This window comes from Stegodyphus dumicola, chromosome 6 (genome assembly GCF_044657685.1).
Source record: "Stegodyphus dumicola isolate Sdum_Otavi_A_Nest chromosome 6, ASM4465768v1".
In the NCBI taxonomy this organism is placed as follows: domain Eukaryota; kingdom Metazoa; phylum Arthropoda; class Arachnida; order Araneae; family Eresidae; genus Stegodyphus; species Stegodyphus dumicola.
In genome coordinates this window covers 209,261,503-209,364,161 of record NC_140773.1, presented here as the reverse complement: position 1 = coordinate 209,364,161, position 102,659 = coordinate 209,261,503, and the positions used below count along the sequence as shown (strand labels likewise).

Sequence of the window (102,659 nt, the reverse complement as noted above, 5' to 3'; positions counted from 1 at the left end):
AAAACCTTGCAAATAGAGATGGGCTTCTCCAGACCACAGAATATTCCCTGGCCATCCATTGTCTACTTCCATCCAGGCAAGAAATCATTCTGCAAACGATTCACGTGTTTCCAGGTCAGGAAGTAGCAACTTCTGCACACGAGCTATCTTGCACAGATAACAGCACAAGATGTTCCCTAGGACATTACCCACCTTGCTGATAGGCTTATCCAACATTCGTTCAATTCCCCATGCACTGCTGATTCCTGCATCACTGTTTGTCTTGTTTCACCTCACATAATCCCGAATTTTATGCTTTTTAATGTCCAGAACTTTCTGATGGCTGTTAATGCAGAGTCACCATTCTGATAGCAAAGCTTCACAAGCAGAATGCGATCCTTCTTTGTCAGCCATGATGAAACATTCAGGCAAAGCATTACGTGTTCTACATTTTTATTACAGCTTTGTTTGTGGTACACATGTCAAGTCTTAGGAATGTGCATACCTCCACAATAGCCATGTGAACCCTGACAATGCCATCTATCGGTTCATTTTTGAACTATTTCTTTTTTCTTCACCAAATAAAATTCCATTGCCTCATGATTGTTCTGGTAAAATGTCAAGTGATTCTAACCGGTAGTTTTAAAATTAGAGCATTTTGAAATCACAACTTTATAATTATAATCACTCTGTACATACACACGTACATGCATTCACACATTTCTGAATACGGTTTCAATGACAGAACAGTACCAAAAACAATTATGAAAACCTCTTTTGCCGTTTTATGACAACACGCTCATCAGTTGTCACCATCACAATTCTACGGTCTTGATCACTTCTCTGTTATGTTTCTGGGATAATATATTTTCAACATATGCACATATGCATTTCCAACAACAACCATTATTAAAAAGTGAAATATTATACAATTTAAATTGATTAAGAATATGGAAAATAAGTAGCAATCTGCTTTGCTGGCAATATGATCTTTTTGAAATAAAATGCTTTTAACTAGTTATTTATTTTTTATGACACCCATCAGATTAAAAAATTATTTATTTATTACGATGAGATCATTTTGACTTCATGTATCAAATTTTTATAAATTCATCAGAGCATTTTAAACATTATTGTATACTCATAAGTCTTTGTACTCAAAATACAATAAACCCTTTCGGAGTGATGCTTGCTTAAAATGATCTTTTCTGATAGTGACTAGGTTTTTGCGAGCCTGAATTAATACTGGTACTGAATTTCACCTCTCTAAGATGACCATCACTGTTGTCCAAGTGCAGATGCTTCAGAGAGGCTTATAATTTTTCATTACACCTACTCTCTTTCAGTTAAAACCACGGCAAGCCACGGAAGCCACCATTAATTAACTGCCCCGAAAAGACTCTTGGAAATATCCAAATGATGGCAGCATGACCCTTAGAAATATACCTATTTCTGTGGCAACTTCAGCAACAGGCTGCTCTACCTAGACATCCAATTGCTTGATTGCAATCATATACATTACAAAGAAGGAAACAAGACAAGTACACTGTCTTTAAACAGATAGGAAGTCTTGCTTGACGATGCCTGCTATGCTTATTTCTCATTATGCAGCTGCCAGGAAAATAAAATTGCAGGAGTCATTTGTTCCTAAGCAGTCCAGTCATCAAGTAGTATAGCGTGGTACTAGTATGGAAATAGATATGTGAAAAGACATTGTGTTGTTTATAACACTGATGCTGAACCCTTGGACTGAAAGCATTTATTAAAAGATCATCAAAATTTTCTGATAATGTACACATTAATATATCCTATTTTTTCACATCTAGTTAGTTAAAAATTTTCTGATAATTTTAATTGTGAAATGTAGCTAATATTCACAAATGTAAAATAAATGCCTCTTTAAATGTGTACATTTAATTACAATTTTTTTTTTATTTTCATACTGGCTTGGAGTCTCCAAAGCAACAATTTTTCAGTGAAGTGATGTTTAAAAAACATTGGCAAAATTGGCTTACAATTCAAACTGAGTAGAATGTCTACAAGCATAAACCACACATATAAAGATAATACAAAACAGAAGGTCATAATCAACTCATGTTGTAACCAAAGTAGTGCCTCTTCACACAGTATAATTACTTCTACTTCATAGTTAACTTACATTAATATGATCTTTATCAACATAAAAATCTCCATCCAAGAAGTATTGTTATCTTTATATCATATCCACTTTATTAGTCTATCTTTACAAGAGGGCAGATAGCTTTGAATTTTGGAAGGTTTAAAGGAGGGCCTTTGGATACATATACAAAAATAGAAGAAATTTGAGAAGTTTCAATAACTGATCACTCCTGTGAAGATGCCCACTTTCTGAATTCACCAGTTTAAGCTGAAAATTATGCAAATATACCAAAAGTTTCCCACTGACACTTTAATGTTACAGGAGAGAATAAATATGGGGAAGAAATATGAAAATAAATAAAATATGTGCATATACTGGAAAGGATACAAATCAATGCTTAAAACAGAAGGGATAAGTCTGTAGTTTCTGTATCTCTGATAAATAGCAAATTCTATTGCTGGCAATAGAAACACAAATAAAAATTGCATTATGCAACAATAAAATGGCAGATAAAGTGTATGTAATTTAAGTCACTTACTCTAAAACACCATTTTATTATTAATTTGTTTAATGTTTTTCTAATAAACTGAGATATGACAATTTAAGAAAAATTTTGTTTAAAGAATATTAATTTGCAAAATATAATTTTGTTTACATTTCAAACTGTATAGTTATCAATATCTGCTCACCCAGTGAAAAAAATAATAACCTAAAATATAAACTAATTATTTTGTTTGTAATTAATTGATAAATAAATTTTTTAAATTTCAATTGAGATAATTTTCTGGTATTTAAAATATTACTAAGTTTTTCAAAATCGTAATTAAACAAAGTGCAATATAAAGATATTTCATGACATTTTTTAAAATGTACAACTTTTAAAATATATTAAATAAATCAATGCAATATATTTTATGAGCAGAAAATACACACTCTTTTTAATTCAAATAGATTATTTTTCCAATCACAAAAAAAAAAAAAAAAAAAAAAAAGCACATCATATAGCCCCAGATTTATATTATTTATTTATGAAAGGGTGGCATTAAGTGTACCAATATGATCAGATATTTCTGTATTTAAATCTCTACACAAAGTCAAGAAACAGAAAAAATCATTATACACTAGGTTAATTTTGATATCCTGAATATTGCCCTCCGGATTCTTTACACCTCGGTCTTTTTATTTATTTTACTTCGTGGAACTATTTTATTAAACTTATTATTATAACTATTTTATTAAACTTATTATTATAACTATTTTATTAAACTTACACAGAATTAATAATCATTAATGTTTACTTGCATTATTAAAGATATATATGTTTAAATTTCTGAAGTTTCATTTTATACACTTAATTTTTACCGGCAAATAAACTTACATTAAAAGAATTTCGGAGCCCTGTAAATAAACTACTTAATACTCCAAAAAATGTATAAGTAAATGCTAAATATGAAACAAAATTAATTAGGATGTGTTATTCATTAATAGATAATAAATTCTGCTATGAAGAAAGCTTCAAAAATTTCACTGATGCATGCATTCGGATATTAATTTCCTACAATGAGCAATTAAGCAAACAGAAACTAAATACTCCCAATTTGAAGATATTCAACAAATGATTTATAAAGACTTACACACAACGAAAAAACTTAAATAATCCAGATCTTCTGCTTCAGCCGAAAAACTAACTGAAGTATGCCACGCTAATGGGAGATCAACAGGTGATTCGAGGAAATAGTACAGTTTGTTAACATATAACGAGAGCTAAATGTTCCAGTAACAAACCAGGAAAAAGCATGATCTGTTCCATATTTGTTAACTGTATCCGGTTAGTATAAAAAAATGCGTTGCTTTGGCAGAAAGACTTAGCGGATGCAAAACAAAACATCTGTCTACTTTGTCTGTCTGTCAGAGCAACGAATTGCAGAGGGATCTGTGCTGAATAAATACATACACTTCCTAATGATTATATTTTAACATTTTAATTAGTGAAAATGTAAAAAACAATACTCAAAGTCCACAGTCGCTGCCCAACTTTGAGTAGTTTACACGAAAAGTCAGTGTACAACTTTGGTCGTAAATCAAATATTAGTTCTTGAAACTTCCAGTAGACTTAAGCTTAGATGGTAATGTGGTCGAAAACTGGAGTTAGTTTAAGCAGTTGTTTACTGTAAACATTAAAGCGTCTGGTAGAGACAGAAAAGAATCCAAATTAAAGTTGAAATTATAATTAATTCAGTTGGGAAAGATGCTGTAGAACCTTTTAATGTCTCTGACCTCACAGACTCCTATAGAAAGAGCTACGATAAAACGTTAACTGCATTTGAAACGTATATATTACCTAAAAGAAATTTTGTAATGAAACGATTTCTATTCAGCAACTATATACAAGAAATAAGCGAAAGTTTTGATGCATTTTACACCGATTTTCAACCCAACTGGTAAAATTCTGTGAATTTGGAGATTAAGTAAACAGTTGTGTAACAGATAAAATTGTACTCTTATCGCAGACAAGAGACTGCAAGAGAGATTTTTAAGAGAAGAGGTAATCTTTTAGAAAGTACTGTAGAAATATACAAAGCGATTGAAAAAATCTTAACGTGCCGATGCAATGCGAAAACAAATCTTCCTCAAGGATATATAACATAGATTGACTATCGTTTCTCAGAATTCATTTGGAAGCATCTGTCACTGTCGGAAAAATAAACGTAGAATGACCAATTCATGGAAATAGTGCTACAAGTGCTCTAAGCTAAATCACTTTTCTTCATAGTACCATCAGAACTTAAATTGCACCGGATATAACTGGTGACCTGTTCTGGTACTTCTCAGTTTTTGAGATTAATCGTAATTCTAGACGGAGAGCACCGTAGGCCGTAAATAAGAGAGACTCCGACACTTATTATTTTATGAAACGGATACACAATTTCAGCATAAAATTCTTTTGATATTTTAATAACAAGTATGCCTTAAAAATCGATCGAGATTCTGAATGAATGCTGCTGCAACTCTCAGGGCTACAACGAGCAGGTTACAAATTTAATAATCACAGCAGGGATTATTAATATAAAGATTGTAAGAATGATATCTCACACAAGCGGAAAACGTTACATTACTCTATCAAGTGCATACATATAACTGAGTGAAAAGGGAATTTCCTCGCTTAGTTCGCCGTTAAAGAAAAAATAAGAATAATAAAAAATAGTTCAATCAAATGGCGGCGCTCCTTCTGTCGACTTCGCCCAGCCGTTACGTAATCGTCTGTCTTCAGCAGCCGTCTCCAACAATTGCCTTTCTTTCCAAGAGAAACAAACATTGGGATACAAGTTGAGACTTATAAGCTTCACCCACTTGGCAAAATCTTATTCTCTACGAGTAGCAATAAATTTATGAGACTTGTTGGAGAACGGTTTTTTTTTTTTTTTTTTTTTTTTCATTTCCGGAGGTAGTTTCGGTACCCATAAGCGGAACCTTTCTTTATATTCCTAAATGAGCTTCATATTATAGTAAACTTAACATAGCGAATACTGAAAGAAAAACGACTCAAAAATCTCTAGCATTAATAACTTTTCACGGAAAACAGCACTTGCAAAGCTTCCTGATATAAGGTATTCCCCCCCCGCCTTCCTAGCGTTCCTTCGTGGTGTGGGGGCCTGCGAGCTGGGCGCGTATTCCAGAGATCCGTGGTTCGATTCCTGACGAAGGCGTTGCTCATTTTTCAATTCTCCTGCTTCCAAAAATATACCTAAGGTCTACAAATGTAACCAAATATTAGGAATGAAAATGGTCACTTTCATAACACTTTATTTCGTTCCCAGCTTATAGATCAACTCTTAATAATTTTGAAATACTGCAATATGGCTCAATAAATTACAATATTGTTGCAAACAAGTAACTGTATATTTTATTATTGTAAATAATAGCAATAAATAATAGCAAGTAAAAATTACTATTTTTAGAAGACTGTGTGAAACTTAATCTCATTACATTTTTTGATAAGACAGGTATAGTCACGTCTGAACAAAAGCAGTTTCTACAAAATAATAGTGTTACAAAATGTCCAGCTGCGGTAAGATAGCTTCCCCGGAAGGCAGGTTTGGGTTGCCATAAAGTGGCAAGAAGAGGCAGAGTTGCCAGATTTAGAGCGAAATCGTCCGTTGAGACATTTGGCGACACAATTGGCGATATGCCATAGACGGATGGAGAACCTTCTGGAACAAATTCTTACCAATTTGGCCCAGAGAGTTCTCGAACGCAAGCCAAAAGCTATATAAACCCTGACTGTACGCGGAGTAGTGTGTGTCTCGTCAGAGTCTTTTAGACTGCTATCACATATCCGTTTGTTTCGAAAGAACAACTGTTTGGAACAATTTTTCTGCTTTGTCACAGCAACCAATTACTACAGATCTCTTTGGACTTAAGACACAGGGAAAACTGATTCTCCATTACACACAAGCTAATAGCATTCACACAAGTTATAGCCTGATAGCTTGAAGGTTATCTCGCTGATTGTTTCAGCGTGCTTGTCGTAGTTTTCTACGACTGTTAACATGTTTTGGGAACTGTCCTGAGTATTACTGGCTAATAAATTGTGTTTTGATACTTCCTCAAGTGTCGTCGTCAATCACTCCAAATCCAGAAACCCGTACAGAAACGCAACAACTGGTGTCAGGAGTAGGTTTTGCGAGTGAATGCCAGTGACCCGCCTGCAGGAAAAAGCCATGGCGGAGGAAATGAAGTTCACGGACTTCTTAGCAGCTGTAAGAGCCGGTCTAGAAAAGTTGAAAGCTGGTTATGAAGAGATGACGTCTGAAATAAAAGCCGGATATGACGAGATAAAAACTGGATATGAAGGGATTACGGCTGAGATGAAAGCTGGACTGGAAGAGATGAAAACCGGACAAGAATAATTAAAGTCGGATGGTATAGGTGGAAATAGTGAATGTGCGTGAAATGTGTTGTGTAACTGTAACAGTTAGTGCCTCTACGACTGAAAGCTGCGGTAATTTATGAGGTAGAGCAGAATGGAGCATTTTTCTAAAAGTCCTCCCCGGGCTTTTTCACCAACAGCAGGCCATTGAACGATCCAGTCAATAAGCAAAATCTCGAGCATAAAAATAATTGTGCAGGCCCAGCATATGTTTCTGAAAGAGAAGAATCTCTGGACTATACTCGTGCATGAATTCTTGGCATTTTTGGAACAGACAGTTTGTGTTCCATGTGACAATTAAGAGAGAGTTATTACAGTTATTCATTACTATTATCATTAAGTTTAGAGACAATTTAAAAGAATGTATATATTTTGTTAGTATTAGTAACACATGCCCTGAGTTTAATCATAAGTTTCTGAAAAGCTTTATTCATTGCAATTAATTTATTTTTACGAAAGATTTGGTAAATTTCAGACATAAAGTTAAAAAAATTCTGGAAAATCAGAGAGTTATCCTTGATTATTTGTTTTACCATTGGGTTTATTAACATCACTTTTATGAGTTGTATTAATTAAATTATCACTTACAGTCTCTGCAGTAATATCTGGTTCAGGACTGCCATAAATTTGGTTGTTTTCGGAATTTTGGTTTGCTATTTTTTTTTTTTTTAACATTTACGCAAACATAATTCCGGGCTATATAATAATGTATCGGCTATAACGTATAAGTATCAGGCTATAACGGTGAAGACAGCTTCACGGCAAAGCACTATAATTCACCTTCCGACTCGGTTATATATAGCTTCTGACCTGCCATCTGAAACATTCTCTAGAAAACCGGTAAGAATTCTTTCTAGAATGTTCTTGCTCCGTCTTTGGCATACCGCCAATTTTGTCGCGAATGGTTTTCGCGTTAAGTCTGGTAACCCTGTATTTACTTGCCACTTTCTGGAAACCCTAAATCCGCTTTGCAGGGAAGCTATCTTACTGCAGCTGGGCATTTCTCAACAGCATAAAGCCAAAGGAAAATTATCTTGTACTGAAAATTTAAAAAATAAAACAAAACATATTATTACGTGCGTGCGGGTTCGTAGTAGATTAAATGCACACAGAAACGATGATAGCTTGACGAAATTCTTTTCATTTTTGGACAGTTCTTTTCAGAATGACAGAGCACAATCAGTAGTTACGATTTCAAATTACTAAGAACGTTAAACACAAGACAATATAAAAAAAAAGCTTAAAATGCGGAGCTCCCACTGTTCACGCTCTCAGCACATTCAGCCAAACGCTGAACTAAAACTGAGACCTGATGTTTTCTCAGATATTATGTAGTTTTAACCCGGCCGCCGAGATATTTCGGGTACCTTCCATTTCTCGAAATTGTGGAATGCATATACAGTTACAATTACATATAGGACCGGTTTACAGTTACAAATAAATATAGGAGTTTGACCAATTACAACTACACAGGGGTCGGACAAAAATGTGGCCAAGTTTGGCTATTTATTGGCGATAAGTTTGACAACTTATTTGGAAAGTTTGGCAAAATTTTCTGATGTTTGAAGATTTAGTAGCGCCACATTTGGCGATATCTATATATGTCGCCAAAACCGTCGCCAACTTGGTGATATCTTACCATTTACCTTGATGTTAAATGAATTTGCCTCTGTAATCTTATTTTTCTGGCAAAGCTTCCCTTTCTTGAGGCTTTTATGTTACATTATACAAGAGATATTGCAATTTTACATACAATTTCACTAAAATTATCTACATACATGCAAAATTAGTACCAATATTTTTGCCGTGTTTGTTTACTTTAAACATAATAATTATAAATCACAAAGAAAAGTTTCAGTGTTTTTTACATATACGCTGATCTTTAATCTTTAACAGTAACCTCAATTGAACAATACTATCTAATACAGCATGCTAAAAAATGTATGGAAAATAATTCAGTGTCCACAAAGCTAAATTTTAAAGCTTCTAGTTGAAAATTCACTTTATTCTTTCCCTTCGCAGCAATTATATAAAATTTAAAAGTAAATTACTTGTTAAGTAAAATTTAATTCCTGCAAGTTTGAGGATGAAATTATTTTTATTACTTATTTTGCTTACAATTTAGCTTCAAATCATTTACCAGAAATCACAAATTTACCAAAAACGTTTTACCATTTTTAAAAGGGGGAAACGTTTTTGTCAGATTCCTTCTTCTGAAGGTGCAACAGCCTTGTAGCATCTGGGAGAAATAAAGATATATCTCGTGTGTTTGAAAGTACTGTAATTAGATGGAAACAAGAAGGGGCATCTGTCTCCAGGGTAGCATCCAAGGAGCTCCAAACTGTTACGAAATTTTAGAATTTTAAGAATGTTTTCCATTCTTGGCAAACGGGGGACAAGGCGAAAAATCTTCAGTTGTACTTGGACGCTGAAAAGCCTACCTCCGATTCTAGAATTTGGTTTAGCAGGCGAAAAAAAAAAAAAAAAGTTATCCATGCGGGTAATCGATTACTTTCTTTTTCTTCCTACAGTTCGACAGCACAGTAGTGAATATTCTGTAATAATGGACAAAAGCCTTATCACCGCGAGGTAACTGATGGAAGGTTTCTCGCCCCCCAAAAAAGTACTATTTGTTGATAATTTTTCACATAGAGTCACCCCCAAAGAGTGTTCAATGCGGTAAATTTACCTCAAGGTGTGCTTCTAGTGAAACTGTAGAGACATTAGGTATTTTGTGGAAGAAAGAGAGATTGAAAAATTTGCAACACCTTCGCCGGGAATCGAACCGCGAACCTCTCAATCACGCGCTGAGCGTGCAGACCACTACACCACGAAGGCTCTCTAGGAAGGCGGGAGAAATACCTTATAAAACGTATACTACGTAAGATTTTGATTTGCGATCATATGAATGGCGCAAACCAATAAGCAGAAACTATATTTAACAGCAAAAGTTTAAAAATATTAAAAAAATATATAAAATAAATATAAAGAAATGTAGAAACAGAAATATTTTTACATCAAAAACCCGAAACATGTGAAGCAACCTGCATGTTTTTCAACAAAATAATACCTCTGAACCCTTCTTCAACTGCTGTTGAAGTGATTTGAGTCTCATAATGGAAAAATTTGTGAGAAATGATGTCTGAAATAGAATATACTCAAAATAAGCAATGCAAATTTATAAAAGATCTAGAAACTGCTATTTTAGATTGTTGATAAAAATTACCGTTCTTTTTTTTTGCAAAATTTTACCCATTGTATGCCTAATATAGAGAGTCTGACGCCACTCAAAATATATAGAGAGAGATTTTTGAATTTAAAAATTGCAAATTGAAAACTTATTACTTTCAAAAAGAAGCAAAATGTGGCATTAAAAGTATCTTTTACTAAATATAAAAAAGCTGCAAACGTTCCTAAAAATTAAAAATTATCCTTTAGATGTATTATAATTTAGGTGTGTTTTAGTATATATCATTTAGATATATTACTGAATAAAGATGCCTCCCAGACGGTATAGTGGTTTGGGGAGCCTACAGCAATGTGATGTTGAAGGGCTATGGTTCGAATCTCCGAGAACGCATGGAGGCTTGTAATATTATAGTGTCTCTGTGGCATGGGGGCACTTTAGATATCCGAACCCCACTTCCCTCGAGGTGTTGTCCCTCAAAATTGGGATGGAAGGTGGAAGTCCAACCTCCTTGTGGCTCTGGCAACCCTTCTTCCACGAAATTACATGGACAAGATAACAACAACAGCAACTAAACAAAGATTTAAATTATTTAAAAAAAGTGCTTTATGGACTTTAAGTGACTTTTTATCAATAAAACAATATTTAAGTTGGAAAGAAAAATTAAACACCTTATGTTAAATGACAACATTCAGAATGTCAAGGGGAAGATAAGACAAAGGTGTTATTTCGCGCAATGGCAACACTTGTCATGGCGCTCGGATGACAAATGCTGCTACTGAATTTTATCCGTTCTTCGTCCGATAATTTGTCACGATTGATTAACTTGTTTTCGAATTTTATTTTACCAGGATTTGATTTTCCCAGGTTTACTGAAAACAATATATTTTCTTCGAGGTTAAAAAAAAAAGCCGAACTTAGCATTGTCGAAATAAATATACATCAGTAAAGTTATCAATAAATAAATAATAGAAAATTACTTTAGAAAAGAGTTTGAATATATATATATATATTGAGTGTTTGTAATATTTTTTTTTTTTTTTTAATTTTGTTTGTGCATTAGCGATTACATTCATATACTAAACTTTGTTTTCGATTCACATAAAATAAAACTTTGTGAAAAAAGTTTGAAAGTCACCTTTCTTTTTTCCTCTTCTATTTGACATTATTATTATTATTATTATTTAAACAGAAAACAGTGAAAATATGCTTTTCCCTGTTTTTAATTTCATTTATTTTTCGCTATTTCATCTTGACCTTGCTGTTTCAGATGATCGTGAAATTCATGTAGTTTCTACGTCATGCGGTTTACACGTGTATTGTCCAATCAGCCGCATAAGTGAGGTATTTTTTTTCAGACAGTACTATTTCATTTGCAGCTAGCATTAGACAATTTTTTATACGTCTGCAGAAATGTAATAAATGCTTACGAAAGAATTACAGGAACTGTAGGTATTGTATGAACCGACAGCTATAGAAGAGGGAAGACGTATCTAATGCTGTTTTTCATGCCTTGCGTTTGAAACCGATTAGAAAGCGGCTAGAATTCTCATCTCCCTCCAATTTTTTCTTCACATCATAAGTTTGAAAACACCAGATTTTTTTCGATGCAGAATTTTTCTTAAAGTCATTCCATGTATTTCGTATCACATTTTTAGCATTCATTTCCGTTCGTAGAACCAACGAAGTAGGTAAGACTTAAAATTTATTTCAAATTTATTACATTTTTTTTAAGCATGATGTAAAAGCAGCCATGTAGGAATTTTTGAAAGACATGAGAGACATATGTAATAAAGATTACCTGTGAGTTGAAAGTAAACATATAAAATGAGGAAGTATGTAAAATTTATCTTTAAAATGGTATTGCTGGGAATGTAGTATGAAAAACATTTGTCTTTAAAGCGGTAAATATTTTTTTGTTCTGTCTTTACAGTAACTGATGCATTGCATAAAAACACAGACATAAATATCCTTATCATTTGATCTCGCAATACTTTAAGAATATTGTTAAGAATAATTTTCTGTATTTATTATTTCATTGCAAATTATAATGTTTCGTTTTTAGATATTGGCAACTAGTTTTCAGATATATTTAAAAAAAATCTTAGTAAGTTAAAATTAATTAAACTGTTCTATATACGTATCTTATTTTTACTACTGTAAGTTCAGCAAATAAATAAATTTAAAGTATTTGATTACATTAACTTTGTATATTGATATTCAAAAAATATTCTTACGCTGGTTAGAATTTAATAATAATCGTTTTCCTATTTTTATTGCAAATGCTAAAATTTTGTGAATAATTTTTACATTGGCCAGTGTTTAAGTTTCCTAAATTTAACTGTTAATATTTTATTTTTTCCGAGTTTTCTGTTACCTGATGTAATATGAATTCATATTTCCATATATTATTGGAATTTTGTTACGTAATACATTAAATAAAAAATACAGTTTTATTTGTCAATAAACTAACATTATATAATACAAATCAAATTCGTTGTATTGATGTTTCTATTTAGAATTATTGATACAGTGAAATGTTTCTTACATATATTTTTTAGCTTAAAAGTAACTAAAATTAAATTAAACGTATTTTCATGTCTTCTGAATGATGAGGAAAACTCTACTACCTATTAGTAACAGTACGCAACTAATATAAAAATAAATTTCGCATTCTAAAAAATTTTCAAAAAATAAAAATCTGAAAGCCTTCAGATTTTATATTACGCCCAAAGCAGCGTTTTTTAACGTTTTGTGTGTTACCTTCATTTATTAAATATTATGTTCTTCACACTGAAGCGGATAACAGTCGGAAAACATAGATTAATCATTTTACTTTTTTTTTTTAAATTAAAAAAAATATATATATAAGCTTTACATTATGTTGCCACAAATTATCAGGATATTTATAATTCATGCGGCCTGGAAAGTGTTGCCACTTCACAAATTACATAAAAGCTTTCATTTATTATCCAGATGGTATAACATATTGCAGCTCATAAAGGTGAGGTCATAGATATTCTAGAATACTGTTGCGTGCTAAAGGGTTCGTAATGGATTGAATGTACGCAGAACCAATGAGAATTTGATAAAATTAATTTTCACAAAGAACCATGTTACAGTTCTAGAACTTTCCACAAAAGTATTCGTACAGCTGTGCTTAGTGTGGCAGAGCACAATCAGTAGTTACCACTTTAAAACTACTACGAACGTTAAACAAAACGCAATGCAAAACACAATGTAAAGAGCTAAGCTCGCTCGGAAATTTAACTCAACATTTCGAAGTTAACTGTGATTTAAAAACTGATAACTGATGCTCTCTCCGGTTTTACTTAGTTTCCCGAGAAATTTTCAGTATTTTCTGTTCCTCGAAATTACTGGAAGACACATACAGTTACAGTACATATAACAGGCGGATACAGTTACAGTTAAATATAGAGATTACTTATTATTCAATTACGGTTCAGTTACAGTCATGCAGGGACTGGAACAAAATATCATCAAATGGTTAACAACAAGACTTGGGCCTTCCCTGCTCGTGAACTTAATCACACTACAGGTCCATTCCCCCTTTGGGCACTTTGTGGAGGTTCAACCTCCACTATTACCCTTCCAGGGAAGCAGCGCACCACCTGGATAAGACACCAATCAGCACTGGTCGTCAATTGCTCCTGCCAGTCGCATGGGCGAGCCCGTCGCAGAGGGCTGTTACCCAGCAAACCGGAGGAAATTTCCACCGGCTAACGAATCCAACCGCTCAGGGCATGCCAGACCCCGAGGCCGGCCAATGAGTCACCTTTCCCGGGGCCTTCAGAACCACCAAGTTCATAAATTTTATACCCCTGTGGCCGAGACTGCCTATGTACAGATCCTAGTCAGTAGCTTCACAGAATTCTCTACGTCGACACCCAGGGGGGTTAAATGGTGAACAGGTTTGGGGACTTTCGGCAATTTCCTCGCAAATTTGGCGACAACGTCATAAAGCCATATTTCTAATACAGCACTGTAGCGTTTTTTTCTGACACCAGTTGCTACGTTAATTTGTTCCTTCACGTTCGTTCGGGGTTCGTAGATTTGGAGTGAATAACGACGACACTTGATAAAGTATCGAAACACACTTTATTTAACCAATATTAATCAGGACAGCTCCAAAGTCACTTTTTACAGTCGTCGAAGATCTACTATACACACGCTGACACAATCAGCGACACAGGCAGGCAATAACGGTGGAGACAGTTTCACTGCAAAGCACCAGGCTGCAGCTCCCGACTCTGCTCGGCCGTTCTCCGAACTCCACGTACTCTCGAGACTCTCTACGCCACAACTCGCGATGCACTTGACGACACACAGAGCACAGCTTCCGACTCTTCGGTTCAGTCCTTCCCGGAGCTCAACACGTTCTCTCGACGATGCACTAACCGCGACACGCTAAGAGACTCTTTCGGTGCACTCGACAACACACTCAGCACTAGCTGCCCGGCTGTCAACTCGATCGACTCCGAACGGACTAACTCGAGACACACTATCTCGCACTCTAGACGAGGCACTCTCACTGCGGACCAGCGGGGTTTATATAGCTTCCTGCTTGTGTTAAGCAAGCTTGATCACTAAACTTTACTACTTGATTGAGTATGGCTGTAAGGTTTAAAATGCTGGCTAAGATGTTCCAAGAGATCTGAGTAAATCGTAAATGATTTAGGTTATAGCTGACACTCAGCAGCCAAGAACACGTGAATTGTTCTGACTCCAAAGATACTAAATTTCTTCTACAATGAACTAGTATTTTATCCGAATAAGTAAATGGTTTTATTGGTCTGGATTCATAGTAATTCCCTCCCCTTCCAAGTGCGTCTCCCTTTCTCCTAACGCGTGTATATGAGTTACATAAAAACAAATAAATTGAATTAATTTTCTTTAAAAGTTACTTAAGAAAACCAATTAAAAAGTGAAAATATTTTTTGAAGAAAGATCATATAGCATTCTCGAAGTTAATTTTTCTTTTTTATTTTGTCTTCCTTTTTTTTTTTTTATTTACTTAAAATTTAGCTGCAATAAAACACTTATTTTGAAAATTTATTTAAGGTATGAATATTAGTTTATTACATAATTTTAATTAAAAAAACTTTCTAAAAAAATTCCCATCCCCTTGGCCACGATACTTTCGTAATTGCACTGATTCTTTGAAAGGCGGTGTCTTTTATCAATATCACTTCTAAATTAATGACTTTCTTAAATCAGATTTATTATATATTCGTTAGTGTTCCTAATTTACATCGTGTCTTTCTGTCTGAGTTGCATCCGGAATAAATTCTGTTATTAGTTCATCCGAAAAATTATGAATCCCCCCCTATTTAGAAAGGAAGTATATATCTTCTTGACACGTTTTTGTTATCCAGACGGAAGTTCCAGCATAATTCCCGTTAGAGTCTTTGTAAATTGATTATCTATAGTCCTAGTGTCGTATTTATATAGATATATACATATGTACGTGTTTGATAAGAAGCATGTGTGTGTGGGGGGGAACTGACACTTGTTTCGCTATCACTTAAGCATGAGAACAATACCTTCAAATAAAACTTGGATCTTTTTCAAGTTATTTTTACTCAGAAACAACTTTGCAAAAATTAAAGCAAATCAAAGCCTTAAACGAGCAGGAAGGAGAAAGGAGTCTGGGAAGTAATGTACTGAAAATTATTATATAAAGCATGCATATGTAATTTAATGAGTTATAATTGAGTATGAAATTTGTGGAAATATTAATATTTGATTATATATAAGTACTAAGAGATAAATAACATAAACTGCTCGTGCAAATGCAATTTTTTAGGTGTAAGAAACATTTCTAACTGAGTTTCCATTTTGTGTAAATTTGTATTACATTGCGCTACCACGGCATTTATCCACACGCTCTGGAAAATTGTCACTTCTCACAGTTATTGCCATTCAATGCGGATTTTATTGTCCAAGCAGCCTGGTAGAACAAATTTCTGATAAGTTACGACAAAAGAATGCCATCATTGTATGGAATATTGAGATTTAATTTATTTTTCAAATTAAAACTGCATGTTGCTTAACAAAATCATCAGTCTTAATGTGAGTAGTAATTTAATACCTTGTTTATGTATTTAAAAATCTCTAATTAGTGCAATTTATAGTACATCAAATTTATATATCAAGCTGATAGTTTTACTATCAGCTTGATGTATTATTATTACATAAATTTGATGTACTATAAAATTAGAGTTAGAGAAATTAATAAAAGATGTTTCTTACTCCATATATTATATATCTCAGTAGAGTAATCGTTTACTGGTCGCCTAATAACGACGTATATTTCATATAGTTGTGTTATTTCTTTTCACTAACAGTTGCTAGTTGATTGAATTTCAGTCCTTCCTTTAGGCCATGTTTTGTCTGTTTTTTTACCTCGTCTCTCTCAATCCATATATATATACATAATTTATTTGGCAAGCGATGTAGGTTAAATTGAAAAGAAGAATCGTTAACGGCATGAATTGCAATAAAGACGTTTTACTGTTGCTATGGCGGCCAACTTGCCTTGTGCATGAAGCTGCTGGTAGGCTAAGAGAAATTCGTCGGATATTAGGCTGGATAAGTTACTGTCATTTTAATTTGGAGTTAAGCTGTTTTTGGCCATTTACATAATAATCATGCCGGGTAGGTTGTCGAGTAACCTTGCTAGTCTTAACTTAAGGTGCTAGTCTAGCACTACTCTTTAAGCTTGAATTTATTATGTAGAATTCTTAAGTTCCACCGCAAGTTGTCGGTGTTATTGTAAAGCATGAAGTACGTTGGTATGCACAACGATCGAAAAAAAGATTATACAGCTACATTGGAATAGGGTCTGAACCCAGGAGCACGGAAAAAGGGACATAGTTCTACGAGACGAGGTACGTTCCATTCGGTTCAAAGTTCAGAATAATACATGGCTATTTTCACCCTTCTTCTCTGCTGGTATTATTTCACGCAATGTGTGAAAAGTCGCCAGGTTTTCTATTTTAATTTTTAATACTGTGCCTAACTAATTCCACTTCTGTCCCATAAAAATAGTAGCAAGTGAATATTTAATCGGGAATTACTAGCGGATGAAGCTGTAAGCTATGTAGTAGCCCAAAATTGCGAAGGCTTTAATCAAAATCAATGTTTCTGGACATCTCTCATTTGTTCTAACACATCTTTCAGATTTTAAGTTAACCTAATTATTACAAATTATAATTATTTTTCTAATTTCATCCCCTGATAGAAATCAATTGTTTTATTTCAAATGAATATCAAGCTATTGTAAAAGTAAGATGAAGAAAAGAGAGTTTTCAAGCAAAGATCGAGCTGCGATTATCCAGTTCTTGATGCATCGAAAGAAAAATGAAAAATTTGCTCAAAGGTGCAATTGCGGTAGCTGCAAAACAATTTAAGTGCAACAGACAGACCATATCAACAATTTGGAAACGTGCTTCGGAAAATAATTGTTAAGGGGAATCTTATGCTAATGTTGATTTTTTTAAAAAACACAACTGGGGACTAAATGCAAAGATCATGGAGAAAAATTTGAAAAAACATTGTCATATTCTTCTTAGTAGAAGAGGCACGACAGAAGAAGTAAACATAGCCTTGAATAATATTTCTCTCGAAATGGTGAATAATACATTTTTCTCACTTCAACAAGCTATGCTGAAAGCAATGAAGAAAGATGGCTCCAATAATTTTAAACCACACATATACAAAATGCAAAGGCATCCATCCTACACATAGGTTTAAAATGCAGTAACGAAATTATTGAAAAATCGAGAAATTATCTGAACACTCAAAATAAAAATTAGGAGTAATATTTTTAACTTATTGTTTAATTTAATTTAGTTTTTTAATAATTTGTATTTAACTAATTAGTTTTATTTTAGTAAATATTTTTTAAATAATTTGCGTAATAAATTTTACGTTCTAGATTTATCTTCTTTTGCTACTAATATTATGGGATAAATTAAATTCATCAACTGCTACTATTATTATTATGGGATATTTGATATTATAGGAATTATTATTAGTATAATATAAAATACATTTAATTTGATATTATTTATATTAATATATTCAACTAATGATTTTTATAAATATTTGAATCATTATTGTGATTAATAACATAAATTATTTCTAGATAATTACGTACTTTATGAATATGCAGAATATTTTTCAATTTTTCTAATATTTCCTCCTTTTGAATACTCCCGCTACCCTTCTTAATTTTCAATTATTAATCCTAAACTATACAATGAATATTGAAAACGAGAGGAACTATTCTTGAGCAATATGAAAATTTAACTTTAAAGGTGACAACATTAACAAAATATGACGAGAAGTTAAAAAAAAAAAAAAAGAAAGAAAGAAATCAGCTGGTAAAACAAACAGTTATTTAGAAAAATATTTCTTTTTCAAAATTGAAATGAAAAAAATAACAAATATTTTAATTCCACAACTAAAATTAGATATTAACAGTTATACGCGGGTTAGATTCCGATTTCCAGTTTCTATAAACTGTGAAAAATTAATGTCATTGTGTGTGTGTGTGTCTGTGTGTATTTAATTATGGCAAAGCACACTAGGGCTATCTGCCTAAGGGGAGGGATGCCTTTGTGGAGGACTTTCTAAGGGAAACTGGCTCGTATACACGTTACACATGAGGAAAACCACGAAAACACTCATGCAGCCAGCCCGTTCGCGGGATTCGAACCTTAATGTCATTGGATTTAGGTATTTTCACGGTTAGATTAGGTTGAATTCAGTAAAGTATACGAAGACTGCTTGAAGACAGGGGTACTTAAGGCAATTTTAAAAAGACATTTTTTAACTTACATTTATGTATCCAAATTATGTGAACGCTCCAGATATGCTAAATATATGATTTAGAGAAATATGTTATCTCCATAATTTTAGCTGCTAAACCAAAATCAGACGTTTTATAATAGGTAATTCAGGAATTCAGTTTAGTCCTGAGGTTTAGTTTCATACCTGAATTCGGAAATTGTGCTCAAAATAGTTTTAACATTGGAAATTACTGTTCCTAGCTTGAAAAAAGCTTCATGAAACTTAAAATAATAATAATAATAATAATAATAAAAATACAAAATCCTTTTTTGGGGGCTAAAAAAACTTTCAGATATCACCATTTTCTCCATAGAACATAAATTAAATAATCAAGTAGCGTTTGCAAAAAATACTATCGAATTTTCGAGAACTTGAATATTAGTGCAATGCTTTTTATATTATTTCAGTGTTATTAGCTATTTATCAAAAGATACTTTTTGCTGTTTTCATTTACAAATATAAATTTATTATATGTACTAATTTTCTCTAAACGTGAAATTATCATTATTAATAATATAAGAATTATGTTATGATTTCGCATGTTGAATACAAAAGTATAGAGGTACAGTTATTTTGTTTGTATGTAGGTGCGCGTATACCTCTGTGTCTAAGGTGAAAAAATACCTACTAACTGCTCTGGGTAGCTCTCTCTCATTTTCTCATTTTTCTGTTTTTTTTTTTTTTTTTTTTTTCCCTCCAGTCTTTTCCCAGTTTAGCATATTCGGGTTCAGTTTTCTTAACAAGCTAACTTTACACAACTTTTTCATATTTTTAACTCTATTATTAAACAATACTTTCTTCGGCCTTATGCCATATAAAATTCAACATTAAAATCACAAAATTTTTAACAGCAGAATATTTTTAGAATTTCCAATAGAGTGTTAAAGTGCTGCCATATATTTTTGTTTAGTCTTTTTTCAGTTTATCATGCCACTGCTCAATGTTCATAGAAAAATGACTAACAAATTTTTTTGTCTTTTCATTACTAACTTTATTTCTTTTTAACTCTACTTATTAATATATTCAACTAATGATCACTTTCTTCAAACTTAAACCACATAAAATTCAATCACAAAATATTTAAAAACAACATATCTTCAGAATTCCCCCGATGGAGTCACTCCTTTTTTTTTTTTTTTCCCCTATTCATTATATTTTTTTAGAAGTAATGCATGGGGATAAAATTTCGTGTCAAAGATTTGAAATGTGATGAGGACAAAAAAAAAAAAAAAAAAAAAAAAAAAAAAAAAAAAAAAAAAAGAGGATCAAGACTAATATTACCTCCAGTGCTAAAAAGGACATAAAAGGAATATAGTAAGCATTAGTACAACCGCACTTCTGGGGAATACAATCATTAATACGGTGCGGCATTGTTTGAGTGGTTTTGGTTTATGTACGTTATGACAAAGCATCGAGGGCTATCTGCCTATGGGAGGGATGCTTTCGTGGAGGACTTCCAAGGGAAACTAGCTCGTATCCACGTTACACATGGGGAAAACAACGGAAACGCCCATGCAGCCAGCCCGTTCGCGAGATTCGCACCTACCTGGACTGAACTACCAGTGTTCAGCGACTTTACCGCTAAGCCATTGGTGGGCCACATTATTTTAGTGAGAACTCTAATTTTGTCAGAATATTGTAAATCATATGATACTAATCGCAGTACCCAGTTCGTTATCGTTGTAAACTCATTGGAGAGCAATCTCTCAACTACCAGTCGTGTCTAATGTAACAATTGGCAAGAGGTCTAAATCTCATGCTAGCCAAGAAATCACTTGGATACTTTGAAAAAAAAAAAAGTCTAGTGAAGTTAATTGTTCGGGGCAATGGGTGCATTTTTCTACTTGAATAAAAAAAAAATCCATCTAGAGGATTTAAATACTTACAGAAGTTTACAACTCTATTACAGCACCTTTTGATACTTCTTGATTCCACAGAATATTTCCAGCTAGGGATTATGAAGTAGCTTTTGTACTATGTTATTATGCATTTTTAAAGTTTATTTTTAAGTTTATTTTCATGCTCAACTCCCAATCGGGCGAGTTAAATTATCTTCTGTTATCTCCGAATTTATCTCACGTCGTTTCAATGCGTTGATTTCTGCGAAATATGATATAAAATCTAACGGATGGTTCACAAGCCTGTGATTAAACCTTTAACCTTCCAAAAACGCATCAGATCCATGAACACATTATGTATGGACTGGCATCTAAGAGCCATATTTCCCCTTACAATTTGACAAAGAAATCAGGGAAAAATTTCTGTGAAAAGTCCCCATTGAGGGAAACCGCACAAAATGGTATAACCTAATTGGCGCAAATGGAACTGTTTCATTAAATACACCTAGAAATTCGCATACCAATGCGGTAAAATTTATTTCTCAATAGAGTAGCGTAAATCAAAATTCATATATATTTAAGAAATGCGAACTTTTTATACGCATAGAGAAAGAAAAGTATTGATTTCATTCTTCTTATCGTTTCCAGTCGCTAACGCGAATGCAAAGCTTTAAAGAAAGAAAGAAACGTAGCATTCCCGATTAAGCCATTAAGATAAAGCTTTCGAAGTCCATGAGATATGAGCCACCACCAAAATTAATTTAACTGAAAGGAAATTACTATCATTTACTGTGTAATAATTATAGACTAAGTCTGATGTCAATGAACTAGCTTGGAATGGAAATGGCCGTATGAAATCTGAGAAACGGACTCGGTAATTAATACTTCCACGTCGTTCACAGTCAGTACATCAAGCGGAAGAACGAAAAATTAACTTTTTTTCGTTGTTTTCCCCAGTAAAGGAAGTTTTCCATCAAAACGGCAATACTTCTTTATCTGTCTCCCGTTTTGTTCACTTGTTTAAATACGATTAGAGGCCAAAACACAGATTCAAGAATTCCTAACCTGCATGATGCGAGTAAACTGGAAGCTTAAACTTGGCTTTTCTCAGCAGCGTATAATGGAGAAAAAGCACTGCTGTCACGAATTTTCTGTAGAATTAAAAAAAAAAAAAAAGAAGAAAAGAAAAAAACATTGCAATGTATTATAGAGAAAGGGATTAATGATTTATGGTCCATTCATGCCTTTGTTTGCGTCTGTCTGGGTGTCTATTAAAGAAACAACTATAAAATAGCGAACGCAAACACATAATGCTGCATGTACACATATGTTTATCAGAGTTTTTACTGAAAAAGTTTTAAGTACTAAGAACAAAATTAAAATTAAAATTGTTGAATAAAATACCAGTCTGGCTTATTTTTCTTACCTTTTTTATTGGTGAAACACTTTCATTGGTAAACTTTCTGCTTTGTATTCTTTAACTAGAACATAAAAGTAGTTTGACATTTATAAAAGGACATTGCATTTGTTCAATACAATAGATATACACTGGTGTGCAAAAATTAAGGACGAAGTCGAAAAATTAGCATATCAGCTGAACGAAGAGGCAGAGCGGACAGAAAGACCAATCAGGAGATTAAGTAAGGTGATGTACGGTAGCACATGCGCAGATATGCAGGTAGACGTAATGGGGGAGTGTCTGAGTAGTATAAAGCATGTTGTCGGTGTAAGATCAGTATTTCTGGCAAAGAGATTGCACGCCGTATAGCAGTTAAAATCACACCGAGTTGCTGCCTCAGCGAGAAATGGCGATCATCAATCTGTTAGACGACATCTGGATGCTTTTACCCGAGGTCGAATCATTGGGAAGTTGGAGAAAGGCCGCAGTGTGACAAGTGTGGCTGCAGAGTTCGGAATTGCTCACAGCATCATTTCACGACTTTGGAGACAATTTCAAACTACAGGAACAGCTATCCGGGGGTTTAGTAGTGGTCGTCCACGAGGAACCACACCCGCAGATGACCGGTATATTGCCTTACAGGCCAGAAGAAACAGGCGGCAGACAGCGGGAGAAATCGCTAGACACACGACACAGGCGACTGGACGACCGATATCGCGTTTTACCGTGGCCAGAAGACTGCACGGTGGTGGTCTGTTTGCACGACGCCCTGTACGGTGTGTACCTCTAACGCCTGCCCATCGGAGAAGGCGTTCTCTGTGGTGCCAGGAACACCGGAATTGGAGAGACAATGAATGGGGACGAACTCTTTACAGATGAGAGCAGATTCAGTCTGAGTAGCGATTCTCATCACACACTCATCTGGAGAGAGCGGGGGAGCCGCAATCATCCCTCGAACATCATTGAAAGGGACAGGTATGGAGGTGGCGGTGTTCTCGTTTGGGGAGGCATCATGCTTGGTAGTCGTACAGACCTTCACATCTTCGACGCAGGTTCAGTCAACGGGACCCGTTATTGTAACGAGATTCTTCTTCCATATGTGCGTCTTTTTAGAGGCGCTATGTGTCCGCAGTTCCTTTTCATGGACGACAATGCACCATGTCATCGCACAGTAGCTGCCGAACAGCTCTTAGAGAGTGAGGATATTGAACGTATGGATTGGCCGGCACGATCTCCGGATCTCAATCCCATCAAGCATGTATGGGATTTTCTAGGCAGACGCTTGGCAGCTCGTACCTTACCACCAGTAACGATTCCGGAGCTTCGATTGGCGCTGCAAGACGAATGGGCAGCATTGCCTCAACAACTCATTGGCACCCTCATTCTCAGCATGGGCAGACGCTGTGAAACCTGCCTAGCAGTCAGGGAAGATCATATCCCCTATTAAATACCGGATGTTTCTTGCTGGACACCCATCACAGGGTTGTTTCGGCCTTCAGTCGCATTGTGCTCCATGCTACTTTTTCAATAAAGCTTTTTTTTTATCCCTCTGATTTCTCTTTTAGTAAGTGTTGCTTACATTACTCATCTCCTTACGTATTGGGGATCTTACGGTATTAAATGTGTTGATTTGGAAAGTTTTTGTACAAAGTTATAATGAAAAACCCGTCTCGTCCTTAATTTTTGCACACCAGTGTAGATTAAAACGCTAAACATGAGCCAAATGTAGATTTTCAGCGACACCTTGGACCAGACTATGCATCATCTGATTTTATTAAACTTGAATTTGAAATATTGCACCAATGACATATAAACTAAAAAAATCTGAAGTGGACATCACCTGACTTACCTTGTACGACCCACTAAGTTATGTACATTTTTTGCTGCATTTCATTTGAACTCATTCTTTGAATTATTCTAAATTAATTAACCGATCTCTCAAAGCAAGTTGAAAATGACATCAAAAATTGCAGGTTTTGAAATTAAATATCCCGGTCAATTTATGTCGTTCAGAGGGTAAAATTCTTGAGATTATTATTATTATTATTATTATTATTATTATTTTTATAATGAGTTAAAACTTTCTTAAATACATGAACAGGGAAACGGCATTAGATGTTAGATTTCATTAGTCCAATATATACAGGGTGATTATAATTAAAGTTTAAGTTTCAAAACGCTATAAAAAAAGAACCACTCATGGAAATGACGTCAAATTTGAAAGGAATGTTATTGAAGAAGGCGGAAAGCGTATGGCAGAAGAAAAAATTTAGTTTCAAAAGTTAGCAACAGATGGCACTGCAAGCGGAAGAAGACGTAAATTAAAATTTTAGTTAAATTACAGTGTTATAAAGCCGCCAGGTACCAGGCTGTTCCTCATTTCGCGTCTCAGACGTTCGCCATGGGTGTTTCACTGCAGGATCGCGTCTGCTGGTAAAGCTGTATTACAAGAATGATGATTGTGCAAGAGTAGCTCTGCAAAAATTCAGGACACTGAAGGGTATAAAAGAAGGCGTTGGTCCAATGAGTGTCGTAGGTCTAAAGAAAATGATGCAAAAATTCGAAACGACAGGTTCGTTTGATGTGCAATCTGGTAGAGGGAGAAAACGAGTGCATTCGACGGTAGTTGAAGAAGTGGCCACAGCATTACAAGAGGGGTCGGCCGGTTGTGTGCAACCGTGCAGTGCACGAGAAATTGCCTGAACATTGGACAGGCCTACGAGCGCGGTGCTGAAAATTGTACGAAACATCCTGCAATGCTATCCGTACAAAATTGGCCATGTGCAGGAGTTGCTTCCGTCTGACTTGACAGCTAGGGAGACTTTTGCGTTAGAATTCCTGGCTCGCATGGAAGTGGATAATGAATGGCCGTGGAAAATTGTGTGTACAGATGAAGCCCATTTCCATCTGATAGGATACGTGAATACCCAGAATTGTCGAATATGGGCAACAGAAAATCCAGTGGCAACGCACCCCGTACCACTTCATCCTGAAAAGGTCACGGTATGGTGTGGCTTTACGGCATCATTCATCCTACAACCATATTTTTTCGAGCAGACGGGTGCTTCCGGTCCTGTTATCGCAACCGTCACTGGTCAGAGGTATGCATCGATTTTGCGCAACCACGTGATTCCAGCTCTGCAACAGCGTAGACGTGTGGATGAAATCATTTTATGCAAGATGGCGCTCCTCCGCACATTGCACATCCCGTGAAGCAGCTGCTGAGGCGCCATTTCGGAAATGCTCGAATTATCAGCCGTCATTTCCCTACAGCCTGGCCGTCCCGATCGCCTGATCTTACTCCGTGTGATTTCTGGCTGAGGGGATATCTGAAGGATGTTGTGTTCCGTGCTCCAACTGCAAATTTAGCGGAATTAAAGGCACGCATTTCGCAACACATTCTGAACATCACCCCGGAGACACTGCGATCCGTTGTGGAACATGCTGTTTGTCGCTTTCAACTTGTTGCACACAACGGTGGACACCATATTGAACATGTTTTGCGCCAGTCTCGCGACAGTTCCGAACTGCTTTGATGAATGGTTCTTATGTGGTATGTCGCCGCAAAACTCTTGAAACCGATTTGTCCCTTTCGATGTGATATGTACAGTCATGCAAATAAAATTATTCAACAATTCTAATTTGTCAATGCGTTTTAATGTGTAACTTCCACCTTAACCCGTTGTTTTACGAATCATTTCTCGTTTCTCGTCGTGATTCTCCCGCTTACAGCGCCATCTGTTGCTAACTTTTGAAACTAAATTTTTTCTTCTGCCATACGCTTTCCGCCTTCTTCAATAACAATCCTTTCAAATTTCACATCATTTCCATCAGTGGTTCTTTTTTTATAGCGTTTTGAAACTTAAACTTTAATTATAATCACCCTGTATATATATATATATGAAATGTAATTTCTCATACATTATTTGTTTTGTGCAGCCGGGGCAACAGGAATGAGACAAATTTTGGATATAAAGTGGTAGGTTTATTTTAGCATCCATCTCACAAGCGTTCCTCCTCGTACCTTGAGCAGAAGCCCTACTTATACATATGTGTGCGTCACGAAGCTCCTCCAATCAGCGATATTAATTGAAATCACGAGGTGACGCTATCCTCTCATCAGGAGTGTTCTAAAGGACTTTATGTAATATGACAGATTTATGAGTTTGGCGATTTGGCGGGCGCCAACAGGTTAATATATTTTATACTAAAGAAAGGATTTCGCCAAAATTTAGGAACAGGGATGCAATTTAGGTAGAGAATCGTCATTATTAGAATTTAATTTAATCAATTGATATATATATATATATTGTAACAGACCTATTTAAATGTAACTGAACTATTTTATTCACGCCATGAACTCATGAACTGTAACCGAACTATTTTATTTAAACGCCATCTCGTGGCGATATCAAAAAAACGTCAGTCGACCTCCAGCCGCCATGATGATAGATTACTATGTTATGTTATTCTCAATGTTTGATGTTCCATTTCGTTTATGTTTCATTTTTATATATACTTCTTTTGTTTGTAACCGTTCCTGTGTGCTCTGTTAATAAATCCTTTTAAAGCTAGCCGGCATTAGTGTCTATTGAGGAACGGCTACATCACAATATATATATATATATATTTTTTAATTTGGCATGCCAAAACATGAATATTTTCGACGTTTAAAACACCTCTTTAATTGGAAGTATCTATCTGACTGCGACCAGTAATTGCGAAATTAAAGGCCAGGCAAGAGGGTAGGTGCATATATATTACAATATATATATATATATATATATTTTTTTTTTTTGGTAAGTCGATTGCAATAAAAGAGAGCGACACGCACAACACTTGATGTTAAAGCAGTCTCATCTGCAAAATTTTAACGCTCCACGGCTAATCGTTTTTGTTAAGTGAGATATGTGCGTTCACGCATACGTACGGACGTCACAAAAAAAAAAAAAAAAAAAAAAAAAAAAAAAATCTGAAATTTTTCAGATTTTAAATTACGTCCAAAGGGGCGTTTTTTTAACGTTTTGAGTGTTACCTTTATTTATTAAATATCATGTTCTTTGCACTTAAACCATAAAATTCAGTTCAAGAGCAATATCGCAAAATAATGTTAAATTAAGCATATCTTTAGAATTTCCGATATACACAGTCTCGCGAGCTGGAGATAAAAGTATTTTTTTTCTATATAACGTTGCCATTTCTCGCTTTTAAAGCATTGAGTTTGTAAATCAAAAATTCGTTAAAGTTTTACAAAATATAAAATCTATAATAAAACAAATTCCAAATTTGGGATTTCAGATGCCCATATTCGCAGTAGGATTTCGTCATTCAAAATTCGATGGCTCTATGTACCATTGTTTTATCACAATGCGAGAAATAGACAATCATTTATGCAGATTTTTCATTATTTAATTTCTTCAAATATAATGCAGGACTCTAACATTTTGTGGCAACAGTTTGAAAAGTGAACCGACGTTTATGAGTCCGACGCAAAATGCCAAAACGAAAGCAATAGTCCTTCGGGACTGAAATCCCTTTGGACTAAAAATGTTTCAGATTTTAAGTTACGCCCAAAGGGACGTTTTATAACATTTTGTGTGTTACCTTTCTTTATTAAATATCATGTTCTTCGCACTTAAAGTTCCAGTTACACATCAATATCGTAAAATATCTTTAGAATTTCCCATACAGAGACTCACGCGCTGGAGATAAAAGTGTTTTTTCTGCACAACGTTGCGATTGCTCTCTTTGAAATCCTTGAGATTGTTAATCAAAAATTCCTTAAAGTTTTATAAAATAGGAAATTGATAATAAAACAAATTCCAAATTTCAAAATTTGGTCTTCCACATGGCCCATATTCGTTGGAGGATTAACTCATTCAAAATTCGATGGCTCTATGTACCGTTATTTTATTACAATGCGAGAAATATACATTTATGCAGATTTTTCATTATTTAATTTCTTCAAATATAATGCAAGACTCTAACATTTTGCGGCAACAGTTTGAAAAGTGAACCGACATTTATAGGAGTTCGACGTAAAATGCGAAAACGAAAGTAATAGTCCTTCGGATATCCCCTAGGACAAAAAAAAAAAAAAAAAAAAAGTTTTTTAGATTTTATATTGCTGCGTTTTTCTCACGTGCGTACGGGGTTTTAGCCCCTGATAACCTCAATAAAGTTAATGAATAAAATAATAAAATAAAATGCGTCGCTGATTGTTCCAGCGAGTTTATAGTAGATCTTCGACGAGTGTAAAAGTGTTTTGGAGCTGTCCTGACAGATATTGGTAAATAAAGTGCGTTTCGATATTTCATCAAGTAGTGTCATTATTCACTCCAAATCCAGACGAACCTCGTACGAACGTGCAGGAAGGAAATAACGTAACAATATGTAACAGTTTGCAATTGTTTTAAGTTTTTATACAATTTTAATATTTGATAGAATATTAATTATCGATAAAAGTTTTAAATACTTTAGTTACTCTTACCTCATGTTCTAAATAACGTTAATGTTACCTCATAATTCTAATAAATAAATAATAAAATTTTTAAATAACGACAGCATTGAACGTGCTTATTTTGTTAATAAAAGCGTGGAGTTATTTAGCAAATATCTACGATGATGATAACTGTCAAGTAGAAGTTAAAATTTAGCTTAGTCTACTGTCTAATTTTTTTTTTTTTTTTTTTTTTTATTTTGCGAGAGAAAGTACATTTGACAGTACCCTGAAAAGTGACATAACACAAATCTGCATAAAATAAGCAATAGGTAACACAAAATGTTAATCAAAACTTGAGGAATATTTAAAAATATATTTCAGAGAGTTTTGAATATATGATCATGAAATCAGGATACGAATGCTTAAAATTCAGAATTTTTAAAGACTTTTTATTGTAAAATTTTAATTGCATTTTTGTCCAACAGACGATATTTCATGTGCTACAGAGCACAAAATAACAGTAATAATTGTCAAATGAGGCTGTTCTTATTATCAAGTGTTACTATTCTAATATTTTGTGCATTTTTCAAATCAGATAATGGTGGTTCAGTGAGTTCACTAATTTTAACACTTTTACATTTTTAACAATATTTTAATTACTATATACAGAGCGTATTCTTAGGCCGCCGCCTTCAACAAAAACAATCTTTATTCTTTTCCAACTATGCGAGCAACAGCGCCCTCTAGTGGTACTTCAAATTACAGAACACTCCCCACCTGAACTCGGTGGAGAGTTCATCTTTTAATAATATATTCTAGAATATTCAATTAATATTTCGACAATCAGTCCTAGAGAAATGGTTATATATAACAAACATGCATACATAATTATAAGCATATAAATTTTACAAAACATTAAATGATACTTATCAGCGAGGTCAGGAGAATCAAACCTAAAAATACAAACATTAGTTAAGTTCCATATTATATAAACAATTGTATAGGTCTTTTTAAGGTACCAGTAGGTGTTTTAATTATGCAAGATCTTATTTTACCATCTCTGCCTCTCATTAATTCCAATTTTACCTATTGTCCAGAGATTTCTAGGATGTTATTTGATTAGCAGGCAGAGATAGTAATCGTCTACCAACCAGAAATTGAGAAGGTGTTAGTGGAGAAGGTTCATTGAGATCGGCAAACACGTAGGTAATTGGTCTACAATTAATCATTGCCTCGATTTCAATGAGCACTGTTTCAAGCTCTTTCACAGTAAGGGATGATCGACCAATAATTTTGCGTAAGCTGGATTTTATGGTTCGTACCATACGCTCCCAAAACCCTCCCCACCATAGACCCCTCTCAATAATAAATTTCCAATTTATGCCTCTAGCAGAAAATAATTCTTTCACAGATGAGTCACTCAAAGTTTTAAAAATATGTTTTAGTTCTTTGTCAGCTCTTTTAAAAGTCTTGGCATTATCAGAGTACACGGTGGTACACAGTCCTCGGCGAGCTAAAAATCTTCGGAAAGCTAGCAAAAAACTTTCAGTGCTGAGATCAGTTACTATCTCTATATGTAAGGCACGAGTGACCGCACACGTTAATAACAGCATGTAAACTTTACCTTGCCTGTCCTTCGTAAAAAATGGACCGGCAAAGTCCAACCCGGTCACAGCAAATGGAGGCGACTCTTGGATTCTGTCTGGAGGAAGTGGAGCGATATCCTGTATTTCTGTAACACGATTGGCGATAAATGGTTTCCAATTATTTGGCGAACCTTTAATCCAAGTAATGGCGATTTCGGAATCACTCCAAAAATAAACATCCTCAATTAAATCGCCAAACAATTCTTTTAAATATTTATACATTCGAGCATATTCATATAGAGAGTGCTCCCATTAACTCTAAACGAGGAAGCGTGATTGATCTTAAAGGTGCAACCCTGCATTTCGACATGATAAAGGAAGTTTTATTCAGAATCACTCGTATAATATCTGAAATATGCGATAGCCCCATATGCTTTAGGACTAGCGTCCGAACACAGGTGAAGGCTTATATTCATCGGATCGTCATCAAAGAAATTTCGCTGTATCGATATTTCAGTTAAATCATTAAGTTCCTCCCGCCAATGTTGAATTTGTCCTTAATCTCTGCAGGAAGGACCTCATCCCAGTCAGAACCGGAACACTAGATTTCTTGCATAATATTTTTTGCCCGAATAACAAAGGGTGCAATAAATCCAAATGGATCGTATATTTGGGCGATACTTTGCAAAATTTCCTTTTTGTAGCAAAATCGTTTCCAGTAGAAAAGTCAATTAAATTTTTTTAATTTAATTTTATATTGTCCTCAATGGAATTCCAAATCATGCCTAAGAAATTCGATTCATTAGCTAATTTGTTATCTGATTCCTTAATCCCATTTGAGACCCATAAATCGTTTAATGCTTTAGAATTAGTTCTTAATTTTCTGAAATTCATCCCAGCATCCTTAAATATGTTAACCGCATCTACTGATAACCGATATGCATCTTCAACCGTTCCTGCTCCACAATATAGGTCATCGACATAGACAGAAGAATTTAACATTTGGAAACTGTCCGGCATTTTATCTTTATATTTTCGAATGTGATATTTTATAGTGGCGGCCAAAATGAAAGGAGATATAGTCACACCGAAAGCTACGCGACACATTTGCAAGATCTTAAAGGAGTCATTATTTTCATTAAACCAAAGAAATTTTAGAAATTGTCTATCACCTTCAGCAATTCTTATCATCAAAAAGGCTTTTTCAACGTCTCCACAAAACGCTATCTTAAACTTAAGAAAATTTAACATAATGTCTAGTACATTTGGATTTAGATTAGGTACCGATTCAAAGCAGTCATTTAACGAATTCGTGTCCTCCGTCCTTGAGCTAGCATCGTACACAATTCTTACCTTAGTAGTTTCACTAGGTCGTATCACTGCTCGGTGCTGCATAAAATAACCCAAATTTGTATCATTATTCGGACATTTCTCCACAATTCCTTCTAATATCTGGTTCTCAATTATATTTTTATATTCCTGAAAAATCTCCGGAGTTTTACTTAGTTTATTGTGAAGGTTTGCGAATTGTTTCTTAGCTACCTTAAAATTATTTCCTAGATTATTCGGACTGTATTTCCAGATTAAATTTGTCTCATATCTTCCGTTTTTAAACTGCAAATTTCTTTCAAACTGGTCTATTATTTCGCAGTCAATATCGGAATAATAATTAGAATCATTAATTCCCATATGTTCTAATTCCCAAAAACCTCTTAAATCTTTCAACACAACAGTGTCTGTCATTACCGCTAAATTTTCAGAACAAGTTTTATTTGTTTTATTTTTCTCGATTCCTGCAGCAATACAACCAAACACAAAACTAACTGCGTATAACCCTTCAGATATTTTAATTCTTTCGGAATAAACTACATTCCAGAATTCATCCCTGCCAGTTAATATCTCAACATCTAGTATGTTATTTTTTCTTGAGCAATCGGCGATCTGCAAACCCAGATGCTCCATGAAGTCTGCAATTTGTTTACTAGGCACACTGATGGGCGCCGAGGAAATAACATCCGAGATCAAACATTCAATTTTTATTTTATTATTTTGTTTCCAATTCTGAATTTCGATTTCAACGACCGGATAGGAATGATTCATTGCCTTGGTCGCACCAAATGAATAAACAGAAAGTCTTTCATGACGGATTAGAGTAAGTTTTAAATCATCGGCCAATTTTTTCGTTATAAAGGATCCGTGACTGCCTTGATCAAGAATTAATCTAGTTAATTTTGATTTATACTTAGAACAAGCATAAACGGTAGAAGTTTGTAATAATATTTCCCTGGCATTACAGTCATTATTATTATCACCTTGAGGAACAGAAGCAATCAATTTTAAGTTTTGAACTTTATTTCTTTCCTCAGAATTCAAAGCCAGAGATTCAGTTTCATTTTCTGAATAACCTTGTTCCGACTTTTTGTTTACAAGGGATTTATTAGTACAAATCGATTTATTGTGATACATACCGCCACATTTATTACATTTAGTTTTATTTCTGCACTTTTGATGTATGAAATTTTTTAAAACAAGAATAGCAGCGGTTTTCGGATCTTAGTTTCTTTAATTTATCAGAAACATTCACTTCGCATTTAAATGACTCGTGCAAATTACCACAAAAGATGCATTTTCGGTTAACTGCAGTATGAAATGCAGCCGTGGGTGTATTTTTTACATATTTTCTAGTTTCATATTTTGATTGATCGATTCGCGGAGGCACAGGATTTTTCCTTTCATTTAATACTAGATTTGAAACTTCCCTGCATTCTATTTCCGTTTTAATAAATTGCGTTAATTCCGAAACTTTATCTTTCGATCCTCTTTGCCGATTAAATTCCAAAACTAAATCGTCCGGAATTAATTTTAATAATATTGGAATTAATAAATGTCCATATGAGCCAGAAGTTACTTCTAAAGTTTCCAAATTACGAATCGAAACTTCTAATTCGTCATACAATTTACGTAAAGCCTTTACGTTAGCAGAATTTTTAACGGCTTCTAAATTGAGAATTTTATTCATGAATGAATTCAATGATCAGGTCTTTTGGACCATATCTGTCCTTTAGTGATGCTACACAACTATCATAATTACTTTCTGTTAACTCAAAGCCTGAAACAACATTCAAAGCTTGTCAAAGCTTTTTTAAGTATGCAAATTTTTGTATTTTTGAAAGCGTTTCGTTTTTATGTATCGAATTTTCGAAACTATTCCAAAATTCATTCCATTGTTTGGGGTCCCCCCAAAATTTATCAATCATTAATTTTGGTAATTTCAGCGTACTATTCCCACTAGAACTGGAACTTACATGCAAAATTCCATTACCACTAGACTGGTTTAAATCAGAACTTTGGGGATTCTTCGCTGGCGGTACTGCGGTAACCGCACCTAGAAACTGCTTAATTTGACTACAAGCAATTATACATTTGTCATTGTATTCTTCGCTTATACTATAATCTTCTTCAATTAAGTTAACATCAATTAACTCTTGTATTTCATCATCAAGCGTTCTCAAATTATTTTTCTTTTCGGTTAATAATTCAAACCATTCCCGTAATTCTTTAATCGAATTTTCCTCCCCGTCAATTTTTAATTTATCTTCAATCACTTTAATTAACCTAGTAACAGACGATCTCAATGTGGAACGTTTACGTTTCAACCTATCTATCTTCCATTTTATTTAATTTAAATACACCCACAACAGCAATAATAAATACTTACTAATTTACTAAAAATAATCACTAAATAATTAATTTAAGATTTCCCTACCTTTATTTGGAATTCCATTGTCCCTTGAATGAAATATTCATTGAAATCGAAACACTTGGATCGAACACCTAAAATCTTCACAAAGCCTTAATTCCTTACGCCGATGCACCATCTAATATTTTGTGCATCTTTTAAATTAGATGATGGTGGTTCAGTGGGTTTACTAATTTTAACACTTTTACATTTTTAACAATATTTTAATTACTATATACAGACCTTAGATACTATATACAGATCTTAGACCGCCGCCTTCAGCATGAACAAACTTTATTCTTTTCCCGCCCTCTAGTGGTACTTCAAATTACACAACAACTATCAGATTACCAGACCACATGAAATGTTAAAAACAGCATAACAAGCATTGATATATTCAATCGAATGGCACTTTTAAATATTAGTAGACATATTTGATACTCTTTATATTATCGCAACTCAAGACGTGCCTTAATAAAGAAATCTGCTGCGGAACAACACACGACTTCGATGCACGAACTGTTAAATTATACCTATTTTCTGCTGTCATTTATTTAAATTGCTTCCTGGAATTATTTCAACCGATATCTCAAGGCAAGTTGAAAATGACATCAAAAATTGCATTTTCTGAAATTAAATATCCCGGCCAACTTTGGCGTACAGAAGTCAATCGTCATATATATTGTTGCGTTTTTCATTCTTTTGAAACCAGTTGTTACGTTATATTCTTCCTTCACGTTCGTACGGGTTTCGTAGATTTGGAATGAATAACGACGACACTTGATGAAGTATCGAAACACATTTTATTTAGCCAATATTAATCAGGACAGCTCCAATAACACTTTTTGCAGTCGTCGAAGATCTACTCTAAACACACTGGAAAAATCAGTGGCACAGCCTTCACACTGTCAGGCAATAACTGTGGAGACAGCTTCACCGCAAAGCTCCCGACTCTGCTCGGTCGTTCTCGGAACTTCGCGTACTCTCGAGACTCTCCACGCTACAACTCGAGATTCATTCGACGACACACCGAGCACAGCTCCTCGTTCCCGGAGCTTAACCTCTCTCGACGATGCACTACCCACGATATACTAAGAGATTCCTTCGGTTCACTCGACGACCCACTCGGAATTCGCTGGCCGGCTGTTAACTCGATCGTTCTCCGCACGGACTAACTAGATGAGACGAGACACTCGCACTCTAGGCGAGACACACTCACTCGCCCTCTCGACGAGGCACTCTCTAACTGACTGCGGACCAGCAGAGTTTATATAGCTTTCGGCTTGTGTTCGAGAACATTCTCGGCTAAACCGGTAAGAATTCATTCAAGAAGGTTCTCCATCCGTCCATGGTATATCGTCAATTTTGTCGCCAAACGGGCGATTTCTTGCCAAATTCCCTTGCCCTGCATTCCCTTGCCCTGTTATGGCAATCCTAAAACTGCTTTGCGGGGAAGCCATCTTACCGCGCCTGTACATTTCGTAACAATATTACAACTAAAGAGGCGCTTTTGTTTAATGTTTTGTGTGTTACCATATTTATTCAATATCCTTAGAACTTAAATCACATAAAAGCCAATTGAATAGCAATATCACAAATTATTTAAAAACAGCACACCTTAAGAATTTCTGTTAGAAGGTCTCGAGCCCTGGAGATATTTCCCCCCCCCCGTACAGCGTTGCCATTGCTCGCTTTGAAATCGTTCAATTTGTTAATCAAAAATTCGTTAAAGTTTACAAAATGTGAAATAGATAATAAAACAAATTCGAAATTCAAAATTCTGGCTCATACTCGGGTGGAGGATTACGTTATTCAAAATTTGATGGCTTTAGGTGCCGTCGTTTCTTTTAAATATGCGAGAAATAAACATACATTTATACAGATTCTTCATTATTTAATTTCTTTAAATATAATAACAGTACGATAATATTTGAGGGCAACAATTTAAATAGTGACACGCCGTTTATAGTGACCCGACACAAAATGCCGTTTCGAGACTAATAACCCTTCTGAGCTAACACTCCTTTGGAATAAAAAGTCGAAATGGATATTTCCGTTGAAATACTATGATACTTGAAAAATTTCGAGATTACAACAGTTTTCTTACTTCGCACAAGAAAGTAAAAAGAAGATTGTGGTTTGAGTGCAGTGTTCATTTAAGGGAATAAGGATTTATTGAAACTGAAGACACTTTAACTTAAGACTTTTGTGTTAATTTGATAATTCTTAAATGGAATTTCTGATTTTTACTTGTAATCGTTTCCGAATATAGGTTCGAAGTGCAAGAAACTGTACATTCAAGTATTTCATTTTTATTCTAACCTATTTACGAAAGATAAAATGAAGCTCAATAGAACGAGACATCATATATTGGCGTTAGAAACACCTTTTATTGATTATAGGAATGATACTAAGCACTAATAATAAGTAAGAATTATGTAGATTATTTTGTTTTAAAATCCTCCCCTTGCTTGGGATGATCATAAATCTTGTTCTGAGCAGGAGAGTATTTTTTTATTGCTTTGCAATAAATCCAATCCGTAGGATTCCCCGTCTGTAATGTCTGCACGAGTCAGTTTCCCTTAGAATGTCCTCCACGAAGGCATTCCTTCTCTTGGGCAGAGAGCCCTCGATTGTCTTACCATAATTAAATAAACCAAACCAAGCCCCATTCAATCTGTTGTTTCAGTAAAAATCTTAATATTTATCAGCATTTTAATGTATTTTAAGACATTCTTAAAATGATGATCAATGATAATTGGTAAACAAGTTTGTATCCCTTCTACCAATAATTTGTATACATATTCACTAGTCGAGGTTGAGGCGGGGAAATGAAATACGAGTTGGCAGCACTCTATGACACACCATGAAATAAAAAAAACATTTGTATTTCTTTGCGTTCGTTCTTCCTCAGAGAATTATAAATATATCATCCTACACTAACTTAATTCCAGTCAATTTGAAATGTCCTGATATCAAACAACGTGTTGATGATGCTATCAGTTTACTATACTTTGCAGTATCAGCGACCTCTCAGATGACTGTTGTTATCATTTTCTTGGTGGATAGTTCACATGCGGTCATTTTTATTTTTTGAAAAGATCACTGTAATGATTACGATGACACTACAGATGAAATTGTTACAAGCCGACTAGTTTCGAAGATTACTTTTGATGTTGCTAAGGTAATGTCAAGAATTTACTAGCAAAGAGTTCTTCGCTTGCTCAACAGAATGTTAAGAACTAGCGAATTTTTAAGTGAGTAATTTTCAAACACTCGAGCTACAGTTAACCATTTTGATGAAACCTTTAAGTTTGTTTCTTCAGTTAGAGAACGAATAAGGACCACGAACAGCTGAGAGGTGAGATCGCTAAAGACTGGTCGTTGATAGAGCGGCCAGTTATAATCCTGGAAAACGGAATTTTCCCCATCCGTAATATGAATATATTACACATAAGAGTTTCCTTCGCAATCCTCTATGAAGGCATTCCTTTCTTTAACCAGATAATCATTGTGTGCTTCGCCATAATTTTAAGTAACCTAATTAACCTAGTCTAACCTAAGAAATCATACAAATCATGCTTGAAAATTTAATTTCTTACTGTTACATAAATTTCGAATTTGTTTTATTATCCATTTCATATTTTGTAAAACTTTAACGAATTTTGATTAACAAACTCGACAATTTCAAAGAGAGCAATGGCAACACTGAAAAAAAATTATCTCCAGTTCGCGAGACTGTGTATCGAAAAGTCTAAAGATATGCTCTTTTTTAATTATTTTGTGATATTGCTGTTGAACTGGATCTTATGGTTTAAGTGTGTAGAACATGATATTTAATAAATAAAGGTAGCATACAAAATTTTAAAGAAACGGCCCTTTGAGCATAATATACAATCTGAAAGCTTTCAGGTTTTGTTTTTGTTTCCCTTCTTTCTAACTTTTTTTTTTTTTATTTATATTTCTTTCGTTTTCATCATACAGATGATCTAGCGAATTAATTTTTATGATACATTTTGCAGAAGGTATATGTTAGGAACGTTTCAATTTTTAAGTGAACGATTTTGTATTTTCCAGGATAAGAAACGATCTTGCAATTAAAATCTGATTTAAAGACATCTGCGTCTGACTACGTATTATTTTATCTAAAGATAAAAGTTACACTCATTTAAGCATCTCTTATGATGATTCTGATAATATTTGATAATAACGCTTTCGAATCGCATTGGCATTTATGCTATCTTTGCCTCAGGTGACATTGTTCCCTTGCACGTGCAACTCTCGTGAGGTCAGAAATCGATAAAACATACCCTTTCGGTGCAAATTTTATCATTATCGAAAATTAAACTAGATTTTGTCTCTTACTTTTGCAAGTTTACGTTAATCTTTAACTCCCCATCCGTAATATGAATTTCGAGTGTGTCATAAATGGCAGAACACTTCATATGTCCGCCAAGCCTTCTGCGCCCATATAATTATAGTTTTAAATTTTTTTTTTCTATTCAAATTTGCGGTAAATAATTGATTTTAATCGATAAATCTTGTATTTGGAAACCTTACTGAGGTAAGATACGAAGGTGAGTAAAATAAATATGTATAGGTATAATTCTTTTAATGAATTACTTTTTTTTTTCTGGTGTGTGTGTGTGTGCGTGTGAGAAACTAATATTTTAACTAAAAAGAATATGAATTTTGAATTTGTCTAGACTAGCAAGATAGGCAATAAAATAGTATATAGCTTGAAGAAATTTCGCTTTATGCTTCCTCACTTTTGGGAAGAATTTGGACAATTTTTCGTTAACTGAAAGCAGACCTTGCGACTTCTTTTTTTAATTGTTATGTAGGATTCCCCACTGTGTAATTTTCAGTTACAGTTGAAAGTGAAGAATCTTAAGAACTAATAAGCGAATAATCGCTTGAGTTCGTGTACAGGAACAACAAGTAAGAAGGGTGAAATAAACCCTTTATTATTCCAATTAAAGTTTAACAATACTCCGTCTTGGAGTTGTACAATAAAGCCGACACTTGGGCTTGTAAGAGACTAAGAATTAAACTAAACTAATCTTAACTAAAGGAGATATAGCCGAAGTTATCAAAATTCTAACAGAGTTGGCCCCTTAACGCTAATTGACTGCGAAGCTATCAAGAGCCTAAAGTACGGCCGAGCGTAATAATAGCTTACTAGAGAGTAGCTTAAAAAGGCGGACGCGTGCAGCCAGAATATCTAGTATCTCTCTTCCTAAGACTGTAAAACTTCACGGTTAAATACCGCTCTTCCTCAGTAGTATTCAGACGTGATTCTAAAACTACGTTCTGTCCGGAAGTGGTAAGCTAAAATAAAGAATCGATAGGAAAGGAAGTTTATCTCAAAATTTAACTGTTAATAAAATTAATATAATCCTTACAGTTGCTTTCTTGCAGCAGAGGGCGCTTTGACCTAGTTGAGAACCATTTGACTTTGGGGCAAGAATGGTAATTAGCAGACTGCTAATTAATTCATTAATAAGATCTTAATTTAGTTTATGTATCTATGTTACTTTTATGAAACTTTAAGCTTTCAAGTATGCAAATGCCAAGTATCAGCAGCATATATTTCTCTCTTCTTTATGTGAACTCTGCATTGTTAAAATATTTAAAACAAAACTACATTTTACGATTTTTATAATGGCTTAGAAGAAGGCTATAATGACGCACATTTTGCCGTGCGTTTTCCGATGATGTCCCTGATTAGCTCAACCGTCAGGCGCTTAAAAAATTCATAGTTTGAATTCTGGCAAAAGAGGAGCTGATTTTTCCCATTTTTCGATCCAAAAAAGCAAATATTAACTATCGTAGCATCCTAATTAAAATGTGATCGCCGATAAATCATCACTGTCTGAATTAAGTCGAGAGGGTTTCGTGCCTCTCCCCAGTATCGGAGAAGGCACGGATATTTATAAATGTACACTGTTTGTGCGGCATGGAGGCACTGGTAATATGCGGCGAGTCAAATGTCCCCTCGAGAGGCTGGTGGTAGGGAAGAGGGCGGAACTGAGCAAAGTCGTACATTGTAGATTGAATATGTGGCGAGACGGCACTTAATTCCCATTGGTAAATCAACCTTAGGACGGAAGCTGTCTCGTCACTAGCGTTGTCATCTGTATGGTGTTCAAGGCAGGCGCAATCTAGCACTCCTTGTCACGATGAATTTCATGGCATTATTCTGATATTGCTGTCAGACAAGTGAGGTAAGTCACAAAACAACAACATATTTTGATATTTCCGTCTCATACCATTTTACATTCAACAACAACAACAACAAAAAAAAAAAAAAAAAAAAAAGTAAATGTGGAATCTTTTCAAAAACACCTTTCTGTTATCTGACAATAATGACTTAACTTTATCAGTTTTATTATACTTCGAAGAAGTGCTTTGTTTACGGTTAACGTGTAAAATAACGTTATGGGGAAATAAAATCAGCGCAAAAGTTCTTGTTTCGGAAACTGACTAGAGAAAACAGAAGAAAATTTAGGTGCAGCATTTTACCATGTCTTGGGAGGAAAACTGCCTCTTCATGAAATATAAGATCTTCAATGAAAAAAACTTTACTTTTATTGCTTAAAATGGCTTATTTTGTTGCTGAATAACAAAGGGATTAAATTTAGAAATTAAATATCTTATGCTCAACTGAATGGCAACACTCTGACGCGTGGAATATACATTGATTAAAAATGAAACCCAAATACCAAGAAGGATTTATGCTAGTTAAACCAAATAAGGCTGGCATATTTGCATAATCATAGAGATAATATCTATTCAGATTTCGAGATAAATGAATAAGTGTGACGCTAGTAACGCCACTATGAATATGCAAATCACGTTTGTTTTAAATATGTGATTCTCCTTTATTTGTCTTCCGGACTGGGCGCTGTGAGAGATATCAGAGTCTTTAATTTGTGTCAAGTGTTCCAAAATATTTGAGTCTTGCTTGTATAAGTGTGACCAGTACCAAAGATATACTAAGTTATTTCATTCCCAAACAGCAAGCAGTTAAAACTGGTCAGGGACTTTGCGGGCAGTCTACTTGTTAATGACAAATCTGCTTTGTTTTCTTAGTTGGTTGAATAACAGCACTTACATTTTGTGCTTTTATTGAATCACTCATTGCTTTTCTAGTATTTTTTTTTCCAATTTTATATTGAAAGAAAAATTTTTGAAGCATGATCAAGGCCACTCCAGGCATATAACTTAAAACCAACACTCTCGTTTCACTCTGCAGGAAAATTCTGCACAAAATACTACTCGTTACATTCTATTTCCTGCATTTTTTATTTTATCTAGAACTTTCCTTTGCACCTGTTGCAGACTGTATTTCAAATTCAGAGGTGTCATTGAACTCAAGCAATCCCTCAGCCTTAACGAAGTCAGTACACACTGTCACAGCAAGGATTTTAATTTTGAAAAATTGGTTCTCATTCCCATTTGAAATTACAAAATTCATTTGAAAATAAAGTCTGTAATTTTTTTAATTAATTATATCTAGGCAAATATAGTAATTCCTCCCCCCCCAATGGCGAGCACTTGCCTATAACGGCACTAGCTACTCCTAAGGCTAGTAGTGGTGTCCATTTTATTGCGGAGGCACCTAATAGGCGGCCACCGTTACCTTTATTTATTAAATATCATGTTCTTCGCACTTAAACCATAAAATTCAGCTCAACAGCAATATCGTAAAATAATTTTAAAGTGAGCATAACTTTAGAATTTCCGACACACAGTCTTGCCGCGCGGAAGATTTTTTTTTTTTTTTTAATCCGCACAGTGTTGCCATTGCTCGTTTTGAAATCGTTGAGTTTATTAATCAAAAATTCGCTAAATTTTTACAAAATATGAAATCGATAATAAAACAAATTCCAAAGTTGGGCTTTTAGATGCCCATATTCGAGTGGAAATGTTATTCAAAATTTGATGGCTCTAGGTACTATGGTGATTTCCTGTTATGTTTTTACCACCAATCCTCAAATTCCATATCACAGATTATGTTCTTACTGCATTAATATAAATATTAACAAGACATAGTGCACAATAAAAATTAAGCTTTATTTAGGAACATCGCGCATACTCCCCGACAGCCTGCCTGTTTCGCTCTGCTCGCTACTCGTAAGAAATTTCTCCTCTAGGGTTGCCACACTTATCGGAGGGCGCAAGGCGCGCTCCTTATCGCCATCACCACAGAGTTTCCCCCCAGTTCCTTTAATGGCTATTCAAAGGAACGACATAGGTTATGAAATTATCTCAGAGTATCCGTACTGTCGGGTATTTTTACATGATTACAAAATTAGAATATAAAATTAGAAAAGATCAAAATGAAATTCAATATATAACAAGGTATTGACACATATAATAAACATGAAATAACAAGAAATATGTTAAGATATGAATTTAAAAAAAATGTTTTAAATTGTTATGTAAGAAGCAAGTTTCTTAGGGAAGTGAACATGCCTTCCCGATCTGGTGACAGTTTGTGTCTTAGAGAGTTCGTTTGCAGATTTATTCTGCTGAACTGTCTTTAAGTCTTTATTTGTTTTCAGTTCAGGCAAATTAGAGTCCGAAAGCAAATAGGCTGGTTTCACACGGTCTATAGACACAGTAGATTTCAGACCGTTAATATCAATTGTGAAAGTTTTGTCCGTTCTAGAAAGGACTTTATGCGGACCTGTATATGGTTGGCACAGAGGTGGCTTTACTCGATCGACACGTAAGTATACATGCGTACACGACTTTAAGGTAGCACTTACGTAACATTTTTCTTGGCAATGTGCAGATGTTGCTATTGGATTCAATTGTTGCATTCTATGCCTAAGATTCGTGATAAATTGTGTGTCATACGGAGATATCTTAGATGACGTTATCATATCACTAGGCAGCTTGAGAGTTGTGCCGTACACCAGTTCAGCACAAGATGACTGTAGATCTTCCTTTACGGCTGTCCGAATACCAAGCATAACAACTGGTAGTGTTTCAGTCCAGTTATTGGTCTCGTGAGCCTTGAGAGAAGATTTTAAATGTCGATGAAATCGTTCAACAATGCCGTTTGACATTGGATGATAGGCTGTTGTTGTGATTCTGTTCGTACCCAAAATGCGCGTGAATTCTGCAAAAAGTGCGGATCTCATTTGAGAACCTTGGTCTGTTGTTATGATCGATGGGCAGCCAAAACGAGATATCCAACAGTTGAAGATGGCTCTGCAAATGGTTTCCGTTTTCATATCCGGGATGGGAATGGCTTCAGGCCATCTGGAGAATCTATCTATTAGAGTCAAAAGGTACACATTGCCTTCTGATGGAGGTAACGGTCCGACGATATCCATATGGATTTCTGAAAAACGTGCATCAGGAAGAGAGAATGTGCCCAGTGGTGCTTTAGTATGCCTAGTAATTTTCGATTTTTGGCAAGATTCACAGGATTTCACCCAATTTTTGATATGACGTTTCATATCGGGCCATACATAACGAGAACAAATAAGCTTCGTAGTAGCTGCAATTCCTGGATGTGACAGATTATGCAGATGATTAAAGATGAGTCTACGAAAGGAATTCGGAACAAATGGACGAGGAATGTCTGTTGATATGTCACACAGAATATTACCATCAGAATATTGGCACGGTTTAAATTCCAGTTTCAAAGATGATGTGTTGTTTTTGAGAAGGTCTTGTACCTCCGGATCATGCCGTTGAGCTTCCGAAAATTTTTTAAAATCCAAAAATGGAGATTTTGTTATGGAATCAATTTCGATTCTTGAAAGAGCGTCAGCAACGACGTTTTTTGAACCTTGCACATGCCTAATATCAGTAGAGTACTGAGAAATAAAATCTAAATGGCGCAATTGTCGAGGTGAACATTTATGAGGGTTCTGTTTAAAAGCGTATATTAACGGTTTTTGATCGGTATAAATTATAAAATTTCTGCCCTCTAACATGTGTCGGAATTTCTTAATTGCAGAATAAATAGAAAATAATTCCCTATCGTACGCGGACCATTTCTGTTGACTTTTATTGAGTTTCATAGAGAAAAATGCTATAGGTTCCCATGTTTGTTGAGACAACTGCATAAGTGTGCCGCCGATTGCGACGTCTGAGGCATCTACCCAGATGCTTAGCTGGGCTCCGGGAATAGGGTGTCTTAAAAGGGTAGCCTGAGCAATGGCATTTTTGGCAGCAATAAAGGCTTGTTCAGCATTCTCGTTCCAATTTAATTGTGGGGATGAATCCTGAACACGAAAACGAGATTTCTTTTTATTAATATAGCCTTCTAACAATTTTATTAAAGGAGAAAGAATATGTGCTGCTTTAGGTATGAAACATCTATAAAAGTTAAACATGCCTAAAAATCGGCGAAGCTGAGTGAGAGTGGTAGGTTGAGGAAAATCTAAAATACATTTGACTTTGTCAGGAAGAGGTTCAATTCCGTTTTCACTAAGGTGAAAACCTAAGAAATCAATAGACGTTTGACCAAAGGTGCATTTTGAAACATTTATGCAAAGTCCATATTTCTGAAGTTTGGAAAATAAAGCTTTCAAATGCCTGCAATGTTCCTCAGAATCTTTAGAGGCTATGAGCAAGTCATCGACGAAAGCGTAAACGCCTTCTAAATCCCGCGTGACTTCATCTATAAAACGTTGAAAAGTCGCAGATGCATTGCATAAGCCGAATTGCATACGGATACTTTCGAATAAACCGAATGGTGTGCATATGGCGGTTTTGTGGATGTCGGCTGGGTTAATTGGTATTTGATGGTATGCCTTAATCAGGTCGACATGACTAAAAATTTTAGTACCGTGCAATGCAGCAGTAAAATCGGCTAAGCATGGAATAGGGTATTTGTCTTTTATCGTTTGAGCGTTCAATGCTCGATAATCTCCTACAGGTCTCCATTCCAGACTTCCCTTTTTTGGAACCATGTGAAGTGGGGATGCATAATTGCTGCTCGAAGGTCTCAAATGCCCCAATTGCATCATACTTTGAAATTCTTGTTTTGCTATTTTTAAGCGATCTGGAGCTAACCGACGAGGTTTTGCAACCACAGGTGGACCTTTAGTTATGATATAATGAACGGTGTTATGTTTAACAGGTTGGTTAGGATCTGGTAATCTAGTAACTGAAGGAAATTCTTTTAAAATTTTGTGATATGGTGTATCACTAAATACAGTTTTTACTGAATAAATGCTTGCATTTTTCACGCAACCGACGGTTTTAAAATGCGTTTTTAAATCTTTGAGACATTTGTTTCTGAGATCAGGCACCAATTCAAAGAAATGGAGAAAATCTGCTCCAAGAATAGGTGTACTAACATTTGCTATAAGAAAAGTCCATGTAAACTGTCGTCTTAATTTGAAATCCAAAGAAAGTGTTTTTTGACCATAAACATGAATAGTAGAAGAATTAGCAGCGAAAAGTGTTTGTTGGGACGAATTCCGTTTTTGAGAATTATTTGCTGGAAGTAAGGACACGTCAGAGCCGGTATCGACCAAGAATGAAAGGTTTGTTCTACGGTCACGAACGAACAGGCGACGTGAAACTTGAGGCAAAGAATAAGTCGCCTCTATTCTTTGCTGGTTTCGTTTCCCTGCCATGAACAAGGTTTTGTACATTTGTCATCTCTACACTTTTTCCCAAAACGTCTATGATACCAGCAAACAGAATAATCTCTCCTTTTGGAATTGCTTCTTTCCTTATTGCGATCTCCGCGATTTGGCGAGCGACCACGAGAAAGAGAAATGCGATCAATAAGTTTGTTTAATTTTTCTATTTGTTTAAATAATTTATCCTCAAGAGACTGATCGACTGTGCGAGAAACGGCACAAGTCCCTGGGGTTGGATTTACTTCTAAAATTCTGTCGGCAATTTCTGCAGCTTTATCTACAGTTAAATTGGAAACCGCTGCCAAAATAGACTGAACAGTCGAAGGCAAACGTTGAAGGAATAATTCTAACATTAAGTTATCAGGAACATTTAAAGATTCTGCTCGACGTTTCATATTTCTAAGCAAATCGGAAGGTTTTCGAGAACCTAATTCTTCTCCAGATAATAATTGGCGAATTTCTTGCTGAGAAGATTCTCCTGAACGATTTATTAACTCAGTTTTGAGCTTTGTATATGGATCAATAGGGTCTGGTTTCATAAGTAAATCCCGTACTATTGATGCAGTATCTGGAGGAAGATGAGCAACTACATAATTATATTTAGTAATGGATTCTGTGATAGGTTTGGGGGTGGCAAGAGCAAAGGTACTTTCACACATAATAAACCATAAAGATGGGTCTGATCGGTTATAAACCGGAATTTGGACGGCATGAACATCATTGTGCAAGGTTTTTAAGCCAAAATAAAAGGAAAAATTTAACTAAAGAAAATTAAATTAAATGATAAGTAGAAAACAGAATTATAAAATGATCTATAATTACTACTCATCTGTGATTCGGAGGATGAAAACCGATGTAATCCATTACTTCTGGTTTGGAGATCTTGAGTGATGGCTTGTAGTCAAAACCGAAAGTGCTTGAGAACTGTTCATACGATTTAACACAGTCCGGGTTACCATTATGGTAATTTCAGGTTATGTTTTTACCACCAATCCTCAAATTCCATATCACAGATTATGTTCTTACTGCATTAATATAAATATTAACAAGACATAGTGCACAATAAAAATTAAGCTTTATTTAGGAACATCGCGCATACTCCCCGACAGCCTGCTGTTTCGCTCTGCTCGCTACTCGTAAGAAATTTCTCCTCTAGGGTTGCCACACTTATCGGAGGGCGCAAGGCGTGCTCCTTATCGCCATCACCACAGTACTAATGTTTTATCACAATGCGAGAAACATACATACATTTATGCCGATTTTTAATTATTTAATATTTTTAAATATAATACAGGACTGTAATATTTTGTGGCAACAGTTTTCAAAATGAACCGACATTTATCGTGAACCAACGCAAAATGCCAAAACGAAATTAATAGCCCGTTTTCGCCTGACTTCGAAAAGATAGCATATCGAATTACCACTATTCAACGTACATGGACCCCGAGTGCAAATGGTGGGCTGTTGTATAATGAAAGGAAGAGAGGGAAATTTGCGATGTGTTATACAGTAACTCATATTTATTTTCGAACACTCCGGTTTTGAAATTTATTTCGATAGATCTTGTACTAAACATTGAAACACAGACTCAGTTTGTTTTTTCGTAATAAAGAATTTTTTCTTCCATTTTAAGCCTTGCTACAAGCTTATTTGATTATATTTGCTTTATATTTTTCGTAATAAAGAATTTTTTCCTCCATTTTAAGCCTTGCTACAAGCTTACTTGATGATATTTGCTTTATATTTTTCGTAATAAAGAATTTTTTCCTCCATTTTAAGCCTTGCTACAAGCTTATTTGATAATATTTGCTTTGTAACAACAAAGTCATTTAATGGTAACTCACATAAAAATTCGGGCACTAAACACTTTTGTTAAGATGCTTTGGCAAAGAATTTTTTTTTTTGTCATAGTGTTTAGTTTTAAATGAAAATATATCACAAGAATTATCGTCTGCATTTGGAAATTCTTTCTTTGATTAGTTTCTTTGATCTGTTCCATATCTGAAGTGATAAGGCAGGAAGCTATAAACTAATGATAAGTTCTTTTAGAAATTAACTTTTTGTCATTTAAAGATAGTAAAAGTATTCGAAATATCCAAAATATCTTTGATTTAAAGTGTTCAGCTATTTTTGATATTGTTACGGATTTTGTATTGAGTTAGCTATTTTTCGTATAATTGTAATTAAAATTGTTTTGGTTCTCCGTACAATGCAGCGCGTAACGAGTTTTAAGAAAAAGCTACGCCGGAAAAGTAAAAATACAGGAGCATGCACATTTAACATTTAAACCGGTAAAACGGTAAAAGTTTACAATTAGGGGCTCCTTTTATATATATATATATATATATATATATATATATATAAAATCGGTTTGGACCGGCGCCAGGAAGACACAATTTCAAGATGGGTACTACGTAAAATCAAAATAAGAAGTCAAAGAATTGCACAAACTCGGGGTCCATGTACACATCGATCTATTTTCACTTAAAAAAACTCAGAGAATTGCACAAACTCGAAATTGCGCACTCCCTCGACTTTGCCCATGTACACATCGATCTATTTTCACTTAAAGAAATCAAGAAGCTAAAACCAAGTTAAAACTTTCATGATAACCAGAAATGGGGTTTCATCACCAAAATTGAACAAAATTTGTCGCTGATCAAAGGGGCACCCTGTTCTATACTAGAGCCCCAGAACCTTCTCGTGACCGATTAAAAAGCTTTAAAAAAGTTGAATTCAGTTGATAAGATTACTGTTGTTGTTGACTGTAGAGAATTCGCGGTGAGATCGGATTAGCTTTCTTTGCGTTCTATTTAATGTTTTAGTAATTTAAAATATAACTATTGATAATATTGCGCGATATTGCGATATTGTTCGAATATCTTTGAGGAAACATCCAGCGTCTTGTTATATTTCTTGTGATAAGTTAATAAATTTCACTAACTTTTTATCGGACTTGTGCTTTCAATCTATTACGAACCCGTACGCACGCAACAATATTATTAAACGACGGATATTGCGTGCAACTATTGAAAATGCATTGAAGTCTGAATTCAAACCTATACGGATGAGTAGGAGATTTATCGTACAAAAAATCAAATGAAACCAAAAGCGGGTTTGGAGAACAGTTTAAAATTAAATTTAATCCTGAAACTATTATAAGAATTAATAGGATACAATGGGCGATCATTTGGAAGGAAATTCTTCGTCCATAAGTAAACAAAGGAAATACTCTCAGGGTTCTCAAAATCCACGGTAAGCATGTGTTTAATTACATTGAAACAATGTTATATTTGCAGATGAGTCAAAATTTAATGCATGTGGGTACGTTGGATGAATTACTGTTTGGCGAAAATCGAATAAAAATTTGAACCCGAGAAACTTATTATCTCTTGCTAAACCTGTGTCAATATATTTTGCTGCCACTGGATGGCAAATTTAGTTTTTATACAAAATAATATGGATGAGTATAAGTATATAAATTCCTAATGAAAATCTGAAAGCATGTGCAAGAAAAATTAGAATGCAAAATATATTCAACTTCTATAAGGATGACGATCCTAAACATGCAGCCTTAAATCTTCACTTGTGGTTATTATACAACTGTCCTGAAGTTGTTAAAATTCCTGTACATCCTCCGGACTTAAATCCTGTGGAACACACATGGAGTGAATTGGAGAAAGAATAGGAAAATGTAGCATTTCTTCGAAAGGTCTACTAAATGCTATACCTAGGGAGGAATAGTTCAAATTAAAACTTTTTTCAAATTAATTCAAAATTCAAATTAGTTCAAATTAAAACAAAATAAACGAAAAAAATAGTTGTATCCATACCATAAGTGCATAAACAGTATACTTTGAGCTAAAGAATATCCAATAAAATACTTATTGTCTCATTATTTTCCAGTTTTTGTTAAATATAAACTGTTTGTTCAAAGTGTCAAAATATTTACGTGAGATCATTTTTAAAACAATGTGAATATTTTTTTTTTCCTTTACCAAAAGCGTTTTCAATAACTTTTTCTCCGACAAGTAGGTTTTAAAAAAGATGATTGATAGCATATTTGAAAAAAAAAATATAGTTATTTCTCTTTTATTTAGTAATGATATTTTCAAATAAAATTGCAAAGCCTAAGTATCCGAGAACAAATGTGAGCCATTGTAATTATAAATTAAAAAAGACAAACTTATATAAGAAACTAGAAATGTCGGCTTCTATTGCATTTATGCCAAAAATTCTTACATTAAACAAATAAAAAAACACCACTGCACATCTTGACATGAAAAATTATAGATCGCATTATTTTAACTTTTCTTTATCCATTGAGCCAACAAAAGGAAGGAAAGTCACTTGACATTGCCACTGTGAGGAGAGGTAGCATAGCAACAACTCATCTGTAATCTTAATAAACCAAATTTAGATAAATTCTGAACATTTTCCCATATTTGAGAAACTTGCTCGGAAAGAAATTTAAGTCTTAAAAGAAATCACTGGGAGAAATAAGGTACGGCAACAATAACTATATGGAATTTTGAGATTCAAAGGAAATAACTTTACGCATGTTTAGAATTACAATTAAAAATTGTCTCATTTGAAAAGAAATGTGTTTATGTAAAGATTTATTAAAGCATCTGCGTTTTCGTAAATATACTGCGAATTAAAAATTAAGACGTAACTTAAAACAAGGATGCGGAACATCAAAAATGTATAATTTGATAGATATTTAATAGTATAATGAAGAAATAAGGAATAAGTTCAAACTCAAATTTACATTGAAGTAAGGAGGAAAGTGCAGAATCGTCCACTGCTTAGCGCGTTTTTAAGAATTGCACATACTCGGTATCCATGTACACATCCAGTGCTTAAATTGCGCCGGAGCTCACCGGAGCCCAGCTCCGGTGCTTCTCAATTTTTAAGATAAATTACAATTTTAGCCGGAGCGCACCGGAGCCCTAAATAAGATGAGCTAATAAGCGCCCTAAATACCGCCCTAAATAAGTACCTAAGTACCGCCCTAAATAAGCGGTACTTTTTTTTTTTATTATAAAAAACTGAACCACAATTTAGACGCAAAAAATTTAAAATTCTAACGTTTTAGTTTAACAATAAGCAGACCTTGCAATACTCTATTTCCCTAGAAATACGAACTTATGAGAACATGAGACGTTCAAGTAAAGTCCCCTCACTCACATGCGGAAACCTTCCCCTTTAAGAAAAGCAATAAATTTGGGGGAGTTTGTTTAGGAATGCGTAAATTTCTCGCCATGCCATCGTATCTCTTTCTTTAGCTCTGATCGTATCTAGTGTATTGTTATCGATGCTTACAGTCAGTTATTCTCGCAGGAAGGAAAATTTGTGTTCTTAAATGTGCGTTAAGTGACAGCGAGTACAATAAGAGTGGAATACTGAGATAAACTACTCAAGCACGTACTATACATCGTCTTTCCACAGTACCCACTAATAGAGGGAGAAGCGTAACCAGCAACTTTACATTCATCCTTAGGAGACAAATTCAGGACTCATTTCACCCCTGACATACATCTGCTTGATGGCTATAATTATATCAGCAGAAAGCCGCGGTCAAAGAGAACGTTCTCTCTCACGATGATTCCTCTCATTTTTTTGTTTTTACCCACACATACCCTCATTCTGTTTCACCCCGGAATTTTCATCAGCTATACTTTAAGCATATTTAATTTTTGTGACGATAAAAGAACTCCTCTCCCCTACGATCAGAGCTTAAATTGAGCCGGAGCCCACCGGATTTCGGCTCCGATGCTTCTTAATTTTTGTAATAAATCATAATTCTAGCCGGAACGCATCGGAGCCCTGAATAAGAAGGCTGCGGCACTTCTTTTATGTAATTGAATAACAATTTCAGAAGAAATTTTATCTCAAAAATTTTATTTTAAAAATAAAATTATATATTAAAAAAATCTGAAATGTTTCAGATTTTAAATTACGTCCAAAGGGGCGTTTTTTAACATTTTGTGTGTTACCTTTCTTTATTAAATATCATGTTCCTCACACTTAAACCATAAGATCCAGTGCAACAGCAATATCGCAAAATAGTTTTAAAACGAGCATATCTTTAGAATTTCCGATACAGAAACTCACGCGCTGGAGATAAAAATGTTTTTTCTGCACAACGTTGCCATTGCTCGCTTTGAAATCCTTGAGTTTGTTAATCAAAAATTCGTCAAAGTTTTAAAAAATAGGAAATCGATCATAAAACAAATTTCAAATTTCAAATTTGGTCTTCCACATGCTCATATTCGTTGGAGGATTACGTTATTCAAAATTCGATGACTCTATGTACCGTTATTTTATGACAATGTGAGAAATATACATACATTTACGCAGATTTTCATTATTTAATTTCTTCAAATATAATGCAGGACATTTATGGCAACATTTTATGGCAACAGTTTGAAAAGTGAACCGACGTTTATCCGTCCGACGCAAAATGCCAAAACGAAACTAATAGTCCTTCGGGATTCAAATCCCTTTGGACTAATTAAAAACCGCGGATTATATTTCAATTTATCTCTTTACATTTTATTTAATTTTAATTATTTAATTACTTCAATCTTTAATTATTTCAATAAATAATAATTAATTATATAATAATTATTTATTAAATAACAATTTATAAACATTAATTAAATAACTCTTAATTAATTTGATAATACTAATTCAGAAGTCTAACAGCAAAAATCAGCGTTATATTTACAAAATTTTCACTGTGAAAATTTTGTAAATATAACGCTGATTTTTGTTGTTTGACTTCTGAATTAGTATTTATTCGGCGTGTTATTGTGTCTTAATTAATTTGATAATAATTAACTATTTAATTTTTAAATTGTTAATGTGTTTAATAGTCATTTTACTTACCGTATTTATGCGAATCTAATGCGCCATCGAATCTAATGCGCATCCCCATTTTAAAACTTTAAATAATAAAAAAATTGTTTGTCGGCGAATGTAATGCACATCAATGATATGTGGAATTTATTGAATCTTATTTTATGCAACAATGGATTTGTATATAAACTATCAATTAATGGTATGATAATTTTATTTAAATTTAGATACCATATTTTATACAACAATGGATTTATACATAAAGTAGCAGAACATAGAATTAACCTATTAGTGGGCTAGTGTCATGTGAAACAATCATTGTTAATTAGCACTACCGTATATACGGTACCTATCGTAAAATATGAACATGAAATAAATCGTAACATTTCTATCTAGCTAACAGTTTCTACAATCAGTGATTGATAGTAAACGTCTTTATTCACTAATGTTTTCATCACTGGAATCCTCACAGCTCTCTTCGTCAGAAGCAGATTCATTTCTTCTTTCCTCATCGTCGTCATCGTCGTCCAGGAATGATAACAAGATCACTGCCTAGGCTGTGCATCGTCTTTTTTACGTCGTCGGTGAGATGACCACGAAATGCGTCCAGACAAAGCATTGATGGTGGATTAGAGAGCCCACCGGGACGGCGTTTCCATACATTTCGGAGCCAATCAAGCATTAATGATTCCGTCATCCACCCCTTCTCTTGGTTTCGAATCAGGAGATCATCTGGGAACAGTTTTTCATTCTTAGGGGTTTTAGGGCATGTTTTCTGTTTGAAGATTAAGAAAGGGGGAAGTTTGCACCCGTCCGCTGTTATTGCCAGCATCACTGTTACGCGTTGTTTTTCACATCCCGAAGTTTTGATGATAACTTCCTTAGTCCCCTTCTCCGTAATGGTGTAGTTACGAGGCATATCAAACCAAATTGCCGTCTCGTCAGCGTTGCCAATTTGCCCCATTGAAAAATTCTTTTCCTTCCGAAGTGTGATGACATACCGCTGAAATGTTAGTAGTTTTCCCTCAAAATCTGCAGGAAGCTTTTGGCATATTGTTGTACGGCGTCTTAGAGATAAACCCATCCGCTTCATAAACCGATCCACCCATCCACGGCTGGCCTTAAACTCTTGTTTCGGTATTCCAAGAACTTCAGCCTCCTCTTTTGCTTTATTTCTTATGGTGTCACTAGTCACAGGTTGTCCATTCTTCCTCCTTTCACGTACAAATTCCAAAACTTTTTCTTCAATTTTAGGGTGTCTTCCTTTGCGAGGGCCAGTGAATTTCTTTCTACTAGCTTTAGTTGCAAACAGTGCCAATTTCTGTTGCCGCCACAAGCGAACATTGCTCTCAGCTACGTTGAACTCTCTCCCTGCCTTTCTATTGCCATTTTTTTCAGCATAAAGAATTACTTTACGTTTGAAAGTAGCGTCATATGACATTCTTCTCTGTTTGCCCTCCATTTCGTGACTACGTACTCTGCAGTTTGTATCCTCTATGCAATAATGTGTCAACGATAAATGTAACGGTAAATGCAGTCGAGAAATTTGGTTGACGTCATCGGCGAACTTTGCACTCGAATCTAATGCGCCATCGAATCTAATGCGCACCCCAATTTTGAATACTACATTTGGCCAAAAACGATGCGCATTAGATTCGCGTAAATACGGTATTTATTTACTCTTGTTCCTCTTTGCTGATGGTCTTCCATAGGGCTCCGGCACTTCTCATCTTAGAAATTAAGTCCTGTACACATCGACCTATTTTCACTTTAAAAAAAATCCCAGAATTGCACAAAAATAGCATTGCGCACTCGCTGGACTTAATCCATGTGCACATCGACCTATTTTCACTTAAAAAGTCAAAGAAAATTGGCAAAAATCCAATTCTTCTTACGCTTGTAAAAAGCGCCAAACAAATAAGTGGGCGATTCTGCACTTTAGCCCACTTATTTGTTTAAGCAAGTAGTATGAATAATTCATCTAACATTTTAGAAGGAAAAAAAAAATATTTCTATTTGCTTTTAACACTTGTTTCCATGAGCGAGATTCTAATACACGTCATTTAAGTAATTCACTATCTTATTCTAATATACGTAATTTTCTTAAGTAATTCACTATCTTATCTTTAATGATGAGAATACCAGAAGATTTGCAACATTAAAAAATTCATCATCTAGTTTCACACAGATAAGATAATGAATACTTGCGCTCCGTATCGCATTTGGCCTGATAATTTTTTAGAGTAAATTTTGTCATAGCCGCATGGAATTTTCGCGCTTGCGCAGTGAAATCACGTCGTACGATCGTACCTAGTCGGTTACTCTGCTGTGATGTCTGTAAACGGGTAAAAGCTTGCACGTTTCGAGGAATGTTTGTGTAATTGCGTTAAGAAATGGTGTTTTATTTTACCTTTGGCCCAAAAATTTAACAAAGGTACTGTGTAACGTGAGTATTTTATTATTGACTTGTTAAAGAAATTAATTATGTGTATCTCACACCGGCCGGAAAAAAATACAATTTCATCATCCTGTGACAGTTGCTGTTAAGATGTTATGCATGTTGTTTAATTTTATATTTTTCGTAATGCTGTATTATACACAAATTTTAAATTTTATCCTTCATTTAAGTCTTTTTCTTTTTTTTTTCACATTTTCTTTTTGATCATTTATATTTTAAATACTACTTAACAGACAAATTTGTGGAAGATAGTTTTTGTTTGCTTTATGTCCCATATGTATTTTATAATGTTTCATAATTCTCTCATTTGCTTAATTTTTTTTAATTAGAAAAAGTTTTTAAAGCGTACCGATGTTTTAATTACTTCAACTGTCTGGTTAATTGGATGCCAGAAAGTCAAGTTTTTACTGTGTGTTGCAGAATTTTTTGTGCATGAATTTGTATTGAGTATAATGTTGTCTCAGTATAGTTACGCTTCACAATATATTCAGCATGGTATATGGATTGATCTGAAAACTTTTGTATGGAGTATAATTTGAATTCAGTGAGCCATGGCTGTATGCAGTACACTTGTTTAGCATTTTCTAGACAATGTTGTGACTGCCCATGAGCATCTACATGCCTATTGCTACTATTCAATAAACATCCTGCACTGTAATACTGAATTTTCAAGTAATTTTATTGTAAATTTTTGTTAATTCATTGACAGTGACTTTTAGGAAAGTTAATGAGAAGATTTGAGCAATGATGAAAATTTTTAGTATCACCGTGGAGATGTAAAAGATTGCTGAAAAGTATGAAGATGTCATGTGTATCTGGGATTTGGCTATTGCATACTGTGTGCCAAGTATGACGATGTCCGTGATTGTGAAAAGCAAAAACTGCTAAATTGGCTATTGTTATGAAGCGAATGAAATTGATTATGAAACAAAAATTAAAGAAAATAGATCATGTTGAAAGATGTTGAGATCATAGATCATGGTGAAAAATTGCTTTTGATCTGAATAGCAAAAAGACATTTATTTACACTATCTTGTGCTGTGTTTCATTTACAGTGTCTCACAAAAGTGATGGGACACTTATGCTTTACAAAAGGAAACTGTAGTAAAATAAAATAAAAGAACATGTAAAAATTTTTTGTGGACGTGTTTCATACTTAAATTTAGTAACAATTATTACATAACATACATTTTCTCAAAATATTAAAATATTAATTTAATAAAAATACAATTGTTTAGAACGGAGCAAAAAATGGCTCGCATAAGTGATGGGACACTTACTTTTCCATCAAATATTTATCCAAAAATTTTACGTTTTAAAAGGTTTTAATATTTTGTTGGATTTCCTTTTACTTTTAAAACATGATTTAATCTTCTTGGGATGGATTCGACTAATTTTTTTGGGGAGTGATTTTACCCCATTCTTCTTGAAGCACTGATTTTAATTGTTGTTTTGAAGAAATGGTGTGTTTGCGAATTCTTGATTCCAATTTTTGCCAAATATACTCTATGGGATTTAAGTCTGGAGATTGTGGTGGTGTTTTTATTATTTCAGGACAGTTATACAGCAGCCAGAGTCTAACGTTCAAAACAGTGTGCTTGGAGTCATTGTCCTGGTAGAATTTAAAATCGTTATGAAGGTTCAATTTTCGTGCTGAAGATTTCAAATTTTGATTTAAAATGTCAATATACTTGTACTGATCCATTATACTGTCAATAACAACAAGATTACCAACTCCAGTGGACGACATACACCCCCATACCATAACTCCTCCTTCACCATGTTTTACTGTTGGCACCAAGTTCTGTTTGCAAAATTCTTCCCTGGGTTTTCTCCACATCAAGATTCTACCGTCAGAACCAAATATATTAAATTTACTCTCATCAGCAAATATAACTTCATTCAAGTAATCAGAATTCTTATTTATGTTGGATTTTGTGAAAGCCAGTCGGAGCTTTCTATTCTTTTCACTTACGAAGAATTTTTTCCTGGCTGCTCTACAGGAATATATCCAGCAGATCGAATTACTCTTCAAATAGTCTCAGGATTAACAATTACTCTATAATGCTTGTAAATCAGCAGCAACTTTAGGAGCACTCATTCTTGGATTTTTTTTTAATATTTCGAAAGATAATTTGCTTTGTTCCATTGGATAGCTTTGATGGTCGGTCAGGTCTTCTTTTATCCTGAATCATATGATTCTTTTTATATCGTTTAACCTTTTAACTGTCATGCCCGAGATAATCTCAGGCACAGCACTAGTGTTCGAAAATGTCACGCCCGAGTATTACTCGGGGTAATTTTTTTTTGAGTGCATCGTATTGTTATACCCAAATATATATCGGAAGACGTTTATTTCGGCTTCATCTCTTTGTCAAACCCGACTGTATCTCGGGAAAAATTAATGTGCGCTCAGTTCAATAGATGACAGCACTTTACTGAAGATTTCAAAGGTTAGAGGTTATTTGGTTCAAGGTGCATGGGATCTTTTTGTTGTAAAATAGCGTCCAGTTCTATGAAACGTTATATAGATGATTTAGGTTCTTCAACCGAAGATGAAGGATGTGTGTTTGATGAGCAGTATTCATGATACTTCCATGGTGAGCCTCAAAAATAAAAAATGGAGATATACTCAAGCCAAAGATTGTTTCTAATTACAGTCTAACTATGGGTGTAGATCGCTGTGATCAGGAAATATCCTTTCATCCAACAATCCGAAAACATCAGATAAAATATTATAAAAAGATACTTTAACATTTACTAGACAAGGTACTCTGGAACTCATATTTGCTCTATAAAAATGTAGTTGGGAAATGTATTACATTTTTAGAATTTCGAATCCAAGTTGTAGAAGAGCTTTTACATAAATATGATGATGCAGCTTCTGGACAAAAGAATGTTGGCAGACCACCTACAATAGATAACCCTGCCCGTCTTACTGAACGACATTTTATATCCCATTTTCCTCCTATTCCTGCGAAACGTGAGCCTACAAGATAGTGCAAAGTGTGTTGTTCGAAAAAGGATAAAAATGGGGAAAAGATAAGGAAGGAATCACGATTCTGGTGTAGTGATTGTGGAGTTGGTTTGTGCTTGGAAAAGTGTTTCCAGTTGTACCACATAAGACTGAATTACTGAACTACTAATAGGTATTCACTTATATTTATTTATGTTTTAGAAAATAGTTAATTTTTTTTTCATTTTTAGAAAATAATGCTCCACTAGAAGCGAACTTTGCAACTGCCATGTTGAGTGACAGCTGCCTGAAAGAAAATAGGCAGTGGCTACAAAACTTTAAAAAATTTTACCCATGTTTGTCAAAATATCAATTTTTAACTACTTAAGTATATTTTATTTTGTACTAAACATTTGGTTTTTGCAATAAAAAAATTTGACAATTTGTGTACCCAAATCATCAAAATAACTTGACAGTTAAAGGGTTAATGATATTGAAAACTGTTGAATGACTCAAGTTAACTGTTTCAGCAGTTTCTCTAATAGATTTCTACATTCAATATGCAAATTAATAACTAATTTTCGAATTTCAGGCAAAGTTTCAGTTAATCTTTGGATTATGGTAACTTGGAATTTTTTGGCGAAAATTTGGTGACCAACCTTGCTACAGCAACCTGCTAGTTTTTGTTTGGACTCCATTTTGTTTTCACGAAGTAAAGGCATTTTTTTTTTTAATCAACATTTTTTTCCAACAATCTGCTAGCCGAATAACGCTTATGCTAGAACTTTTATGGAACAAAAGTGCTTAATCATGACGAAGATAAGTGCGAAATTGGGACAAAGTGCAGAATCGCCTACTGCTTGCCGCGTTTTTAAGAATTGCACATACACGGTATCATCCATGTGCATGTCGACCTATTTTCACTTAAAAAAACATCCCAGAAATGCACAAAAATGGCATTGCGCACTCTTTTAACTTTATCCATGTACACAGCTAAAGTCCTAGCTAGTAACCTTTATCGCCTTACCAAACTCTCGCCAAACTACCTGTTACCATATTCCAAAGATTAGCCAAAGTTTCTTTTCGTTTAGCATTCATAGCTGCACAGAGCTAAAAAACACAAAAATTCCAAAACAAACTGGAGAGAAATACTGCAGACGATTTAAATTATTGCCAATTGCTTTTGAGTAAAAATAAAAACCCCAAAAAATATTTTTATTGTAGTACATAGCAGTATCTAATGGTGTCCCATCACTTATGTGAGCTATTTTTTGCGACGTTTTAAACAATTGTATTTTTATTAAATTAATATTTTAATATTTTGAGAAAATGTATGTTATATAATAATTGTTACTAAATTTAAGTATGAAACACACACACAAAAAATTTTTACATGTTTTTTAATTTATTTTATTACAGTTTCCTTTTGTAAAGCACAAGTGTCCCATCACTTTTGTGAGACACTGTATGTACAGTATATATTTCACTCACTGTTTTTGTCTTTTAGTATGAGATAATGTTATAATAACAATAGGATTTTTTATAAGAATGGGTTAATTATTTTCCCTTTATTTATAATAAAGTTTGTTTTGTGTATGTCCAGGGATTTCAAATGGATTAATGACATATCCTGAGGTACCATTTTTTTTCTAAGGTGAAATAAAATATTTTGTACACATCACGTGCATTTTAATGACTTTAATTAAATAATAATTTAATGTTACAGCTTAAGCTTGCTAAAAGTAACTCGATTTTATATGGTGTTTACTCTTCGTGTGTGGATAATATATTCTGTGTTATGGTAGTGATTTTTGATAATAGGCTGAAATAAGAGATCTCAGATAGGTGCAGAATTTCTGAGTTAGTTTCAAGACTTAAGTAAAAAAGTCTTGTAATATAATAAATGTGTATTTAGTAGAAATCAATGAATAGAATTGTTATTTGAAATTCATCGTTTTTGTAAGTTATGAAGTATTGACTACTTTGATAGGTTAATCATTGAAAATGCTAATACTATTCTATAAGAAGGTTAAAAAATAAGCACAATTTGATTAAAGTGGCAATTTAATATTAACTACAGATTATATCATCTACAGTAATGTTTTCTTCGTGTTATTTTATTTTACTGCTAGAACTCTGTTGATTTAAGAAAGTTGGTATGTAACTTTTATATTAGGAATTATCACTATAAGTAATGAGTATGGTTGTTTAATAAAACTTAGTTTTATGTGAAGTTACATAAGCTCATTGTAAATCACCCTGGTCTTTTTATCATATATAATTTAGTTTTTTCTTTTAATATATATTATTTTCTTTATAGGAATTGTGTTTATTTAAGTCACAAATATATTTCCATAAGAACAAATTTTTGGGGTGTTTCAAATCATCAGACCTCAGCATTCAAACTATAATTGTGTGGTATTGAACAATGGTCAATAGAGATTGGAGACCATTTGCATATGGAGGACTTGCATCAATTGCTGCAGAATTTGGTAAGTTATTTGCTTTGAAGATATGTTTTTATTTGTGTAAGTAAAATGCAAGCATTTGAAAATATGTAATAAATATTTTGGCTAATCCTTGGAATATGGTAACAGTTAGTTTGGCGACATTTTGGTAGGCGATAAAAGTTACTACCTAGGACTTTGGGAATAATGTGAGAAGTACTCAGTTCCGATTACGCATTATTTTGTGTGAGGGAAATGAGAGATCATGAGATATGTCATGTGACATTAATGGTCGAATTACAGTTCTTTAATCGGAAAAGGGGGGAAATCTGGAAAAAATCTGGAAATTTTGTATTTAGCTTCATTCTGTGTTGTGTGAAACAGTGTTGGTTAATTTTTGGATCTCATGGCCCTATCTAAAGCGAATTCGAAATGGGTATTTAGTGGGATTGAAAGGGGTAGTAATAAGTGTTTTTTTTAAGGTTGTGTGAGATAGAAGTAAAGATTGCTTATTAAGTTTTATTAAGCAGTATATTCTACCTGGTACAATAATATCTGATTGCTGGAAGTCCTATGTCTGTTTGGAGGATGAAGATTTTCAACATCTTGCTGTGAACCATAAGTATGATTTTAAAGATCCTGAAACAGGCGCACATACGATTGCTTTTTATTTAGTGGAGGAAATAAGAAAAGTTTATCCGCCACGTAATAAAGATTCTGAAGAAGATTAGGTAAGTTAGTATTTTTAATTATTTGAGGATATTATTATATTTATGCATTGTTCTAAATGTAAGGAGTAAATAAATTAATATGGTATTATTGGAAAATTGTTATTAGCAATGATTTAGTTTAAAGTAATTAGAAATGTAAGCTAATTTTTATTAATTTAATGTATGTGCTTATTTATATTTTAAGTAGTGTTTTTAATTTAATTATATTTTAATTAAATTAATTATTTATTTTGTGATTTATTTTGTAATTAATTATTTTGTGAATTATATGTTTGTAGCAATTTGGTATACGTTTCAGTGGAAGTAAACGTGCATGGAAATAATTTAAATATTTGACACTAAGTATTTGCAACCATTTTTAATGCTTGCATTATAAATTCATTGGTGACGTTTATAATAGATAATTTAGAGGTAAAATTTTTGGATATTTTATTTATTTTATACGTGCAAATGTTCATCCTTGGAAAGGTATATACTTTTTCGTGATCAGGTAATTTCGTATATGTCCTTTTTACCGAATTTAAAGATTCACAAAATTTTCATGCATTTTTGTGAAATTTTTCTAATTTATGAGAAAAAAGCAGTGTACATGGATATAGTGAAGAGTGTGCGCAATGCCTTCGTGAAGACAAAATGGTGGCGGGGGGGAAAAAAAATAGAGGGTTGCTGTAGCAGAGTTTGTCACCAAATTTTTGCCAAAAAATCACCAAGTTACCATAATCCAAAGATTAACCAAAATTTTTTAACAATGTAAAATGAAGGTGCATAGTGAAATGCAATTATCAGTTTTTTTTCGGGGGGGGGGTATTTGTTTCTAGCAAATTGTTATGGTTACAGAATTTAAAATTAAAATAGTTTAAAATGAGAAACAAAATAAAATCTTTATTACCTTGTCTTGAGATCTAATTTTAAAGTGAGAGAGGAGAGGGAAAGGAAGAGGAAGCTCTTATGAAACTGAACAATATTATAATGAATGCAGTCAAACGTCATTAATCCGGACTCGTCAGGACTTCGGCGATTTCGGATTATCGATTTTTCTGGATTATAGATCATCAGTTTAAATCTGGTAAGATGGCATGCAGAAATTATAAAAGTAAAAATATGAAACCGTAATTTATGAAATAAAGAACAATTATGATCTAAAGGGTATCAAAATTTACACAAAAAAAAAGCTTAATATTTATTTGTTTACTTTATTAAACATTTCTTTCAATGTAAGTTGTTTAAGTTGCTTCGTTTTTTTATGTGATAATACATTCTCTTTAATTCTATAAACAGACATAATTTCTTGTTCAGTTACAAAGTTCCGCTGTTCAAGTCCTATAATTGCTGTGTCTACTGACTAATTTGTCAATCGAAATTTTTTCGTTTTCAATAACCTCTGTCACTTTCTTCGCTATCGGAAGCGAATTATAATGACGAGGAATTTGATTTAAATCATATCAAAGACAGAGTACATCGAGATGAAATACTACATTTAGTAAGGAATTATAAGCCAAATAAAATAAAAACATCTGCCCTGAAGATAAGGATAGTGCTGACAGATCAACTTCCAATTCATTGCGCGCTGCAGTGTTAAAGATAAACAAAGTTTAGATAAACAAACGTTAAAGTTTAGTTAAACAAAGGATATGCCTTTATCCATTTTTTGTAGCAATTCCACTTTTTGTTTAATGAACTTCGAAACATACTTTCTCTTTGTAGATCCTTTACATATTAATAAATATATATGAGAAATTCTATTTGACATAATCAAAAGTTCAAGCTTACTTTTATAAGATTGCTCTAACAGTCTGCAAAAAATAATAAGCCGGATCAAATTCGAAGATTAAGGAACAACGCAATCTGCAACATTAACTGAAATAGATAATTAGATAATTTTAGCTTAGCTTATACCATCCGTTATACATTAAACGCACACTCGTAAACTTATTTTGCGCACGTGCGCAAACATATTTGCAGCCGTAAAGGTCTTACGCGCATGCGTCAAAGCTACGCATGCGCAAAACGTTTGCAGCTTTGAGGTCCGGATTATAGATCATTCCAGATTATGGGTGTCCGAATTAACGACTTTTGACTGTATCAGAAATACAAGTTTGAATTAGATGGTTTGTATTATAGAATTAGATGGTTTGTTGGAAATGAATAAAGGAATCTTGAAAATAGAATCAATCAGAAGTTAAACTTCAATGCAGATAATTCTAGGTATCAAGTTTTAAGTGAAAACAAGATCATATTTGTTCTAGATGAACACAAATTCAGTGAAAATGATTGTATTGAATTAATGAGCTTGACTCTTTGAGCCTCATTCTCAGTTTTCCTTCACTTTTACCAAATATACCTCTGAACTCGTCAATATATCTGTTCATATATTTATTTTCAGCCAACCTACAACTGGTATATCACTGCAAGTTTAAATTATTCTTGCAGTCTACTGAGATTCTGTAATTCTACACAAAGTCCTTTTTCTGTGAAAACAATGAGCATAGTCAATTGTATTACCTCAGTATCTAACTTCTTTCTATATAAATAGCTTTTTTAATAATTTCTACTCTGTATAATACAAATGTCATCTGTTCTTATCCTACCATCTGATATTTCCCGAATAATTCTGGCTTCGAAAAAGACTGTATCTCTTGCTATGGGAAATTCTGTAACCAGTGGGAACTTAATAGATTCAGTTTTTGTCCAGTTTCATGTGACAGACTTTTATTAACTTTTTCAAACCGGTTCAGAGCCTGCTAGCAGATCCTGCTATCCCAACCATTTCTTGCTTTCCTCTTGGGTGCAGGAGAAAATGACTCTCAAGCTTCTCTCCCAAAAACCCCTCGAATCTAAGCTTGTACCATTAGAATTAATGGCTAGTTTCATCAGTGCTTGCATGGCATCTAGCAGATACCCAGAACCTTCTATGACAGTTGCTGGTATATCTCCTATGGACAAACTCTCAGGGACTAAACTAAAGCCTGCATTATTTCCAAGCACTATTAAATATCCTATGTATGTTTCAGCATTACCTTAAATTGCCAAACTACTGGAACTTTTAAAACAGTTATATGACTCATCTTCTGACTACAATAATTACAGATGCAAGCTGAAGGTTTGAAATAAACATATTTATTAAATCTTTAACCTGACGGTTACTCAAAACTAAATGAATAACAGAAACTCAGTAGCCATTTTTTTTAGGAAATGTAAAACAAATGTTGAAGTCAAATTCAGTGTGAAATACAAAGTAACATGCCTAAATAAACTTTGACTCGGGATGTAAGCATTCACAAAGCAAATACAGTTTTCTGAAACTAAAAACAGTCAGTCAGTTGAGATATCACGGACACATAATCAGAGTAGCAGGTTAGCTCTTTCTTAAACTAAGATTCTTGTTCCTGTTGCCTCTAAATGACTAAATGATGTGCCATGAGCTGAGGCACATTAATGTTACTCCTCCTTCAGGCTGAAAGAGAGAAATAACAGACTCCTGCACATTAGTGTGCTATATTCATAATAAAACTTAAAGAAGTTTTTTTTTTTTTTTTTTTTAATCTATAAAAATAATTAGTCTTCCACTTCATGTCAAGTCCTTTACCTTGAGATTATTTTATCCATAATTAGTATGTAAATCTGCCTAAAGGGAGCAGTACATATTCAGTGACACAGATAAACTAATCAAGCTTTTATCTACGTCACTGTAAAATAATCTCAAGGTAACCAACCTGACTTAAAGTGAAAGATGAATTATTTTTATTGATTTTCTAAATTTATATCTAAAAAAATTCAATTGATTTTTTAAAAAATATTTTAAATTGTAGAAATATATTTATAGTCATCTTATGTAATGCACTGCTCAAATTAAACTTTAAATATTAATTTATCTTGAATTTTCTTTCTTTTCTTCTGGGACAGCATATGTAAATAAAATTTGAAAATGGGCCAAAGTATTATCAAAATTATATAACAGATGTTATTTACAATATAATTTTTAATCTTCTTTTGAGATGCCATTTTAGTCGTAATACTTACTAATGCCATAATAGTAATTAAGCCATTATGGTGGTTTAATTGGAAGAAACTTGACAATGTAAGACTTCAATTCGAGCCAAAAAATAACTTTTGATGCAGAAATTTTGGAAGGAACTTTGATTTTAAGTCTGATCATATTTTTCATGGAAGCATTTAAAAAGTTTTTTGTATCTGCCTCTCTGTCTTGTACAAAATCAAAAGAAAATTTATTTTGTTGAATAATGTGGTTCCAGATTATTTACTCTGCATAAGATGATGGCTGATTGCAATACTAGTGGTTTAAATTTATAATTTTTAAGACATCTTCCTATTATAAACTTTTGTTTTTTATCATGTATGTTGTTAATGAGAGTTAGATATTTTAATTTCATATAATGAAATGTAAGTGATCATTTATACATTGTCATTTATGAACTAAAATGTGATCGTTTTTTAATTAAATACCAAATCTGAACACTTGATGAATACTAAAATTGAAAAATACTAAGATTTGGTAAATACCAAAATTGAAAATGTGAGATTTAATTCAAATTCAAAATGTGATTGGAGTAATATATTGATTTTTGTGCTTTCTCTTATATAAAAATTCTGACTATACTTGAATATTTTAAAGATAATTCTTTGTTTCCTTTAAAGGAACTTTTCCCATCGACACTACAAAGACTCGCCTTCAAGTGCAAGGTCAAGTATCAGATGCCAGATTTAGGGAAGTTAAATATAAGGGCATGATTCATGCCCTTCTACGTATTTCTAAAGAAGAAGGCGTGAAAGCATTGTATTCTGGGTTAGTAACACTTTGTTATTATTATTTTTTTTAATCTTACTTTTTTTATTGAAGTTGTTTATATCTGATATTTTAATTTTTAAATTCAAGTTTATCTGTTAATTTTTAATTAAGGATGCAGAACAGGAATTGGAAAACTAAAGAAGTTCAGTAGTTTGGATAAATTAATAGAAAAATGAATTTAAACATGATTATCTAATAAAAAAATTTGATCCTTGTACAGATTATTAAATTAATATGCATTTTTTCTCTGCATTTCATTGAAACTTATTGAATTGAATTATGTCTACTTCGTCGATAACGCATAAACCACAATGGAATAAATGCATGCTTGTAATTTTAGATTTAAATGAATAGTTTTTGCTTGTGATAATACAGTGTAATTGTGATAATACAGTGCAATTTTAAATATCTAATTAGTTGGTAATTTCAGGAAAAGTTTAAAAGTTCTTCACTATCCCACAAACTTTTTTTATGCATGTTACATAATTTGTACTTAAAAGTAGATCTATATACCCAGGTGCTGATGTGCTAAAAAAGGAAAAGAGATGTAAAATATTGTGGGTCAAGTTCAGAATCACCCACTTATTTGGCGCATTATGTTTGGCACTTTTTACAAGAATAAGAATAATTGGATTTTTATCAATTTCTTTTGACTTTTTAAGTGAAAAATACATCGATATGTACATAAAAAAAGTCAAGGAAGTGCGCAATGCTGAATTTGTGCAATTCTCTGATGTTTTTTGAAGTGAAAATAAGTCGATGTGTACATGGATACTGTCTGTCTACAGTAAGAACAGTTCCCTCCAGCTCCACTCATCTTTTCTTAAGCCTTATATTATTACTATTAGCTATTTTTATTCTCGTTGTTATATCTTTTGTACTGGTATTTGTTTAAATTTGTTTCTATTTAGCTTGATTTTTGTACTGCTTTGTTAATCGCCAATTTTTTAAAATGCCCTTCCAGTTTAAGGAAAGGTCAACCTTTAAAGTCTCAGGCACGTCAAATCGTGTACAATGTCGCCGAATTTTGCACTTCTGAAGCTTTGGCGAACTCTTTAGTAGTTCCTCTTCCTCAAGTTTTGAAGAGAACATTGCAAGCTACTGGAGTATCAGAGTATACAATTAAAAAAAAATTAAGCACGAAGTATCAACAATGGGTGAAAATAAACTTCTAAATACACATGGAAAGAAACGTAAAAGCCCTGCTAATCATAAGTGTGAAATTGACGATTTTGACAAATGCGTTATATGGCAGACAATACAAGACTTTTACATCAAAGAAAAGAAAGTGCCATCTGTGCAGAAATTACTGCCTATCGAGGCAAAAAAATAGGCTTCCCGTGGCAAAGACTCTTTGTGCAAAGTTTTGTGTTCAATGAATTTTTGCTGGAAGAAATGCATTCTTATCAAAAGACCTCACATTATGTTTTGGAGGAACAATTATTTACACGAAATGAGGAAACTTGAGGCAAATTAACGCCACATAGTTTACATCGATGAAACATGGATTGACAGCAATTTAACTTTTAAGAAATGTTGGCAGCATGATACAGTTTTGGGCACACAGATAAATGTCAGTTAATAAAATAACTGATTGTTGTCCGTGCTGGCTCTTCCGCAGGATTTATTCCAGTTGCCCAACTTGTATATAAAGCATCAGCTCAAAGCAGGGATTACCATGGGCAAATCAACTATGGAAATATAAAAAAAAAAATGGGTGTTGAAAAAGCTTCTTCCAAATTTACGACCCCAAAGTGTGGTATGCATGGATAATGCCTTGTATCACACAAAAATTGAAGATCCGACACCCACAAAATATGCTACAAAGCAAACAATGGTAAATTGGCTGAAGAAGACGACGATATGCTGCAATTCCAAGATGCGAAAAGCAGAACTGTTTAACTTAATAGAATGCAATTGTCCTAAAAAAGTAATCTATAAAATTGACAACACCATAAAAGAAAATGGGCATCATGTTGTGCGTCAACCTTACCATTGTGATCTAAACGTAATTGAATATGTTTGGTCATCAGTTAAAAGACTGATCAGAAAAGGAATGTTATGGAATGGGGACTTAAGCTTGGAAAATTTGAAAAATTCAACACAAAAAGCTTTGGATGAAGTCACTTTTCAAGAATGGCAGATGCACTGCAACCACGTAGAAAAACTTGAAAATTCTAATTGGGACAAGGACGGACTTCTAGAAGAAATAGTGGATGAATTAATAATTCAAACTGGCAGCAGCGATTCTGATTCAGAAGAAACGGAATCTTGCGAAAGTGATTAAGACGACTTTTCAGATGTTATACCTCTATAAAAGTCCTCCACGAAGGCATCCTTCTTCTTCACCTGATAGCTCTCTCAAGTTATGACGATATTTCTAGGTTCAGTATTTACTTTGCCACTATGTAAATGAAAGACTACCAAAAGTAGGCAACAATGAGCCTTCGGCTGAGGCGAAATCCCCCTTGTGGATAATAAAGAACACTGCATGGTTGCTTCATTTCCCATTACTGTGTTCTTGGGGACCCACAAGCCATGGTATAATTTGCTTAAAATATAATTTTTAATCTTTAATGAAAATTAAATAAGTTTTGTTTTATTATGAAAATATTAACGCAAAATTACGTTAATGCAACAAAGCTCACTGCAGTTATAAAAGTCAATTTTGTATGATTATATAAATTTCGTATAATTTTAAATATAAAATAGGTAAATGAATAATTTAAGAGACCTTAATTTTGTTCTGATTTTAACATTTTATTATGTTACTAGCTATTACAGAGTCTATAAAAAGCAGCATAATACATAAATGGGCGCTGGTAATTAAGAGGCTCAGGAGCGGCTGATCGTTAAAGTCACTGAACACTGGTAGTTTGGCCTGAGGTTTTAATACTGTGAACAGGCTGCCTGCTTGGTAGTTTTCCCTATGTGTAACGTGTATAGAGCCAGTTTCCCTTAGCAAGCCCTCCACAAAGGCATCCCTCCTTTTAGGCATTTAACCCTGGAGGCTTTCCGTAATCATATAAACCAACCCAAACCACTTGTAATTAACCTTTTGAGGCTGGGGCTTTGGTAGCAGTAAAAGCTACCAAAGGATGGGGAATCTTGAACGAATGCTTTCCCCCCTTTAAGAAATCACCTCCTATTTGCAACAAAGATTCTTGTGTGTAGATTAATGGATTCTCAGAGGGATGCATATATGTCGCAAAAGGAAGACGACCTTTGAAAGAGATAAATCGTTAAAACCTTAGGGATATCAAAATTGACATTTCACCCCACTTTTCAGCCTGAAAAATGGGGGGAAAAGACATGGCCACTAAAGTGGACAACCCCATCTTTTCAAAGAGATGGCCACTATAATGGCCATCCCGTCTTCAAAAGGTTAAGGAAAAGGCAGTTTTAATTTTAATTCACCTTCGCTTCCTTTCGCCATTAAATTGACCAGCTTTTGGTTTAGTTTGAAGGTATGGGAAAAGAAGAAATGTTCGCAAAAAGTATTTATTGATAGCATGAATATGTAAATAAACGTTTTACTTTCAGATGATTCCATATACATTTAATGATGAAATTTTTATTCATTATTAAAGCAGAAGCAATAAACTAACAGAAAATTTTGAAATAAAAACATAGCAGAGTGTCATTTAAAGACTGAAGAAATTGCTTTGAATGTTCACAGTAGATTAGCCAGAGGGCAGAACTGTAAAAATTTAATTTATTTTACATTTTTGAAGTGCGTCTATACTATACTACAGAGAATGGGCAATCAAGTAGATTCTAAGATGTCATCTATGACATCTTAGAATATTTTGCAAGCAAACAAATAAACAAAAAAGAAACAAAATAATAACATGATTTTTTTAAATGTAATAATAATAAGCACGGATTTTTAAATTTATTTCCTTACAAGTTATTTTGATATATTTTTACTCATTGTACATCTAGAGGGATGGCAAATTCAGCGACTTGTACCTCACACGGCAAAATCAAAGACTGTTTCTTGACTGCAAAAGCTTTATCTACGCCATCGAATTTTCATTTTCGGAAATTGGATGTCGATGTCAACATAAAGGGTCAACGAGCATTTTATTTGAAACTAAAACAAAATGTGAATATCGCCAAATCATTTTTAAATACGCCAAGGTGGCAAACTGAGAAGTAAATCTTCAAGACACCCCTACGAAAAATGGGTCAGGGTCGTTTCTACGGCAACAGACAGCTGCAGACAAACTGACGAGAGCTGTTCTTACCATAGACAGACAGTACTGAGTTAGTGCAGTTCTTAAAACTGTGCCATGTAATGGGTGATTCTGCACTTTCCCCAATATTATTATGAAATGCCCAGCCGTGGGAAAATAGCTTTCCCCCAAAGTGGGTTTAGGCGAAATGGAAAAGAATGAAATAAAAGGAAATGGCAAGGGAAGGCAAGGTTGCCATATTTGGCGACAAAATTGACGATATGCCTTAGACAGATGGAGAACATTCTGGAACAAATTCTTACCGGTTTGGCCCAGAATGTTATCGAAGGCAAGTCAAAAAACTATATAAATAGCAGTTTAGTGTCGAGGTGTCTCGTCAGCGTACTGTGAGTTAGTGCATCGGTGAGGCTATCGAATATATCTTTTTGAAAACGATCGAACCGAGTCGGGAACTGTACTCTAATGCTTTATCCTGAAGCTGCCTTCACCGTTATAGCCTGAAGACTGTTGCTCAGAGTTGCCAACTCTCCCGATTTTCGACCGCTCTCCCGCCATCCCGATTTACAATATATTTCTCCCGACTTTTTCTTATTCTTAATATTTCTCACGATTTTTATGGAACTTGGCTTAATGCTTCGTTTTATGAACAAAAAAAAAAAAAAAGTGATTTTGGACGTCTGAAAGCAACTGAATTTTCTCTAGATTATATCTAAAATGAAACCTTGCGAATCAGATGAGAATTTCTGCTTTGTGATTGACAGCATACGTATCCAGCAACGTCGTTCTCCAGTTGTCCAATGGGCATCGAGCTCCACTGCGTGTCATCTGGCATATATTAGCCAATGAGCACAAAGCAAGCTCAAGGCCGTTGGCCGTTCTTTGGATGTTCTTTCGCTATTTCGTTTATCTTGTCCTGAGTTGTGTGAGTACTCGTGCCTTTAGGAAATAGTTTTAGAAATTATTGTCTTTATATGTTTGCGTCCTTTGGTCCTTAGATATGTCTGCGAGAAAGGTGAAATACTCGTGCACGTTTCAAAAATCGTACACAGTTGACTTTCCTTCCATTATTTCTTCAAGGACGTGTAATAAATTTGCGATGTGTACCATCTGTCGTTGCGATTTTTCGATTTCGCTTGGTGGAAGGGCAGATGTTCTCAAACATGTGCGTACACAAAAACACAAGGACAACATGAGTTGTTTTGAAAAAACGAAAAATTAAATTTTTCTTCGGAAACAAAAGACCAAAAAGTGATTAATGCAGAATGTCTGTTCTCTGCCTTTTTACTGGAGCACAACCTGCCACTGAATGCATCGGATCACGCTGCAGCTTTATTTAGAAAAATGTTTCCCGATAGTGAAATCGCTAAGAAATACTCAAGTGCAAGGACCAAAACAGGTGCAGTTGTTAAAGAAATGGGTTTGAAAAATAAATCTTCAGTTATTGATTGCATTAAAACAGCTCCGTTCTGCCTCTCTACGGATGGAAGCAATAATACCCATTCAAAACTGTATCCAATTGTTTTTTTTTTTAATCCAGAGTCTTCAGAAATTGAGTGCAGTTTACTTTCTGACCCCACTTTAGAAGGACATTCGACAGGCTTTAATATAGCACAGCTAATTATTAAAACTTTAAAATAAAATGCAGTCTCTCTGGATAATTGCTTAGCGCTTGGTGCCGATAATGCACCAGTAATGGTAGGCTTGAAGACTGGTGTTGCAGGCATCTTAAGAAAGGCAAATTCAGATTTGCAGATTATGAGGTGCACCTGTCACCTCTTAAATTTAGCAGCTGAAAAAGGGGCAGCTTCTTTACCATTAAATGTGGATGAACACATTGTTGATATTTATTATTATCTTGAAAGGAGTTCTAAAAGAAAGGAAAAATTGAAACAGTTCCAACAGCTGCATAATACTGAAATGAGAAAAATTTTGATTTTTTGTAATTCCTGCATCATTTAGCAATTCAACTGGCAGTTCTCAAAATAATACTGCAAAATATAAGCGTAAAGCTGATACAAATTTCTCTCTCTCTAAAAAAAAAAAAAATTACTTGTAAGTTTATCTTGTGAAGAACGAATATTTATGGTTTTTTTCTTCGGACCTTAACAAAGCTTTTTGCTTTTTTTTTACAATTCATTTTGCCATCATTCGATGTTCTGAACACAATTCTACAAAGCAGAATTCCATTAATTCATGTTTTGCAATCAATGATTTATGATCTGTTTAAAGACATTTTATCAAAGTTTGTAAAACCAGTCTGTGTTTTGTCTTGTAATTCTATATATGATGTGATTTATGGTGAAACAGAAAATCAGAAGGAAGATGAAGATTTGGTAATAGGAGCTGCAACTACAAAAGTAGTGGAAGAACTTTCAGAAGAAGACAAAAATAAGTTTTATGTTCATGTTAGAAGTTACTTCTGTCGAGTATGTGATTACATACTACATAAATTTCCAGTCAATGATGAAGTGATTTTGCATGCTAAAGTTGCTGATGTTTCTGCTCTAACAAATGCATCTTTTTTTGATATAAGGTACTTTTTGAACAGATTTCCTGTGTTACTTCGTTTAGTCATGAAAGATGATGATATTGATGTTGCTACTGATATACTGCAGTCGCAATTTTGCAGTTTACAATTAGAAAACTTGGATGAAGTTATAAAATCAGCTAGGATTGACACCCAGTGGAGGTTAATTGGAAAATTGTAAGGTGCTGATGGAATTTTAAAATATAGTGAACTCTCTAGAATTATGTTGGCCATCTTGACAGTTCCCCATAGTAATGCGGAGTGTGAGAGGATTTTCAGTGTTGTTGCGAAAACGAGGACTAAATTTAGACCTAATATTAGTGATGACACATTAGAAAAACTTTTATTAGCGAAAGCAGGCCTACGTGGCAATTGCTATGAACAAAATTATGAAATTTCTTTCTTAACGAGAGCAAAATCTGACACTGTCCATAACATTTGTATGAAAACTGATTAAAGTGCCTTTTTTTTTTTTTTTTTAAACGATGAAAGTAATAAAAATGTTTTTTATGTCTAAGGTATTTTTGTTTTGCTTGCATTTAAGACTTAGTAACTATTTAAAGTTAATTCATTATTAAAAACTATATTTTTATCATTTAAAAAGTCTTTTTAACATTGTGAAAAATCTCCTGATTTTTGAGTGTCATAGGTTGGCAAGTATGGTTGCTGATTGTTTCAGCATGTTTGTTGTGGTTTTGGACGATTTTAAATGTACTTTTAGAGCTGTCCTGAGTAACACTGGCTAATAAATTGTGGGTACTTTTCCATTTCGCGGGCATAAATCTCGCTAAGCAGACTTTATTGGCGACAGCATACAGTATATACATAAAAACTTTTAGTTCTAAGAATTTTTTATTTTGAAGGCATAAACATATTAATATGATTTAAAGTTTTGTAAAAAGCCAATAAATTTGTGAAAAGACATTAATTTACTATGCTTTCATGGTTCAACATCCTGATTCGTGTTTTTCTTATCACGTGACCCCAAGTAATCTGAAGTAAAAATATAATTCTCTCAGTAATTATCTACATTAATTTCAAGTTAAATCTTAATTTGGAATACAAGTTTAAATGCAAAAATTATTTCAATTCATACGAATAGCTTATTCAGAAATTATGTAAAACTACAGTGCTTTACTTTGCTAGTGCATTCTCATTAGAATTGATGAATTTAACCCTTAATTTTGCCTTGCCTATATTTTCGCCTTCGAGTGAGCGATGTGTTTGCATCCTAATTGACTTAATTACCGTGAATGGTCTTAGGTATAAAATTTAACTATCTTTTGTAAAAATTCTATGTAATTGTTTGCCAGTATTGAAAGAAACAATCAATCTGATAAGAAATGGCTATATAATCTGATAAGAAATTCTTTGAAAATGAAACATAAAAGGTTACCAGCAAAGATATGCTGTTTGGTATCAGTTGTACCATTATTGCAGACTTTATCGTTTGCGCTGGCAAAATGGAAAAGTACTAAATTGTGTTTTCATTCTACATGAAGTGTTGTCTTTAATCATTCCAAATCTACGAACCTATAGAAATGCAGCAATATATTATGTGTGATAATTAATGTCCATAGCTTTTGATACAGATCTGTTCTTGAAATCGACAATTTTATTTAAAATCTACACCAATCTAAGGTTGCTTATTGCCTAATTTGAAATTTTATGTGGACATGTTTCTCTTTGTATTAAATTAAAATGGGCTGGCAGCAGTTATTTTGTCATAATTGTTTGTTCAGCAACTTGACTATAAACTAAAAATGTAACTAGAAATTTTATTCCTGTTGTATTGGTAATTTTATTTATGCTTTTGCAGAAGATGTATTATTTAAAGATTGAACAAAGTCCCTAGATTTTTTAATTTAATCTATTTTATTAGATGTAGTTTCATGAATTATTTTATACATGTAGTTTCGTGAATTATTTTATAATATATACGAGTTTAATTTCAACACATAAACTACTGAACTTCTGTGGTTTTCTGAAATTGACATTTTACAACATCTTAAAGTATTATTATAGTAGTTATTATTATCCTTTGTCTGAATAAGATGTACTTAAATTGCCTACTGATAAAAACTTACATTATGACACATATATTAGTAGTAGTAGGCAAAATTTTGAACGGTAATTAAAAAATTGTGCTTCTTCTTTAGTAACAATACTTCAGAAAAAAACAAAAATGTGTCAAATAATTTGTCGGGTAAACATTATTTATATTCTTCCTATTAAAAGTGATAGAAAGAACTTCATCCGTATTATTTTCATTAATGTTCATTTTTGTTTATATAATTTTTAAATATCCAAGCTGAAAGAACAAGGCTGCTAAATATAAGTAGCTTGATTTGGATGCATTATATGACAAACTGGCTGACTGAATGGAAATTTCATTTCTTTTTCAACCCACATTTATAATAAATATAAACCAATTTCTGTTGCGAGATAGGCATCCTTAAAGGCATTCTTTTTAAGACAGATTGCTTTCATTTGCTCTGCCATGACAAATTAGCTATCCAAGCTTTAAATATCCACATTTATAACATATATTAAATTTAATTTAAAAATTTCTCATATCTAAAATTGCACATGTTAATTCATTGTGTTTTTTAAATGTTTAATGTTTATATATTTTATAACTCGAGATATAATTGGAAAATGATTGTAATTCCTTGTATTTATAAATACATATTCTATTCAGATATTTGTTTATCAATTGAAGCCATCATGTTATATATAAAAAGGTGAATCTATACCATTGTTCACCTATGTAAAATTTTGTAAGCAACATTTGTGAATTTTTTCTTTTGGATTGCAATGGCAGTTGACAATGCTATACTGTTTGGCAACAAATCTTCTCTAAAGTGATATTATGAATGAGAAGCTATCAATATAATAAAAATGTTTTTTTCTATCGTCATTGTGTTGTTTAAAGGAGTTTTTTTTTAAGAGATAGTTTAAATTAAAATTCATTTGAAGATGAGAATTAGAATTGAAAATAATAATAATTAAAATATATAGTATGTTATTTCAGTAGGTAGGCATAAATAGGCTTGGAAAAAAAATTCATTTAGTGGTTTTTACAACCAAATTGCAGATAATGACCTAAATTCACAGAAACCTCATTCAGTAAAACATGCCTCAGTAAAAGCACTGTATATGGAAATACTAGTGTCCATGATAATAAGTAATTTATATTGGTGCAAGATGATTAGCATGTTATTAATCTTTATAATTTTTGTTTGCTTTACCTTATTCTTTAAATCCTTATTCATCAACACAGAATGAGCTAATAATATCGTTACATACTTCAGATATGCACTAGAATGTCTCAAAGTCTTTTAGATCATATTATTTAGATTCAAAATTTTGAATGTTATTTGAAAGGTTATTGTTCTGTATCCTTGATGATTTTATATTTTGCCTATTTTTTTCATGTTATAAAGTACTGATGTTTAAAATTTCATGTTTTAAATATTTTACTATAGTAGTTTTAATTTTTTTGAGGAAGGGTAGGAGTACATTTAAGTAATGATTTGTTTTCTGTTTAATTTATCTGAATATTTGTAATCAGTTTTTAATATGTTAAATTTTAATATGCAATAAAAATTTTTGACCATGTATATTAATTATTTTTTTCCTTAATATAAAATTTGTAATTATGAATCTGTTCCTATTGTTTAAGTTTTCCTATTGTTTTTTTTCAAATTTTAACTTGAAACTTTCAATATTTTGTATAGCTACTTTCATGTATGAATTAAACCATTTGGTATTTAATAATAAATTTACTTATTCTGTATTTTATTTATTTAAGATTAAAAAAATTCAATTTTTAATGTTTTTCTTCATAAAAAAATAGTTAGTTTAAATTACTATATATTTCTCATGCAGAAAAGCACTGTATCACAGTTTGCTTGTATATTCACTGATTTTGCATTTTGTTGAATGAAAAACGAATTTTTTAAATTCTGTAAATTTGCAGTACATTTTCATGCTTTTGCATTTTAAAGAAAACAGTATCATCCATCGCCTTTGAATTAAAAAACAAAGTGCCTTTTTTTTAAGTAATTTTTCTTTGTGTATTTTCCCTTAAGTCACTCTTTTTATATTTAGTTAAAAGGAAAATTGCATACAAATACCTGGCATTTCTGTTTGGAGTAGCACTTCTGGAACATTTTGCATGTGTACATACTGATGTCTTTGTGCAAACGTATGAGAAATCCTCTTTTTTTTTACAATGTATTAAATTCAAATAAAAATAAAATTTTGGCAGATGATTTCCACATTTTGAATGATTTCATTCTTTAGTATATTTGAATGCATGCCTTTGCTAGAATTGATGGATTTTATTTGAACTTTTTAATTAGATCATTTTTAATATGCACTAAACCAAGTACCACTTTACCATTCATTTGCTGTATATTATGTGCATTACTATTTTTTTACTTTTGTATATATAAAATATAAATTTTTAAATTATATTGCTCTTGTGCATAATATATGTATGTAAATTTTATAAAATTAAATTTTAAATTCATATATTCTGCATTTGAATGGCTATGTGTATGCTACTTATTATAAACAAAGTGAAATATATAGTGCATTAAAATATATTTTCTAAAAAGTAATTGCAAATTTCTAAAAGTGCATGTAATTGCAGCACATGAATATGTATTCATGCAGTGTTTGGGTTTTTACTAATAATTTTATATGTTAATAATACAATACATAAACCACCAAAGGCTCCTATTTTTTGCATTTTGATTACCTCCTAGTGCTATCTTATATCTGCTAGGTTAGGTCTTCACATGCGGTCGTGGTACTGTTTGCCGTGTGTAACCTGATCTTGGAGAAAATGTCCAGTTAAGTGCAAACATCAACATTTTTCTCATAATTTTGTGATAGGGTAATTCACTGATTTTTCAAATATAAGATTAAGTTAAATATTTGAAAAAAAATTATTAAAGAATTAGTAATTTATGTTTTCTCATTTTATGTTATATAAAACTTATATGTGCCAATTCTGTCTATAGTAGTTTCCATTTACCAAGTATTTTGATGTAAGACATGAAGATATAAATTGAGTTGTTGGACCTAGGCTGGAATTGAACCACCAGCCTGCAATGGCTGCCTTAATAACTCTAATCAGTAGACTGTATGCTGTGATTTTTTTCTCCATTAAGGGATCTTATTTTATTTTTCTTATATAGATTACTGACAGCTTGGTATAATTAAAAGAAACCACCCAAAAACTTTTGTTTGACAAATTTTACCCTTTAAATGATAAAGAGCAGATTCATGATTTAGTGTCTAAACTATCATTAGTAAAATATTTTTCAAATGTAAATATATCAAAATGTACAAACATATAATGAATTAAATACAGTTCTGTGATCTTCAAAAATAATATTTTATAAATTTCTTTCATAAAAACATTAAATTATTTACCTTTTAACTAGTTGAAGGCTATTTTACTGTGATAATTTAACATTCTGTAACTGGTTGTAATATTGTCTGAAATTTGTAATAAAAAATTTTCTATTTTTTATGTAATTTCTAAATTTTGATAAAATTGAATAAACCACTGTATTATAATGATATAGTTTAGAACTGTCAGATTTAAATATATTTTTTGCTAACAGTTTATAATTATTTAAAAATTAAAAGCCTGTGCTTAGGCTGCTATAATTGATAATTGCATTCTCTTTCAGTTCAGTTATATATTTACATGCACACACATGCAAGTTGCTTTAAAATACTGGGAAAAAATGTTAAGGGTTGGTTGAACACCCAAATGAAGCACAAGATCAGCGAATATATAAATCACTATAGCTTTTGCAATCTTATGATTAGAAATATTAATATGCTGTTGCTTGAAGGTTGTTGGTTCATTAAAATGGAAAGATTTAATTTCTTAATGCTCAAAATGTCCTGTTTGAAGGCTAAAATTAACATCTAGTATAAGTGGGTTTTCTTTTAAAATGTGGGTTTCTTATAAGAGCTTTTAAATTTCATTTAAATAAACTGTGTTAGTATTTTATGGGAATCATCAAAATATTAAAACATTGTAGTTTGTGATACAATTAAATTTTTTTTTTTTTTTTTTTGTAATTTGTGCATAAAATGTGAATGTATGTTTTTTGTGATTGAGTTAATTAGACCTAATTGTTAATGAGGTTTAGTAGATTGCTGCTTAATAAACCTAGCTGCTTGATCTTTTCTCTTGTTTTTAAAAATGGAGGAGATAACGAGTATATAGTTTGTTCAAAAATATTTTCTTTGCAACAATAGATAATAATGTTTTTTCCATAAATTTAATATACCACTTCATGAGTCTTAAATGTCAGTATTATTGTGTTATGATAAGTAAAGCATTAAAAATGTAATTACTCTAAGAGATTTTTTCATAATATTTGCATACAATAAACATATCTATGAATTTTGAGACACGTTAAAAAATTTAGATGAGAGTATAGAATTGTAGAAATAGATTTCTCAGCTACTATAAAACTGTGATTTTGTCCTGTATTCCCAAGCTAGCAAATGAAGGAATTTTTTTAAATGTAAATAGCTGAAGAAAGGAAATTTTTATTATAATTAGGATAATATTGTTTCACCTGGAAATTTCTGTGGTTTTTCAAATCAATCAAATCTGTGGTTTTTCTTATGTTTTTGTACATTTTCTTCTAATTATATTACTACTGATGGAGGAAAGAGCTTGATTGAAGCAGATATGTAAATGTGTAATAATTTTTTCTGCTCATGTTGCATAATTCTAGCATGTGTTGTGGTATAATTTTTTTTTTCAGTGCATTGCTAAGAATGGAGAACCCCAAAGTTAATTTTTGTCATGTCATGTTCTTTTATCAACGGGAGAAAATGGTCAAACTGCTTATAAAATTTGTGCTGATATGAACAAAGTGATGTTTCTTATTGCACTGTTTAAATGTGGTTTGAGAAGTAAAGGGGGGAGGATTTCAGTCTTGAAAATGATTCCTGTTTTGGACAACTATCTTTTCTAAAGAAAAATCTATTTAGGAGGGGAAAAAAAAAAAAAAAAAAAAAAAAACTGTTTCTAAAAGTCCACATTATACTATTCAGCAGACAGACTACATATTCCAAAATGTATAGTATATGATCATTTGAAGAAGATTGGATGTGTAAGTGGTTACAATGTATAGATACCTCGTACTTTAATGTAACAGAATGTGCTTGCTCGAATTTCAGCATTTGATTCTTTGTTGAAATGAAATAAACAAGCTCCTTTTTTGAAATGGCTTATTAAGGATGAGAAGTGGATGCTGTATAATTATCTTCTTAAAAAAAAAAAAAAAAAAAAAAAAAAAAAAACTGTATGAGCCAACTGTATTGCTTTCTTTGTAACATTGAAATGGGAGCTGCATCCCCAAAAAATAATACTTTATGTATGGTAGGACTACAAAGAAATTGTATATTAAGAAATGTTGTCACCAAATCAGAAAATAAATTTAAAAAAGGATACTTTCCCAAATGGCAGTTATGCATAAATCAAAGGAAAACTGACCACTTGTTGAGGTGTCTTCTATAATGACAATGCTTAGCCCCACATTTTGATGAATGTCAAAGACTTAATGAATATGGCTGGGATGCTTTGTATCACCACCCCATATTCACTAGATTTTCACCTTTTGGATTTTAATCTCTTTAGGTCACTTCAAAATTCTTTGAATGGTCTGGAGTTCATTTCTTTGGAGACTGTGAAACAGCACCTCAGTAGCATTGTTATGAATAAATCTAATAACTTTTTTAAAACAGAATTTTCTAGCTGCTGGAGAGATGGAAAATAGTCATAGAACAAAATGTTGCTTTTTTTTTTTTTTTATGTTTTTGTACTGCTTCAGTTGTATTATCAAAATACTGCAGAACTTAATTCTACTTACCATATGGTATTTCTATTAATAGAAAGGTCAGTGATACAAAATTTTGGATTATATTTTATTAGGCATACTTTGGCCATGTAAAAAAGCTGTTTTTTCTAAATTTGTATCAGCATAATCAAATGTTTGCCATTTGAGATTTTTTTATTAAAAATTGTACTTTATTGACCAATTGAATAACATGTAATTGCTTTGAGGAATGGCAAAAAGTCAGAGAACAAAATGGTGTTCATTTGACTCAGTGAAATTTTCTTATGTTTTTGTACACTTTCATTTGCACTTATAAGAAACTATAGAACTTTCCAGATGACTCAGTATTTAAATGAATTTAAAATTTGATAACATTAGATTAACATTATCTTATTCTTGCTGAGACATTTTGGTTTTTCGTAACATTTATGTGCAAAAGTTCTTTAGTTATTCAATCTAAACTTTTGTGTTAAGGAAAATGATGATTAAAAACAGTGTGTTGTAGCATGTCTTTTCTCAAAAGTATGTATATTTACTATTATTACCACACTGTATAATACATAGGTGATATAAAAGACTACATGTGATGAGACATTCATTGAACTTTGTTGCCATTATTAATACTCTCTCAGTATTGATATTTTAAGTGATAGGAGTTTCTTCAAGGACACTAATATTGTGAATTGTATATTGTGCACTAACACACTAATATTGTGCACTAACAGAATATTGAGTTTACTATAAAAGAAAAATTCTTGCATGGTATGCATTCTGTTTTAATATATATTTTCATGTTTTTTTATAAGATTTTGTGCAAAAGCACTTTATAATATGCTCTGAATTTTCTTCAATTTTAATGCATCGCTATCTGGGAAAAATGTATATGAATTTATTCATAATCTCTTGTGATTGATCAATTTTCAAAACATGTTAATACTGCTGATTATCTTAATTTCACTTTTCCCACATTCTGCATTTAAACTTCTCCTTTTGTAGTAATTGGCATTAATTGAGTTTTGATCTATGACATAAATTTCTGCATTTAACATTTTTATTTTTACAAGCAATCAGATTACTATATAATTTAGCCTTTGTGTTATTGTGAATATTTATTAAATAAAATTCTTTATTAATGAATTTCATTGCTTTTGAAATGACTAATACATTTTCCTTAAAAGCTGATATGTGGGGGTATGGTGTGCTGCTTGTTACTTATAATTTCTAGAATTGCTTCATGTGATAAAAGCAAAGTCTTCTGCTTGTGCTTATGTGAATTTTTATTAATGTACGTATTAAAAAGGTGCTTTAATACTTTAGTTTTGATTACCTAAAAATTAAGTCTTTTGAATATTTTGTGAAATAATCCGAGTTATTGGATTAATTGAGGTTTTAAAACATTAACAGTCAAATTTGATGGAGATGTAATTAGTTTTGTATTTTTGAAGACATAAATGAGTTTTTTTTTTTAAAGGTGGAATGAAATAAGTTTTTTTTTTTTTAAGTGAAAATAATAAATACTGAGAAAACAATAACAGCTCTCCATCAATATTTTAAAAAATAATAAATAAAAAATCCATGTTTCTTTATTTTCAAGTCTCAAAAAGTAAATGTTCAGTTTTTAAATATAATAAATTAGAATAACTTAATTGATGAGTAAATATAAAATATAAATAAATTTTATAATTCAAGTAATATATGTATACATTTATATTGAAATTTCTTTAAATACTTAAAGGTCTCAATTGCCTGTGTTTAAATTACTTTACGGATTTATTAAGTATAATTTGAAATATGTTTTTTATTAAAGATATTAAATGTAGTTCGATAAATTTATTTGAGATATAAATGCATTTTAGTTAATATAAAAATTGTCCATATTTGAAAATGAACAGATTATAAACTTTTAACCTGAATTCAGAAGAATTTGGTTCCCCCCCTTTTGCAAGTTTATTTCATACTTCAAAATGTAAAAAAGGAAAATTTTAATGAATTAGAAATTTTTTATATTTTTACTTGATATTTAATCTTTTATTTAATTTTTTAGGGGGAGGTAATGAAATTAATTAATTTTGTGCTTATTTAACTTTTAATCAAGTAGTTTAATTAGAAGTTTCTCCCATGCATTTAATTAATTAAATTAATAAAATATAGACTAAAAGTAGAGAACAAAATATGTCCTATTTTATGTAAACCATCAGTAAATTTAAGATGTAATAATAACTTAAAAATTATAATAAAATTTCAGGTAATATTTAAGTTATAAATTTCTTGTGTAAAAGTAAGCTTGGTATGAGCCTGTTATGAGAGTTACTTTTGATCCATCTAATCAAAAGCACTAAAGAAGTATTTGGCTTTCATTTTTCATGTGTGATTATGCAATATTGCTAATATTGGAATAAAATTCTTAAAGCTGTAGAATTATTCATTGATATAAATATTAAAAATCTTGTTATTGATGTCAAATCATTTTGGAACTCTTGTTAAAATGATTATAAACAAACTTTGTTCTTAAAGTTGATTTGTAGATGTAAATATTTTAACATATGATTTTTTAAATTAAGGTTTTGGAATTTATATTAAGATTTTTATATTTTTCTTGCAGGATAAAGCCAGCTCTTTTGAGGCAAGCTACTTATGGAACAATAAAGATTGGCATTTATTACTCTTTAAAAAACTTAATAATAAAACATCCACATGGTAATTAATTTGAATTATTTTGCCTAATATCTGGATATTTAAAATATGTATAATAATTATTATCTATATATAATAATTATTTTAGTAATAATAGATTCTAAAACTAATTTCTTAGTCTCTCAAAATAATGTTGCCTTTAATTTTCCTAGATGAGACTTTATTCAAGAGTGTTCTATGTGGCATTTCAGCTGGAGTTATAGCATCATCTATTGCTAATCCTACAGATGTACTTAAGGTATAAATTTATCATGTGTTTTTAAATGTCGCATAAAAATCTTTTAAAATTAGATATTTAAAAAATTTTTTGTTATATTGTTTCGATTAAAAAACTACATTGGACATTAAATAAAAGCTAAAATCTAATTTTCATTTTTTGAGAGCATTCATTTTTATCCTTGAATGAAAAATTGTCAAAGAAAAGTTTTCATTATAAAAACAGAAACAGCTTCAGGATTCTTTTCCTACTTAATTCATTTTATATATTTTATTTAATGTATATTCATTTTAGTTTCTGTTTAAATTAATTAGTAATAGCACTGCAAAAAACTAAATCACAACAAATTTATAAATAGGTAACATAAACAGAGGATTTAAAAAATTATAGATCACACTTTTTATTATTGCTAACAAATTTTTATTTTTTAAAAATTTTAATAGAAAAGTTATGATCATGAAAATATATTATAAAATTATTTTCTTAAAAATATTTCTGAAATTAATTAATTGGTTCATAGAAAAATTAAAACGAAGTTTGTGGAGGCATAAGGAATTGAAAACGGTATAATAGTGTAAAGCATTTAAAATGTAACCCTGAACTTTTTATAATAGCTGTATGCTTTACTGGAATGAAATATCTTTTTTAATTAAGAATTTTTTTTATCATTAAATTTTATTATTTTATAGTAAACTGAAGAATAATAGGGTTTTTGGTTTATAAGAATTATTTGATTTAAACTTTTTGACCAGTAAGATTTTTTTTTTTTTTTTTTTTTAATGGAGAGATTAATCTTAAAATGAATTTCTAATTGTCAAGTAATTCTTATATCAGTATATAAAAGTAGAAATTTGACAGTTATTAAAATAATACTAATTTTAATTAAAAATAAAATTAATGCATAATTTTTCATCAGTGTACTCATTATTTTTGCTGTTGTCTGATTTTGACTTTGGAAATGTAATAAATTAGGTATATACGTAAGATAGTAATCTAACTTTAATTTGTCATGTGTTTTTAATGTGTTATTGATACTTTCACCTTTCTATCCAAAAAATAGTAAAGTGCTTATAATAAATTTTCCTGAAACACGTCATTTTGCAATTAATCTCTGTTGTCTGAGTTTTATGCGATGCGAGTGACATATACTTTTACAGGGTATGGCAGAAAGAACTACGCAATTTGGGAGGGTCATAACTATGCTTCGGTTGGGGGTACAATGATTGGGAGCATATTGTCAAACAGTGAGTTTTGTTTTATTTTAGATTATAACATAACTTGATCAGGAGAAATTGTGCTTTCATTGTACAGCAGCTTATTCATAATGACAGATCTTCATCAGTATGCCTTCTGCAACCACTTTATGCCCCATTCATAAAAACTGTTCCAAATGGGGGAAAAAAAAATTAACTGTTTGGTGTCTTACTTTAAAACTTTTGAAGTAGGCTATACAACAAAGAGTTGCCGCCAACGTAACTGTCAGAATCCTGGATAACTAACAACTATAGTATAAACAATCTAGTATAAACAATTCATAAACAATGAAGGTCACAACTTAAGTGATATTTTGTTTGAAGGAAGGGGAAAAAAATACATTTTCATACCTGCCAACTTTTACGAATTTTTCGTAGTTTTTACGAAAATGCGTTTGTCTGTACGATTTTATGATCGTAATCCATTTTTTTACAGTTTTTTCCCTTTTTCAAGTGTTTTTAGTGATTTTTGTCGAAATTTTAGAATTTTTCGCCAATTGCATCGTGTTTTATCGACAACTACCGACTACTTTGAATCCAGTAACCTGCGGTTTCTCCCAACTTGCCGCTTAACCAGCCAATCCAATGCACTGAACTTGTTTCTCCCACGCTTTTCTTTGTGGGCGCCAGATTATTTTTTTCGCATTCGCTTCAGCAGCAAGGGAATTACTCAGCTCGGACTCAGCAAGCATGGATTGTCGCATTCTTCTTTTCTTTTCTTTTCTTTTCTTTTTTTTTTTTGCACGTCCTACAAATTTTCTTAATACGTCGTTGTTATGAAATGAGTTCAAATAAACCGTATTCTCAGTATTTTCGGCCTGCCTAAAAAGCCGAATTTCCAACAATTAAAGAATCCTTCAAAGGAAATAACTATGCATTTTGCAACGTGTGCATGTGTGACTTCATAATAAGTCACGGTGGAAGAAGCAACATTGTGAAGCATGTTAAGTCTAAAAACCTAAAGAAAACCTAAAGAATTTCCAAGAACTGTGCTCTGGTGAAATGAGAAAAATTCTGAAACATGTATGCACAAGATGGTTATCCTTAGGCAGAGCGCTAGGAAGGTTTATTGAACAGTGGGATGCATTGCTAAAATATTTCCACGAAGAGACCAAAACGAAACCACAGATCCCATCAAATTTGTCAGCATATAAGATTCCAAAAACCAACTTTGCTTCTAATCAAAATGCTTTAAAAGGGAAAAGCCAACACACAGAATCAAACGCTTTAAAAAGAAAATGCTTAGAAGACTCCTCAAAGGTCAACTTTGTTAAAGAAGTTGAAGGGAAGAAGAAACAGTCTTCTATTAGCCGGGAGGAAAGGATTTTCTATCTTCTTTCTTTGGATTTGAACAAAGCATATTGTAGTTTTGTGTTAAGTACCATTAAGATTTTTGTAAATACCCTTCTACAATCAGCTTTGCCAAAATCTCCCCTGCTTATCCAAATTCTTAATGATCTTTTGAAACAACTTTATACTAAGTTTGTAAAACCATCCGTTGTGAAAAACAGTGTGTTGATTTGTGTTGCCTATAATAGTTTGGCAAATCAAAAGGATGACAATGATCTTATAATTGGAAATCAAACCAGGGAACTTGTAAATTCTTTGAAAGATCATGAGAAAAAAAGAAATTTTTCAATGTGTTAGAAAGTACTTTTCCTCAGCCTGTGATTACATTGTAAGGAAGTTTCCTTTGCAAAATGAAGTTCTTTTAAATGCTGAAGTGGCAAATTTGAAACAAATTGAAAATTCATCTTTTGAAAAGATTCGTTTTTTTATTGATAAATTTCTATTTTTGTTAACAATTAAAGGAAATGAATGCTTTAGATGAACTACAGAACCAATTTTTTGCTGCACAATTGGAAGACTTTGCCAGTTCTGGAGAAGATAGACTTGATGTCCTCGTTGGTACCTTAAAAAGAATAAAAAGAGCTGATGGAACACCAAAATATGATAGACTAGCAAGAGTTTTATGTGCTGTTCTCGTAATTCCACACAGTAATGCTGAGTGCGAGAGAGTCTTCAGTGTTGTGAAAAAAAAACAAAATGTTTCGTTCTTCAATTTCACCAAAAACTCTAGAAAATATTTTAATTGCTAAATGTTATGAGGAAACTAATTGTTATGGCAGGAAATTTTCCAAAGAATTTTTGGCTAAAGCCAAAAAATGCACTCTAAATTCATTGCAATAATTTTTTTGTGTAACATTAAGTTCTTGTTTTATGTTTCCTAATAATTTTTTTAGTTACTACTTAATTGAGATTTACTAATGTAAGTACAATTTTCTTTTTTCTATTTGTATAAATTAATTTTTTAATATCAAAACATGATATTAATTCTTCATGTTCTTCTGAATTTTGGAGAAATCTTCTGAATTTTTATCTTTAGAGGTTGGCAGGTATGCATTGGTGTAAAATTGCATTATGTATACTTTCAAAGAATAAAAAGAAAAACTGGATTTTATTAGCTTCTGAAATTTGAATCTTCTACTTTGCATAACAGTAAAAATGAAGGTAAAGGCTTTCACAGAATGTAAATGTTACCTTTGTCAAAAGTCACCATTGAAGGTGGTTTTGGTGTGGTCACCACAAAGACAGCGGTTACTCCAGTAGAGTTAGATAAAGAGTACTATTTGTTAGGAAATAAAACTGCACAGTTGATAGAGCAAATTAGGAAACGACCAGTTCTCTTGAATGTTGTGGAGACTCATAGTCAGGCGCATGCGCGCAGGAGTTTAGAGAGAGTGAGTGCAGAAGACTTGGATTCCAGATCAGAAGAAGAGAAAGAAATAAAAATTGAAATAGTTGTGAATAATGAGCTTTTGGAAGAAAGGAAGTTAACTAGTAATACAGAGGAGGCCATTAAAATTTCAGACATCAGTTTAGAAGAAAGGTCTATATTTGAGGATGTTTCGCCAGCAGAATTCTCAGAAGCACAAGCAACTGAAACTCATGATAATGTTCAACACCAAATAAAATTTATTATATCACATACTGAAGGAGCACAAGATCTGCAGAATTCAATATTAAAAAAACCACTTCTATCAAGACGTTTTCTTCTGAGAAATTGCCTCCAAATAGCCTTGCTCTAAAAGTGATGTTCAATTATAATGCTGAATCAAATACATATGCTATATGGTGTGCAATGTATAAGGAGACATTACCAGCCATTGGCGAGTTTTCTTTGGGTGAACTGACAAAACATAAAGTCAGGAAAAAGAAATTGGGACCTTAACTAAAAAATATAGTTGAAATGTATTTTGCTTTTGCTGATCAAACACCTTACCCAATAGTATTCAAATAAAAACTTTAATAAACAGGTTGTAACAAAGTGATACTGTGCTCTTTTGTTGAGAATTTAAAGTAACTTCATCATTCTTAATCTATTATTTACCCATTAACCGCCAAAACTACAAGGAATGTTTCTTTTCTCATGAAAATAATAACAAATATTAAATTAAGCAATTTATAACATAAATTTACATTGAAAATTTAAAAAAAATGCTCTTGTGGAAAAAGCGAGTGTTGCGTTCGCGCAACGTCAGCGGAATAAGACTGGATGTTTAGTGAGTAGGATTGTACTCATGTGATGTTTCTTTTGAGTGGAGCGCAGGATTACTTTTTAGCTGTATAATGTTTTATAAATCTACAAATCACTTTACTTGTAATTAATTTAATTTTAAAATATACATTGTATTTCTTTTACAAATATAGATTATTTCAACTGAAAGTTTCAAGCATAAAAAGCTTGATTACAATCATGATGTGAAGCTACATTACATACTTTGCATCTCTAAACAGTCTGGCTATGGTACTCTTTACAACAAAGTCTTTTGTTATCAATGAAGTTTACGATAAAATGTCTACCATCTCCATGCAATGGTTTTTGAATGCTGAATTTACTAGGTCTTCCGTTGCTGATCTATTTCTGGCTAATTCTACACTCTCAATAGGAGTTTGCAAAAGGAATAATGCATTCTCATGTCTGAAATCTAAAAGAGACTTTATATTTCCAGTAGTAAAAAGTGGTGATATTTAGTAAGTTTAGATACGGTCTCATCTCATATAATTTATCAGTATTGTCAAATGCAAATTCTGCTTCATATTCCTGTACTGCAAACGTGATATCGATTCTCTCGTACAACAGGAACAGAAATGTCCTTATCAAAAGACCAGTACATTTTTTCTTGAGGTAAAGAATGATATCCTGTAAGCAATAATATTCCAATAAATCTTCTCATATAGGCTTCAAATGCAATAAATTCTGGGCCTTTTTTTTTTTTTTTCTTTTTCTTTCCTGAGTGGAGTGTATATATTTGTCTGTTCAACGAGAAGAGAGTAAATGTCTAAACCAAAATGAAAATCGAAAATCTGCGCACTAGTTTTACCTTGTATTTTGTCTTATAATTTCTCTTCTATCTCTTTCTTCATGTTCTTCCTGAGACATAACTAACAGCTCCTTTTTTTATCCACTTCAAGATTTCAGTCTTCTGCTTCTTAAACTTTTTAGTATGGCTGTAACTGCTTTTAGAAGGCTGAAACTTACTTCTTACGTGAATTTCAACTTCCCCAGCAGTATCATATGGTAAAATATCATTATCATTATTTAAAACATTGCCATTCCTTTCTTCTTTGTCACTAGCTTCTGCAATTTCTGGGGGAACAACAACAATATCGGTTTCATTCTGGTCATTATTAACATTATCATCATCTGTTTCTTCATCAAAATATCTTTGAAGGGCTTCTTCTAATGTAAGATACCTCGTTCTAAGCATTTTTAAATAACTAGAACATGAACCAGAACATCGAAAGGAATGAGTGAAAAAGGAGATTGACTACCCGTTTCCTGCTGACGTTGCGTCATTGCAACACCTGATTTCCCTTTATTCCCAACACAAATATAAACATCTGACTGATGTAATGTTCTGATAAATGGTGACCTTGACTAAAAATAGATCACTCATAAAGACGGCAATTCTTTCATTAAATATTTTCAACAAAAATACCCGGTTGAAAATTTTGCTTAAATTTTGCTTAAAGTATGAGATTAATTATTATAAACAAAATGATTGTTGAAGGCAAATATTTTTTTACAGAAATAATATTCATAATATTCCCTACACAAAATCATCTGCTGGTATAAAATATTTTAGGTAGTTATATTTATATACCCATTTATTTTGACCGTTGCGTCAACGCAACACCAGCGGCTAATGGGTTAATAACATAATCTTTACTTTTCTTCTTATACCTGCCTACCGCTATCTTGCCAATATGTAATGTGCTGCCTCTATTTCCAGTTGTAAACCTTTGAATTTGTGAAACAAATTTGTAATTATGGAATAATGGCGCAGTCTCTTACATGCATATATATTTAATATGTGTTAATTAAAATGTGATATTTATATAATTGTTACATGAGAATTTGGTTTTGTAGTGGATATTTGTACGTGAAAGAGAGAGTTTGTGTATAAACTAACCAGTCTTTGAGTTTTCTTTAAGTTTAAATTGTATGTGAATATTTTCTGTAATTTGCTATTATATTTAAAAGCAATTAGTATTAAATTTTTTAATATTCTGCCCCCCAAATAGTAAATTTTGTTTGTAATTTATAGGTGCGTTTGCAAGCTCAAAACAAAGCTTACTCACAGAAGGGTATGTTCCGCTGCTTCCTTGACATCTATTGTACTGAAGGTGTTAAAGGTTTATGGCGGGTGAGTATGTTTCGTGATTTTCCATCCTTTTTTGTGTATTTGTTTGAATTTTTTAAAATGAAAATGTTTTGTTAGAATATTTTTCTTTACATGTAGCTCTGCAACAATCTTCTTAGAATTATATATTTTATTCCTAGAATTATGTACTTTATCTCTTTTTTAGATTTTATAAATTTTTCAAGAATTTTAATATTGATGCTATTAATTTATTATCTTATTTGAGTTTTATACATTCTATCTGAGTCATTGATCAATTAATATAAATACAGTCAAAAGTCGTTAATCCGGACTCGTCGGGACTTCGGCGATTCCGGATTATCGATTTTTCCGGATTATAGATCATCAGTTTAAATCTCGTAAGATGGCATGCAGAAATTCTAAAATTAAAAATATGAAAACGTAATTTATGAAATAAAGAACAATTATGATCTAAAGGGTATCAAAATTTGCAAAAAGAAAAAGCTTAATATTTATTTGTTTACATTATGAAACATTTCTTTCAATGTAAGTTGTTTAAGTTTTGCTTCGTTTCATGTGATAATACTTTCTCTTTAATTCTATTAAACAGACATAATTTCTTGTTCAGTTACAAAGTTCCGCTGTTCAAGTCCTATAATTGCTGTGTCTAGAACACCGATTAATTTGTCAATCGAAATTTTTTCGTTTTCAATAACCTCTGTCACTTTCTTCGCTATCGAAAGCGAATTATAATGACGAGGAACTTGTTTTAAATCATATCAAAGACGGAGCATATCGAGATGAAATACTACATTTGGTAAGGAATTATAAGCCAAATAAAATAAAAAATCTGCGCTGAAGATAAGGATAGTGTTGACAGATCAACTTCCAATTCATTACGGCGATCCTCCCCGCCGAGCAGCGTGAAATTGATAAACAGATTTCGGATTTCAAAACATACTTTCGCTTTAGATCCTTTACATATTAACAAATATATATCGGAAATTCTATTTGATATAATCGAAAGTTTAAGCTTACTTTTATAAAATTGCTCTTACAGTCTGCAAAAAATAATAAGCCGGATCCAATTCGAAAATTAAGGAACCACGCAATCCAACATTAACTGAAATAGATAATTAGATAATTTTAGCTTATACGTCCATTATACATAAAACGCGCACGCGAAAACGTATTCTGCACTTGCGCACACTCATATGCGCAGTCGTAAAAGGTCTTACGTGCATGCGTAAACGCCTATGCGCATGTGTCAATGCGGCGCATGCGCAGAAAGTTTTTAGTTTTGAGGTCCGGATTATAGATCATTCCGAATTATGGGTGTCCGAATTAACGACTTTTGACTGTACCAGTTTCTTATTATAGTTAAATAATAAATATAGAACTTGTTACAGAAAACTCATTTCACAAGACATGAATAAATTCAATAATATTTTACCTTTAATTCGCCAACCTCAAACTAGTATTCAAATCAAATCCTAGTATTCACTGATTGCATTAATAGGGTACAGAAAAATTTATGCAGCGATTATGGAGTGGCATTTTTAAGAGAAGCTAATTTAAGGTTGGTGTTAGTTTTCTTAACTTTAATTTGCATTAAAAATTAAGAGTTGGAAATTTTGACATGTATAAATCTTCCACATTTCTTGTTACTTAACATAAGTCAAATGTATATAATTTTATTTATTTTATTAGGGTGTTTGCCCAACTGCGCAGAGAGCTGCTGTATGTGCTGGTGTCGAACTTCCAGTGTATGATATAACCAAAAAGAATCTCATTTTATCTGGTACTATGGATGATAGTGTTTTAAATCATTTTGTGTAAGTATATCAGAAAGCAGGTTATCGTTTTTTTTGTCATTGTTTTTCTGCTGATTCTTTTGAGTTTCATAAGAATAATTGTGATTGTTCTTTGTAGATCTAGTTTTACTGCAGGTCTAGCTGGTGCTATTGCATCTACACCTATTGATGTTGTAAGGGTACGTAATGTTTTTTTAGTCTGCATTGATACAGTATAATTCTACAGAAAAAGTGTTATTATCTGTGAATCAATAGAGTAGTAATTTTACCTTAGTGAGAATTTCCTTTGGGGGGTGTGAATTTTAGTGAATTTTTTTAATATTAGATATTTTTTTGTTAAATTCATGTATTGGACATCTTACGATGACTTTCAAATTTCTATTACAATTATTAATTTACTATTATTTCTATGTTTGTGAACATTTAGACAAAACAAGTATAAAGCAAAACAATCTTATTCTAAAATCCAAACGAAAATTAGAACTATCTTTCAAAATTTCAGGTTTCAGACCAGTTATAGCATTATATAGTAGATTTCTTGAATAAAGCTCATTTTCTTAAGCATTATAGTTAGTCTATTACATGTAAATATTCCAATTCACATAAAAGAATGAGTCTAGAATGATCCTTTTTTGGAATATAAAACAATGGTAAAAATGACTTTCATTAAAGAAAAATTCTCTGTGTATAATGTAGCAAAATATTACTCAGAAAATTTACTTTGAAATCATCTTGCTGAATAACCTTAATATTGCCAGAATATGGTTTATAAATAACTAGTTAAATATGGTATATAATATTTTACATAGTTCATTAAATGCTAATACTTGGGATTTTTGTTTCATATTGTGTAACCCAAACCCTTTAAGTTGTTGACTACAAAATATCAGGATTTTCTAGCAAATTTCACCTTCCTCTTTTTCCAGCTTTTGGGAAAAATTTATTGTGTGTATTAATTCTATGTGACATATTGTATAATCAAATTTGTTCAGTGTTCATAGTTTATCACGTATAATGAGCATTTTGAGCAAAATATTTTATGATTTTTCTTGCCTTAAATTTTTAATAAAGTGTTAATGTTTTCATTACATCAGTTTTGCATTTTTATCAAAAAGAAATTGAGACTTATCTTGCATAAAATACTTACTGAAAAGCTCTTGTGCAAATGAAAAAAATGTACTTGAAAAATTAAGTCTTCTTCCTCCCAATTAAATGAATAGGACTGTGATGGAATGATCCCATAGTAAGTTTTTTATGAACTGTTTGGCATTGCTATTTTTAATAATTTATTTTAACACGTTGAGTGCCACGCGTATTTCTTAGGCAATCCCGTTCAGACCACGCGCACCGCTTAAAAGTGCTGGTATTGTAGGGCCAGGGATTCTTATACAGTAGAAGAGAGTTTACGTTTGGAATGTGATTCCTATAAGCATTCATTAAACACGCTGTGTGCCAAGTCTGTTTTGTAAATAGTTGCATTCTATACAAAGATATTACGAAGCAGAAAATTAACTGAATTTCGGAAAGAAATAGCGCTATCCCTTACAAGTTGTGAAAAAAGAAGACATTCCATTGAACAGAAATGCAAGAATATCTAAAAAATAACAACATAAATTCCAAAGAAAACCGGGAGAAGCCTCTGAAATACAAAAATATTGTAAATTATGTTATAATAAAAATGCAACAGAAGGTGGTAGAGTAATGGCCAAAAAAGAAAAAGAGACCGTTTTTATGTGTACCATATTTCAATGAAATCAATTAGTCCTGTAATGAACCAAAATTAAGTAAATTTTAAATAAATTTTCTGTAAGTCCATAAAACAGTGAAAATTTTGTAGTTATATATCATGTTACACGCTGTCAGCCAGCCTAAATGGAAAGTCTAGTGTCAGCCACAGATGGCTGACTGGGCGCTCAATGTGTTAAAGATGACTTTATGTTCAGTATGTAGAATTTCTGGGGATTAGTTCTTAAATTAGTAAGCTTATTGCAGCTGTTTCAGGTATTAAATTGGAATCCGAATGTAAAGATCAAATTGTAATGGTAATCTTTGATGTGCTAAATTTTAATTTAGAATTTTTAGATTATCTCCCTGCTCTTAATTTCAATCTATCATTGTTATTTTCTATTTCAGACAAGGTTGATGAACCAAAAGAGATTAAGAACTGCTGTTGTTGGAGCTGCTCCTGTCCAAGTCATTTATACTGGTTCCTTCCACTGTGCTGTTCATGTGAGCTTGTGTTTTTAAACGCTTATCGTTCAAAATGAATTTGAGTTGAATTTGAAAAATCGTATTTTCATTGAGGCAAAATCAGCCAAGAAAGTGTACAACGTTTTAGTCCAAAAACTGTTTATCGTTTATTCGCATTGACAGTAAATAAACTGTCATTTATCTGTAGCAAATTCCACAGCCATAAACATGCTTCAGAAAGTTCTGAAATTTTTTAACATCTTAATAAAGTAATGAGAAATTAAAAGCGAAACTCCTAATTTTATTGCTAGATGGCACTTCCTTATGTGTAATGCATGCAGCATATGTATTAATTTTCACATCATGGTCTGTCTGCTTGCTCATGTATCTCACACTGGCTGATGGCTCATGTGGATGGTTGTTTAAGCACTGCTGTGAGCCAAGGCCTAAGGGTGCTTTGCCATAATCTTATGAATCCATTACACTTACCTAAAATAATAGTATGGTGCATATGTCTCCACCATTCTTTCTTGAAAAGTTCACTTCCATTAGTTTTGTGACATGCTCTGTTTTGGGGAAGAGAAGTGCATTGTTGTTGGAAAATTTCGTCATTTGGGTAGCATATGCACAGTAGTGCCTTGGAACAGTAGTTTTTATTCAGGATGATACTGCTGCATGTGTAACCATTTTCAAGCCATTTTCCTAATGTTTGATATCTTGATTCCGAGACCAGAATCTAGATGATGCTTGGCTCTGCAGCTGTCTTCAAAGACCTGGTTCATCATAACAGTGTAACATCTTTTCTCAATCAAAAAAGTAACATATTTCCACTAAGCATGGAGCATTTCAAGGCAATCATTATGCTTGATTGTTGAACATGGTATTTTAAGAACTAATAATAATGGTCTTTGCACTGTATATATAAATTTTTACTGATTATGCTAGTCATTGCTGTAGTTTAATTCAAATTGAGAATAAAGCAGAAAAGTGACTGCAGTGGAGAGTTAAAAATTATTTCCCATCTCTGCATTAAGGTGCTCATAACATTCCATACCTTCCTGATAGATAAATATTAACTGCTGTACAGAGCTCAGAACAGGTGAACTTCAATTATAGATATATTCTCCATATTAATATTTACAGTGTATAATAGTTTCTGGGCATAATTGTTTCCTTGTATTTATCATCTTTTTTTCTTTCACGTCATTGAAAATTTATAGTTCAAGGTTCCATTTTAATTAATAGATTTTGAATAATATAGTAGTTGTTTAAATGCTTTTTTTGTATCGCATACTTGGGATATTTTAATTATACTATGATATACGAATCTTTAATATAATACATACGTGCATTTGTATTATATTTATTTCAAATTTAATATCATTAGAAGTTTCTACAATATTTAAAGTTATTATTTTAATTGTAATATTTAATAGGTATATATGTATTAATTTTCTAGGTTTAGTTACAGGTAAAAAAGTTAAAAAATGCTTAAATTTTGATTTAAAAATATTTCTTATTTTCAATTATTAAAATGTTTTTTAATCTTGTTAAGATGGAAACATTTATTTTGATATAGATTTCAAAATCTTAACCAGTTTATATGTATAATTCTTAATGCTGCGCGCGGTAAAGTCGCTGAATGCTGGTAGTTCGGTCCGAGATTCGAATCCCACGAACGGGCTGGCTGCATGGGTGTTTTTGTTGTTTTCCCCATGTGTAACATGTATACGAGCCAGTTTCCTTTAGAAAGTCTTCCACGAAGGCATCCCTCCCCTTAAGCAGATAACCCTTGAGGTTTTGCTGTAATTAATTAACCTAACCTAACCTTAATGCTGCTGATAAAGATTTTGGCATATTTAAGATTGTGATTTGAATTTTGGAGCATTGGCTGAATTGTTTAAAAATGCGAGAGTGCACTCGGATTGTTTGCTTGCATAGAGAGATGTCTTTATGATGGATTTCCCACAGGTGAAAGACCAGCCAATGTTTTGTGGCTTTATCCACTCGATCATTGGTTGGTGAATTTTTTAGCAATATCTTATTTCAGATTTTTGTAAAAGCATTGACAGTTACATTATTTTTTTTAAATCTTTCACTATAAAATATGGGAGACTTGCAGCATGCTTAAATTTTGACTTTTATCTTTAACATAAGACTAAACTAACAGTATATCAACACATTGTAATATAAATATATAATTTTATATTGAAAAATTCTTGCAGTTAATACCTAATATTACTCACAATAATAATTAAGATCTTTCAAAGTCTTACTATTCCATAATAAAAAGTATAAAAACTGTTGATCAGTTTGAGATTTTTTTAAATCTGGCCCCTAATCTAAAATGTCATTTTAAGGTAATTACTGTTGTGTTTGTCTCTTTCCCCTTGTATCCAGGATGCAAATAAGATCATTAAATGTTTGTAACTCATCCCAGTTCAAATCCCAGTGAATTCGTTAGATGTATAGCTTTCCTCTCATGTAATGTAAATATGAGTCAGTTTATACATGGTGTTCCTTTCCTTATACAAATAGCCTTTGCATTAATCAATCTAACCTAATTTCACAATAACATAACAGCATAAAATATAGCGCTTTTTTAATGGTAGCAGAATAATGCATAAAGGTGGTTAACATTTCTAAGCCAAGTCACCATTACAAGTCTCGTCTTAGTAACTAACATACCTATCTATAGTAACTAACATACCTATCTATAAAACTTCACAATTTTTAATTATTACATTCAAAAGATGAGATGTCTATATATAAGTTATTTGATAAGATGAGAAATTTTTTTTTTAATAGAAACTCTGTTTCGTAGCAGCAAATAAGAGAAAAATCAAAATTAAATTGACAGAATACTTGTTAATGTATTAAATTTATTTATTTTTGGCTTATTTTTACAATCTATTGAAATAAGCTGATATTTTCATTGTGTGAAAAATTTCTCCATATATTTATATTTCATAGGTTTTTTTTATTTTTATTTTTATTTTTATTTCAGACCATTCAAACAGAAGGGATCCTAGCACTTTATAAAGGTTTTGTCCCTACATGGGTGAGGTTAGGACCTTGGAATATTATAGTATCCTTTTTTTGGACTGCTCTGTATAAAATTGCATGTTATCATTGCTTATATAAAGTTGCTTCAAGGTTATGTTATTATTTAATGTGGAATTGCTCTTAATCACTTTTATTGACTTTTAAACCAATTTATACAAGCATAGCTTACTGAAGGAGTCCACTCAGTGTTTAATATTCTAACGTTGTGAACTTAATGACTAAATTCTTGCAATTTTTAAACATTAGTGCCATTTCAATGTAGGTCTTTGAAATCTTCAAACTTTTAGAAGAAAGAACCAAATATATCATGAGTTTAAAGAAATGTTTATATCTTTTTCAATTTTTCATGTTCTCCATTGTTATGCCCTATAAGTATTTCGTTTCATGAATAATTAGATCTTTAATTTACCATTTGCTAATCTTGGCAATAATCATTCAACAAGACTTGAGTATTATTAATTAAAAAATATATACTCTTAGCTAGTTAAGCAGTATATTATATACATCTTAGTAATTGATATATTTGTTTTATTTTTTACAATTTCTAATTGATATATTTTTATAATGGATCTAATCGATATGATTTATAATTTTTTAGAAAAATTTTATTATTGAAATAATAATAAAGTTGTTTTTAACTCTGTTTCCTGACAGCAAGTTTTTCATTGAAATTAGGCTTCGAGTATTTAAATTCCTATAATATTTTAATATTTACAGCATTTTTTGTTTTGTGATTAAATTACTGAGTAACATGGAATAAAAACTTTAAAAATTCCACCTGAATGCACTAATATAGTTTCTCATATTTCTATATATTATTTTAATAAGGTTTATGCAAAGTTTAAATTTAAAAAGGTTAAAACTTTACTGTAATTTATACTGTAATTTAATGAAAATTTAATACTGATTTATTCGAAACGTGTTCTTCTATTGAGAGAAGTCACAATAGGGTGAAATTTGAAAATAGTATCTGATTTGAACTATCTTAAGGAATCTGAATTGATGTTGATTATTTAAAAAATTTTTCTTGAGTTCCTTTCATTTTGCATTTAATCTAGTGTAAATTTAATGATAAAAAGAGAAGAACCCAGAGCTTCTATATCTTTTTTTCCTTTGTTATTTTTAAAATTAAAATTTGCAGTTTTCCACTCCTCGTTCCGCATCTGAAAATCAGAACTGAAAAACCAAAATAAATTAAATTATTCCACTTTTCATATGTACCAAATAAAATAATTTTTTATAGGAAGAAATGTATAAAAACTGTTAATTTCAATTATATTAGTAATATATTTTTGTGCAATTTAGTAAAAAATGCTTGCTTGTGTTTATGCAAAATGTTATTTTGCAACAAGTTATTCCTTTCCATTTATTTCCCTTAACTGGTTTTTAGTTTTTTATAATATATGAACAGATGAAGCGTTTGTATTAAAAGCAGCATCAAGAAAAAAATTATATCTAATTAACTTATAGAACTGATAAAAATTATAATCATATGGCACCTGCTTAATTCTATCCATCCTTTCCCATTGCCATTTTTCACCCATGGAGAGTTTTACATTTGAAGTATTAGGTATTGTTCAAATGCTTAGATGACTGTAGAAGTCAAACTTCATTTTATTTATTTTGTTTTATTTCAAAAAGCTCTATTTTCAGAGAATTTTCTGAAAGTTTATATATTTGTACATATATCTTGTTTTCTTGTTCTCCAAATGTTATACAGTTTCACGAAAAAAAAATAAAATTTTACTTCTATCTCCTGTTGTTATTCAATACAAATTTATATCTTATGAAATATCAACGAGCACAGAATCAACTTTTCGAAGAAGACAGAGTATGGGAAATGTACTTAACTGCAAATGCTTTCTTAGAGTTATTACAATTTAAGTATATGTTACATACAAACGTTACTTAAGCAGATTTAATCATGTATCTAATAAAGCTGAATAAAAAATTTAGAAAACAATACATTAAAACATATAGTTTTAAAGCACTATAAGTGCTGAAGAATTCCAGATTCTTCATAGTTAAATCTCTGAAAAGTCAAAACTTTGAGTTTAAATTTCACTCAGCCATTTTCATAAAATATTGTTACGAATTTGGTATTTAAAAAGCAAATGTTAGTTCAATTATAAATTAAATGGTTTTATTTCTCGCGCAGTGCAGCGCGTGACGAATATTAAAAGAAAGCTAAGCCGGAAAATTGAAAATGCAAGAGCGCGTGCATTAAATAAATAAATAACTCTTTTTCATTTCGAGAAAGTACTGGAAAATTCTAGCGCGTGATTTTAAAATGTTATAAAAGGAGGAAAACATCTCAGTTCGTAGTAGTTGCTTAGTTTGTTGTTGTTTAGAAAACTACTGTTGTTGATTGTAGCGAATTCGCGGATTAGCGTTCTTTAGCTGTTTTGAATTACGTTCTATTGGACATTTGAGTAGTTAAAAGAAAACTACTGTGAGATATTGTAATACTGCGTGATAATTTGAGAAAATTTAAGCATTTTTGTTGTGATAATAATAAATTTTTGTTCATTTTTCATCGGACTTGTGCATTCATTTAGTAACGAATCCGTACGCACGCAACAATTTTTGGTGTCAGAAGTGGGATTTGAATGCCAATAACAAGAGCGATGGAAGAGCAGTTAAGGCAATTGATAACAGCCTTTGCCTCGTTTAAAGAAGAAATGAAAGAAGAGATGAAATCTAGCCAAGGAAAGATGGAAGGGGCCGTCAACTCTGTTAAGGACGAAGTGAAAGCCGTTCAAGCTGGTCAAGAAAAGATTGAAGCAGGTCAAGAAGAAATGAAAAGAGAGATTACCTGCATAATAGAAAATAAATTTGAAGCTATGGAAGGCAGAATTGACACAGTTGAAAATAAAGTTGGACTAATTGAAGAAAGAGTTTCTTCGGTGAAAGAAGAAATAGAAGAAAGAGTTTCTTCTGTAAAAGAACATATAGAAGGGAGAGTTTCTGCTGTGGAGGAACGAATTGAAGGAAGAGTTTGTGCCGTCCAACACCAAATCGAACAACAAATTGATGAGAGAGTTTCTGAAGTTGCCAAAGAAATGGATACTTTAAAGAAATTCGTAGCGTCGGCAGGGAGCAGGAGTGATGATTTTAAATTCTTACCAATGCCTGCTCGTCCACCTCTGAAGCTATCCACATATGATGGGAAGACCTCCTGGCAGGTGTATAAGACACAATTTTCTATCGTGGCGGATGCGAATGGATGGGATTCCCAAGCTAAGGCCTGTCATCTCGCCGCTTCTCTAAGAGCCGACGCAGCGGATATCCTTCAGACTCTTCCCGAAAACAAAAGATTAGATTTCGAAGCTCTGTCCGGCGCCTTGGAGTTGCGCTTTGGGGAGAAGTGTTTAAAAGACTACAGCAGGCTCCAATTAAAATCTCGTCAACAGAAGCCTACCGAAACACTTCAGGAGCTCGCCGCGGATGTTGAAAGGCTGTCCCATCTCGCCTTTTCGGAATGCCCGACAGAAACAAGGGAAATCCTGTCCTTGCAATACTTTATCGACGGCATCCGAGATACTGAAATACAGAAAGCTCTACGAATGGCGGATGTAAAAGATTTAAAAAGTGCTCTAGTGTACGCCATGAAATTTGAGGCAGCCCAGCAAGCCACTCGTCGAGACCGCCACCCAGTCAGAGCTGCTCAAGTCCAGGAGCCAGGGGATCAAGTCACCGCTCGACTTGACGATTTAACTAGACAACTGAACGCCTTGAGACGGAATATTGGTGAGAAGAAACCGACCGTTAAGTGCTGGAACTGCGGTGCTGAAGGACACATACGAAGAAACTGCAAAACACCCCAGGGTACTGATGTTAAGACCGCTTCTAACAAGCAGCAGGGAAACTAATTAGTGGCCATCTCGCGGGGCGGAGGTTGCCAGATAATGAAAAGCCCCCGTTTAAAGCGCTTCAGATTTCTGCAATGAGAGGCGGCAGTAATGGACTTTTCATAATAGGACATATTAATGGAGTTCCGTGCAATATGACTATAGATACAGGAGCCAACGTCACTATCATCCAAAAAGATTTGGCTCAACAACTAGGAAAAAACTTATCTGGACGCCGCCCTGCGTTACCCTCCAGACTGTGTCCGGTGAGAAGATCGACATCGACGGAAAAGTAAATGTTAACATCACGTTTGGAAGTACCGCTTACCATCACACGGCATATGTAGCAGAGATCACTGATTCTTGCATACTCGGATTGGACTTTCTAAGGAAATACAATTTTTCCTTGGATTTTAAAAATAACGAATTGCATTCTACATCTGAGGACATAGCGTTATTTCTCGTTAATGATGAAGAAGTTAAATCTGTCCATAAAATCATAGCACAAGACTATATCACAATACCGGCAAGAACAGAAATTTTACTTCCTGGATCCATAGCCGAAAATAGAAATTTCCGCTACGGCATCATAGAATATCCCAATAACTGTGATATCCCAAAAGGAGTACTAGTAGCCTCAACACTCGTCGACCTATCCAGAACGGTTATCCCGGTGAGAGTCGCCAATGTAACTGAAAAGTCGAGAGTTATTAAGAAAGGTGAAGTGGTTGCAACATGTACTCCAGTAACCAGCGTTGAAAGAAAGAGTAACATCCCAGAATCCGTGTCCTCAGAGAGCATTACATCGGAGTTATTGCAGAATGCACAATTAAACGATAAAGAGAAAAATGCTGCCGATCGCGTCATTAAAGATCTTCAAGTTGTTTTCTCCCGCTCGTCTTCTAACGTGGGTCGAACTAGTTTGTCACAACATAGAATAGATACTGGCGATCATCCCCCGATCAAGCAACATCCAAGACGTCTACCGTTTGCTAAACAGGAAGAGGTGCGAACACTGTTAAAAGATATGGAAGAAGGCGATGTCATCGAGCCTTCAGCGAGTCCATGGGCATCTCCCATCGTTCTCGTCAGAAAAAAAGACGGCTCAACAAGATTTTGCGTTGACTATCGCCGGTTGAATGAGGTTACGAAGAAAGACAGTTACCCTCTTCCTAGAATTGATGACATTCTAGACACTCTTTCTGGAAGCAAGTGGTTCTCAACACTTGATTTAAAGAGTGGGTATTGGCAGGTAGAAATCCATCCTGATGACCGAGAAAAGACGGCATTTACTACAGGACAAGGACTTTGGC

At 32.8% G+C, this 102,659-nt stretch overlaps 1 protein-coding gene across 4 annotated transcripts; it reads left to right on the top strand.

Annotated features, from left to right (window-relative positions):
• The first annotated feature begins 11,672 nt into the window (after positions 1-11,672).
• Bmcp (uncoupling protein Bmcp mitochondrial) lies at positions 11,673-99,247 on the top strand. Of its 4 annotated transcripts, none has more exons than XM_035352731.2 (11): positions 11,673-11,906; positions 60,316-60,487; positions 65,830-65,977; positions 83,195-83,289; positions 83,439-83,524; positions 90,369-90,467; positions 92,136-92,260; positions 92,358-92,418; positions 94,373-94,468; positions 97,437-97,517; positions 98,886-99,247. In XM_035352731.2, the coding sequence occupies exons 2-11, from the start codon at positions 60,424-60,426 to the stop codon at positions 98,922-98,924; spliced, it is 894 nt and encodes a 297-aa protein (XP_035208622.1). In that variant the 5' UTR covers positions 11,673-11,906; positions 60,316-60,423; the 3' UTR covers positions 98,925-99,247. The 4 variants fall into 4 exon arrangements, with proteins under 4 accessions (XP_035208622.1, XP_085675564.1, XP_035208621.1 ...); XM_085819438.1 differs by lacking the exon at positions 11,673-11,906 and adding an exon at positions 15,788-15,896; XM_035352730.2 differs by lacking the exon at positions 11,673-11,906 and adding an exon at positions 54,863-55,015.
• The last annotated feature ends 3,412 nt before the right edge of the window (positions 99,248-102,659 follow it).

Coding starts and splice junctions, on each gene's coding strand:
- Bmcp (XM_035352731.2), top strand. CDS start 60,424: ATGGTCAATAGAGATTGGAGACCATTTGCATATGGAGGACTTGCATCA. Junction 65,978..83,194: donor GTGAAAGCATTGTATTCTGG/GTTAGTAACACT, acceptor TTTTTCTTGCAG/GATAAAGCCAGCTCTTTTGA. Junction 83,290..83,438: donor AATAATAAAACATCCACATG/GTAATTAATTTG, acceptor TAATTTTCCTAG/ATGAGACTTTATTCAAGAGT.